The sequence below is a fragment of the Lissotriton vulgaris genome, chromosome 6, assembly GCF_964263255.1.
Source record: "Lissotriton vulgaris chromosome 6, aLisVul1.2, whole genome shotgun sequence".
NCBI classification, from domain to species: domain Eukaryota; kingdom Metazoa; phylum Chordata; class Amphibia; order Caudata; family Salamandridae; genus Lissotriton; species Lissotriton vulgaris.
In genome coordinates, this window is record NC_141694.1 from 595943667 (window position 1) to 596087571 (window position 143905).

A 143905-nucleotide genomic window follows, 5' to 3' on the forward strand; every position below is an offset into this window, starting at 1 on the left:
ATCTTCTATATACTCACCTACTTACCTGAAACTTAGCATCTTGATAACCTGTAACTAGATCTTAATACACCATCTTCTACAATCTACTCAATGGGTACCATGACCTCATTTACCATTACAACAGATCTCCTGCTAGCTGCAATGACTGCCAAATCCCTATGAGTTGCTTTAAGGGCAATATGCAAATATTTCTGTGCCTCTCTGCAGGCCTTATCGAACCGGGAGTGAGTCAACATCTTGGTACAGGTTGTAGGTCTCAAAAAACTATGATCTAATAATATTGCATAGGATTGAAAAGGTGTCCATGCTACATTTAGAGTCATCAATCGGCGTAAGGCAATCAAGGAGCAGAGTCTGATGGTCGGCACAGAGCCTAACCAGGACACTGTTCAAGTTACAAGATTTCCACGCAACCCTAATGCCATTCTTCCTTGAAAGGACACTGGTGCCGTCTACAGCAGTAACACGGGGGAGATGCATGAGGGAACATCAGTGTAATAGATAAAGGATTATGATCGGTGAAATACTAGGAATGATCGCCCCATCCTTAATATAATTGAGTACATTTCTGACAATATAACCAGTAGTAGAAGTACCAGTCGCTCTCACAAAAGTGGGAATCATGAGGTACTGCGGTGCCACTGAGATTATATTTAAGTAGAGAAGTCGGATTAACCCTCTATGATCACTAGGACCTGTGGAGAGTACAGAGGAAAAAGGAATAATAGTGTTAAAATCAGGCCCGGCTACGTTGTCCTCCTCAGTGCCTAAGTTAACGTTAAAATCCCCTGCTAGAATAACATTCAAAGCATATTCTGTATGGGTGAAACTAAATTCCAGCTCACCAATCAAATCAAAAAGGGACACAAAATTAGGATTATATTAGAAAAATTATCATTATACAAATAAAAAGGAGCAAAACTTATGTTGTTCGTTTTTGTGAGCGACATTTCTTGGGTTGTATTGGCGGGAGCCCTTTGATCACCTTTGATGTCACATGTCTCTGCTGGGTTGGTAGTATGTTTATAACATATTTTGTGCAAAGTATTCCATTGAATGTTTGGGTATCAGTGAAAACAATTCAAACAACTGAAAAAATTATCTGCTTGATGTTTTAAGTGATACGTCGTATTGCTGCATCAAAGAAAATCAGCCGATAGATTATCAACATCTATTCATATGGAATGTATTCACTGTGGGAATATTGCATACAGCCAATGGCATTTAATATGGCAAGCATTGAATATGCTCAGCTGTCAGCTCTTCTGGAATAGAACAATCTCTTTAGTTACTTCCGGTTGGGGTTCCATCCCAGACTAGGGACTGAGAATTTCCCAATGTATATCTCAAAAAACCTGCCCACTGACTTAGACAATGGGCAGTCATTTGGAATAATCGTCCCAAACCGCAAGTTGGTGTTCGCTGTAGATGTCAAAGGCAGAATATTCCTCAACCAGCCTGCGGAAAACTGTGAGGGTCAGTACTAAGGCCCTCAAATGGCTTTCTTCAATGTCAAACATCTCAACATCATATACCTTTCACTTTCAGAGCACTATCTCCACCTCGTAATTATATCTACATAGTTCCCCTCACTAACAATTTTGTCAAATTCATCATGGGCTACCACTTACATGCTGACAACACCTAACTATTCATCAAAGTGCTCATAAGACCCATGGCTCCCAGTTGCCCGATTTGCTGGGTCTAATTTTCACGTGAGAAAAACTTGCACTACTTGCCATTCGTTCATGTGAGAAAAGCTTACACTGCTTCTCTCACCACTGGTCCTGGTCTGTGTTTCAAAGAATGCTTGCACTGATCCTGTTTATTCTGCATCTTTGCTTTGCATGTAAGGGAAAGCATTTAATGTTGCTGCCTGTGCTATATACAATATTGAGCAAACATGACACTTAGGGTCCGATTCCAATCTCAATCAGAAGGGCTCCTGGCAGTATCAGTCAGCAGCAAGTCCGAGTCGTTCGTGCGATTTACAACCAAGTCATCCCACCGTACGAGCGAGCGAGTACTATGTGAATATCGCCTTGAGCTCCGAGCGACTTGTACCCGTAAGCAAAGCCCTCCGGACGACTACAACATGGCTGACTCATGCAGTGCGATGGGTCTGATTTCTGACCGAGCAAGTACGATGTACGATTCGGGCACCCGCTTCGCCTCGGACTCGGCGAGACGAAACGGCTGTCAGAAGCGTACTTCGGGGGGGCTGTAGCAGGCCCCCATTCACCCGGGACCCTCCAAATCTGTCACGGGGGTGTCCCCATGCGTCCCCCTGATCCAGGCATGCACAGTGTGGTGGGCACTATGGGGTGCCCGCCACAGGGTGTAAACTTTTTACCACCCACCCCTTTTCGGCTATGAAGCCTGTATACGCGTCTGTACACGGACCCCTATTGAGTTCAATGGAAGTCCGAGCGGACCGAGTCCATACGCATATGGCAGCATCGTACTAGCTTGTTCGGACTCCCGTAGCACGTCTCGCTCGGAAAGCCCTCCGGATCTGAGTCGTATGGAAGGCTTTGCTAGCGAGAACGGAATCGGGCCCTAAATGTTTGGAGGACAAGATGCAGGTGTGCACCATTGTATCTTATGTTTGCCCTGCTATCTTTGAGAGTTATACCAAATATACCTCTTTACATATTTGGTGGGGTCCAGGCAGGTTTTAGTTAATGAAGGGTATTTGCCATGAAATTGTTTGAATATTATTTATTTATGCATTTTATATAGTGCTAACTAGACCCGAAGGTCTCAGAGGGCTTTATATAAAATGAGAAATATAGTAACATAGCTTTACATAGGATGCATAAAATGAGAAATAGAATAACATAGCTCTGCATATGATGCTAGACACTTAGGGCCAGATGTACCTTTTTTCGCAGCTGTTAAAAGGAAAGTGGCCTGTTTGCGACTGAAAAATAGGTCTGTAGAAAGTACACACCCTATTTTACGAGTCGGTAACCTATTACAGACTCGCAAAATAGGGTTTACAACTCACTATTAGGAAGGGACCTGCAAAGGGCATCCCTTCCTAATAGCGAGTCGCACTTCAATGTACGATTGTTTTGCAACCGCAAATGCAGATGCAAAACATTCGCAGTTTACCAACTATTTCAAAAAAGTGATAAGCCACTCGCAAACGGGAAGGGGTCTACAGGGGACCCCTTCCTCTTTTTGACAGGCAGCAAAAATATTTTTGAAGAGCAGGCAGTGGTCCAGCGGCCACTGTTTGCACTTAAAAAATGAAACAGAAAAGTTTCATTTTTCTTTTTTAAATGCATCCCGTTTTCCTTTAAGGAAAAGGGGCTGCAAAATGCAAAAAAAAAAGAATAACCTGCTTTATTTAACCACTTCGATGCTGATGACGAGCTCAGCTCATCATCAGGCTTACCTGCCGTGTGCTGATGACGAGCTGAGGTTGTCACGTAACGCGGTAATTTTAAAAATGGCGCACACAGCGGGAAAAGCCGCCGCAGCGATGCGGTTAAAAAGCTGTCACAGACATGGTGGTCTGCCGACCTCAGCAGGCCACCATCCCGGTGAGTGCTGGCCATTCCCAATGGGGTAGTAAATTGCAACCTGCCTCATGAATATTAATGAGACAGGTAGTTTGCGACCCCATTGGGAATCGCAAACAGTGAATGAGACAATGTTGTACATTCCATTTTGCAAATCGCAAATTGCGAGTCGCAAAACAATGCAAAGGGTCGTACATCTGGCTCTTACGTTCAAGAGGAAGCAAACATCAAGACAAAGGGAATCTGTATTCAAAAAAGGTTTGTTTACAGTATGCAGAATAATTAAAACAGCATGAATTAAATGAGTGAATGACAAATTATACAGCTGGAACAATCAAATAAACAACTATCACAAATTGTCAAGCCATGGAGAGAGTGGACTTTTGGAGCCTAGTTCAGTTGGCAGGTGTGGTGAAGTATTTGTTGAGGAGAAGGAGTATCAGGTTCTTTTTGAAGTAGGAAAAGGAGGGGTTGCATTAGAGATCTGTAGGGAGCGATTTCCATATCCTTGGTGCAGTTCCAGAAAAAGAACAAGTTTCTGTGGTTTTCCTTTTCAGTTTGGGAGGTATGAAAATAAGTGAGTTGGAGCTTCTCAGAGTTCTTGTTTTTGTAAGTTTAAGGTCCAGATAGTTGGGGGTATGTGTTTAAAGGGCTTTGCGGGTGATGCAGGCAGTCTTGTAAATATAGCTTCCTTCAATGGGAAGCCAGTTGAGGACTAGTTTGATGTGTTCAACCTGTTTAACACCGGTTATTAGCCAGGCTGCCATGTTTAGAACTGACCTTAGGGGGGGCGAGGTGAATTTTCAGCGTCCCTATGGAGATGGTGTTCCCATTGTCCAGTTCAGAGAGGACTAGAGAATATACTACTGTCTTGAAATCATCGGGGGAATGAATGGTTTAATTTTTTTTAGGTGTTTTAGTGTGTAAAGCGCTCCTTTGGCTGAGTTTTTGATGTGATCCTTCATTAACAATTATTGTCCAGGGTGATGTCTAGGAACTTTATGGCGTTGGACAAGGTGAGGGAGTAATTTAAAGTATACATGTTCTTGAGCCAGTCTTGAATTGTTAGGTGGTTATTTTTAGGGGAGAACAGTATTAATTCAGTTTTGTTCGTATTCAACTTTAAGTGGTTCGCATTAAACCAAGTTTGTATCTTAGTTAGTGTGGCATTGAGCTGTAGGAAGTCCCTAGATTATTTGATTTTGTAATAGAGTTGCGTGTCATCAGCACATAGGTGATATATGACCCTGCTTGCTTCAGGATGATTGTAAGGCGTTCCATGAAGAGATTTTAAGAGGGAAGGGGAGAGAATTGAGCTGCCTTGTGTACACCAAGAGTAACTCGTGGGGGTTTGGAGAGACAGGAATTGATTTTCATTTGTTGAGATCAGTTGTTAAAGGTAAGATTTGAAGCATTTTAGTACAGTGCAATTACAACTAGAGCGAGTCTTAAGTGCCTCAAGTAATGCTGAGTGATTTACGGTGTCGTAAGCCATGAAAAGGTCATGAAGTATGAGCAAACATGCTTCACCTTCATCTAAGGCTCTGTTGATGTCATCTGAGGTATTGAGCATGGCAGTTTCTGTGCTACAGCCTTGCCTAAAACCTGATTGTAGGGTGTCATGGAGTTTGAAATCACCTATATGTTGGTTAAGCGGTTGAAGATCGCATTTCTCCATAGTTTGGGCTAGGAATGGACGTTGGAGATAGATCATAGATAGTTGAGATAATTTGAGTCTTTCACTGTTTGGGTGTGTTTTGTCCTACTTGAAGGGAGTCAGGTAGACAACCTGAGACGCAAAATGTGTTGATATTTTTTGTCCAGAACAGGGCAATGATGTGGTTGGGATTTTGTACTATTGTGGATGGGAGGATATCAGTAGGGTGGGAAGTAGGCTTTAATTTCGCAATCATATTGAAGACTTCTTTTTCTTCGTACACTGACAAAATATTGACACTCAAAATATCCCCATGCAAAAATATCATAACCAAAATATCAATGTAAAAAATATCTACATCCTATACTTATGATGGCAAGTACAAAATAATTGAAAAAAATATATAAGTCATAAATATAGTTGTACAAAATATCATATATCTATATATATATCTATACTACTATAATAAAGGAAGAACTTTCAGCATTTGAGGCGGGTAAACTTGGGAACCACAGCGCCAATCCACACACCCGATACACTGTTGGAATCGTCAGGGTGTGTAGATGGTTATAGGCTATAGAAATTTTTTTTAAAACGTTATTTAAAAAATGTACAGTAAAAAAAAAAGTAGTCCCTCCGAAGTAGTGCCGGCCGCGACGTGCGTGCTCATGTCAGGAGCGCGGGGAGGAGCGCGACGAGGAGCGGCGGACATGGCGCGGGGGAGGAGCGGTGACGTGAGGAGCAGCGGACAGGCCAGTGGCGGTGCGAGCAGCGGACAGGCTGGAGGAGCGGCAGCTGAGGTAAGGGAGCTGCAGACATGGCGCAGGGGAGGAGCGGTGATGTGAGGAGCAGCGGACAGGCCAGCGGCGGTGCGAGCTGTGGACAGGCGGGAGGAGCGGCGGCTGAGGTAAGGGGACCCATGTCGGGGATGGGCCAGGCGGGGGCCCGGGCTGCTGGACAATGTCAGGGTAGGCGGGGGTCGGGGAAGCCTGTTGCTCCCGGACAAGGTCCGGACGGGCTGCTAGTATATATATATATATATATATATATATATATATATATATATATATATATATATATATATATATATATATATATATATATATATATATGTATATATTACCTACTGGCGGTCGCCAGTAGGTAGTTATAGTTAGGATAATTTTCAATGTTAAATCTCAACATTCTATTTTGAATAACTTTGGCGCCGGTTGACGAATCTGCCTGAAATTTTCAGGAAAATGGTCTCATGGCGGTCCGGTCCTTCCCTGAAAGTTTGGGGGGGATTCGTCAAGCGGGGGCCGAGATAAAAGGGGGGTCCCAAAACGCGTTTTCCCCATGTTAATTTCCATAGGGCGGTCGATTTCACTTTTAGCCCGAACGGCTGAATGGATTTCCACCAAACTTGGCAAAATTGTAGGGACTGGTAGCCCGATGTGCCTTTGCTATGTCTCAAGATATGTGCTCCAGTGGATTTTAAGTAATTAAGGTTCAAAAAAATATATATATCTATAGCCGCGCTCCCGTGCGCGCACGGGAGTGCGCTCCAGGCGCGACACGCGACTTGCGCGCAGGAAGCTGATTGGATCTCAGTTGTCTGTAAACATTCTAAACAGTGCGGAGCGGCCGCCATCTTGTGTCTCGGTAAAATCGAGACAGAAGGGGTTTGAAAAAAAAAGGGGCAAATGACCATAAGGGGGAAGAGTAGACCCCCTCTGACCCCCTAGGTTTGATGTAGGGACTAAAATAGGGTCCTGCAGGGCATTAAAATTTTTTTTTCGTTTTGCGCGGGCATATGCGCGCTCCCGTGCGCGCACGGGAGTGCGCTCCAGGCGCGACGAGCGACTTGCGCGCAGGAAGCTGATTGGGGTGTTCCCCCACAAAAAGCTTTATAATAGCGACGCAGTGAAATGTTTGAGATTTCACTGCGTCACTTTTAGGATGCTGTTGCATCCTTTAAATATAGTGCAACGAGGCACATTTTATTACACTGCTGGTGTGATGCGTCACTTTTCTGTACACAGTCCTTATGACATTCCAGATGTGTCATATTTAATGTATGACGAATCATGTTGCAAGGAGTTACAGATACGTCAGTATTTCTGACATATGTGTAAACATAAAAGTGATGCGAGGCCGGCGCAAAATTTTGACGCAATAGCATCCAAAAAATGACGCAGGGAAATCTCATAGATTTCAGTACGTTGTTATTACCAAGCTTTTTGCGAGGGATTGCCCCCTCTGCATACATTATACCTGATGCAGATACAATATGGCGCAGAGTTTTAAAAAGTGACCCATGTACCTAGATGCGTCACTTTTTAAAAAATAGTGTCAGGTATAATGCATGCAGAGGGGGTGTTCCTTGCAAAAAGCTTGCTAATAATGACGCAGTGCGTCACTTTTAGGATGCAGTTGCGCCAAAATCTTGCGCCTGCTTCTCAGCAAACCTTTCACATGGTGCTTTTTCCATGTGAAAGGACACATTACTGGAGTTGCGTCACTTTTGTGACGCACTCCTGCAATGCGTTACTTTTGTGTTTAGAGATATGTCAGAAATACTGACATATCTGTAACTCCTTGCGAATTGATTAGTCATATATTAAATATGACATATGTGGAATGTCATAAGGAGTGCGTCCAGATAAGTGACGCATCGCTATTTTCACGTAGCGATGCGTCACTTTTCAGAAATGAGGCCTCCAGTTTATTCACTGTGTCATAAATTTCTTTTCTAACACTCACCTTCTTTCAGTCCTCCTACTTCACTTCCTTTCACCTCTCATACCTTTCTGTTCTTTCTTACTCATTCTCCTTTCAATTATCAATGCACTATATTTCACTTACTCTTCATTTTTTAAGATTATAGCTCTTTGATGAGAATTGGAGGTAGTTCTGAAAAGAACTTTTGGTTTTCTTCTTTTAACTGAAGAGGAACAAAAACAGGGAATAGAAACTGCTCAACAGGAGCAAAAAGAAAAGAAAAAAATTAGGGGTGGGAAGGGCAGTGATGGTTCTCTAATGCCCGAACCATGAGCAGGACACTTTGCTCCCCATAGGTGAGGAGTTGATTGCAGTATCTGCATCTGACGACCCCATGGTTGAATGCAGGTTGGATGTTTGCTACCTGCCCCTGAGATTGGTCTCTTCCAGAAGAAGTTGCTCCTCCTGTTGATGTAGAGGCCCCACCACTGGGAACCTCCTGTGCCAGAGCCCTGACACTTTCTCGGGCAAAATTCTGGGGGTGCCTGGTCTCCACATGGCGAATCATCGTGAAGTTGCCAAAAGAGTATTTTTTTAGGGGGTTACCCCGTGACAGGACCTTTTTGCAGATCCTGCACTCTACTTTTGGTGCATTCACCTTCTTCTGGCCTTCTGGAAACTTAAAAAATTTCCAGATGAAATGTCCCTTCACCTTTGGGGTAGGTGGCTCTTCATCAATGAAGTCATCTTCACTGCTGGATGATCTGGCAGCCATGATGAACCAAGAAAAAAGGAGCAGCAAAAAAGGCAGGTCTTTCAGTCACAAAAGTGAAAGAAGAAGTGAAGGAAATGGGTGGGGATTTCATTCATTGTAAAAAAAAACTGTTAGCAACCAATGAAAAGTGTTATTTTAGGGTCACATGACCCGACGCGCTTACGCTGCGCGCTCGGGTGCACTTCCGGGTGCGTTTACGCTGCGCGATCGTAGGCGCTTCCGGGGCGCACACGTGGCGCGATCGTAGGCGCTTCCGGGGCGCACACGTGGCGCGATCGTAGGCGCTTTTGCGTGCGTTTAGGAGCCGCGCACGTAGGCGCTTCCGAGGGCACGTACGTTGTGCGCCGAAGTGACGTCATCAATCTTTAATAGAAATGCATAATCATTTTCAATATTAAAAAAAACAAATTTTATTTGTATGGTACGAAATGTTTTGCATTATTATTAACTTTTCATTCATATTTTTTTTTCACGAACGACAGTTGCGCTCTGGGTGCGCTTTCAGATGAGCTCTCGGAGAAGCTTACAGGAGAGCTTAGCTGAAAGCTTCCAGGAGCGCGCACCCAGAGCGCAAAAGAAAAAAATTATAAAAAAAATGAATACTTAAAAAAAACAGCAAATTGTAAAAAAAAAAAGGTTAGAAACTCGATATACAAAGGAATTAGCATTAAAAAAACCTATGAAATTCACTGAAAAAACCATAGGTTTCACACCAGTTATAGTTAGGAATTAGCATTTAAAAAACCTATGAAATTCACTGAAAAAACCATAGGTTTCACACCAGTTATAGTTTGCTGGAAATTTTACTGATATAAAACCATTGAAATTCCCACGTTATAGTTAGTCGGACTCACTATAACTTGCGCGTACAATGCACTGCTGATGACATCACTCATGACATCACTGATGACACCATCCTTGTGACAGAGTGACAGACCTAATTTCAGTGTAATGTAACGCTTGAAACACATATTCAAAAATAGAAACAAACATTTTCAAAAAAATGGAGATACCCAAACCAGTAACAACAACCAATTCAGTAATTCCACCATCTATATACACATCCACTCATTCACCAACAGTTCTATATAGTCACTCATACATATACTCACTCATCATATGTAGTGATACACCTACACATCCTGTTACACATCAGCAATCATCCAAAAGTTACTCACACACATACTCACACATGCAAATAAACTATTAAACATCCATTTATTTGCATATACATTTATACACACACTGCCACCTTACTTCTAAGGAAACTTACCCATACTTACTCTCTTAAACAATCACTTATAGAAACACATACTTATTTACACAGGAACTCCTACAATCTCTCACTATATATACTATACTCACTTATATACATCAATACTCACATATACTAGATTAAAACATATGTCGTTACTAATGAAGACACTAGTGAGACAGTCATTCACTCACTAACACACACATATATACACTCATCCACCCATACAGTCCTGCACATATGCTGTCTTCAAAACACATACAAACAGTGAGTCAGTCACCAACCCCATGCAGCCACTTATACACAAAGAGAAACACTGATACAAACATTTAAATATTTAAACAATACTCGCTAATATATGTATTCACTAAGATACACATAATATGCCAGTTACCCAACCAATTTTTTTTAAAAAAACATCCATTTACACACTTATTTAAACATTTATTCTTCCATCGACCTTTACAAATACATATATAAAACAAATTTATTTTTCAGAAAGACACACATTCACTGGATGGTCTCATCAGTGATGTCATGAGTGATGTCATCAGCAGTGCATTGTACGCGCAAGTTATAGTGAGTCCGACTAACTATAACGTGGGAATTTCAATGGTTTTATATCAGTAAAATTTCCAGCAAACTATAACTGGTGTGAAACCTATGGTTTTTTCAGTGAATATATATATATATATATATATATATGTATATTCAATGAAAAAACCATAGGTTTTAGCCCATATATAGTTAGGGATTAGCATTTACAAAACCTTATTTTACTCGCATAAAACCATTGAAATTCGCATATATAGTTAGTTGCGCTAACTATATATCGCGCACCCGCAATCCCCTGCTGATGATGTCACATATTACATCATTCATGACATGGTCAGTGACATCACTGATGACATCACTGATGACATCTCAAATGACATCACTGATGACATCACTGATGACATCTCAAATGACATCACTGATGACATCACTGATGACATCTCATTTGACATTACTCATCACATCACTGATGACATCATTCATGTGATTATACAATGAACCTTTTCAGACTCTGATATAACCTTAGATACACTCAGTGTAAACAGACACTCACAGACTGTCACTCATCCATGGAGTTACTCACACACCTAGTCAGTCATGCAAAGAATCAATCACACCTCCATTTCCTCAACTATACAGTTATACACACCTTACTTATTCGAACATATACTAACACATATTTACTCTTTTATACAATCCCTGATACAAGTTCACAATGATCCATACAGCCACTCACACATTCACTGGCTCTTATGCACAGTAATTTATATATGTGAACTCTCATATGTACTGTGTTTTACATATGTACTTACTTTGACATGTAGCACTGAGATATCCATTCACTCACCAATACACTCGTGCACACAGTCAACCGCCCATACAGCTGTTTCCACATGCACTTTTGAACCCATACATCTAGTGAATCAACTGCTCACACATCTATGCACAGAGTCATACACCTCCCAGCCACCCCCACACACACTCAGTCTCCCATACAAATACTTGGGCAACCAATCAATAACCCATATAGTTACTCATATAGCTACTGATCAACACATGCAGCAGTTTACAGAACAACAGACATAATGATGCACAAATTAAGACAGTTTAGTCACTAACCCATGCACTCAGTGAGACACATTTAATCACTCACTTATACAGTCAGTCATGCACCTACTAAATCCTTCATCCAGACACTTATACATCCACTCATTCTTCAATATGTAATACATATTTTAACTTTACAGAAACATACAGTCACTGGATAATGTCATCAGTGATGTCATCAGTGATGTCATTTGAGATGTCATCAGTGATGTCATCAGTGATGTCACTGACCATGTCATGAATGATGTAATATGTGACATCATCAGCAGTGGATTGCGGGTGCGCGATATATAGTTAGGGCAACTAACTATATATGCGAATTTCAATGGTTTTATGCGAGTAAAATAAGGTTTTGTAAATGCTAATCCCTACCTATATATGGGCTAAAACCTATGGTTTTTTCATTGAATTTCAATGGTTTTTTAATAGCTAATATCAAAAGCTGTCAAATGTCAAGTACGTGATAGGTAAAAACATTTTCGTGTTTATGCACGCTGATGTACTTTGAATGCTGCCCCCCCCCCCTCTTTTCTCTTAGAAGTACTCTCTCTTCGCAGATAGTGAAGGGTAGTTAACGCAGGCCTTTGCCCCCGTTGTAATCCGTCGTGCCTGCTTGTCTCTCCATTTGATTGATTGTTATCCAAGCATTTACTATTTTAGAATTTATTCTCTTTGGTTCATTCTCTATTTACTAACAAGCACAAAGCCGCAATACTCTGTTTAGTCTTTGCAGATAGTGAAAAATCGTGTAAAAAAAAAAAAAAAAATCGAGCAAAATCAGTAGGCCACTAATGGGATCTCTTTTTGACCTTGCTAAAATAGAACCATTAGGAACAACCCTTCATGAGAAATACGAAACTAGTGAGATGAACTGAGCTCCACACCATGATGGCTGCAAGACAGCTCGGCTCCGCCACCCACCCCGCCCAAAATAACGATAAACTCTATGCAAATATTATAAATATATACAACACACCAGCAAAGTAACAGGGTAAAACATTTTATTAAATAACTATTTACATAACTATTTTATACTTTTTGTTGCCTGATCCGGCTAGCTCAATCGATCGAGCATGAAACTCATGCACTCTGATAGCAAGCGTTGCTGCTGATGCTATGCAAACAAAAACTGGTTTTCAGTTTGTACATTCTTCAAGATTTTTCATCCAAGGCTGGTTGAGAGTTTGTAGAACGATGGCTTCAGATTTTCAACATACGGTGTGGTGGCGTGGACTGGGAGGGTGCGCTTGACTTCTGCCCCCTCCCCAAGTCGTGTTGCCCTGGCGTGGCCTAAGATCGCCCCCGACATAGGCGGCCGGCTCCCGGGGTCCGGCGGAACTTGTTGCCTTTTGATGACTCTTCCATTCTGGACCTTATCCCACAATCCGTTTGACCTGAAGACACGCTGTAGTGGGGCGCCCCTTTACCGTTTCAGTTGCCATTCCGCCCGCTTTTGCTACACTGTGCCTCTTCCGCCATTCAGCTGTTTACCGCCCGCTCTTGCGACTACAGCGTCTCGCTCACCATGTAGTTGAGTTGCTCCCGCTCTTGCGATGCAGCTATAGGCGGCTGCCACAGGACTCTCAAAATGGCGGCCGCCTCTTCAGATTTGGGCGTGGTCCACTAAAATGGCCATGGGACACCTTGGAACTCGGACGCTTGTCTGCTAGGGCTTGGGCCCCATTCTCGAAAGCGTCCACTGAGCCTTGAAGATTCTACAAAAGTCTTGGGGGCCCCCGACTCCCGCAGGCTTCTGGTGGGGAGCGGCTGCCATGATTGCTCGTTGAATGGCCACGACTGAGATACGAGATGGTGGTGCTCTCATGCTAACGCCAGCTTCAGTCTGAAACATCCAGAAACACTGTAGACTACCAATTCGATCAGTTCCGGTAGCGCCCCAACGTGACCCGGTAGGGAAGAACTTGCCCTCCCCTCTTTGACTGATAGTTCTTTTTGCCTGTCCCTTCTGTTGTCATTTAACAGAACTTTTTAGACTGCTGAAAGGGGACCGCTGGTTGGTGGAGACATTTTGACTATATTCTGGACCTACGTTGTTGCGTAATGCGTTATATGACACGCCGCGTTAGCGCACCCGGAAGTACTCCAGTGCGCGAAGCGCAGCTTCCCGGAAGGGATCCGGGGCGCGGCGCGCAGCGCGTAACGTAAGCATAACAGGTCATGTGACTTGTTAATAAAACTTTTCATTGGTTCATTTTACTTTTGTTATTCTAATGATGAAAGGCTTGGTCATATGATCTAAAAATTACGCTTTTTATTGCTTTCGAACATTATTTTTTCTTAAACATATATGTTATAATGTTCCAGGCTAATGTATTTTCCCGGAAATTTTACAACTGTCCTGCAAGTAAAATATATTCCTTTTTCTAGAAAAAGGGCGTTTCTTCGTCCCATGACGGAGCCGTTGAGCAAAAGATGCTCGGCCTGCTGTCTTAGTCGCCGATACGCCTGAATATCAGATTCTTATCGATCACTTTATGTTGCAGGAGTAAAAAACACAACAGCCCTTGACCATTTATCTTTACTGCGTTCCTGCGTATTATACCTTTTATCCGTCATGTAATTGGACTGCTTTATTTCACTTGCCTTTTACTGATTCGAAAACAGTGACTAAAATTAAAAACTTTACCAATGTAAATACTACTACCATGTTTTGTTTTAAAAACCTTTATTGTGAAAATGTCAGTATACAAATACGGGCCTATAACCATGTGGGCCGGCCACGGAGCAAACTGGAATCGTATATGATGAGGAGACATTTACACTGTAGAGGAACGCAAAGAGCGGGCCATTAGGTTGCAAGAACTAAGGTGTCTAACAGTTGCGGAATCGGTGGACGTACATTTTGTAATTAAAATACGACAGGGCCACTTACAATAAAATTATCTAGATATACATTTGCGGGCAAGTACCATGGGTGACGTTAATTCGAACTTTCAATAGTACAGTAATCAATAACACATCAGAACTTAATATCAATAGGGATGTCGAAATATTCAATCAATTCTCGTTCCCGCCCGCCATGTGCTTCAAAACTGCATACGTATATCGTGATATCAAGGTTGTGCAACCAGTACACAACAAGGAGTTACGAGTCCCATTTATACCGGCGCCATTTTGGGCGAGGCCGGGCAGGTCCAGGATATAGTCAAAATGTCTCCACCAACCAGCGGTCGGACCAGAACCCCTTTCGGCAGTCAAAAAAGGTTCAGTTAAATGACAACAGAAGAGATAGGCAACAAGAACCAACAGTCAAAAGAGGGGAGGGCAAGATCTAAAGCCATTGTTCTACAAACTCTCAAGCAGACTTGGATGGAAAAATCCCGAAGAATGTACAAACTGAAAACCATTTTTTGTCTGTATAGCATCACCAGCAACGCTTGAGTCAGCTTTGTGTGAAGCCGCCATTTTGATTCAATCAATAGCGTCCCCCTGCACACATTCAGGGACCTGGTCGTGTCTAAAGGTCAAACGGATTGTGGGACAAGATGCAGAAAGGAAAAGGAAAAAAGTTCCGCCGGACCATGGGAGCCGGCCGCCTATGTCATGGGCGATCTTTGGCCACACCAGGGCAATAGTGAAGCTGCAGCAGGTGCAAATAAGCTTCAGACAGTGTTACAAGCGCTGCTCAGAACTCTCAACTATGACACCACCTCCGTGCCATCCGGATCTTGGAGCCTTGTGCTGGTTCCGACCTATTCACACATCGGTCCGCTACTGACACCACCTCATAGGCCAACGGGACACCCCACGCCGACTTTCGGCGCAGCATTGTAGGATGGCCACACCAGTGCGGCAACTTGCTAGACACCAACTCGGTGCCATCCAGATCTCGGCGCGTTGTGCTTCCTTCGGCCTACTGTAGCCGCAAGTGCGGATGCAACTCAGCTGGATAGCGAGTGAAACACCAAGGGACGCCCCACTGCAGCCGAGGAGCCTCCATCTTGGGGGCGACGCACAGCATCACATTGCTTTCTCAAACAGCCCCCACTGACTGACGCGACCTCACAGGCCAACGGGGCGCCCCACGCCGACTTTCGGCGCAGCATTGTAGGATGGCCACACCAGTGCGGCAACTTGCTGGACACCACCTCGGTGCCATCTGGATCTTGGCGCGTTGTGCTGCCTTCGGCCTACTGTAGCAGCAAGTGCGGGCGCAACTCTGCTGGACGGCGAGTGAAACGGTAAGGGGCGCCGCACTGCACATCAGGTGCCTCCACCTGGGGAGGCGAGAGAGGCCAGTTTGCGCCACCTGCCCCCCCCCCCAGGCACCCCACGCCGACTTTCGACGCAGCATTGCAGGTTGGCCACACCAGTGCAACTTGCTGGACACCACCTCGGTGCCATCCGGATCTCGGCGCGTTGTGCTGCCTTCGGCCTATTCGCACATCGGTCCGCTACTGACGCCGCCTCACGTGCCAACGGATTTTCTGCGCTGTTTATAGCAGCGCGTAACGTAAGCATAACAGGTCATGTGACTTCTTTATAAAACTTTTCATTGGTTCATTTTACTTTTGGTTTCCTAATGATGGAAGGCTTGATCATATGACCTAAAAATAACACTTTTCATTGGATTAAAACATTTTTTTTTCTCAAACGATGAAAGCCCCACCTTGTTTCTAGATGTTTCAGACTGAAGTTGGCGTCAGCCTGAGAGCACCACCATCTCGTGGCTCCGTCGTGGTCATTCCGCGAGCAATCATGGCAGCCGCTCCCCACCGGAAGCCTGCAGGAGTCGGGAGCCCCCAAGACTTTTGTAAAATCTTCAAGGCTCAGGGGACGTCCGAGTTCCAAGGTGTCCCAGGGCCATTTTAGTGGACAAGGCCCAAATCCGAAGAGCCGTCCGCCATTTTAAGAGTCCTGTGGCAGCCGCCTATCGCTACACCGCAAGAGTGGGCGCAACTCAACTACATGGTGAGCGAGACGCTGTAGCCGCAAGAGCGGGCGATAAACAGCTGAATGGAGGATGAGGCACAGTGTAGCAAAAGCGGGCGGAATGGTAACTGAAACGGTAAAGGGGCGCCCCAGTACAGCAGACGAGCCTCCACCTGGGGAGACCCGTTCACGCCGCCTCCCCCCCCCCCAGGGCGCCCCACGCCGTTTTTCGGAGCAGCATTGTAGGATACCAAAACCAGTGCAACAACTTACTGGACATCACCTGGGTGCCATCCACATCTCAGAGCGTTCTGCTGCCTTGGGACTATTCGCACAACAGACCGCTACTAACGAGGCCTCCCCGCGCACCCCCCGGGACGCCCCACGCCGTTTTTCGGAGCTGCATTGTAGGATACCAAAAACCAGTGCGGCACCCAGGTAACATCACCTGGGTGCCGTCCAGAACTCAGCACGTTGTGCTGCCTTGGGACTATTCGCACAAAACACAGCTACTGACCATTGTTGCTTCTTTTTTCAAACAAATGTTTAAATGTATTTACTGTTTTTGTTGCGTTCTATATATTTATAAGTTATTAAAGTGTTATAATCCTACTACTTTGTTGGAGTGCTACATATTTTTAATGTGACACATAATTGTTAAAACTTTGATGTACAAAGAGGCATCCCTGGAATCTTCCGCTTCAGGCTCGGTCCCACACACCCTCACAGTGAGAATCCCCTCCCCAAGCACAATACAGGATGGTTATCAGATAGTAGGAACGCGTGTGGTGTGACGGATCTCATCGGGTGGGGGCCTTGATCTACTGTAACTCCTTTGAAGAGGGGTGATTCTCTACAGCTGGGGCCATAAACTACATCTGCAGGGCTAGGTGATAGCCTGGGACCGGCCTGGACAATCGGACACAGAGGAAGAGGAGTGTCAGAGGGTGCAGTAGTGAATAGGGTGAAAGGGTGGTGTCGGGCGGGCACAGGGTGTGATTCTCAGGGAAGAGCAGCGCACATGGGAGGAGGTTTCTGGCCCATGCATGAGAGAGAGAGTGGGGGTGACCAGTGCGTGGGGGAGATGCTTGCGAGGGTGGGGAGCCATGCTGAGGATCGGCGGCGTGCAGAGAGTGGGTGTGGTCAAGGCATCTAAAATGGCTGCCGTGCTCAACAAAAGTGTGGCATTGCAAAAAAGACAAGATGGCGCAGACAATGTTTATCAATAAGGATTCATTTATAACAATTATTTTTAAGAAAATATTTACTCGCAGTGACAAAATGGCGGTCAACAGTTCCTGATTTCCATCGAATCAAACGTTAACAGACGTCACGCAGCAACAAAAAAAAAACGCTCACGCACAGCCGCTGGAAGACATGTATCAACATATATGAGCCTCCTCAGCCACCCTCAGAAAACAAAAGGGGTCAGGATACGTCTCCCATACCCCCTTATACCTAGTAATTTTATGAAATCGAAACACAAAATGGTGAATTCACGTTTCGCTACCAGTTTGCGACCCGGTTCGCGAACCGAGAAGCGCTTCTACCGCGAAAAATCAAATTTTTATTATTTGCCCCACTGGACCCTTTAATAACCCCAACATCATTCCTAGGGGGTCAAGAGGGGTCTACCTAGCCCCCTTTCATTAAATTCCCCCTTCGTTTTTCTCCTCCTCTTGTCTCTCGATCCTACCGACAGACAAGATGGCGGCCGCACCGGACTGTTTAGAATGTTGACAGACACCGGAGAGCCAATCAGCTTCGCTACGCAAAGCTCCGTTACGCGAAAAGTACGCGATCTGGAGCACTATCTGGGACGCTGTCACAGATATATCTGTTTTTTAAACGTTAATTTCTCAAAATCCACTGGAGCACATATATTGAGACCCAGCAAAGGCACATCGGGCTAACAGTCCCTATAATTTTGCCAAGTTTCGTGCAAATCCATTCAGCCGTTAGTTTGCGACCCGGTTCGCGAACCGAGAAGCGCTTCTACCGTGAAAAATCAAATTTTTTTTATTTGCCCCACGGGACCCTTTAATAACCCCAACATCATTCCTAGGGGGTCAAGAGGGGTCTACCTTGCCCCCTTTCATTAAATTCCCCCTTCGCTTTTCACCTCTTCTTGTCTCTCGATCTTACCGAGAGACAAGATGGCGGCCGCACAGGACTGTTTAGAATGTTGACAGACACCGGAGAGCCAATCAGCATCGCTTCGCAAAGCTCCGTGACGCGAAAAGTACGCAATCTGGAGCGCTATCTGGGACGCTGTCACAGATATATAAATTTTTTAAAACGTTAATTTCTCAAAATCCACTGGAGCACATATATTGAGACCCAGCAAAGGCACATCGGGCTAACAGTCCCTACAATTTTGCCAAGTTTCGTGCAAATCCATTCAGCCGTTCGAGCTAAAAGTGAGGCCAAACGCCCTATGGAAATTAACATGGGAAAAACGCGTTTTGGGACCCCCCTTTTTTCTCGGCCCCCCCTTGACGAACCCCCCCAAATTTTCAAGGGCTGCTCAGAAACAAAATGTGCCATTTTCTTGAAAATTTCAGCCGATTCCGTCCACAAACGCCAAAGTTATTAGACATAGAATTTTCAAAAGTTCCATAGAGAAATAATCCTAACTATATATACCTACTGGCTATCGCCAGTAGGTAATATATATATATATATATATATATATATATATATATATATATATATATATATATATATATAATATATATATCCGAACACAGAGAGTTTCCCATTTAGGAGAGCCACACCAGCAGGTAGGTACAAATCTGTTTAATTCAACAAGCTGCAGCAAAGCAGGTGAACAAACGCCATGATTCAAAGCTGCCTGGCGCGTTTCATGATCACAAAGCATTTCTTCAGAGGCACACAGAGTCCATTACCAGCGTGCAGCATCAGTACTCGTTTATATTCATTCCACCTGCCCATGGACGTCCGCAGGGGGGGACAAGGAGGGGCGCTTGCCCCCCCTGGAGCTCAGCTCCCTGATGGGGCCACCTCGCACTCCTCGAGCACAAGAGCAGCCCCATCCCGCCCATTGTCATTCTGTCTGCGGCTGATTGCCACATACAGAATGACAATAGGTCAGTCTGGGCTGGCATAGCATGTGGTGACCTCCTGCAGCCTTGGTCCAGGGCAGGGCATTGGGTCACATGGAAGTGCAAAAAAACGCCCAAGCTGCTGCTAGGTGACAATCCAGTTAATGGAAGAAAGGCAGTGAAAGAAGTTCAAAGGAAAGGAATATAGTTGTAGTATAGCAGCCATGGTTGCTGCTTTTTTATTTTGTGCAACTAACAACCAATGACAAAGCCAATAGTTCTGGCTTGTTGTAGGTGTAACGTTGCTTGTTCTAAGTGTAACGTTACTTGTATTATATATTTGGATGCAATGACAGAAGCAACAAAAATACCAGTCGGGCGGCACATTATATTAAGCACAGGTTTCTAGCTTATGTCTTTTAAGCCACGCATTTTATTACATCAAACACCCTTTTGGAGAGACCCCCCTAGTTTTTTTTTCATCCCACTTAAAGTTCTGTAAACAACACCATGTCACAGTCACCCCACGTCAAGGCACTGTGCATCATGCATGACTCATGCCTTCTACTTTTTCAGATTGCCTATGTGCAGGGGCATAGTGAACCCTGCTCCACCCCACCCCTTGCTTTAGGAACTACAGCGAGGGTGGAGTTCTTGATAGGTCTCATAATTAATGTGAAAAGGTGAGTGAGTAAGTAAGTGAAGGGTTGGGTGGATGGATGGCTGGATAGATGAGTGAAATGATGGATGGATGGATGAGTGAAAGGGTGAATGACCGGAGAGTGAATAGGTTGATGTATGAGTGAAATGATTGATGGATTGATGAATTGATAAGTGAAAAGGTGGATTGATGAATTGATAAGAGAGAGGGTGAATGGATGGACGGATGAGTGAAAGGGTGGATGTAAGGCTGGATGAGTGAGTAAAAATGGTGGGTAGATGGACAAAAGGATGGATGGATGAGTGAAGGAGTGAAAGGGTGGATGGATGAGTGAAAGGATGGATGAATGATAGGTTCAATGGATGGATTAATGAGTGGATGAGTAGATGGGTGGGTGGATGGAAGGATGGATGGCTAAGTGAAAGGGGAATTAAAAGAGGAAGGGGGATGGATAAATGGATGACTGAATGGGTAAATTGCTGGATGGATGAGTTAATGGATGGATGGGTGGAAGAGTGGATGGATGAGTGTATGGAGGGAAAGGGTGGATGGATGAATGAAGGGCGGATTGAGGATAGATAGGTGAAATGATGGATGGAAGGAAACGTGATGGATAGGTTTGTAAATGGATTAATATGGACATTGTTGGGCACAACGATGGAAGGACAGAATGAATGGTGAAAGACTGAATGATGGATGAAAGTATGATTACACATTGTAAGCCCCATTATCTTAAGCAACATTTCCTATACATTGACTTTCCTATTTATATGAGTGATTGTCTCTTTATAATATGTGTGTGTTGTAACTCTCTCCAAAACTCTGCCCCACATACTTGGGATGAGTAGCAGTATAGAAGAAATTGAATACGCATGAGAGAGGGTCTATGTGAAGATGAGGGGCGCCATTTGAGGGTGGTATCAAGGCCAGACTGGCCGGACCAGGCATCAGGTGTTTTCTCTGGGAGCTGGAAAGGTGGGGGCGGTTTTGTTACCACAAAAAGACCTGCACATTTGCTTAAAGCTGCGCTTATACTGACAAACCATGAAGTGCAGAATTGTGTCAACCTAATATAAACTTATTTTCACTTGTACTTTAGTGGTTGTCTATTTACTTATATACTATTGTGCAGCCTTCTCTGATGTGTCTGTAAACCTTACCTTTTGTCCTGAATTTTGACCCGCTGTCCTGAATTTTTGTCCCGAATTTTGACCCTTTGTCCTGAATTTTTACATTCACTGTCCTGAATTTGCACCCATGCCAGTTGGTCACCCTGGACATCACGGCGACACCTCCATGTGCCAGTGGTTGGGGGGGGGGGGCAGTGATCCTCGATGTTCAGATGGAAGCAGGGGGCTACCAATGACAGAGGCAACAAGTGCAGGCACCCTGCACCCACTCATTACCACCACAAGAAGGAAGAAAAGAACCCGATCAGTTCGTCGACCCAGCTTCCAGAAAAAAACTTTCAGACGCCATGGAAAGGCAGCAGCATTTTCTGTCTGTAAGTCTGTCAAATTAGATTTGTACAATAAACTCATTTGAAAAGGAAACTGCATTCAATGTCTGCCCCATCACGGTCACCACTCTGCGTCTTCAATCCCTCGTTCACCCCTCTTTTAAACCTCACGTCAACTCGTCTCCCTCAAATTTCGGGAGGGGGGCTAATTCATCCAGCCAAAGCCATGTGCAGAGTCGAGATGCAGGGGCTCTAGGTAGGGGTGAAAACACAACAAAGCCTCATAACCAAGTAAATGGTCTTTTAAAGACCTGTGTGAAGTACTCGGTGCGGCTGTGTGTGTTTGCTGTGCCAGGAAGCTTTCTCAGACAGGCACACACATTCTTATAACATTCACACACATCAGAATGACAAATCACCACTTCTAGCTGCCTCGTCATGGGGGGTTGTGTGAAGATGTACACAGCAAGGGGAAAGGGATGGCCAGTGCAGGTGACGCTTTTATTTTGTATAGGAATTTCTGCTGGCATCATAGCCCAGGGTTTGCTGTCTGTGCACTTGTATAGATGTGTATTCCATACTAGCACACAGACAGCACACCCTGGGCTATGACGCCAGCAGGAATTACTTTACAAAGGAAAAGTGTCACCTGCACTGCTATCCCTTTCACCGTGCTGTCTGTGCACTTGTATGGAATACATATCCACGGGGCTGCTCACCAGATAAATGGTGAACAGGGCATGTATCTGTCTCTTTTTGCATCCAAGGGCACCGATGAAGAAGCAGAGGAGGCCCAGGCAAGGAGAATCCAGGAGACATTTGATCCATACCTATCTAGAAAGTGAAACCTTTGGGAGGGGCTGGATGCCAGGACGACAGTGCTGCTGATCAGCACGACTCCATTGAATAGTATCAGAAGAGCAGGCAGTAGTTTTTAAGTAAGTTCCAGTAACTTTAATGCATTCTACAGCACTACCAGCATTACCTACTGGCTGGATATCTAGGTTACGGTGTTTTAGACTTACATGCATGGAAACGTCAAGGAGGAGAGTCCCCTCCGAATATGCAAATGTAGTGTAAGCTTGCTTGTAGGGGCAGATTTACAAGCCCCCTGGGACACTTTTGCGTCACTTTTCCCGTGTCAAAAGTGACGCAAAAGTGGCGCAAGGGGCTTGTAAATCTGCCCCTTAGCGTTCAGCTTTTGGGATGCCAGTGGGGTAATTTTAGGGTTCAGGGTGGGTATGTGTTTTGGGGTGGCAGTGATCATTTTAGGTTTCAAGGTAGGTATGAGTTTTCGGCTGCCAGGGGTAAGTTTAGGGTTCAGGGCAGGTATGGGTTTGGGGTGCCAGGGGAAATGTTAGGGTTCAGGGTGGATATGGGTTTTGGGGTGCCAGGGTTAATGTTAGGGTACAGGGCGTAAAGAGTTTTTGGGGGGTAGGGGTAATTTTAGGGTTCAGGGTGGGTATGGGTTATGGGGTACCAGGGGGGTCATTTTAGGGTTCAGGGTGAGTATGGGTTTTGGGTTGCAAGGGGGGACATTTTAAGGTTCAGGGCGGGTATGGGTTTTGGGATGCCAGGGGGACAATTTTAGGGGTCAGGGCGTGTATGTGTTACGGGGTGCCAGGGGGCTAATTTTAGGGATCAGGGAATGTATGAGTTTTAAGGGGCCAGGGGGTAATATTAGGGTTCATAAGTGTGCTCTAATAGTTGTCCAGTTTCAAATGCAGAATTCACCATATTTTCTCTCTCAGCTTGGCCTGATAATTACCTGATCCTGATTGTCTGCCATTTTAGCCCCGCTCCTATTGATTAACAATAGCCACGCCCCTTTGTTTGCCAGGTTAGCCCCCCCTAAAAAAATGTCTGCGGATGCCCATGCACCTGCCCCAGTGGACGTCGGCTCTCGCTGACCCTGATGGTCCTTGTAGTACCGTTTGTGTTGCTCCAGTGAGTCACTAACATGCAGTAACAATTTGGACAGTAAAATCCAGTGGGTCTGGGGAGAGTTCCACTCACGCTGTGTTGCACCATACTACTTCAAGAAAACTACCCCTCTGCCTTAAGTACCGCCAGTTGGGTGACTGCCCACAAACCACATGCAATGCAGCTGGGCTTCTCCCACGACCAGGACCAGCCGTTTCTAAATCTAAACACAGAGAGTTTCCCATTTAGGAGAGCCACACCGGCAGGTAGGTTCAAATCTGTTTATTTCAAGAAGCTGCAGCAAAGCGGGTGAACAAACGCCATGATTCTAAGCTGCCTGACACATTTCATGCTAACAAAGCATTTCTTCAGAAGCACAGAGTCCATCGCCAGCAAAATATATTTATATATAATATATTTACAAAATATTAAATATATTAAAGAATAAAATTAATTTAAAAACAATTATTTGATTTAATATACATTTTAACAAATATAACAAATAAACGTAATAGAAAAAGGTAAAAACCATATATGATAATTAATATATATATATATATATATATATATATTTTGAAACAATTATTAGACTAATAATTGTAATGTATTTTATAATTTTAAAATTATATAAACATTTAACAAATAAATATATTCCTATATCGATATCTATCTATCTATCTATCTATCTATCTATCTATCTATCTATCTATCTATCTATATATATATATTTATCTACTAATAACGTAAACTCTATTTAAAAAATCATTCTATTATAAAGTAAAACATTAAACTATTTAAAAATCTTTAAATTTAAATTTGCCACTCCAGTCAGTGCAACAGTAGGGAAATTGTTGGATAGCGGAGGGATAAAATCTACTATTCTCACTCCAGTCACTTCAAAATTAAAAACAAACAAAATATCATAAATTGAATAAATAAATTGTTTAAGTAAATAAAAAATATATAAATATGTTAAAAACAAATAGATATTTAATATTAAAAATAAAAACATAAACAAATATTATAATGTTATATACATATCACAAATACCCACAAATAATATATTAAATAAAATAAACCAATTCGTTTGAAACAAATAAATATTTTTATTTAGAAATTGTTTATTAACAAAAACATTAACTATTACATATATTTAGTATATTTATTTGCTAGCCTAATGCACCACACAACTCACATAAAAAATAATGTATTTGCAAAATAACATAATTCATTATCAATTAAACACATATTAATAATTAAAAAACAAATGAAAACATAAAATGTAATTACCTTCCCACTTTTTACATCTATAAGCCACACAATGCACACTTAAAGTTACACCTGAAAGAAATGAATTACACAATTAAAAAATGTTTTCAATTAAATAACTAATAATATTTAACAAAAAATTATAAAGTAAGTAACATTAATTTACTCCCCACCCTTTACCCCATAAACCCAAACCCCAAACACAAAAAATAATTACACAATTATCATAATTAATTATCAATTAATTAATATTAATTATCAACTTATTATTGATTAATTAAAAATAAACGACTTCATACCCTGTACCACTTAAAACCCCACAAGCCACAACTAATAATTAATTACACAATTTCCATATTTAATTGTCAATTAATTAATTAATATTAATTAACAACCAATAATTAATTCATTTAAAATAAATTACTTCCCACCCTTTACCCCTATAAATCCCAAAACTTGCACTGCAAAAGTGAGTTACACAATTAGCATAATTAATTGTCAATTAATTTATGTATTAATATTAATTAACAACTAACTAATAATTAATTATACATAAATTACTTCCCACCCTTTTCCCCTGTAAACCCCACAACCCGCACCAAAAATTTACCATAAAAATTAACATTATAAAATTTCAATTAAATAAAAGTTAATAAATAAAAAATATTCATTAATTTATTATAATTAAATTATTTCCCTCCCTATTCCCCTATAAACCCACAACCCACTACGAAACTAAACAATTCAAAATGTAGTACAAATAAAATTAATAACTACTAAAAACTTAACACATATATTAAAAAACTTAAATAATACTTTAGCAAAAAAAAGACATCACATACATTTACAACTAAAATACATAACAGTAATAAAAAAATCGATATTTTAAACAATATTTGTGCAAACGATATTAATGACTTCTCTATTTTTAAAATCTATATTTCTTCCCTTAATTTCGATATTCTTGACCACAGTATTCTTGCTGTCGATATTTCTGTTTCTATTGATAATGATATGCGCAATCGCAATGTGAAGGGCTTGACTAAAGTCATAGGGGGAAGAAACGACATACACTCATGATTCAGTACATTTTTAGAATTGAAGGTGCACCGGCTTCTCTTATGTCAGACAATGGAGTGCAATTCATTTCTAGTAAAATGCTGATTTTTTTGCGAAAATTTGATGTGTGTTCTGAGAGGGCACCTTGTATAGTCCCGGCTCAAATGACATAGTTGAAAGGGATAACAGATTTATAAAGGAAGGTATTCAAGCTGCACTGGAAAGTAATTTGGATGTTTTTGATTTTCTAAAATAAAAGGTTGGAGTTATCACATAACTCCGAAAACGTGTACGGGAGTGTCTCCATATTTTTTGATGAGAGGCAGACAGGTCAAATCTTTGTTAATGCCCTTTTTCAAAAAGGATGTTGAGAGAGACACTCTTGAGTCTTCTATTATCAAAACCAGAAGGAGTATTACTGATTCACGCACTTCTGGTAAAACTTACCATGACAAAGCTCAAAAGACCAAAAGTAAGAATGTACAAATTGGTGACTGGGTACGAATTATCAAACCAGCTTTAACATCAAAAGGTTCTTCTAAATTCACTGCTCCCTTCAAAGTAGAAAGAGTCACTGATTCCTCAGTTGTGTTTAAGAGTAAAGACTGGTGGAGTAAGAGCTCTATTGTTATTCTTAAACCAGGGCAAGAATGTTTTTTTGAAAAGGCGGGAGATGGTGGTGATGTCTGGGTTGCTAAACATTGTTCTGGAGGTTCCTCTTACCACCAAGGTTGTTCTGAGAATGAAGATCTTTTTATTCCAGAGACATCTACTATTCCTGAGGCATCTACTGTTGGAGAATCTACTGATAATTCTGTTCTGGATAATACTGTGTTACAAAAGAGAAGTATCAAAGTACCAAAGAAGTTTGATGACTATGTTATGGAAAAAGTGTGTTTATTTTGTTGTGAAAGGGTACATGTGGTAATGGTGTCTTTCTACTATGTTTATTATAAGGATGTAGAGTGTGTAGTATTATTCTGTCATGTAGAACTTTAATATGTAATGTGGAACTCACTGATACAGAAGCTTTGGTTTTAATGCCAGAGATGCGGTTGGAGTTCCCTGGGTTTAACGCTAAAGCTTTTGCACCAGTGGGTCGTTATATGGCACTTAAAAAAATATTTACATTTTTACTTTCGGGGCTCCTCCGTATCTTTACAAGTACTCAGTCACATGACACAGCACCTCCCCTAGACACAAGGGAGCAGCCTCACCAGATGGAGAGTGCCCGCCTGGAGCTGCAGACAAATGCTGCTCCCACCCCTGTGACCAAAACACAATGATCTAGCGAAGGGGCCAATAGCAGGTTCCATCCCCCAGAGTGCCAAGATGGTGCCGTCCACTATAGGTCACCCACCATGGGAGACATTCCACTCCATTCCTGAGGCTACCAGGCCAGCGTGGGCAAGACAACACTTGCAGACTCGAAATGCCCCCAAAGAGCACACACACCTGGCTAATCGGAGAGTGCGCATAAACCTATTTGGCACAGATAGGCAACCGAGCCACACCTCAGAGAAGAGAACTGATTAATGGGCTTAAAGCACCCTCTGATCAACCCAGTAGGCCTCAATATAAATAACTGGTAGGTTTTTTCAGGTACATAATGAATTTGCAGAAGAGGAGTGTGTATAATATGTTGGTCCTAGGGTTAATGAGCCTTCCCCTGGCCACTATGTGTAACCAGCAGTCCACAACTTCATATCCTAGTGAAGTTTATCAGTTGGTTAGTGCATATCTTGCGGAGATCCTTCTGTTGATTTCTGGTTGTGATAAAATAGCTCTGGGAGTTCTGGTGCAATCATATGTATGTAATCTGAAAGGCAAACATTTTGAAGATGTATGGGTTTTAACTTGATTTTCTTTCATCTAAGGTAGAAGAAATGCAATAAGGTTGGGCAATAATTACCATCTACACATAAGATGCAACAAAAAACAATAAATGTTATGTTATGGGCTATATCAATTCTCATACAGTACATTGCATATACATGCAACACATTCGATATAATGTACACCAAATAGATAGGATGTTTTACTTACATATCTGCAGCAAAGGAGACAGTCAAAACTTGCTGTCCCTCCTTGTTCAATTACTATCATCTCCTACTACATTTTGTTACTTTTCAATTTGGAAGATTTTTGTTTTTTCAGAGCTTTAGAAAGAAAAGCAATTTTTATTTTTTTAACTCTTAGCCAGTTTTTAAAGCGGTACAAGAAATGCTGCTCATGGGTTGGGGAGTCAGCGCTTCAAATTAATCTCATGTGTCTGCTATGGGAAAGATGACTGTCACTAGTGTGCAGGTGCATATTTATTTGGGTCATAGGTACCCATGAAAAAACAAAATGTGATAAAAGCCTGATCAGGGGGCAATAATGGGGTATATTGGCCAAGCAAGGAATCATGAACAACCAACGGTTGGACGGTTTCAAGTATTGATATGACAAATAATTGCTCGGGCCTGGATTTCCAAGGAATGTCTCTGTAGGACGAGTTCCCATTTTCAAAGTGAATGAGTTCTGTGCTCTGGTTGTTCATAATTTTCATGCGTGGCCAATATACCCCATTATTGCCTCACGGCTCTTCCTCCAGCCCCTTATCAACGTTCTGCAATTCCGGCACCATGATTTTTTGTTTGCATGTACACAACAGAGGCTCTCAAGGCATATGCCTCAGGCATCTATTTCCTTGTCCTGAAGATGATCCCTGCATTCCTTAAGGGATCGAAACGTCGTTGACTCTTCGCACCTTGACATAACTGAATAATTTTATCAATATGTGCTATGATGCACCAATTTATTCCGTAGGGGCTTAAATGTTTAAGATGGTTGGCCACAACTTTCAGATGCTTTAAATCTTTGTTATGAATCTTCTCCCACTTGTATATGCTTTTTTCTGTTCAGCCTTACATTAAAAAACCATGTCCATTTGGACATAAAATAGCCCTCATTTTATTATTATTTATATATACTGTATACTAATATTTTTGTTTGTTAGGGATCATTGTTTCTTAAAACAGCATATTCATGGGGCAGGATCTACTGAAAAATTGGTGGTGTGCAGTGATGGGCCATACTGCCAGCTTAGTCAAGTAATCATTGAGCAATTTCCCTGTCATACTGACTGCCATTATCTGTACTACCGAAAGTGGTGCATTCGTCATCAGTGATGCCTTCAGCATTGATCTAGTAGCCCTGATGTCAACCAAGAAAGGAACCGTTTTGTCTAGTATAGTCCCTTCAACATAGAACATACTTGGTCTACCTCTATTGGAGGTGCTATCAGGCAGTCCACTTTCGGGCTCCCTATCCTCTTTTCGCTCTGGTTCTGTTACTGGCCAGCCAGCAGTACGCTTTCCGCCCTCTCATACATTTTATGTTACAATGATTGTGAACAGGATAAACAATTTTTTATTTATTTATTTAAAGAGTTTTATATAGCGCTGGCTAGACCCGAAGGTATCAGAGCGCTTTACATGAGAATCAACAATGTAACAGAAAAAGTTAAACAATTACACAATACATCAAAAAATAGGCAATACAATTAGGAGAGGAGAGAAAGGAGAGAGAAAAGTAGTGGAGGGGGAGGTGAGAAAGGGAGGATAAGGGAAGAGACAACAAGGAGAGACGAAAGGAAGTCTGTCTAAAGACCGACTGGGTAGGTGACGACCTTTGCTTCCATCCTTTTCGATTCTGCACACCACATTACGGGGTACCTCATGCAACTTGGGAAAATCCTTGGTAAAGGACATGAGGTCCACCCTAGACCATGGAACGTGTATGTAAGTTGGCGTCCTGGTTTTTATCTGGTCGGTGAGGGTGGTGGGAGCACTCTCAAAGTGCAATAAACAGCCTAGGACCTGTTAACATTAGGAATGTGGAGGCAGTTGTTAGCTGCTGCACTACGTCAGCGGTGGTTAGAGATCTAGTCAATTCTCTCCATTGGCGATTGCAAGTTGTCAACAATTTGAGTAGAAGTCCAGGAGGACAGTTCAGCATCCTGGAAACTAAATCTAGACATGTCCCATTCATACATCGGTAGCATGGATGCGGAATCACAGTCAATGCTATTCATCCTCATGTGCTGTACGTATGAAGAGTGAATTCTGGGGCTATTATCGAGCAAGCTAGCCTTTGCCAGTATTGTGTCCTGGTAATAGTTATCATATTCTGTCACTAGTTGAGGGACCTGTAACCTGCACCTTCACTAGACTGTAGAACAGAGAGCTGCACTTTGATCTGATTTAAAAATGACCTTAGAGGCGGACGAGGTGCGGGTGCCTGGCTGCGATACGCTGTTCCTTCCTCTGGGGCCCAGGATGGCAACTGCTGGTGCCTCCCTAGCTTCAGGAAGCTTTTTGTGGTGGATCTGTCATATGCTTCCTCTAGGGATTTATTGTTGTGTACTATGTATTTTGCATATGTCCCACACCACTCACTACAAGCCATTTGCGTTCAGGACATCGTCAGGGGACCCATCTTGAAATTTCTGCAGCCAGCTAGTGTTAATTAGTTTCGGCAGTGCTGTTTCCTTCACACTGTTTTATGCATTGTAATGTTCTCTGATTGGTTTGGTAGCAGCATAGGCTACTTCCTCTTTCATAATTAAGAGACACAGGATGCTTGAAATGTTGCCAGGATGTACCCTCACTTAGGAGCGGCAGTGCTTGCTTGCTCCTAGCCTTTATAGCTGAAATTAGCCCTAGTGGCTCAGCAACTAGGGTTTTTTTTCCCAGCTGTGGTACCTTTCACCGCTGATGCATATGAAGGGGGGGGCTCCAATTGTATCCAATAACGATGTCTTCTAACAATGTATCCGTGTCTCCCCTCTCTTCCTCCGGCAGCCCGCGTTCCAGAGAAAGACAAGGATCCACCCCATTTACAGCACGCGTTATTTTCTCCACTGCTTTCTAGCACCCTGATCCCTTGCTTGTTTCGTATTGCTCTTTGTCAATGCCAACAACTCCTTATGCAGCTTGGTCTTCATGTCCCTAGTCGCCCTTAAATCCCTTAGGCTCAAATCCCAAATCCAAAACAAATCCCACTCTGCTGGGTGAATTTTCTTTCCTTTCCATATCAACATCTCTCTCATGTGCTCCAACCTCACCCTATCATACGTTCCAAGCAATTAAAATTGCTAATTCTTTTTTTATCTGTCATCATATGCCATTCCTCCAAAATGAGCATGTACTAAGGCTGTGGCGTATAGCCACCAGGTAGGCGAGACACGCTTACTGCTGTCCAAGTCCCCCTCACTCATCTGGTGGCCCATGGTAGGTACTAATATAGAACTGTCCCTGAAGTGTGACAAACCGTTCACTCAGGCTAAACATCACAACACAGTAGGATGGCTCTGAAACAAATTTTCAAAGCTCATACCCGTGGATGAGACTGGATGAGATAAGAGTGAGAAAGGGGAACGAACATCTTCAAATACATTCACCATTTGCATTCAGCCCTGCACAATATTTCAGCAAGAAGCAAGATGTGCATTCAGTCAGTCTGGCATTCCGAGGACAGATCTTATGCTATTAGTTCATCATGAGGCATGCACAGGTAGGAGGGTGTCATAGAGAAAAGGAGGCGAAAGGTGCTGGGTTTTGCCCTCGGCATCCTTGCAGACGAAATGGAGGAGACAGGACAGTTGGAATATGCACAGAGTCTAAACCCCCTTACCCCCCCCCCCATTCCCTTCCCCCCACCAACGGGGAGCAGGCGCAGCTAAGTTTAAAGACAGAAACCAGAGGAGTCCACCGTTGGTATTGCACACAGTGACCGCAGAAAGCGATGAGTTCTGCTCGTTCACTCACTCATGCATGTACAAGCAAGAGGGGGAGCTTGCCCTTCAGCAGCTTAGGTGTGTCCTACTCTTACACCGTAACCCAGGACACTATTGAAGGGGACGAAGAAATGGTAGTAATATAAATGCGATAGGGGCCCACATCCATGCCAGAAGGGCAACACAACCAAAGGAAGAACCCAACATAGCAATAAAAAGACAAAGTTCACAATATTATCCCAAAGTGGCATTGTCTCAGCATGATAACAGAGTGATGCAGAGCATGTACATCGATGTACAAGATACGTAGGGGCATATCTACAAGCCCCTTGCGGCGCTTTTGCTCCGCCGTTGTGTCACTTTTGTGACGCAGCGGTGGCGCAAAAGATGCGCCATGGTGCGGGGTATTTACAACGTGACGCATCTGGGAGATGCGTCACGTTGTAAAGCTCTGCGCCAGAAGGAGGCATTCTTGCGCCGGGGGGGGGGCGTTCCGGCGCAGGAACGCCTCCTGAAAGTGGCTGAGTGAAATCTACAAGATTTCACTCCGTCATTTTGGGGCCCATGCTGCATCAAAACCCTTCGGTACAAAGGGGGGTGGTGATGGACGGAGCATCTGAATCAATCAAACACTCACACCCAATCAAAAGATCTGGGTTTAGTCCATCACCGTTCTTTAGCCCACTCTGCCACCCCAGTTCAGACATTGTATTGCATCAAAACCCTGCGCCTGCTTGAAGGAGGCGTAAGGATTGACGCAGCATTGGAAGAATAGGGCCCCCCGAGCATTGCTGGAGCTGCGTCGTGCTTGCGACGCAACTCCATCAATGCGACACTTTCACGGCACAGATGCCTGACGCATCTGTGCCGCTTTTGCCCCACGGTGCGCCGCATTGTAAATGCAGCGAAACCATGTTGGCATAGGCATGGTGCACAATAAGTGACGCATCCCTGCAGATATGCAGGGATGCGCAACTTATTGTAAATATGCCCCCAAATGCCTTGATCTGAAGTAACAATACAATCATGAACGGTACTGAAAATTATATAGATACTAGGAATAACCAACCCTCGGTACGCAATAAACCACTCAACTGTCAGGCCAAACACACGGTGCGTGTAAAACTCTCAATCGTCAAGCGTTATACTCAACAGGCCAACCGTACCCTTGGCATGCCACCTGCCTGAATCATTCAGTGCACAGAGATATTTGTCACCCTCCTCTTGTAATCAGGGGAACCCCTGGTTATGTAGAGACCCCACCTTGGTGTAGACCCCTGTGATCTAGACCACAGTGACTGGTACGCAGTTGCCAGTTAGGATGAAGAGGGGACAACACCCGCCCCACACGACATCAGCGGAGCACACTATAACTAGTAAAAATAGAAGAGGGGATAACGGGCAACCCTGGTGCATTCCTTGAGTTAACTGAAAGAACGTAGATAAAAGACCATTGGGCCTAATGTTTGCCACCGGATTAGCATATAGTGCCATTATCATGAAAATAAATGAATCGCCTAGTTGGTAGTGCTGTAAAATCAAATCCACAACATTTGTAAAGTGGAACACTGTCACCCTTAAGGGTATCTGGGTGGTTTGTCTCCATCAAAGAGCCAGGTCTTGAGTCTGCCAGCGAGGGGGATCTATGTAGCTGGAGGAGAAAGTCGTTCCCGGACATGCAGCAATGTAGGATACGGGGGTGTGAGAGGAGCGAGTGAAGAGGAGTTCAGGTGTCTGGAGGGTTGGTGGAAGTTCAGTCGGTGGTTGATGTAGGCAAGTTCTAGGTTGTAGAAGGCTTTGCAGGTGGGCAGAATGGAGGAAGACTCAGGAAATCTCTTTGAAGGACTTTTCCGCGTCAACCCTAAATCAATAGCTGGGAAATTAACACATTCGTACTTATCAAGTGCGTGGCAGAATAATCTAAGTTGTCCGCAGTCAGCCTACTCCTTCAGGATGCCTGCTTAAAAGGGGTCAATGACGTTTTGTATGACCTTTTCCAATCGTAATGGCAGAATCATTGCATTTATTGTACAGTCTGTGTTGATTAAGGAAATAGACCGTAGTTTCTAAAGTCCAAATGAGAGAGAGAGAGCGCATGTGTGTAAAATGTCACCTCTGTATCACCAGATGTATCCACCTGCACTTTTAATGCACTGACTTGTGGAAGCCTTGCTGCCAATGTCACCCTGAGTTGAGATTATTTGTGTATGCACTGGAAAGATTGTGGATCCATTAAGTGATATTTTGACTAGGAGCATACAGCCAGAGTTTGTTGATTTTCTAACTTATCTCTGACGTACAAGACGTGATAAAGACTTGTATATAAAAGTTTTCTTCAAGCTGCAGTAGTTGGAAAATCCACTGCCAACCACAGCATCAAGATGAAGCTCTTACTCCTGCTGTTTCTGGCAGTCTGGCAGGCAGGTAAACATATGAAGAGAGAGAGTTCATGGGCTGTTTTACTTCTCAGAATTGTTGGGAGCCTAGCCTTGTCATGACATCCTTAGTCTTCAGGGGTGTTAGCTGTTGCAATCCTGGATTTGCATGCACATGTATAGACCTTTGCAGATTTTTTAAATGCACCTTCATCATGTCTACCTTTGGATGATTGCTTGGTGTCCTGATGTCTTCTGGTTAGGAGTGTGTGACAGGATGAGGGTTGTGTGGGGTATATAGTGATGTATTGACGAGAGGGGACTTTAAAGATATTTTACAAATTAGCTGGTCTTCGCTTACCCAATCTAAACAGCGAAAGCATTACTGACGTGAATGGCTAGGAGGGTGAATAGGCTTTGACACATTTCAAACCAAGCCTTGTGAACAGGTTCCTTCTGTGCCAATCACTTTGTGGGTTATATATATACATTGAAGCTTTGGTGTCGTTTTCAAAGCCAATCAGATTTAGCGAAGACATTTAAATCTGGCGGAAGGAGGGGACTATATGCTGGAAGGCACCATTCATTGGGAACCAAGCCTTAGATTTCAAATGGCCCCAGTACATGTTTTTCATGCAAATGTGTTGAGTGGTTGCCTGCTCAAGTGGGAATAAAGTTGAAAAATAGCATTCTGGAGCCACTGGAGAGGTTGATTTGGACAGCAGTGGCCTTGATACCTGCTGACTGGATCATTTTAAGACATAAAGGATCAACATTTGTGATAAGTGCAATGGGACTGGCCAGGAATGTGAGAAGTTTTTTTACACAGGTTTACAATTAAAATAAATTCGCTTTTCCATGCTGCAATAACGTGGTGTTTTGAAACAAGATCTTCATTCAACATTAAATGACGGTCACATAACAGGGATTTGTTGCAGCCATCAGGCTACACCATACAGATTCAGGTCCTCACAGTAGCCTAGCAATGACGCCTTGGGCCCTTGTGCAAGCTTGGAAAATGATCCTTTTTACTGTGGCTCGGGTAGTAAAATATAGGAATGATCCGATCTTAGTTGGTCCTTCAGGGCAGGGTCACAGTGGACTTTCTGCATCATTGGTAACTAGGCCCTGGTGTCCTCACGGACAAGAACTGCCTTCTATATTTGTTCAAAAAATACTTACTGTTGCGCTCAGATAATGCAGCTCAATTTCACAGTGGTCACGTATTGTTCTTCAATGAGAAGTGTTACTTTCATTCGTCAATATCACAATCTTTAATAGTATTTTCAGTTGTAAGGTCAGTATCACATTCCTTGTATTCATTCCCCTCTCTTACTCTTCATGGCCATTGCTGAACCATGGAGCCAGATCTACAACCTTTTTTTGCAGTTGCAAACTGGAGATCGGCCCATTTGCAACCGCAAAAAAAAGGGTCATGGCATGTACAAATGCTATTTCGTGAGTCACTGACTCGCAAAATAGCGTTTGTGACTCTCGCTGTCAGGAAGGGACGTCCCTTCCTAATAGCGAGTCTCAATGCCATGTACTATTGTTTTGCAACCGCATTTGCGGTCACACAGCACTCACAGTTTACCACCTACTTCAAGTAGGTGGTACACCACTCGCATACGGGAAGGGGTCCCCAGGGCACCCGCTTCCCCTTTGTGACTGGCAGTTAAAAATATTTTTTAAGAGCAGGACATGGTCCCAGGGACCACGGCCTGCCCTTCAAAATGAAACTGAAAGGTTTCATTTTTTATTTTTTAATGCATCATCCCGTTTTTCTTTAGGGAAAACTGGCTGAATTTAAAAAAAACTGCTTTATTTAAAAAGCAGTCCCAGACATGGTGGTCTGCTGATCCCTGTGAATGCTAGCCATTCCCAATCGGGTCGCAAATTGCACTTGCCTCATGAATATTGATGAGGCATGCAATTTGCGACCCCATTGGGAATCGAAAACAGTGTCTGAGACACTGTTGCTCATTCTCTTTAGCTAGTCGCCTATTTGCAAAATGTATGACTCGCTGAAGTGAATGATCATACATTTGGCCCATGTGCTTTAAAATAAATATTTCAAGGCTGTATCATGACAAAGGGAGAAATACGTTTAATAGATTGTGAGATAAAGCATTCCATTGTCATAACGTTGCTTTGTTTTAGGGATTCATAAAAAAAACCTTCCTTCTGCACCAAAATTTACAAAAGTTATTGATTTTTAAGTGAATACCTAACACGTAATTAGTCGATTGGTCACAGGCAGACTGATTAAGAATGAAGTTTGAAGCCAAAATTCACACTAAAGTTTATATCGCTTTTCTCCTCCTCGAAAATATATTTCCTGGTGGAGAAATGTCTCTTCTTATTCGCCCCTCTAATCTCCAGTTAAGATGGGTATTTGAGTTTTTACAGACTACATTCGTATACGTACTACAGCCTTTTAGGCACTAAGATTAAATACTCAAATTGAGTGTGAAAAAGCACAAGAAAGACGTGTTACTCATAGAATTTAGACTATGAATCACACTTGCATATACTCCACATAATTATTTTCCATATATGGGTGTTCAGCTTTGGAAACTCTGATATATTAGTGGTTTACCTGTAGTGCCTCGTCTGAAGGTGTCCTGGCTCCCCCTTGTGGCCTAGCACGCGACGACAGCTGAAGCCAGGAAGAACAGACACTGGCTTCGTCGCCTGGGAACAGCGATGATTTGTGCCTGTATATATTTCACGTTTTACTTACTCTTGAATTCCCAAGGAGTGTTTGATATTTTTCAGGATGCTGTGTTTCTGTATTTTATTTTATGCGATATCCTACTCATGCACAGTGCGTACTGTGAAAAAAGCTGCCTCTGTGAGTTTAGTTTGTTTGTGGCTGTTTATAACGGGCAACGATTGAGGCTTGTGGTGCTCAGGATGAAGGCAAAGAGAATCTCCCGCAGTGCCCATCACTGGGCCATAAAGGAGTTCATAAATAACGCTCATCCAATCCTTAGCCTTTCTGCAGAGTGCGTACAGTAGTTGTCAGATGTGCCATTTGTAAATGTGATCCTTTGGAAATGTGTGTGAAAGAGGTACACAGCTGCGGAAACATTGCCAGAGCGGAAGGTAAAGAAAAGACAATGCTTGCAGATTAGTGTGTATTGTGTGTGAGGAGGGGAGGGAAAGGGGATGCAAGGAAGCATGTGCAGGAGAGAGTGAAAAGAGGGCGCTGAAGAGGAAAGAGAGGTGTGAAATTTGCGGATGGAGAATTTCAGAAAGGCATTAGGAGAAAAAGGTATAAATGTCTAACTAAAACAGTCAACTGCAGAAGAAAGTGGTGTGAAGAGGAGAACTAGAGTGGTTGAGACACTTTGAAGACCACTACCCTTAAATCCTAATCTGCTTCAAATATTTAAATTACTTTATGTGTGTAAATGTGTGTGTGTGTGTATTTATATAAAGACATGCACACAATCTTTATGGTTGCCCATTGTAGATGCCCCCTCTACATTCATCTCAGTCTGCTTCTGTGACCCCATGAAAATCACTTCTACAGACACCACTGGCTTATATGAATTGGGATCTGCCATTTGCTCCCCTCGATGGCATCGTTTCACTGACCTAAGCTGAACTTAGGTGCACATATAGTTTTATAAATCAGGTGCACCAAGAACCCTCGTCTCATGTTTTCACATTTCTCTTGATTCGTGTTTTGCAGATGCCTACCCAGCAAAGGCCAACGACATTAGTGACATTATCAATGGCTTCAGCTGTGCCAAGGGCAGCATCCCCTGGCAGGCCTACCTGACATACAAGACAAACAACGGAGACCACTTCTGCGGGGGATCCCTGATCAATCAGTGGTGGGTCCTTTCGGCTGCACATTGCATGGGGCTGTGAGTATCCTCTTCTGTTCAAAAGGTTATTTGTTTGCGTTAAATGCTGCAACTGTGATGTACACCACTGTTCTTTTTCGATGCAGTTAATAAAAATATTTATTAAAAAAAAAAAGGTTATTTGTTGAAATATACGGTCACCTAATCCATCCCATAGAAAACATGAACTCAATTTATCTCCAACATACAAGTCACTAACACAGGTCCTTGTGTCCTCCTGGTATTCTCTGTATATGTAGCATTTAGGAAAGCTAGTTGTGAGGAAGATAAAAGAAGCCAGTTCATTGCATTATTCATTCATTACTATGAATATTTAGGGCCAGATGTAGGTAGCCAATTACCGGTCGGTAACGGCCCGATTTCGGCCGTTACCGACCGGTAATTGGGTTTTGAGATGTAGGGGCCCTGATTTTACAGAATTGGTAAATTTACCGATTTGGTAAATTTACAGATTCTGTAAAATACCGTATCGGTAATTTTACCGATTCGGTAAAACCCAGATGTAGGTAGCACTGTTTACAGTGCTACAGGTCTTCAGAATTCGGTATTTTACCACCCAATCCAATTGGGTGGTAAAATACCGAATTCAGGTGTACATGCACTTCTGTGCATGTACACCTGTGCCATGTGACACACAGACATGCCCTTAGGGCATGTATGTGTGCCACATGGCACACAAGCCTGTACTTGGGGTGCTAGAGGGTGTCAAAATGACAGCCCCTGCACCCTTGCAGGATTCGGTATTTACCGATTCGGTAAATACCAAATTGGTATTTCCCATTGATTCCTATGGGCTTCATGGCCCATAGGAATCAATGGGCAATACCGATTCGGTATTTACCGAATCATACAGATTCGGTAATTCTTAAATTAGAATTACCTACATCTGCCCCCTTCCTATTTACCGACTCTTAAATACCGAATTGGTATGATTCGGTATTTAAGAGTCGGTAAATAGGAATTACCTACATCTGGCCCTTAGTGATTTAAAGTTGAGAAATGTTTACCTCGCAGTGGGCCAGATGTAGGTAACCCCAGTTTACCGACTCTTAAATACCGAATCATACAGATTCGGTATTTAAGAATAGGTAAATGGGATGTAGGTAATTTTTCGTTAAAAATTACTGAATCGGTAAGTTTCGGTAATTACCGAATCGGTATTTACCGATTTGGTAATTGCCATTCATTCCTATGGCAATTACCAAATCGGTAAATACCGATTCGGTAAAAGAGGGAAACATTGAAGGGTGGCAGGATGTCACTTTGACACCCTGTTGCACCCCTCAATTGTGTATGGGTGCACATGTTGCAGACATACATGTCCTAAGGGCATGTATGTCTGCAACATGGCACTGTTGGAAATGCAAAAAAAATGCTTTTTCAAAGGTTTTCATTATTTACCACCAACTTGTAGTTGGTGGTAAATAACGAATCCTTAACTGAGGAATGCACTAACTTGAGTGCTCCCTACATCCTGGATTCGGTAATTTACCGAATCGGTATGTTAAGAATTCGGTATTTTACCGAATCCTTAAATTACCGATTCGGTAAAATACAGAATCCTACAAAAATGCCACCTGCATCTGAAAAGCCCAATACCGGTCGGTAACGGGCGAAATTCGATAATTGCGGCCGTTACCGACCGATATTGGGCGACCTACATCTTGCCCAGTATCTCTTGTGGCATATGCAAGTTTTGCAGAAAAAGCATAGCCTTCAAAGGCACGTAGGAATCATATGTACAGCCACTGTAGCCACTGGAAAAATTGAATATTCCACTTGCTGTTTCTCAAAATGTATCTTTTGTTACAGACAGGAATGACAATCCAGTATGGCACATCTCAGTTGTTTCTATACATTTTGTGGTGATTTTCATGCTAATGTAATATATTGATGACAGCCTTAGTGCATAGAGGTTTTAGCAGGGAGCTGACTTTGGAGCAGTCAGTAGCAGGCGCGCCAGGAGTAATGGTCCCATAGCACAAAACTGCACCCCAAGGGAGTTGCGAAGAAACAGAAACAATACACCTTTAGGATGATAATGATCAAGCATATGAAATATCAGAAATTTGATTTAAGCATTTAAGAACAACTCCTATAGCATGGCCTCACAAAAAAAAGAAATCCCCAGTGATGGCTGAGCATTAGCAAAATGGAAACCTGGGCTCTGTGAAAACTCCGGAGACAGATCACCTGCCTTCCCAGGATGGATGGCCCACTTAGATCTGCTCTGCAACCACAAGGCTATTCTCCTCTTTGAACCCCCAGAAAAAGGGGCAATAGTTTGGTCATCCAGGAGTTCAGAATCCAGTCCTCACTATGGCTTCCAGATGGACCTGGTTATAGGGCTTGGTGGGATTTCACCCCCAGTAGCTACATTTAATACCAACCAGCAACTCCTGCTCTGGTAGAAACACAGTACGGAGGCCACAGTGTTTATGCAAAGCTTCGGCCATTGGAAACCCCAAGTAAACATTTGCTGCTAAGATCTCAAAGACAGCAGATGAAGCACGGAGGAGATGTTGACCCAGGACCTGCTGACCTTCAGGAGACTTCTCAAGAACTGGTTGTTCGAGAAGTAGCAGCCCCCCTCCCCCCTTACGGCCTTGAGACCCTCACGGGCGAGTAGTGCGCTCTATAAATGTCTGATTGTATTGATTGATAGCATTTAATAATAACTTTAATTATTGTTGAAAAAACAAAGACATGACATGCATCATTACTATGGGTCTCATTTAATATTATGATCGAATCCTCTCAGGTCAGTGCGGGCTTGGCCCCCACGTGTCTGGTGGAGGTCCTCTCCTCATTATTAGAGACCCCTGCAGGTCTGGAGGGGAGGCCTGTGCCTTCAGTGCTTCTCCTGGTGCAGCAAATGAACACCAACACAGTGACACGTTTGTTTGACCTGCTCAGAACCTGTTTTTTGTTTTTCTGAAACAAACTCCCAACGCATGAGTTAAAGAAACAAAACAAAAAAAAAATGGCCACGAGAAACTGGAAGTTTTTCGCTGCATGTGCAGGTCATTGTTGAAAACTCAGTGGCAGTAGTGTCGCTCTTAATCAACACTAGACAAGACAAATACAATTCTAAAAACATCATTATTATAAACAGTAATCTTCTTGACCATATACTATATGTTAGTGCATTTCTATCTGTGTTTTTATATATGCTTAAAAAATCGTCAATAGATGTATATGCTGCAGTCATATTAAAAGTAAAAAATTGCAATTATTAATTTGTCACTGCTTATATTATTTATGTTTTGAAATAAACCAATCAAAGCACGTGATATGTGACAGAATTAATTTCAAGATAAAGCTTCATGTCTCAGAAGCCAACCAACTCTAAGAGCGGCATAGAGTTATTACATCTGTCATGGTTTAAGAAGTCAATACTAAGGTGTACAGTTCCGAGGAGGAGCGAGGAGGGGAAAACGTACCTCACCCAAAAGAGACTAAGGTCTATAGACAATTTGACTAATTAATGATTATAAGTAATTCGTAGAGCAGAGCACACCCTCACTCAACAAGTGGCGGCATGCTTCATCATGGAGCTGTATAAATAAGATTTGCTGATTGGTTGGTGCAGGCCCATTGCATTTACCCTGCTCCTCCTCTCTACATTTCATTCTAGTAGTTTTTTTGTTTGAATTCATGTCATCATGGACATAGTAAACAGACAACAGGAAGAGCCGTAGGTGGCAAGTGAACTCTCCACTGGTGCATCTGTTACAAATAAGTAAAACTAATTTTTAAATTCTGTACTTCCCCGCCTTACCACACAGGGTTCGCAGAAAGAAGTGGATGGGCATTGCTCTAGGTTGGGTAGTCTTCCATCTGGGGCTTTAAAAAAACAGGAGACACGTAGCCTCCAGATGTAGGCCCTTTTCTGCTAGGGGTGGAAAGTGTGAGTACGACTGACCCCCATCCACTACTTCCTGTCAGCCAGAAGGCTGATAGATTCAACAGGTCCCACAAATCTTTCCTAAGAAGAAGAGTCACCCATTTCTAGCTGCTCACAAATGTTCTATGTCTGTACTTGAATGCATACTTTTATATTATATTATTGCACCAAATCTTCACTCTTAGTAAAGTGTTTTATCCTTATGTACTTTCTCTTTGTCCCTTCATGTCTTGTTGGGAACAGTCATCAGGTGTAGATTAGATTTCAATCATTTTTATAAAACAAATTATTGGTCTCAGAAGCAGACCATTACTGTGCTTTCAACGGTGATGGTTGTGCAACAGACTGTGAACCGAACCCTGGATGTGATTAATCACTCTGCAAACGTCCTCGCTGGCATTACAAGAGGCAGACTCAGAAAGGCCAATGTTTCTTAGTAATGACAATAAGGATTGGAAGAAAACGCTCAGGGCGAGACTCTTCTCTAAGACTAGGCCCTCTCCAAAACTTCATAAATTCAAGAAACTCAAGAAATTCAAGTACTACAGATGTGAAAAAAGAAATATATCCCTTCCAGAACATACCTTCGTCCCAGCATGGTACCAAATGGAGTTCTCCATCCCTAGGGAAGTCAGTTGTGTCTCAATGATCTGTAAGTCCTCCCTCCTTATCACGGTAGCACGGCTCAGGTCCGGGGAAACAAAAAATCTTAAAGCCATTTATAGTGCTATTCTGTTTTCTCAGTGGTCTTGAAAAACACCACATATTGCTTGGGGTAAATCAGTTCACCAATTTGAAAACTTATCTCCGCATTTGTGCTAAAGTGGCCATTAGTGAATCCTTTTGTGTAGCTGGCGAGGACTCTAATCTAAGCATGGGCGGATTTTGCGGATCCACGATCCGCGGATTTTGCGGATTTGCGGATCGTGGATCCGCAAAATCCGCGGATTTTGCGGATCCGCGGATTTGGGGCGGGGGCGGGGCTTCCATGCGAGTGCACATGCCTCTTGTGAGGCCTCTATCCAGCATCACAGCTGATTTTCCACGGTAGAGTTGGGAAGAAGGCACACCTGTCCAGCCTCGACGACGCTCACGATTGTTTTTGGGCTAATGAATGAGTCACTGAATTTGAGCATCAACTAGTTCGAGCGACCATGTGTGTGTTACTATGCAATCGCCCCGACGGGCGCAGGGGTCCCTTGAGTGAGCTGTCCATTATAGTGGTGAATGGCGGGAAGACGGTGCAAACCGCGAGTGTGTGGGCGGGGCCAAACGGGCAGGGCTACCACGACGCTCACGATTGTTTTTGGGCTAATGAATGAGTCACTGAATTTGAGCATCAACTAGTTCGAGCGACCATGTGTGTGTTACTATGCAATCGCCCCGATGGGCGCAGGGGTCCCTTGAGTGAGCTGTCCATCATAGTGGGTTAATGGCGGGAAGACGGTGCAAACCGCGAGTGTGTGGGCTGGGCCAAACGGGCAGGGCTACCATGCGAGTTCAACATGCTTCTTCTGTGTATAAAAGGTCTGAGAAAGATCAGTTCAGCAGATGAAGAGAAAGAAACCCCTGGTCACAAGAACAGCACAGGTATTGTGCTCGTGAAAGTCAAGGATGCAAAGGCCTCTATCCAGCATCACAGCTGATTTTCCACGGTAGAGTTGGGAAGAAGGCACACCTGTCGAGCCTCGACGACGCTCAGGATTGTTTTTGGGCTAATGAATGAGTCACTGAATTTGAGCATCAACTAGTTCGAGCGACCATGTGTGTGTTACTATGCAATCGCCCCGACGGGCGCAGGGGTCCCTTGAGTGAGCTGTCCATCATAGTGGGTGAATGGCGGGAAGACGGTGCAAACCGCGAGTGTGTGGGCTGGGCCAAATGGGCAGGGCTACCATGCGAGTTCAACATGCTTCTTCTGTGTATAAAAGGTCTGAGAAAGATCAGTTCAGCAGATGAAGAGAAAGAAACCCCTGGTCACAAGAACAGCACGGGTATTGTGCTTGTGAAAGTCAAGGATGCAAAGGCCTCTATCCAGCATCACAGCTGAATTTCCACGGTAGATTTGTGAAGAAGGCACACCTGCCTCGACGACGCTCACGATTAGGGCATGTTGTTACTATTTTAGGATGGCGCCGGCAAGCTGCCAGCGCCATCCTAAAATACTTACTAAATTAGCTTCAACAGGAAGCTCTAATAGATAAAATAAAGCAGGTGCGAGCACGAAACTGAACTGCCAAGCCATGTTTTCCCTGGACCGGAATCAAGCATCCTAGGACCGGTTTCTGGCTATCAGCCATCTTCAGCCAGGTTAGCTTGACTCCAGTGGCGTAGTGAGCACGGGACCCACGTCTGGGCATACCCTTCTCACATAGGGTGAACAGCAAAACACACAATATGATGGATGGAATGTTGCACAATGGCAAAACATTCCCCCCCAGTTACAGATCTGGTTTTAATCCATCATTATTTTGCTCACCAAGCCACCCCAGTTCAGACATGGCCATATGTAAATCAGTCTTGACCCTGTGCTTCATGGGAACAGCCCAGACCGAACTGCCAAGCCATGTCTTCCCTGGACTGGAATCAAGAATCCTAGGACCGGTTTCTGGCTATCAGCTGTCTTCAGCCAGGATAGCTTGACTCCAGTGGCGTAGTGAACACGGGACCCACGTCTGGGCATACCCTTGCCACATAGGGGGAACAGTAAATCACACAATATGATGGATGGAATGTTGTACAATGACAAAACATTCACCCCCAGTCACAGATATGGGTTTAATCCATTGTTATTTTGCTCACCAAGCCACCCCAGTTCAGACATGGCCATATGCAAATCAGTCTTGACCCTGTGCTTCATGAGAACAGTCCAGACTGAACTGCCAAGCCATGTCTTCCCTGGACCGGAATCAAGCATCCTAGGACCGGTTTCTGGCTATCAGCCGTCTTCAGCCAGGATAGCTTGACTCCAGTGGCGTAGTGAGCACGGGATCCACGTCTGGGCATACCCTTCCCACATAGAGTGAACAGCAAAACACACAATATGATGGCTGGAATGTTGCAAAATGGCAAAACATTCACCCCCAGACACAGATCTGGGTTTAATCCATCGGTATTTTGCTCACCAAGCCACCCCAGTTCAGACATGGCCATATGCAAATCAGTCTTGACCCTGTGCCTCATGTGAACAGTCCAGACGAACTGCCAATGGCGCAGAGCAGAGGATGCCAAAGGCTGTAATCATCGAAACAATGTGAGGAAAATGGGTCTACTGGAGGGAGCAGAGGGTGGTCATATGATCGCATACCTGGAAACCTGAATGACAACTCAGGTAGTGCCTGCAGAACACACTCCATTCTTTACCTTTGACAGGGAGCACTGATCCACTGCACTGGGACGTCCGCCGAGGCTGGAAGTGGCTAGCCTGCTGCATTACTGGGACCGTGACATCTTACTCCAGAAAGCCCGGACCAAAGGCCCATTTCGGGTAGAAAACTCTGCAACTAACATGTTCCCTGACTTCACTGTGGCAGTACAAGCCTTCATTCCTGGAAGTCAAGCAGAAACTGAATGAACTCAGAATCTGGTACTCCCTTCTGTTCCATGCCAAGCTGCAGATCATAGTGAATAACACCATACACATCTTTGATAGATAAATATCGGGCTGAATGCACGACCCACACCATGCAAGAATGAAGACCACTACTGTGTCAGCGTCTGTGGAGGTGAGGCCAGGGCCAGTTGGCTGCGAGCTGGCGGTGGGGTTCGATGAAGGCCCAGTAGACAGGGACAGGGCAACAGCCCTGCTGACAGCGACGGACCTTCCCCTTGAACACGGTTTGGACTCGGATACAGAGAACCCTTTAGATAAACACTCGGTGGAACTTATATTGGATGATGCCTTGGTGGATAGACCACCACTGCCACTTGTGACTGCAGAAAAAAACCACTTTGATTACTCTTTGGAAAGTTGGTAAGGTGTTCAGCTGGAGGGCGGTGTGGTACCTGTTTGACTGTGAGGTGCCTCCTTAAGGTGAACTCCTCAGACACACGCATGTAGACATACTATGACTCTCTCGATTGAGACCCATGGTCTCCTGCTGCGCCTGTAATATCATTGTTATTACTTGCTCTTATTAGTTTGCACTCACCTACATCTGAGGAGAAACTGACCTCCTGACACTGCACGCAATACCTGTGGTGTGAGGGGTTTCGGGGGGCTCTCACAGCGCTCCTCGTTGAGTTGCCAATGAGTGAATGTTACAGTTCAATTAATATGGGGGTGTCGGACTGTGGTGGCTGCTGTCACACACAGATCATGTATGCTACCTCCCCACACACATCCATACTCTCTAATTAGCGGGAAATTGTTACACATTTTATGTATCTTTCATCATGCCTATATTTGCCGGGGGAGTTGGTCCACTGTTTGACAGTTTTATGAGTTTTGGGACTTGCATGGCCACTTTTTGGGCAAGATACGGGGGTATTGGACAGAAGGGGCCCCAACTGACATAACACTTCACGCACCCGAATGTAACACACATTCATTTGACCTTAATGACCTGGAGCATTAGGGGCATGGGAACAGGAGCCCGTAGGCATAAGGTGTTTACATTCCCTAAACATGGAAAAGTTCATATAGCCTGATTGCAAGAAACACATCTCACTGCTGTTGAAGCACAGAGCTTCCAGGGGATGGTGCAGGGGCCAAGTACGTGCCGCTGAGGTTTCTGCATACTCCAGAAGCACCTTGATCTCGATATGTACAGGATTTCCCTTTGAGGCCACTCAGGTCCGCAAAGAAACATGTGGCAGATATGTGTTTGTGGAAGGAAGACTAGATGCAGGGTCCTGGCACTTGGTTTTGTATATGTTCTCAACCAGGATCAGCCACTGTTCTTAGACCGACTGTCTACACTGGCAGGCTTTCTACCCGGGAGTGACATGATTGTAGGAGGGGACTTCAATTGTGTGGAGGACATTGATCTTGATTGCTCCACAATGGCGCTCCCTGGGGGACCTGCCCACAGACTAGCAAAGGAGTCTTTGGACTGGTCGCACAGGTGGGGGCTTGAGGATGTTTGGAGGACACATGTCAGGATAGAGTAGGACTACTCCTATCACTCTATTTTGTATGCAGTCCACCTAGAAAAAGTCCTGTGATCAGCATTCCTTTGTCAATTTGTCAATTGTCCAATACACTGAGCACCTGGGTCGTACTATCTTGTGTCATAATCTGCTACTTCTGGGCTCCAACTGAGCACAGCTAGATCTGCGATCCCAATGTGGCACCTCTGTCCCAGCACCCTGGAGGATGACACTTATCAAAAAGGCCTCGAGAAGCCATCTCAAACTATTTTGCACACAACCATGGCACAGCCTTTGACTGCCAGGTAAAATGGTAGGCATTCCAAGTGGTCATTCATGGCCACTGAATGGGTACAACAGTGGCCTTCCAGAGGGAAGTTGACCAGAAACTGGGATCTCTAGATAGGACCATTCCCCATCTGGGCAATTAGGTTGATATTGACCCTGATGCGAGGACTAAGCTGGCGGAAGTCAAGGAATACTGCATTGTCATTTTAGAGAAATACCGCTGCCATCACTATAGGGAAGACATCGCCAGGGCACACTAAGTAGAGGGTAAGATGGAACGATTGCTGGCCTGGTTAATGTGTCCTAAGAAAAGGGGAGCCCCAATCACATGCTTGACCCGACCAGATGGCCACCCAGTACATACCCAGGTGGAGATTAATGACACCTTTCTGGAATATTAAACCAGACTCTATGGAAAGTAACTCACAGTTCAAGGAGAACACTTGGAAGCCCTTTTGGCTCCCCTGGCACCACCGATGTGGACACTGATCGCTGCAGCAGAACTGGGGGGTTCTTATTACGCCTCAAGAGATCACAGGGGCCATCTGGGACATGGCAAGGGGAAGACACCAGGTCCTGATGGACTGCCAGTAGAGTTCTACTCCACGTTCTCTGGATCACTTGCCCCATGCTTCGCTGACATGTACAATAAAGCACTCTAGCAGAGAGAATTACCAGCCACCACCAGGGACGCAGTAGTTGTCCCACTGCCAAAGATAAATACAGCTGGGGCACGGCATATCTCCTGTTGTCCTTTTTGAACATCAATCAAGAGTTTGTACAGTGAGGCTACTCAGCCGTGAGGGTCAGAAGGTGCTAAAGGGTGGAGCTGCTGATCCGTCTGGGTGTAAAGGTTCAGTCGAAGAGCCAGGTCTTGAGGTCCTTTCTGAATTGGGTCATTGATGCAGATTGCCTGACGCAGAGGGGCAGGTCTTGGTGGCAAGGTAGGAGATGGACATGTCTTCAGTTCTGGTCTTGTGGATCCAGGGGATGGAGGTCAGGGTAAGTTATGCAGAGCGGAGTTGTCTGATGGGTGTGTGGAATGCGAGGCAGTGGTGCAGATATTCTGGTCCTTTGTCATGGAGAGCTTTATAGGCATGTGTGAGGAGCTTGAAGGTGATTCTCATGTTGATAGGGAGACAGTGGAGTTGTCAGAGGTGTTGTGTTATGAATGTCGAGGACCAATCTGGCTGTGGCATTTTGGATGTTCTGTAGTTTCCTGAGCTATTTCTGGGTGATGCCGGCATAAAGTGCATTGCCGTAGTCAAGTCTGCAGGTGATAAGTGCATGGGTGAGCATCTTTCTGCATTCTGTGGGGATCAATCTGAATGTCTTGCGGAGCAGGTGGAGCGTGTGGAAGCAGGATGACGATACTGCATTGATTTAGCGGTTCATTGTGAGTGAGGAGTCCAGTATGATGCTGAGGGTGCGTGTGTGGTCCATAGGGGTCGGAGGGGTTCCTAGTGCAGCTGGCCACCAGGAGTCATCCCAGGCTGTGGGGGTGGGTCCCAGGATGAGTACTTTGGTCTTGTCTGAGTTGAGCTTGAGGTAAACTTATTTCATCCAGGCAGCAACGTCCTTCATTCCACTGTGAAAGCTGATTTTGGCGGCTGTGGGTTTGCTGGTGAAGGAGAGGGTCAGCTGAGTGTTGCTAGCGAAGGAGACAATATTGAATCTGTGGCTTCTGATGATGGCAGTGAGGGGGGCCAGATGGACATTGAAGAGGGTGGGACTCAGGGAGGAGCCCTGGGACACTCAGCAGCTGATCTCTGTAGGTTTTCAGAGGAACAGGGGTAGTCTGACTCACTTTATCCATGGACTTCAAGATCTTAAGTAAGATACTGGCTATGCTTTTCCTCCTGCACATGGGCTTATCCCACAATGCAATACCTCCTTCAACTTATGCTGCTTGTACTCTGTGTTGTTTGCCCCCTGGCTAGAAGGTGAAGTTGGGCCGGGTTTGATAGCTGTGGACGCAGAGAAGGCATTATCCACTGTAAGTTGGGCCTACCTAGATGCAATCATGACCTGGATGCAGCTGGGGGACCTATGGGTGACATGGATACCCTAGTTAGATCCCAACCCCACTGCCCGAGTCAAGATGGGTACAATGGTGTCAGACTAGTATAAGGTCTTCTGAGATACCAGGCAGGGGTGTCTCTTATCCCCTCTCCTGTTCCCCCTTGCTGTTGAGCCCCTAGCTGAACCATGCAGAATGCTTGGAAGTGGCTGTGGTATCTGAGTAGGCAACAATGAACATCTGATCTCGCTACACACAGATGACCTACCATTATACATGACCAACATTGTTAACAACGCCCTGGCATTGTTGTAACATTTGAATAAGTTTGGGGACCTATCAGGGCTAGGGATGAACCTGAAAAAAATATATTCCTTTCCATTTACTTCCAAAGTAAATAGACCAAGGACTTTATTGCCAGAGATTGGTTGGGCTCTCTCGACTTTCCGATACCTGGGTGTCCCAGTCCACCATTCCCTGGAGGACCTGCAGGAAGGCAACCTTGGGATGGTAGTGCATGTCCTGAAGAAAAGTGTAGTTTTTTTAGTGCTCTCTCTGACTCCCCACCATGGCACAGATAGCCTTGACCAAAATGATCATGTTACCGAGGCTGCTCTACTTCTTTACTAATCTTCCGATCTGGTTGTCATCCCAGTGGTTTAAGCATCTGGACTCACTACTGACATAACTCATTTGGGTTGGCGAGAGACACAGGGTGTCCCTAAACATACTCAGGTGACCTATCTTGGAAAGGAGCCTGAGTGTGCTGGACTTCTACTTATATTACCTGACTGCCCAGCTTCAGTGGATTACGCTCTGGCTTGACGGCATGAATTTGTCTGAACTGAGATGTCTGGAGTTGGTCTCCAACCAGAGAGCACTCCTGGCCCACCTGCTGCAGCAGGAACTTGGCGGGGAGGAACAAGGGTACTTTTGACAACAGCTGACGGCGCTGTTTATGGCGTGCCACTGTATGCCCCATAAATCCTGCTGCCGGGCCTCCCACAGGGAGAACCCCATCCTACTTCAGGGCAGCGCAACTAAAAATATGGATGAAGGCAAGATTAGTGACAGTAGGTAACTGCTATGAGGCCTCCACCCTGATGCCCCTGGGAACACTGGTAGATTCATGTGATTTCCCAGCTGGGCAAATCCTCACTTATGAGCCACTGATCCAGTCTTTTATGGCACTTTGGGATCCTACATCAATTGCTATCCATAGGTGTAAGTAGACGACTAGTCAAACAGCTATATGACACCTTAAATGGGATGGTGCGGACAAATTTGAGCATCATCCAACTTAGATGAGAGTGTGTTCTGGGCAGGATAATTATGGACAGGGACTGGGAAAAAATACTGGCCTACCCACAAAAGGTGTCCCAGAACACCCAGCTTAAAGTGATCCAGTTATCTACCTCAAACAAATCTCAACCAGAAGAAGACAACTGCTATATATGGCGGGGAACCCAAACTCTGCCCCTGGTGTGCCGTAGTGGAGGCCGACTTCTGCCACATGACCTGTCCTGTGTGTATATGCAGGAATTTTGGATTGAAAAGGTACGTAGGTTGAATGCCACACTAAACCACGATATACCCTGAACCCTGGAAGTATGTTTGCTGGGCCTGTTCCCCCATCCAGCACCCAAGAAAGTAGGTAACCATTTCATTGACCTGGCCCTAATATTGGTCAAGAGTAAGATATCCATGACATGGAGGAAGCAAGGGGCTCAGTGTTGGCAAGATGGGAAACTACTGTTAGAGAGTGGCCAGGGAGAAAAATCAGGTGCTTCGCAGAGAAAAAGCCAGAGGCATACGAAGAACATGGGGTATCAAAATTGCATGCCCTAGTGTACCCATGTGACTGTTCTTTTATAAAGTAAAGCACTGTGTTGGAAAATCAATTATTGTGCCTACAGACAATTGTTGAGTTCTTTGCTTGAGCACCTCCCCACTACCTCCCCGAAAAGCCTTTGATTGTGCGCCATTGCTGCCACTGAAAGTCAAATGCTGTAGGAGAAGTACTTTGCCAAGTTTGCAGAGCCATATTAGGATGCAGCTGGTACATCAAAGGCAAATGACTATAATATCCCCCAATTGAGGCCCAGTAGCCACTGCTTGCCCCATGCCCCAGGATAGGGTCTGACAGTCTTGCTTTGACAGCGTTTATTGACTAGCCTATGCCTGGTAGCTGACACATGTATGCAGGCAGACAGACATAGATATTGTTACTTCAGCAAGGAAACAGAACATGGCACAGGAAGACTGAGGTAGAGAGAAAATACTCCTGTAAGGCAAGGAAATACAAACATGAAACCTCATGTATCATTCCCATTTGCAAGCCAGTTACGTGCAGTTTCTACACTAACTTGCAATGCGACCAAATTATTAATAAGTCACATTGCAAATGGCACATTAACAGGGGGTCACAAAACGATTTGACAAGTCATTACGAATTTGACAGGTCACCATTTATGACCCGCTGCGATTGGCTGTAAATGCAGGGATGGAGGACTACAAGGGGCATCAGACCTGTGTCCCTGCATTTTCACTGCTAAATGGGAAACATTTTTTTAAAGTAGCCCAAGTCCTTTAAAGGGACCAGAGCTGCTCAAAATAAAGAGTCCCATTTGGCAAGACATTGGGCAGCTTAGACAGTGGTCTGCTTTTACGATTCCCAAAGGGGTAGATAACAAACAGGGATAGGTTTCTGTTTGCGAATCAGATATCTTCCCTTTGAGATTTTGGTATATGAATCTCAGGTCGAAAGAGGATACCCCTTGTAAACCCCATCCTAACTATGTAATTCAAACAGCACTCTTCTGGCTTGCAAATAGCAAAAAGGCATTTTGTTGTACCAAAACCCATGATTTCTGTGATTTTCAGGCTTTGTAACTGCAAAATAGCTTTGTGCATTATGTCAATAGATGCTAAGCCAGGATGGCACACAGCGGGACACTATTAAAGGGAGGAAGGACATAGTCAATGAAGATAAAAGACACAGACATGGACACTTGGATAGGGCACTCTAGACAAGCGACTGAGAGTTGCAGCCGCAGATTATGGAGGAAGAAAACATGGTTAGAGACACTGTACTTGGAAACTACAAACTGGTCAGTGAAACAAGGTTGGGTGATGATCACATTGCCACCCATACGCACAATCCGAATACAAACTCTACTGGCTACTCTGAAATAGATTTCTGGTGAAGGTTGCAGTGTAGGTCTCACCATTAAGAAAAAAAATACTTCTAAATACAGGATAAAATGCTCAAAGAAACATGGATGTTCGGATCATCACAAAATGATGGTTTTCCTTGGGATTCTCAATAACCGTTGTTCACAAGATCAACTGGCCAGATATAGATGGATGTTAGTCAAGTTGGTAAAACCAAAGTCCTCACTGGGCTCCACAATAAAGAAATATTACCTGTACACATTTCAGAGACACTGGTCTTGGAGAATGATGAGGAGAATGAAGATCCACTTTATAAGAACACACAATAAGCATAGAAACCCCCTCTAAGCACATGACCAGAGAACACACAAGCAGAAATGTTCTAGAAATTTGCCAGACTCACCTAATCCGGGGAGATTACAGTATGGAAAGACAAAACTAATAGCACATGCTCCACTCTCCACACAGATATGGGCGAAGTGGTGAGCCTCCGGATGTATGTCGTTACTACGCATGCTTTTACAACGCATGCCTTTACCACGCAACATTTACAACGCAAGTCGTTACAACGACTTGCGTTGGGGGGCGCTGGATAGTGAATAGTTTAATTTACTATTCCAACTCCAGTCCCTGTGGATAGTAGGGGAAGGTTTTGGATGGTAAATTAAACCATTCCCTATCCTACAGCGCCCTCCAGCGCAAGTCGTTGTAACGACTTGCGTTTTAAAAGTTGCGTGGTAAAGGTAGTGCGTGGTAAAAGTTGCGATGTAAACGCTGTTCCCCGAGCCTCCACTGTATGGAAATCCATAAGTATTAAGCACAGATTGACCTGTCCCTCTCCCTTGGACTCTAACTGGAATTAAAGCCATAACTATAGAGCATAAAACCCATTAAGCACATAGACCGCTAAGCAAAATTGCTATCAGATTTAAAGGACCATAAAAATGCAGTTACCTTGAGAGTGACCCACCCCAGGATACAGGCACCATGTAAACCAAACTCTATTTTTTTGCATAGCACTTCCTACCTCAAAGCAAAGATTATAAGAGAGTCAACCCCCACAGGAAGTCCTGTAAACACATGCAGAATCCCACTGACCAAAGTGACCACAACCACTGGGAGGTAGGCAAGAAGCAGGACCAGGACGAAAAAGAGCAGAGTACAGTGTACTAAAGAGTCACAGTAAATAATCAGGTGATTATCACTTTGGCCTGCTTACTCATCACAGCCAGTATCTATGAAGATGTAGCAAGCCGAAGACCATAGATCCAAAGGTCATAGAAGAAACCTGTAAAAAGTTTAAAATAGAGAGAGAAATGTACTCCTAGTTAAAAAGGCTCAGACGCACTCATTTTAAAACATAAAATATAGTACTTTATATGATATAGAGAAAACCTTGTAGTGTATTTCCAACTTCCTGCCACAAACGTAGCCTCAAAAATAAATCTGAAATGCAGGGGAAGTCATCAAGATAGACAGCAACTTCTCAGAGCTGAAATTAAGGCCTGTTCTCTTAAGAATCCAGCAACCTTCCCCATCCCCTCAGGCACTGTGCCTGCATTTGCTGGAAAGCACCAGGGGCCGTATTACACTAAGTGCCCCAGGGGGGCATTAAGAATTTGCGCCGGCTAGGTTGCCCCTGGACACTTTGGAATTACAGAAGGGGCCGCTTGCGCTTGTGCGGCCCCTTTTGTAATACTGAAAGCGCTGGTGTACATACAGCTCCTGCGCTTTCTCCAGAGGGTATTCCCTCTTTTGTATGTGGGCGTGCCCCATGCAACTGAGGGATTCCCTTCACCTCTGCAGCCACTCCATATTATTATAGATGCAGGAGTAGAGACAAAGAAGCGCTCAGGAGGCACACTGGCAGCGCACCACCTAAAAGGTGGTGCACAGTCAGTGCACCCTCTTGATAGCAGCCCTCTGGAGGTGGGAAAGTGGGTTCTATGGACCCCCAGACGTCCCCTTGTAGGTGGATGCAGTCACTCACTACACTCTCCTTCAAGGGGATCTCTAACCCCCTTTATTAGTGCTGTTGGGTTGCCTCCTGCACAGTGTAACACGGAGTAGCAGCTTCAAAGCCGCTCCATATTTCACTTGAATGCACTGCCCCCTGGGCAGCATGAGTTCACGGGTGCCCTGGGGCCAGTGCATTCTATGCAACAGGGTGTCCTTTCTCTGTTTGCACCTGCACATCTGTTTTAAGGTGCGCCAAAGCGCAAGCAAGGAAAGTGGACCCTATACATAATAGGGCCCCAGTTCCTTTGGCAGTAATCCCTCACTTATTCTAGACCGGGAGGTGGGAGGGTGTTTATGACTTCAATGAAGATATCTACAATACAACCTAGGTTCTTCATTGATATTCATAACATTTTAAATAGAAAGGGAAGCTCATCCCCTAACCCTGTACCTTGAATATACCGAATCAGACAACAAGAAACCTCTCAAGAATGACAGTGATCCTTAAGCAACTGATGACCACATGACTCTTTTGTGGTCGCAAAGTCTTCAAATCCCACAATAGGTGCACCTGTTGCTGCAAAATAAGGTTTCCTATTTATGAATCCTATTTTAGGAGTCAGCAAAGTTTTACCTCCTAAAATGGGATTGCAAATGGATATCTATTTGGTATGAGGAAGAGGCATGTTGTGAGCGCCCTTTCCAAATACCGAATTTTTAAAGAGTTTGAAACCCCAATTTAGATAGTAAAACATTCAAATGTTACTGACCTCTAAAGTGGGATGGTAACCCCTTCTCCAAGCAAAAGAGGTCAATTTTGGACCCTTTCCACTTTGTGAATTATAAAATTCATGTTTTACGGGGAGCAGGGATGGTCCAGTGGCCACTAACTGCTCTCACTGAAACGTTAAAAAGACAGTCTGCTTTAAAAAAAAAAAAGACCATATTAAAATGCAATCATAGACATGGTGGCCAGCTGACCCTTGTTGGCCACACTACCTCTCATTTTGGCCAATCAAAGATAGTCACAATTTGTGGCATCACTCATAAAAATGAATGAGTTAGGCCAGATTGCAATCCACTCTAATTTTAAACTTTATGAACAGTTCTTTTAGTACTCAGGTCGGTACAGAAAATTGCACACTGGTCACTAAATTCTGGTTGCAAATAATGACTAGTTTTTGGGACCAGTGTCATTGTATATTTGACTTTAGATTCTTCATGGTCATTAGGCCCACCCCCATATCTGGCCTGGCATCAAAGTAATGTCCAGTGAAAGTTTGAACAGCCTTCCATATTTCAGCCTTACAAATATCCACCGAAAGGATGTTTATTAACCAAGCAGGTATAGTTGGTTTTCACCTCATTGTGTGGGCTTTAGGTTTTTCTGGAACTTGTTTATTAGACAACTGATAACACAAACATATATATATGAAACCACCCATCCAAACTTTGTGTAAAGCCTGAAATACCTCCCTAACTGAACCATAATTATCAAACAATCTAAACAATTTTCTCAAGCCATTGGTTCTGTCATATATCCAATGTTTGAAACTACCTCTTTGGTGCAAAATTGAGGTCATTGAAGAAAGTTAGTAAGGAAAGAGACTGGTGCATATGAGACTCATCGACATACTTTGGAAAGAAGGACATATGCAAATGTAAGGTCACATCTGGTTCCTCAAAAAACATAGGGCCTAATTATTACTATGACGGTCCAATAGACCGGCGTAGCCATGGTGGTTGTGCGGGCACCACCGCACCGGCGGTCCAACCGCCCTATTACAAGTTGGGCGGCCAGAGGCCATGAGACCTCCGCTACCCCCAGGAATTAGAGATCCCTGGCAGTGTTGGGGTGGTCTTGAGGTCGCAACATGCTTGGCTGTGCCACTGCTTCACTGCCAAGCATATTACGAGTTTCCTCTCTGCTGCGGTTTTCTTGGTGATTAGCCCGCCATGAAAACTGTGGTGGAGAGGAAACAAATGGAGCCCTACATTGGGTGCCCTTTTACCTCAGGGCGATGGGGTGCATGCAGGGGGCACATATTGTGCCTCCCTGTGTGGAGTCACCCCCTTTCCTACACAGCATGGAATTCACAGTCCATCCCAAGCAGGAACGGGTTTCCACATTCCCATTGCAGTTGCTTTTTAGTATGCACCACCATGGGAATGCCAAAGTACAGCCCGCTAGACCACGAGATTACTCGTAATGTGGTGGGTGTACTAGAGCGGGGTGCTGGCATGTCGGCCCGCTCCAGGGCCACCAAACTCCTAATCAGGCCCTCATTCTGAATCTCACTCTCCCTGCAAACTGATGTATTAGCATTAATATAATGTAGCTTTTATGAAAGATGCTGCAAAGAGACCTTAGGTATCAGCTCTAAAGGATGAGCTTCGATTTTTTATCAAACCTGCATATGTATTGGGTCAAATGGACGAGTCATCAAGTTTGACAAACCTCATGAACTCAGAGTGAGAAGGCTTCTGACCAAACACAATCAGTATCGAAAACATTGTTCTGTGTTAACTGACCATTGGGATATGGCTAATCAGGCGAACAGTCTGCAAAACGTTAAGTAGATAGGACAACAAATTGTCCTGCTGCTTCAGAAACATCAGAGCAACCAGCAGGAGACATATGTCACAGCATAACCTGCATTGGCTGTAAATATCAAACCAAGCCAACTTCAGGTTTTACAAGTGAGTTGATGATCTTTTCATCTGTAAACCGATATAGCACACTCCCATCAGCAACTGAAACAGAAAGTAAACCTCTACATAATACAACTACAGAATTAACCTTTTCTTCACCCACATGTTTAATTTCTTACTTGTTTGATGGTTTCTTAAAACATCTTGTGATGCTCAATGAAACAAATATCATATGATTCAAGTAATGTGACACTGCCAGTGCTATGTATGGTGACCTGAAGGTGTATGAGATCAAAGGTGTAACATCTGGATTATTCTGAAATACCTTGTATTATAGGATTACTTTCTATATTGGTGGTGGATGTGCTCTCAGATGTGAGGAAAAACCAAGAACAGATTAGCTCTCTGACTGCACTGCACTAGTACTAGTGTTTTAGTAAGAGGGATTCCAGTATGCCACACAACAGCAGTGCAGCTGGATATTGTCACACTGCAGGGGGGGGGGAAGGAAGTCCACACAATTATGGTACTCATCAGATCAAGAAGAGCAAAAATAGATGGTAAAACTCAGCATAAAATTCAGCCAGGATCATCATTGAAAACAATAACAAAAGCCCAGACAAGACACGTTGGCAGAACTGAAAACCCATCATGATGGGTTCTAGGGTTCTGATGGAAAGGGAAGCACTCCATGTGTGCCAGACACCTTTAAATAATAGGTGAAAGCAATACATATATGTTCGTTTGCCTCTTAATGTTCCAATCTTATTGTTCCAGCATCAAACTAGCTGTAGCAAATGCTTTAAACAGGGAACACTGATAGGGTTAACAAAACACTTCTGTTCGGCCTAAAATCTCACCTTGAAGTACATACCGTGGCGAGGTCAGGGGAGTCTTATACTTTATGTCCATTTAATGTTGGGCAGATCAAGAATGGTTTCTGCCTGACTTTTGGTTAAGCCAAACTTGGGCCTATCCTTACCATCCAAGTTCAGCAGCGATGGTCTTTTATTTGCCTTCTAAAAGTGGTCGAGCGGAGGAAAGAAATACATCAAAATTTTACTTACAATGGAGCCATGCTGGAAAGACCACAAACTCTGAATTCCATTTATGGATTTTTATTATAATGCCAAAAATAATTGAATATAGACACACCTCAAAATCAATTAATATAGGTACAGAAAAATTAAAACAGAGCCAAAGGTGCGCATATAATTGATTCGGCAAAAGAGACACAAAACTATAAACTCCAGGATTATTACACAATCCAAGATGGAGGCGGAGTCCAAATCCCTTTTCATTAGGAAAGAGAGCATGAAGTATCTTTCCCTACACTACTCTCATAAATGATGACTCTAACAGGTTCCCCTAGTTTAGTTCTTAAAGGTGTCAGCATGTGTAGACTTCCTTAGAAGTACTCATGTCAAATGGGTCAAATAGCTTAAGGCTATGGAGCTCGCTTTCAATAGGCTCCTTCTCCTCCGAAAATCTAGAAGTCTGCAGTTTTTTTTTTTTGGCCCTGCGCATAGTACAAAAAGGATACATTCAGACCACTCCTCAATGTATCACATGACAACTCATTTCATTTCTTCAATACACTGGTAGTTTTCCATGACTTCTTCAATTAAATCTTCTTCGCTTCTTTTGAGCTTGGAGTGTAGATAGGCCAGGCACAGACGATATCCTCTCTTCTCGCTTCTCAGATTGTTCAAAGACATTCCAGTTATCTCCTTAAACTAAAAATAATGAGGATACATTCCATCTACCTACAATGGAACAAAAACGTACTGTTCTAGCACAAACTAGGAATTTTTTATTAATTCTTCAGTAGCTGAAGAAGCGAAACCATAAACAACCTGCAGCTCGAGGCACAGATTGCAGCAACTTTAACACACACGATTACATGAATATGAATATAATATCTCCCTTCACCTGTGTATACGAAATACTGGTGTCTTCTGGTATATGCGAAGTCAGGGTGAAAGACACATTACATTTCTTGATTAACGTATGGAATAAATGCATTTAATAAACATAATTCATTGTGACACTGAAAACATATGCGAGTGCATTTAAATCATATGTCTCTTCATGAAGGACATGCAGAACACATCCAGACCGCAAGCAACCAGGCATAATAAGTGCCTACCTTATCTTGGTCACACCATCTATCCCCCTCCAAGTATGTACTTGACTCCCTCTCTTCAGCCACGAGGCTCAGGGGTATAAGATAAACTTTCATAGATAAAGACCGTAACGAGGGAGAGGGACAAAGGGCTAGATGCATCAAGGGTTTTTGCATTTGCAAACGGTGCGAATCGCAAATTTCGGCCGTTTGCAAATGCAAATCCCGTTTTTGGGATGCATGAAGCATTTTGTTATTTTCGCAATTTAAGAAATCGGAATTTCATTGCGATTTCTTAAATTGCGATTGCATTTAAGAAATCGCAATATTGCGATTTCTTAAATGCAATGCATGATTACTTTGGAATTGCGAATTCGCAATTTGGAAGGGGTAAATTAGCATGAAGTTGAACTTCATGCTAATTTACCGAAAACTTTCAAACATGCACTAGTTGCATATTTGAAAGTTTTCATTTACACACACACATGTCCTTGGGTCATGTGTGTGTGTAATTTGCACTTACAGTTCAATTTCAGGGGTGCAGGGAGGGGTTCTTTGAACCCCCCCTGCACCCTTGAAATTGCATTCACATTTTGCGAATCGCAATTTGAAATTCGCAAAATCTGAATGCCTTCCCATTCATTCCTATGGGCCTTTTGGCCCATAGGAATCAATGGGAAGGGTTTTCCTTAATTGCGATTCGCAAATTGTAAATCGCAATTAAGGAAAAATACAGAATCGCTATAAAATTTGCAATTTTTTGATGCATAGCATTTTGCGATTTCTTAATTGCGATTCCTTAATTTTCGCAATTAAGAAATCGCAAAATGTTACAATGATGCATCTAGGCGAAAGTGATAACAGTAGACGCTGCACCACGCACTGTGCAGTAAACACAGGCGATACATATAGATGCGTGGCCTACACACATTGTAACTGTTTAATAATTGCTTGTGATTAAATCTAAGAATCTCTCTGGTAGACTGCCACTTGTACTAATCAGGTCTCACTTGCGAAATCAGATAGAAATCCCTGGAGCAGCTTTCTGCCTGTTTGAGAACGCCTCTTACTTATGTTACAGAATAACATTAAAAAGTAAGGAACATTTGTCAGAGCACTCATTTTCTCCCTTGGATTGTGGCCAAATAAAGATGTCAGAAAAATGGTACTATGCATAGGTGTCATGTAAACCCGCACCACCTCTTACTCCACTGCGTACCCTCTGATGACATATGCTATGTCACTCATTACGTCGCAAAACCTTTTTCGGTGTTGCTGTCCTTGAACTTGTTCTTTAAATGTGTACCTCATTTTCCTGCTGTCAGTGTCTCTCTCCCTTAGAACTCCTCTATGCTTCAATGTTTTAACTTTTACTGCCCTGATTAATTCTTTCTACTCTACAATTCTTTCTCTCTCCATCTATTGCATCTACTCTTTGTCTCTTTCTTTGTCTCTGACACATCACTTCTCTCTCCCTATCTTTCCTCCTCTCTTAATTTGTGTGTATTTCGCTCTCTTTTCTAAAATCAATGTTTTTTTCTGTGGTAGACCCGGTACTATGGTTGTCCACCTCGGTGAAGATGTCCTATCTCAGTATGAAGGCTCAGAACAAGCTATTTACGCTGCTAAGCAAATCAGGCACCCGAGTTACAACCCCCAAGCTTTCGATAATGACATCATGCTGATCAAGCTAGCTCAGCCGGCTCAGTACACCAAGTACGTCTATCCGATTCCGCTGCCGACCAGCTGTGTGGCCACCGGCACCTGGTGCACTGTGTCTGGATGGGGCAATATGGTCACCAATGGAGGTAAGAAAGTGCAACTTCTGTCTGTTGGTGCTCATACAAAGAAAAGTGTGATGTATGTTTTGTACTTGTGCATCTGTGATGGTTATGCAACATTATATGTGTCTGGGCACACTGCTGCTCAGCCGTAGGACTATGCTCCTCAGTGTCAAATGTGTTTAAGTACAACAATTGCTTGTTCTTCAAACAGCTCTTCGTGCCACACATCTGCCAATTGTTAGTGCTACAAATAGCAGACTTTACTATTACCCTGTGTAATAGGGTGACCAGATTCTCAAAACAAAAAACGGGGACAGGTCATAGGCATTGAAGTAGGACTACGGTTTGCAGTAACCATCGACATAAAAGTAGTACTATTTGACAGCTAACGTAGACATAGAAAAAGGACTATAATGACAGCTCCCTCCACATACCAAGATGAAGCATTACAGAGAACAAATCCAAGGTCTTTTATTGGCACCCCAAATCCAAGGTCTTTTTTTGGCACCCCTCTCCTTTACACAGCAGCATTAGTACTTTTTATTACATTTACACGTTTAAGGACTATAGATTATATTTTCCAAAAATCTATAAAACGTCATAGGCTAGCAAACGCCAGTGCAAAGAGAGCATGCGCGAGCATGCTGAACCAGAACAATGAAAAACAGGGACATTTCTGTATTTAACCTGGACACGGTTTGAAAACGGGGGACATTTGAGTCACTTGGAGAAAAGTGTCGGGACACGGGGACACTTCTCCAAAAACAGGGACCGTCCTGGGAAAACAGGGACGTCTGGTCACCCTACTGTGTAATGGTACTCACTTAAAAAACACCAGAACGATCCAAGAGTGAGCTAGCCCTGCTGGTGTTTAAACATTTGACCTGAGGTTCATGATAATGCCAGAGCAGGAGTTTTGAGGCACTAGCGAACTATAAAATGTTTTACCCATTGAAAAGTTGAAGATAAGAACAACAAAGAATCTGCCCTTTCCAAGCAAACTGTTCTCTCTAGTTACTTCTAGTTATGTGCAGCTGCCTTCGAGCAGTGAGAGCAAATGCATCGAGCTAGAAAAGAGCTTTGTCTTTATAATTTTCCTGTTTATTCTTGAAATAAAATCAAGGCTCCCTTGTTAAACTCACCTCGATATGCCAGCATGAATGTAAGCTAGGCGTATTGATACCCAAAGGCTGCAGACATGTTCATATCACAAGCTGGCACGACTGTAACTGGTGCAGCACTGCACCTTGCAAGCTGTAATTCCCACATAGTACACATATTATATTGATTTGAACCTACAACCCATTTGTTTAAAAGCACTATATACTAATTTGCATGCAAGATATACTGTGTAGATGCATAACCTGCCGCTTTGCATATGCACCATACTGAAATGTATGCATAATGTACAGGAAGACATGCATAATTGTATAGGGCCAGATGCATCAAAGGGTTTTGCCCATTCTGTGTCTATGGGAAAATGTGTTCATGCATATGGTCCATAGTTCCCATGCATACCAAATTGGTTTGTGAGCTTGTGTGCTTTAGCAGATTGCAAAATAAGCAGCTTATTAACTTTATTTTAAAGAGTGTGCTTCATACTCCCAATGTTGTCAGCTTTATTGCATTTGCAGGCATAGGCTGTGGAGATACAGTGCCTAAAAAGTAACTTCAGTTAGCTCACACATTAAAAACAAATTGCACTCCTTACAACTGCCCCTTCTCGATTGTGCCAACACTCGTAATTTTATGTAGGGTTTCAGGATATTTTTGCACCGTATCATGATCCTCTGCACTGCATTGCATTGATGCAGAAGGGGTCTGTGCATTTCTTTTTAACATTTTTCATGCGCATATTGCCTCAAAAAATCTCTAAGTTAGTGTCTGGGCTGCAGACAGATCTTGCAAATACAGACCAGCAATTGCCTCTGGCTCCGACTTCTGGTGGTACAAGTATTAGCTCGGAATTGTGTCAAATTAATGTATGTGCTGTCGGTAGAAATAAATAAATATCTGCTGTGCCAAAATGCAAAGAATGGGACCATGATGGGGCTTAGAACCTGTTAAGATGCTCCAAAAGCAGGACTATACAGATTTTGGTAGACAGAAAGCCTCCAAGCTTTAGTTGAATGAAAAACTCATAACTTTTGCTGGTGCAGTGAACTGTTTGATAATGGACGCTGCAAGACATTTTTTAAATTAAATGATTGCTAAAAATGTTTTGAAAATTATTGCAGTTCACATGCTGCTTTTATCACATGTGCTGGCACATGCCACTGTGTAACGGTAAGCAATTGAAGACGTAGAAGAAGAAAATATTAATGTTCTTTTTTACTCTTCAAAACAATTGTTCTGAATGCAGTTAAATGGGGAAATAGAATGTGTTCCTTTCTGTGCCTGAACATCTATTGATTGCACATTTTAATTCTCTGATATTGGCATTGCAAAAATAAGTAACTGTGGGGCAGATGTATCAAGATTCGATATTGCGATTTCTAAATAGCGATTTTTAAGGAATCGCTATTTAGAAATCGCAAAATGGAATGTATGTACAAAATCGCTATTTTATAGCGATTCCTTATTTTTCCTTATTTGCGAATTCGCACTTTGCGAATTCGCAATTAAGGAATAATTCCCATGCATTCCTATGGGCCAGGAGGCCCATAGGAATGATTGTGAAATCATTCTCAAATTGCAAATTCGCAATTTGCTAATCGCAATTTGAGAATTATTTCAAGGGTGCAGGGGTGTCTCAAAGACACCCTGCTGCACCCCTGAAATTTACATGTGTGTGCATGTGGCGCACATATATGCCCATAGGGCATGTATGTGCGTCACATGCCACCCTCACAAATGCCAAATAGGGCATTTTTAAAAGAAATCGCAAATTACCACCAACTACAAGTTGGTGGTAATTTGCGATTTCTTAACCCAAAATCGCAATGTCAAAAAGTTACATACATCTCATTTAAGGAATCGCAAAATTTGTGATTCCTTAAATGCTTAAGAAAAATAAGGAATCGCAAATTTTTGCGATTCCTTATTTTGCGATTTTTTGTTACATATCAAAAAATGCTAAAATGCCTTTTGCGAGTCGCAAAGGCCGAAATTCTGCGAATTTCGGCCTTTGTGATTCGCAAAAAGCTTGATACATCTGCCCTGAGTCTGTATTAAATATAAATAGGATGTGTCTGTATTGTGATCACTTTATACACAGAAATATACCAGTATGAGACAATATGCCCTAAACATCAAAAGACTTGTGATATGAATATCCTAACAACTACTGACCTAAACAATATAAGTACCTCTAGAAAGTTAAGAACATTGCTCTTTTTATAACCATTTTGGATGCATGAACTATATGAAACGATTTTCTAGTCAATTTCCATCCACTCGGATTTAATATTGATGAAAGAAACAGTAGGCCCATGCAACATTCTCGGTACAAATTGTATAAAAGCAGTAATTTGCAAGAGCATGCTAAAAATAGGTAAGCCAAAATAACTTAAAATGTCCCATATTGCCTTTAAAAATAGTTGTTTAGTTGTCAACAGAAAGTTGCAAAAAAAAAGTGTTGCGCATGCAACACATTCACACATTTTTGGAAATCTCATTCAAACCAATATGTTGGTGGTTGATGAACCAGTGAGATTGGCAATCAAGCAGCATTTATCATGACATGATGACAGCAGTGTTCCATGAAGCAAAGAAATGAATGCAAACTTATTGAAACCCCTAAAACAACAAGCCTGGTATTTCAGGTTTACAAGTTTTTGTAAGTGACCACATTTCCCAGTTATTTAACTGCAGCAATCTCATTTACAGTCACTACTTTTTGGGAGACACTGAAAAATGCTTGGAATGACCCGTGAGAGCGAAAGCATGAGAGGGAAAAGACAAGGCACAAAGTCAGCCAGGAGACCAATATCACTGTCACCAGCAGTGACCAAAAGAGGTGCAGCTGTTTGCAGCTCCAATCATCAGACATGTAAACAAACACAATGACTGACTTGCCAGTTTGTCTGTTTCACTTCCAGGCTTGTGTTGCTAACAGTGTAAAATGTGCATGTTAGGAGCAAAGGGAGGTGGCTTTTTACGTGATTCCATCCATGGACTGCAAATGTGTTAGGCCACATGTATCACCCTACTTTGCATTTGCAAACGGTGGGAATCGTTAAATGTGACCGTTTGCAAATCCAAATGCAAATGCAAAATAGCCTTTCAGGGTGTAAGCGGGCATCAAAAGGTCTGTCCGAAGGCCTATCCAGGCTTTGAATAGGGCTGTCAGACTCTGTAGGCTCCTCGCGCTGTGATAAACAGAGGTGCGAGTAGAAGCACTGTGGAGAAGTCCAGGGCATTTTAGGTCATTGCAATTTTTTGTGGTTACCTAAAATTGTGATTACAAATAGAGAATTGCAACTTGCAGTTCTCTAAGCACATGTACCAAGCATTTTCTAAATGGAAACTGTGCATTTGTGGAATGATATCACCAACAACTACAAGTCGATGGTAGCAATGTGCGATTTTTGAAAATGCACAATAAATGCATTTTTCAAAGAGCCATGTAGCACACACATGGGCATGTGTGCACTTTACATGTGCACTTTTTTTGGGGTGCTTCGGGGGGACCTTAGGCCCTGGGCACCCTTGGTTTTGCATTACCTAATTTGCGATTACCAGTTATTGCAAATTTGATAATGAAAAGCCATTTGCACCTGGCCCATAGGAACAAATGGAGTACTATTACCTAATAGCGAATACCTAATTGTGATTGTGTCTCTGTAGGAATCTCTATTAGGTAATCACTATTTTTCTACATACCATTTTGCATTCCTTAAATAGTGGTTACCTAGAATTCGTAATTTAGAGAATGCAAAATGGATTTTTGATACCTGTGGCCCTTCATTTCAAATGGCACCCAGGATTTGGAACTCACTCCCTCCTGAAACCAGGCTCATCTCCTCCTTCACACTCTTTAAGAAAGAAGTAAAAGCTATTTTCATGGCCAAATACATTTGACCTATTAATGTGGATCTGTAAAGACTCTGCACTGATCTGTATTATTCCGCTCGATCCCTATGACTAGGTGTTTTACCTGTATTTTTGTCTTACCTGACTATCTATGCACTCATTTATCTGTAATATTTGCATTATTGTTGTACCTGTTCTATTTTACTCCCTAATGACCTGCTTTTCACTCTCTTGTTAGTATTCACTGCATTGTAAAGCACTCTGATATCTGCAAAGATCTTGTTCGCGCTATATAAAAATTTCAAAATAAATAAATAAACTCACCTTACAGATGCGCAATACATTAGGCATGCTGTGCATGCCTGGTGCAGTGCTGGCATGTTGAAACAGGAGCCAGCTGGAGGGTAACAGGTTTTCAGCAGTGTCACCCCAACCCTTTTCAAAAGCCAGGACAGAGCGGGCATCAAAAGGTCTGTCCGAAGGCCTATCCAGGCTTTGAATAGGGCTGTCAGACTCTGTAGGCTCCTCGCGCTGTGATAAACAGAGGTGCAAGTCCAGGGATTGGGTATTTCAGAAGGCAAGTTTTAATCATACAGATGGTGGTGTAAATGGGGTGTGCATGAACTGTGTGTTGGAAAACCCACATGCATCTTATTTGTGAAGTATTACGACTTCTGACCAGAGCTTGCTAGGGTGCCGAGGGTAATTATTAAAGTGTAATTATAGCTATTGTTTTTTAGCAACAGGTTTTTTGAGTAGGTTCCTTGCAGAATGGATGGAGTTTAGATTTTCTTGTAAATAACATGTTTGGGCGAATTGGTCTGCTTGAATCACATTTTACATATTGTGGTGGAAAATGAGGTATTATGTACATATAGATATGCATACTTAAATACATATTCACCTAGAAGAGATAAGGGATAAAGCTAATGCATAGGACTGCATAGGTCCTGTGCACTCCTGCCAAATGATTTGAATGTGAAGACCAAGGTAATCAGCTTAACCCTGCCCAGCATAGATACCACTGAGCCTCTGAGCCAAGTCATCATGATGAAGTATTTAAATCAGAGGCAAACTATATTATCCTTCCCCCATTGGCCTTTTGTGACTTCACCAGACTAGTGAGTGTTTTTCTGTGTGCTACTAGAAGGTATTTTTAATGTTGGCAATACGTTAAACTGCGCAGTTTGGCTGTGGCGCGGAATTGTAGGAGCAAAGAAAGTGTTCATACCTCTCTCCCTGTCCGTATGCAGTCTTTGTGAATTTTTCTCACAGTTGTGAATCTTGTATTTACTCTGTTTTAGATAGTATGGTTGGAGTTTGTCACCAGCGATTGAGCAGCGAGGGCAGGTAATGAGCTTGTTTCACAGGAAGTCAATCTTTACTTCTCTACGGCCCGCTCCTTGCTGATGCAACCTTCCGTCACAACTTTTTGGGTTGGATTTTCAATTAAAGTGGTCACATCCATTTTGGTGCAGAGTCACCCCGACCACACCTGAATCTAGGTATCATTACAGGATTTACCGGGTGTTGGCATCCAAGAGCCCTGTACTTCACTTCACGCAATTTTTCACGGTCCTGAAGAAATGCCACTGGATCCACTAGGGACCATGAGAGGCGTGATACATGTCAACCTGATACCATCAGTTGTTATCACCACTAGCACCAAAATACACAGAAGGAAAACATTCCATATTCTGACTACCCTATCAAGAGTACTCCTCTTGACTCCAGTTTTTGACCATATCACACGAACCCCAGAATAAAGTTTCTCCAGGGTACTAGTGTGATATTTTTAACTCACTAGCACCACTCCCCATACACCTGCACTTACCACTGCGACGTTCCTCGAAAAGATCTCTGACAAAGAGCCCTCTTGTGGGGCCCGTGGGGGACTGCAACACCACCCCCACGAGGAGCAATGCCCGATGATGAAGCATGACATTCGCTTGGGTGTGGGAGGGCACCTACTTAACAAGGAGTAATTTCCCATGATAGATTATCTAACCTACACTCCTTGACAGAGTTCCTGTCACTTGTCCTTCTTGTGACCGGACTGGTCAGCTCTTTCCTAGAAACAGATACCCTCTAGTGATTGAAATGGAGTTTGTCACCGCCTGTAAAGGTCCTCAACATTTTGCAGTGAATTCTGACTGTTCTGTGTTTAGGATTGTGACTCCAAATTGTATGTTTGTATGGGTGAATATTTTAAGAGTAGCCATATAGAAATTGCATTTTCAACCTGCAACTTCTAATTAATTGTTGGGACAATGTGATCTCAAATGTACCTTATGCCTTACATTTTTATTTAATTTTTTTCTTGAGGGTGAAGGCTCTGAACTTCCTTGCAAGCTTGCATGCTCAGCTGCGGGAGCGTCGTCCCACTGCTTTTCAGCAGTGCAAGAAAGGAAAAATAAAATGATAACAACACAAAGTTATTATCATTTTATTTTTCTGTAGTAGTTCAGTTGTAGATTTGTGGCGGGTGGGGCTCGGCAGTCAAGAGCAGGGGAAGGAGGAGTGCTGGGCACTCTCGCATGATGGTTTGGCCAGCCATCGTGGGCCGGCCAAACAGTTATGCGCACTTAGCAAGTTCTCCACCAGGCAGTATTGCACGCACTTACTCATTTGGTATTCACGGAAGACACTTACTCATTTCGGTATTCACAGAAGTTAGGAGTCCTAACTTTAGGACTCCTAAATGCATTCTGTGAATACTGAAAGTCTTAAAATTAGGATTTTTCTCAGTTTAGAAGTAGTTAAGTTAGGAGTCCTAATTTTACTACTACTAAATTGAGAAAAATCCTAATTTAAAGACTTTCGGTATTCACAGAAGGCATGTAGGAGTCCTAAAATTAGGAGTCCTAACTTAACTACTTCTAAACTGAGAAAAATCCTAATTTTAAGACTTTCAGTATTCACAGAATGCATTTAGGAGTCCTAAAGTTAGGACTCCTAACTTCTGTAAATACCGAAATGAGTAAGTGTCTTCCGTGAATACCAAATGAGTAAGTGCGTTCTTTGAATACCAAAACTGTAGTAAGTTTAGGATTTTGTCTTAAGTTAGTTCTGTGAATCGGTCCCATAGACCCTTCTGGACAGCAATGCAGCCAATGATATCTAGCATTTCCAGCCTTCTGCAATAGGTGTTCTCCAAAACATTCCTCATTAAGGGACACCCCTTTAAGACTGGACACGAAGAGATTAATCCGCCAAATGGTATACCCTGAACACCCAATAAGAGTTCAACAAGAGGAGACTAATGAATAATCACAGTGGTTGATCAAGTCCAATACCTGTGGCTGATGGCCAGGGTTGGGTACACCATTGAAGACAGAAATATATGTATACGAGATTTTTTGCAACACCAACCTAATAAATTATGGTGAATAATGTTAAACATGAATTGGCATATTTTAAATACAGAAACCTTACAGTATGATAGAACCTTTGTTTGCCTTCAAAAGAGGCTATTGTTTGAGGGATCCGCTTATGCACACAAGATTTTGGAAGGCACATAGATAAACCCTGTCTAAACATAAGACTTATTTAATTTAATTCGCTATTTTGTGGCAATTGTAATGTACACAAATTAACCAGAACCACCAAAACCACCAAAACAATTAGTCAGTGCATGAGGACCCTTTGGGAGCCGCATTAGCACTGAAACTGCATTAAGGAATATGTCATACTCCTCATGAAATGCTCATGAAATTTATTATGCAGGGATGACAACAAGAATGATAAAAACAGGCCAGGAGGACATGACAGTAACTTTAACTTGAGCAACCATAATAATGACACTCCCTTTCTTGAAGACAGGTCACATGAGTATACATTGAAATGGATAGTATTTGTCTTGTGCAGCCTATAATACACTATTTGAAAAATAACGGAAACTGATTTATAAAATACCGACCAAAATACGGGATCTTAATGATGTGATCACCTCGAACAGTTTATGCTGAACTGAATCTAATTATCCCTCCAATTTACTAGTAACCCAATACTCTGGTGCTACTAAATATAAAATCCCTGACCATCTAGCCATCTAGCCATAGACGATATTGTTTCCAACACAAATCCTTCTATTATTCTTTGCTAAGTTCAATTACTTATAAATAAGGCATTCCATCAATGAGATACCATATATCATACCATGCTATATCAATTTAACACTAATAATCTAATGTCAGGTATACATACATATAAAAAATATCCTAATAAATTCAGCTGCCTGATACAGTTCAATCTCCAGCAATCACATGCACAGTTGAGAAACAGCAACAAGATCACTCACCAGGTGAAAGTCATTGTTAATACACACCATTTCTTATTTATATCATAGACAAGATAGTGTTAAAGACGTATCTTAACATAACATTTATTTACAATCACAAACCAGACATGGTTTGATATTTCTTTATTTAACCACGTCGCCTTCTTAGGCACCATTACACATACATACTCATAAGGATAGGTTGTTGTTAAACACATAATATGAATGGAAATTTTGTCCTGAAAAAAGGCATTGACGCTGCATTGGGCTCTCAGATTGAATGAAACATGTCAACCAAAACATGATTTCGGGCGATAATATTTACCCCTTTTTGTTTTTCACCTTTCCATAGGGAGTCCTCAATAAAAGAGATTAGTAAAATAATAGGTCAATTAAAATCAGTACATATGTCCCTGCAGCCCCTTGAGTAATAACCAACATGGATTTCAATAACAGTAGAGCTGCTCTTCTCAAGGACTGAGAATCTACCAAGTCTACTGTAGAAATCTGTAGGGGAGAAGATGTAGCCTTACAGCTAGAGCTGTCAACCTTGAAGCTAGGGAACCGGGTTCGAGTCTCTGTAACAACGCTCAATATCCTGTGATTCTGGGCAAATCATTTAGGGCCAGATGTAGGTGGCCGAAAATAGCCATTTACCGATCGGTAACGGCCGAATTCGGCCGTTACCGACCGGTAAATGGCCATTGACATGTAGGGGCCCTTAAATGTTGCATTTTCTGTAATTTTACTGAATCTGTAATTTTACTGATTCCGTAATTTTACCGAAAATGCAAGATTGAAATGTGGGTAGCCAATTTTCCATTGGCACATGGCTTTCAGAATCGGTATTTTACCATGGAATACAAATCCATGGTAAAATACCGATTCCTGTGTACATGCACATCTGTGCATGTACACATGTGCCATGTGACAGACAGACGTGCCCTTAGGGCATGTCTGTGTGCCACATTGCACACATGCCCGTTTTGGGGGTGCTAGAGGGTGTCAAAGTGACACCCCCTGCACCCTTGACAAATTTGGTATTTACCGTAAATACCGAATCGGTATTTGAATTGAATCCTATGGGCTTCAAGGCCCATAGGATTCAATAGCAAATACCGATTCGGTATTTACCGAATCGGTAAATACCGAATTTTTAAGGAATCAGTAAAATATCCAGATGTTGGTACCTACATCCCATTTACCGATTTTGAAATACCGAATCTGTAAAATTCGGTAATATTCGGTATTTCAAAATCGGTAAATGTGATTTACCTACATCTGGCCCCTAATCTCCCTGTGCCTAACAAACATGAATGTGTCTTTCTGTAACGAAACTGGTGCTCATGTAAAGCGCTCTGATACCTGATGTCTCGGGTCTAGTTCACGCTATGTAAAACTCATTTTCTTTTTAAAAGCTCCTGCTTATGAGGCCATTTTGGATAAATTTAACTATCCTGGGTGAGGGGTGGATGCTATGAAGAGGCATGCCACCTAGTTTGGTGAGGGTCTGGTGTCCTTAAAAAGATGAACCTCGATTTACCTGTGGTATACCTTCAGTAAATATAATTAACCGGTGCCTGCTATACTCTTTGAGTTTAATCAGTAATAGACAAAAGCTGTACTATAGACTGCCTTATATACACTCCCTGATAGTTTATTCTCACTCCTCCTTGGCTTCTTTGATAGAGTAGGTGCCATCCTTTTGTATAGACAGTAGAAAGGTCCGGGGATCAAGAGCTGCTACGTACTGTGTCCCATGAAGGGAATATGTACCAAAGCCTGCAAACACGGAGGAGTAAACTAGGCTCAGACATGAGTGTAGAATAGTTTTGGTTTCACCACCTTCCATTCTCTGGCCATCCATATTGACTAAAAGTCCAGCCAATGAAAGTTGGGCAGGTGGGTGTCTCCTTTATCATTTGTGAAAGAAGTGCTATTTAGAAGGACCTTATTCTTTCCTTATAAAAAAAATCATGAACTAGTAAACAAATATGAAGATGATGGCAGCAAAATAGAACTGCTTTATAATCTATGTGTACTATCATGTCCTCTTGTTGATTAATATGTGATGGCTTCTTATTTTAAGGCTTCAAATGAACACATGGTGCCATTCCCCTCTACCTCTCCCAGAACTCTCTGCCACCTTCATTGACATGCCTGGCACCAACCCACACTGTGCCTGATTATTGTTCTGGTTCTTTTAACTTTTCACACCCCTCCACTGCAGTGCCCTCCTAAGCAGCCTTAGGGTAATCCCTTGCATTTCCACTTTCAGGATTTTATTCAGACACCCCTCTTTGAATTCCCTTCACGCCACCCTCTCTCTGACCAACTGTGCTTAATTTCAGACACTGATGTACAACAGTGTACCAAGTATAAATGTAGGATGTGTGCTATTACATATGCTACATATTTACTATCTTTTTTCCATCCCCATAAGTGGCTTAAAGAAGACATAACGATGAGTTAGCAAGTATTTCTCTCAGTGTTGTCATCTGGTCTGACCCACGGATCATAAACTTGAATCTAGAAAGAGCAAAATCATCCTTTTATGTTTCAGAGGTTAATTGAGTATCAAATAATTGTGTAAAGTACCACCTGTTATTTTCAGTGCTTCGAAACATTAAAGACTGTGGTATGGAGTGGTATGTAAACAAAAAGTCATTTTTCAGCATGAATCATTCTTAGCACTTTCCTACATTACTGCATCACTGCATGAATCATTTGGTGTTTTTGGTGTTGCTGTGTTTCTTGTTTCAAGGAGAAATGCTGCTGCTTTGAAAACATAAATACATTGTGTTGTCTTCTCCTTCCAGTGGTTAATGCAAATGCTCTTCAGTGCCTGAATCAGCCGATCATCTCCAATGCAGAGTGTCAGCATGCCTATCAATATGACTACACAAACAACATGATGTGCTCTGGATTTATGCAGGGAGGACAGAGCACCTGCCAGGTGAGATTGACAGCTGCACCAGCTCATAAGTGCACATCAGTCCCTCAGGCTTGGACATGAAGGGAGTTGCTCACTCTGAGTGTATAAAACAGGTGTCTCCAACCAGTCGATCCAAGTTACACCTTCAGTGTTGTTTACAGCCTTGAGTTCATTTTTAAATAGGCACAGAGTTACATTTTCCTTTTGAAGGTAGGGGAAGGCTGTGGTTGTTTTACATTATTCGCATCAGGCTGCAGATAGCAGGGCCTGATAATGAGCAGAGTTTTTTCGATGTATGTACCAAGCCGGGTCATAGAGGTGAAGAACCGAAGCTCTAAGGTATTTAACTCTTAGATAAAAGTCCTTGCCGAATCAATGTTGGAGATGAGAAAAAAATAGTGTTTCTGAATTCTTTTAAATTTGAGAAAATTAAAATGAAATGTTACCTTAATGATAATGTTAGCTCTTCACTTTGATTTTCTCCCATTTCAAAGTGTCACACTTACAAACAGCAGGCGTCTTGCTCTCAGTGGCCAGTTGAGGGATGTATGACGTTACAACGCATACTTTTACAACTCATACCTTTACAACACATTTTTTACAACGCATTCCATTACAACGCATGTCATTACAACAATTTTTTTTAAACTACCTTTACAACGCATTCCATTACATCGCATACTACCTTTACAACGCATACCATTACAACGCATAACATTACATTGCATATAAGGCAAGTATTGGATAGTGTAGGGGTAAACATTACTATTCTAACTCCAGGGGGTTGCAACAGTAGGGTAAGTTTTGGTTAGTGTAGGGGTAAACATGACTATTCTAACTCCAGGGGGTGCAATAGTAGGGTAAGTGTTGGATAGTGTAGGGGTAAAAATTACTATTCTAACTCCAGGGGGGTGCAGCAGTAGGGTAAGTGTTGGATAGTGTAGGGGTAAAAATTACTATTCTAACTCCAGGTGGTGCAATAGTAGGGTAAGTGTTGGATAGTGTAGGGGTAAACATTACTATTCTAACTCCAGGAGGTGCAACAGTAGGGTAAGTGTTGGATAGTGTAGGGGTAAAAATTACTATTATAACTCCAGGGGGGTGCAACAGTAGGGTAAGTGTTGGATAGTGTAGGGGTAAAAATTACTATTCTAACTCCAGGGGGTGCAACAGTAGGGTAAGTGTTGGATAGTTTAGTGGTAAAAATTACTATTCTAACTCCAGGGGGTGCAACAGTAGGGTAAGTGTTGGATAGTGTAAGGGTACTATGTGTTGTAATACTATGCATTGTAATGGTATGCGTTGTAATGACTGAGTTGTAATGACATGCGTTGTAGTGGTATGCGTTGTAGTGTCATGCGTTGTAATGGTTGCGTTGTAATGGCATGCATTGTAATGGATGTTGCGTTGTAAAAGTTTCATTGTAATGGCAGTGCGTTGTAAAAGTTGCGTTGTAAAGTTTGTTTCCCCCAGTAGACACTGTGTCATATTAATAACTGAAAAATACAGATGTTTTTTTCTAAATGAGAGAAAGGTAAGGTGAAGAAAAATCAGTCTTTGAAACATTAAGTGTTAAAGTCTTTCTCCACTTTCAATTAAGCCATTTATGTCTTAATGTTTTATGAACAATGGTTCTTCATTTTAAATTCCTCCTTTTTAAACAAGTGGCTTTATTTTTCTGTTATACATATCTACAGGCCACTGGGAGCAAGATGCTTGGTGTTTGTAAATGTGACTCTTAGAAATGGGAGAACATTTAAATGCTGAGTTTTATGAAATAATTGTAAACATACAGATAACTGTTCAGTTTAATTTTCTCCAATTTCAAAGTGTTTCCTTCACACACAGCAAGCATCTTGCTCCCAGTGGCTCGTAGACACAGTGCCATATTTATAGCTGAAAAATACATCCATTACCTTAAGTAGGACACATTTTAAGTGCATGAAAATGTTCCATATTATGAACATTTTTACAGAACATTTTTCTGCTCCTTAAAGTTCTCCCATTTAAAAAATAGTTGTATGATTGTGTTATACATGCAACACTACCACATATGGTGAAAGGTGTGCCACAAGTACCCACCACGCAGACTCTCAATCACCATACACATAAATCCCATTCATAGCCACACATGTTCAAACATCTACAAAGACCACTCTCTCACTAACACGCATAGCAGCCTTGTCATAGTGCCCCTAGTCCAAGGATTTTGTTCAAACCTTAGTATACGGCTTATGGACATTAGGCTTAAAGTCAATGAAGCTGGGTGTGGGGTTGTCTGGTAACACTGCACAAGTTGTTTAGGCTTCAGTAGCTCAAGATTATTTTCACTGATCAGAAGTTGCTCTCACTACAGAAAATGTCGAAAATCCATGGTATAACGTCATTCCGGGATAAGGTGATTACGTTCGAGAGATCCATCCTCTATTTCCACTTCGCCCTTCCCCCTCCCCAAATTGCCCATGTCGCTCCCCACCAACATATTCTCAATGGGTGTGAAAATGTGTCTATTACGTGCTAATCTTGACTAGTGCGTTGTGTATTATCCAGTCAGGACCCTTCTGTCTCTAAATTGTAGTATCTCAGCCATGGCTGTCAGATTTTGGTAAACATTTTGGGAATCCTCTAGCAGTATATGTTGTTCATTTAGCCCCCATGTACAGATCCATGCTGACCCACCATTCTGCCAAAGTGGGCAGGTCCTCAACTCCCCAGTGTCGAGCAATATCCCTCTTCACGACTACCAATCCTAAATCACTCAGCAGGGGTTTGTATCTAGGGAGGTCGATATCTGTTGAAATGCCCAATAGTACATATTTGGGATCCATTGGTATCTGCACATCAAGTATATCATCGAGTTCCTTCACGATTCGAGTCCAGTAGCATTGTATCTGCTGACACTCCCATTTGGTGTGTATTAAGAGCCTTGGATGGTTTTGCATTGCAGGCAATTAGTTGTTTTTTCCGTACCCATAGTGTGCAACCGTGCTCTATCATAATACACTCTCTGTAGGATTTTAAATTGGACCAGCCTTAGTTGGAGCTTCATCGCTACCTCTCTGAGATGCATCCACGCTCCTTCCCAGTAAATGTCTTCTAACTGGCCTGTGATTCTCTCCCACTTAGATCTGAGGGTTGTCAGTTTGCCAGGGATACTGCTTTTAAGGGTATCTCTTCTTGTAGTAGTCTGCCTTCAAGCTGCGCATATTCAGATATGTCTGTTGTATAAATATTTTCTGCTCTCCTGGCATTTTGCAATTGCAAGTATTTATAGCATTGGGTGTGCGGCAATTTGATATTCAGTCTGAAGAGCCCCAAAAGTAGTTAAAACTCCGTCCTTCAGTATGTCGCCTAAGGTTGTGATCCCAACTGTGTCCCACTCCCTGAAGCCCTGAAGCTTCGCTAGTTCTGGCATCTTCTTACCCTCCCATAGCGGTGTAGCTCTAGTTCGATTTTGTCCCATCTCATCTGTCGCTCCGTCCCCTTCCAGGCCTCAATCGTCTTTTGGGTGGCTGGTAGCAAATCTCTTCTTAGCTGTAATAGTTGACATAAGTTGATGAGCCTGGATGTCTTCTATAGTCAGAATTATCACTGGGTATTATAAAAAACGGCTACAAAAACGTCAGAGGCTACAAAATGCTGATGTGAGACTGCTCAGTGGTCCAAGAACAAGAAAGCACATAGCACTGTTGCAGCGGTACTCCAGAAATAATTTCTAAACCAGCATCACTGTTTCCCTGAAATGTCCAGTCACACATTCATTCACCAGTGGGGCCCATAACACTGCACACTTTTCTTTAATCAATTTAACTTCAGGGATTGGTGAAACACAAAGGAGTAATGCTTTAACATTGGCGGAGTGTCTAAACTTATTTTGACTATTTATTATTTACACCTGCAGTTTTAAACGATTTTACCATGGTTTCTCAACAAATGTCAAATTTATTCAGAGACACCACCATAGTGGCAATGGATCTGCTAGTAAGAAAAATAGGCGTAGGAAATTACAAGACCACCTTTAATTTTCCATTTATCTAATTTTTATTAAAAGCAAACTTTTAGCATGTCTGACATTTAGGTACTTTTTAATTCTTTATTCAAAAATCTTAAGAAACTTTATTTCAAAATGATCATTTTATTTAAAAGCTCGGAAAATAGACATTTATTTCAAAGTTCAGTGGGAAGTTTAGCAAAGAACAGATAAGTCCCAAATTCATTCTCTCCTAACATCCCTAACTAACGCCCTCATCTTATCCTTCAGTCCTACAAAGGAAACAAGAAATAATTCAAAGAGTCTTACATCCAGGAATCGATCTGCAATCGGGCAGCACCTCAAGATGAAATCGAAAAGGAGCAATACTTCGAAGCAAAATCAGGGGTTTTTATGCACTAATTCTCTAACAATCTATCTAAAAAGTATCTGACAGCACCAACTCAGGTTCTGATTGGACAAATTAGGGGTGGATGAGGATCACCTCATCATTGCAGCATCGTGTTCACGGTGAATCGGCAAATTATTAAAAGCGCATTGTTTAGGAAAGTCTTTGGCCTAGGCACATCCTCGACTGTCAACTATGCCATAGTTTCTCACGTTCAGAACACTCGAGTGTCCGTGTTTTGGCAACCATCCTGACTTCCAGGGTACAGCGGCCTTGAACTTCCCATCCGAGCACAGGCAGCTCACTCTCACTTGCAGGCTTTGGACGCGCGTGCGCAGTCCAGCACTCACTCGCAGTTTACCAGAGCAGCCATGTTTTCACTAGGCCTCAGAGGCCTCTTTTGGAACTATCGTAGAAACAAACACAAATTTATGTTAAATATAGAACTAAAGCCCTTCTGTTTGCCTCCCATCTTACTAATGTTTCCCTATTAGTTATTACCTAGCAGATAAGCCACATAAATGTGTTTTATACTAACATATCCGACGACTTTCTAGCACAAAAACGTGTACAATAAGCACATTCATGCTGCGTTTGTTTATATTTAAGCTGTGCATTAATTCACATCACAATAACAGTACAAATTAGTCAGTTATATTGCTTCATGCAGGCAAAATTAGTATTCCACGTGTATATATGTGTGCATCTTATACTATCGTTGATTATTTCACCACAACACACCATTAGTAAATGTTAACGTTATGGGACATTGATTTTATGAGGGGTACACATAATTTTGCTTTGCCACCTTGCTCCAACAGCACCAGAAAGAAGAGGCAAACATTGGCTACCAATTAAAAGCACAGTCCAATTTAAGACCCTATGAATGACTGACTACTCATCATATGGGGCCTTAAGTTTTGACTTCCCACTTTGCATGAAATAAACCCCAAAAGAGTGTACAATCTGCCAAATAATTACTTCTAGGGGTGCCAAAAGTTACAAAATCAAAATGGGGGGTCTGTTCATTCTCGGCCTTGGCTTATCATCACTGTTACTGGCTCTGCCCTCAGAGATCTAAAAAAACAATTCCCTTCATCCAAGCTCTGAAGGCACAACTGATTTGCCAACAAACTGCAGCATCACTCTCTTGTTAATAAAAAAATCTGGTGTTACCTTCCCTTTAATATTTCAGACCCATTAACAGACATATTTCAAAATGTGTGCTCGTTTGTTAGGGAAGTGAATTTATTCTTGTCAAATGGTCAATCCTTGTGGAAGGATTGAGGGTGATTGTCAAAATGATTCAGTGAATGTTTCTATCTGCACAAAAAAGCTCCTAGAGATTGCCCAGCAGTGAAGGGTTTGCGGTTAAGAAATCATAAATTGCTTCATATTGGAATTTAGATTACAAGAACTCCTGGACCCTCCTTGCTGAGTGCGGTGAACAAAAAAGAAAGAGAAAAATAAATGTTGGTTACTCACAAAGAGCAGTATGAGATGAGAGACGAACTATAAGGCAAAGTCTGATGAGAGCTGAGTCCTTCACCAGTTGCTGGCGTCTACCTTCACTTTATGACCATTAAAAGAACTAAAATAAGATTACCAGTTAAATAATAGTCAGAATTGTATGTTGTTGTATTTATAGTATATGTGACTACTTTAAAGGGCCTCATTTACGAGAAGTGGCGCACCGCTGCAAGAAAGCAGCAATGCGCCACTTCTCAGTGCACCCTCCCTGCGACACAAATGATGCATCATATGACGCATCATGTCACAAGGAAGGACAGATATGTCAGTATAACTGACCTATCTGTCAGCGCAAGAAGTGGCGCATTGCTAGCGTTGTGTTGGAAGCCTGACGCAACTCCAGCAATGTCCCTTTCACATGGGGCAAGCCCCATGTGAAAGGGACCGCGTCACCCTTGCGCCTGCCATGAGGCAGGCGTAAGATTTTGACGCATTGGCGTCCTAGAAGTGGCGCAGCGAAATCTCATAGATTTTGCTGCGCATCTTCTACGACCCTTTCTTGCCGGGGTACGCCCACCCTGCATACATTATACCTGGTGCAGGTATAATGTAGCGCAGGGGTTTACAAAGAGACGCATCTACCTAGATGTTTCACTTCGTAAATATGGCGCAACATGGCACATTTTTTACGCCATTGGTGCGTCACAAACAATGACGCACCGGTGGCGTAAAAGTGACGCAGGGGCTCATAAATAAGTCCCTTTATTTTTGGTGTGGTTACGTGTGTTTGTGACGTGTGTGCATGTATGTATGCATGACTGTGGTGTATATATTGTATGTGTGTGATAAAGATGTTTCACAACGTGTAGTGTGCTTGCAGAGTATGTGTGTAGATGTATGTGTCTGCAGCATGCATTATGGGCGTTCCTATTGTTCCTGTGTGTGTGGGCGGTTGAACACTTGAATTGCCTTTGCTTCCACAGGAGCTCTTTGATCGTGGCCCTCGCACCGGGTTCGCTATGCTCTTTTCAGCGCTGTCTCTGAAGTCTGAAGCAAAGCTTTCTTTTAGTGCATAGAACAACCAGGTGCACTAAATGGACAAACCTGATACAAACAGCAGATGTAGTAAATCTTGTTTACAAACCTAACCTGGGAGTGAGGCCTAACATAGCTCTTCACACCCAGTCTTTTTAGATCTCGCCTACGATAGGTAAAAGAACTTTAGACATCGGCACAGCTTTGCGGGCAAAACGTGCACGTCTGGCAATTCCCTTGCGGGAGCGAGCTTTCACACCATGTGTTTGTAATTAACTTGCTCGCTTCCGCAGGGGAAACAGGCCCAGGTTCCCTCCTCTATCCCCTCCCCCTGCTGCCGCTTGAGGCGCGCGCTTATGTTTGTTTTGTTTTACTTTCGCACATCGGCTGTACGTGCTGCGACAGCCTCACAGATACGTGATGTACTCATGAAGGAAACAAAGACTGCTACTCTCAGAAGCCAGAGCTGGAAATATGGTGTCAAGTTGAGATCGAGCAGTCCTGTGTGACTTCATGCAGCTTTGGCCAGCCTCCGATACAGCTTCTCTTTGGTTAAATCTCTCCTGTTCTTAATTGCCACAGTTTACAATACTGTCTCTCCCGGCCCTCCCGGCTCATGTCTCCCAGAGTTGCCGAAACTGACAGGATTATCTGACCATGGAATCAATGCCGCTGCAGCCCCAGGCCGCGCTCTGCTGGGCTTTGCAGGCGAGGGCGGGCGGCTGAGAGGGAGGCTCATCCCGAGAGAAGCCAGGCTTTGTAGCTGAGCCTCAGGGATGCTACGGACCGGGCTCTATTTTCTTTACAGTTCTATCTCTACTGGCAGATGTGGACTTGCCCAAACAGATGCTAACCAGCATATTTCCTGTCATGTTGTTCGGACCTCGCTTCTTCTGAAGGCCAGTTTGGCTGATAAGTTTCTCACTTAACAGGCTAGTGGAAAAATTGAATTTTCTCGTTCTGACTCTGAAAAGTCAATAATGCTAAGTTAAATTAAAATCAACAAGCATTGGCAAAGCCAACAAATCTTGCCTATGCAAGATTTTTTGGCTTTGTCAAAATATTTTGTCATGTTCTACAGCAGCTGAAAGTAAAAAATAAAAGCGCTAAGACACATAAAATACTGTCCACGCCATAACGTTTTTCCCTTACTTTCAGCCATGTTGTACGGCAGCCATGCTGCTGTGCAACATGGCTAAACATATTGACAAAACCAATATTTCTTGCATAGCTGAGAACAATTGTATTTGCCAATGCTTGTTTTTGGTTCGCAACTCTTCCAACTCTACTATTTAAGCGATTTGTTTCCTGTGCTAAGAAAGTGATGCCCGTACGTCACCTTCAGCCACACGTCCCACAGGACAATACTACATGATGCACATATTCAACAATCATGTGTCTAGAAGCCACCATCGCACTTTCACAGTGCGTAGGCGAAACAGCAATGACCCCGCAGCCTCATGCAAACACCTCTTGCATTCATTCCAGGGGACGCTGCTTGACCTGTCTGCTATGAAAACCTACTCTACAGAGCCATCCAAACCAAACATATTCCAACAAGACGCGCTAATGTCCCGAAGCATGGCCCTCACACATTTAGCTTCCAGTGTCTCTAATCTGGCTTTCACAATTCCCAACATCCTCTTGATGCACTGTACCTAACAAAAATAAAAATAAATGCATGATATCGTCAAACGTTAATTATTACAAAAATGCAGGTTGCGTGAGAAAGGCCTACAAAACACAAGGATGTGCGGTTATTACTCCGTAAATAGTAAAACCAACTCCCATCAACATGTACAGTTTTAAAATATTGCAGACGCTACAATGCTTATTTGAGTTGGTATAGCTAAAAAAATATATCATTAAATAGGAGTCTTTCCTATTACTATATAGTAAGGACAGTGGATAATTTGTAAAACAATAAGTGCCAGAGCCTTGTCAGAAGGACACAGCAGCTTGCACCATCCATGCACCATCCATTGCCCATGCCAGCGCTTGCAATTACAGTATCAACAAAACTACTAACCATCACACTCCTACAAGTGTCGCAGTTCGTACTATACAGGGCCCCCAGAGCTAAAAGAATGGCTTGAGTGGCACGTGTTAGTGATTGTTAATGTATAATAGATTAATAAAAAGCTGTTGTGCTCATACCCAAATTTGGCCGACAGTGCCACCATGTGGCAGACTGTCCCAAGCACCGGTGCTAAGAATTAAGTGGGGATGCCAAGCGCTGGAAACCACCGGCTCAAATTAAGCACGCTAAAGGTGTTGTTAGCGTTAGGACAGCCACGTTCTGGTGGTTAGCTAACCTCGGCTAGATCGGCATGACCTAGAAGTGAAGAAAGAGAATGTACAGCTGAGTATGACGGTCCAGCAAACAGCAGCGGTCCAGATGCAACCTCTGAGTGACAGAGGCGGGACTTGTGCACCTCAGCCAAATTACTCTCTTCTCGGCCGTAACCACGATCACCAACAGAGCTGTGATTAAAATGCAAAGGATTGCAGCCCTAGAGCCAAACTCCATCCATGAAGCAAGGATAACATCAAAGGAAGACTCCTGAGGTTCTCGTTTGCTGAAATGACTTCCACAGCGCAGGTTTCTATCCTCTCTGGTGGAGGTGAAAAAGGAAGGCTAAGAGGAGGGCTGGCAGGCAGGAAGTAGTTGGGGCCTGGGATAGGTTTTTAATGTTGGGGGAGGGGGGGGGTCCCTGGGACTTAGATCTTAAAACCGCAGTGAAGTTTTAAGTCAATTTAGCATGTGTGAAATAATAATATAAAATGAACATTTTGGGGAGAACATAAGTACACAGAGGAAGTCTGTCAATTGACTGAAACATTAGCAGTTGATTAATATACTAATGTTCCACCTATCTTTTGCTAAAATGTACTGTAAAACAATTATAGAAAAGGAAAAATGCACTTCTGATCTACGCAAGGTGCAAAATGCAGCAGGAGCGCATCAAAGGTAGAAGGGAACGCTCGCCCAGGTGTCTCTACTGTATGTATTGGGTGCATGCCAAGGAGGGCTGCCCTGCTACTATTCACCACCGGGTACACTGCTTGGGAACAGCCTAAACGCACAGGGATACAAGTCTCCCATGCAGTTCTGGCTCCACAATTTGGAATCTTTGAGGGCGGTGAAGAAGCAAGGGTGGGCTAAAAAGATCAGAGGAGTCGTCCATAGTCTCTCAATATCTTTTACTATTTGGAAAAATTGTTTAAAAAAACATAGCACACACATTTAACATTTATAGCTACTATTGGTGTGTGGGAGCGGGGTTAGAACCTTTAAAAAACTTTTTTAAGTATAACTTTTCAACATTATGTTCCACAACACAGCTTAAAGACTTTGGCAAAGCCAATAGCTCTGGATAAGCACTTATAAGGTCCTAAAGGCGAGACCTATTGGCTATGCCAATGCTTGTTGTTTGTGCTCCCGCGCACTGTGGAAGTGTCTCCATGACAAAGCAGGTCAACGCCTGTCTCCTCCTCCTGCTTCAACACCCTCCGCATGCTACGCAGGATCTTCAAGTGGATCCCCACCGAAACTAGAAGGATGGTCACACAGGCCCTCATCAGCAGCAGACTGGACTACGGCAACGCACTCTACCCAGGAGCCCCGGCCAAACATCGGAAACGACTCCAACTCATCCAGAACGCCTAAGCACGCCTGATCCTCAACATCTCCTGCCGCAGCCACATCACACCCCACCTGAAAGACCTGTACTGGTTCCCCATCAACAAGAGGATAACCTTCAAGCTCCTCACCCACGCACACAAGGCACTCCACAACACCGGACCAGCGTACCTCAACAGACGACTCAGCCTCTACACCCCCGCCCGCCAGCTCCGCAGACCACGCCCTCGCCACCGTTCCCCGCATCCGAAGAATGACCGGCGGCGGCAGATCATTCTCCCACCTCGCCGCCAAGACGGGAAAAACCCTCCCCATCCGCCTACGGCAGACCGAAGACCTTCTAACCTTCAGGAGGCTCCTCAAGACCTGGCTCTTCGAACAGTAGCAGCACCCCCGCCCAGCGCCTTGAGACCCTCACGGGTATGTAGTGCGCTTTACAAATGCTATGATTGATTGATTGGAAATGTACTCTGCTCCCTGACAATACCCTGGTATTCCAAGGGGAGCCCTGTCCTGTAAAGCACGTGTTGAGTCGCCTGTAAGAAGAAGAGGTTTGAAATCAAAAAGCATGATTTGTGTCCTCCACTGGTAAACACCCTTCATCTTTGAAATCCTGAGCATATCATCTACTAAATAACATGAGTCAATTGTTAATAGGTCATATGTTTTGAGTTCTGTAGCTCTAGTTTCCATCATTACATCAGCACCCTGGCCAGCAACGAACAACTACAAAAAACACAAGCATTTGCAATGCAATCAGTCTCGCCTTTGGAACCTTGTATGTACTTAGCTAGGCAGCACCTTAGCCTGGGTGCTGAAACATCTACTGTTCTTTAACAAGGAAGGAAAGTAAGCACCAAACTGCGTGACAAGCCAGGTATGGGAACTCAAGGAGAGAAATATTACCTTTCAGCGGGAAATGGTATAGCCCAAAGCTCTATATTTAATATAAATCAGGGCCTTCGGTGGTCATATCACTGAAAATACAAGATTAGAATTTTTTTTTACTGTCTATGTGTACTCGTAGAAGACAAGTTTCTATGATCCGGAATCTCTGGAATGCTAAAGTGATTCTGGTATTTTACTGATCTCTGCTGGTCGTTTTCTATCAAGAAAGTTAAATAGAGGCAGTTGTCCGAAAAATAAAAAAAGAAAGTCCCATTCTGGTATTTGAATGAATGAATGAATGAATTTATAAAGCTCAACAATACCCTGAGGTGTCTAAACGCTGCCTGCAAAGCATGTGCATCTTAGCACGAGGAGGATATGTGTTTTGTGCCCTGAAGAGACAGGTTTTTAGTCTCTTCCTGAAAGTTAACATGTTGGTCTCTTGCTTGAGAGAGGTAGGCAATGAGTTCCACAATTTGGCTGTGGTCGTGTTGAAACTCTTACCACCCCACTTGGTCTTTTTTTATTCTAGGAGCAACCAAATTTCTGGGATCAGCTGATCTTAGTGACCTGGCCGGGACATAGCGTTTGAGATGACTAGCTAACTGGTTTGGGCCCGTTTGATTGAGAGATTCAAAAGCAATACAAAGGGATTTAAATTGAATGCGCTTAGCTACCGGCAGCCAGTGAGTTGGAAGAGAGTGGCAGTTGCTGACTCTGTTTTGGGAATTCCTAGGAGAACCCTGGCTGCCGTGTTTTGTACGGTCTGCAGTTTTTGGATGCTGCGTTTTGTTGCGCTGGTAAGTAAGGCATTACAGTAATCAGGTCTTGAGGATTTCAGGACGGATATCACTTTTTCCTTACTTCAAGTGGAATTGATAGTAGTACGTTCCTCGAGATTTTTAGGATAAAAAAGCAGCATGATGTAGTGGATTTAAGCTGAGCTTCAAAGGACAATTTAGCATCCATAATGACTCCCAGATTTTTTGCTTTAGGAACAGGCATGGGTAGGTAACCGAGCTGGGCTGGCCACCAGTTACTAGTCAAGAACTGAGGATTGCTTCCAAAATGCAAGACCTTTGTTTTGGAGGAGTTTAGTTTCTGTTAGAATTGGGGGTCTCTGGTTGGCGCAAGTATGCACTTGTGACAAGCAGGGACCCTCTCCTCTAAGTCAGGGCGAAGGATGACCCCTTAGAATTACCCTTGCTCACCCTCTAGGTGCATGGCGTGAGCAGCCAAGGCTATTCTTCAGGCGTTAGTTAGTTAAGCATTTGTAATCACACACACAGTAAAATGTACCAATCCCCCCACAAATGGACACCAGGCTGTGAATATATAAAAAAATACGCGTCTTTATGTAAAAATATATATATGTATCTCAGCAGACTTATCACAAGACCAAATAACGTTTTTGTAGCACCACGGATTGTAAATAGGCACTTTTCTTCTTAGTTGCAGTTCAAATGGATCTTCCGGTATTTTATCAGACAGGAAAATGCCCCAGTTCTTGGTTGACCAGGTTGGCAGTCCGTTGAAAATGCTTCTTGGGCAGTTCCTAGGACTTCAGACCAGTCTAAGGCCTTCTGGGCGCTTTGTAGCGCTTCTGTGCGCTTAGAACGGGTGGAATCGGCTGCCCCTACCAAGTCTCACGTATCTCGCGTGAGAAGCGTACCCCGGACCCTACCAACACTCACGCATCTCGCGTGAGACGGGGTACGCGACGTACAGCTTCATCAAGGAAAAGGAAGCGTCCAGGCTAGCGCAGGTAATCCGATGCGCACAGATATCCAGCGTACAGTTTAAATGAAAGGGACGAAGCGCACAGTTTCCTCAGGCGCTACAACGCGCACAGATCACTCAGGCACTACAATGCGCATAGATCACTCAGCGTATAGTTCACAATGAAAGGGACGAAGCGCACAGGTCAACGCGCACCGTCTATTTAGATGTGAACAAAGGGGGACAGCTGTCCCGGGTACGCGTCGCACTCTATCAGCTTTCCAGGTGGCAGATAGGCGTACGGCACACGATGAAGGCGCACAATGAAATAACGGGGAAAGAAGGCATTGCGGGCCCGAGCCCGTTGTGAGGGAGACGTACCTTCTCTTGATGTCCCAGGGAAGCAGGGACGGCCCGCACTCTTCTAGTGCGCGGCGGGGGTACCTTCGGACTGTTAGGTGGCGGCGGCTTCAGGAGGCAGGTGCGGCCCGGCTCTGGCAGTACCACACGTACTGGGAGCACTTCAGGGGGCGGCACGGCCTCTCCTCAGGGCAAAGGGCGAAGCGAGGCGGCCGGGTACGCTGTAGACGTACAGCAGCTGCCCGAGGCGTAGATCACCCTCAGATAAGAAATTCCGGCGGGAGGGGCGAGAGGGAGCACACAACGCGCTCCAGTAGCAGGCGGCAACAGTGGAGCAGGCGGCCCGGTCCACGGAGCAGAGAGCGACTCAAAGAAGAGCGAGGCTCTCACAGGACACGAGCTGCCAGGCTCCTGGGTGTCACGGCCCTAGGAGGGGGCGAAGGGGCACAAGGTCTCAGCTCCAGCAGGGAAGCACACGGCCAAATAAAAGCGAGCGAAGGCACCTTGAACCCACTGGTCCTGGGGTTCAGCTCAGGGAGCAAGCTCAATCAAGCCCTTGGAGAATGTTTAGAGCACAAAACAGCAAAGTCTTTCTTCAGCAAGTCTTCTCCTCTCCTTTCTCAGCAAGGCAAGCAGCAGGCCAGTCCTTCCAGCGTCTCTTCTCCTTCTAGTCGGATGGAGGTCCTTTGTGGTAAAACAGGATTCTGATTTCTTAGGAGCAGGGCTCCTACCTTTATACACAGTTTCTTTTGTTCTTACAGGTCAGGGGGGCCTTTGCATAGCCAATTTCAGTCTCTGAGTACTTTGTTGGGTGCAATCTGGCTTCTGCTTTCAGTGTGAGGGGCAGGCACATCAGACACTCAACAGGAGGTGGAGCCAGCATTGTGTGGACCGGGGCAGCCAGGAGTACCTTGATGATGGGGCTTCACCCTTCCTGGGCCAGGTGCAGGCTGAGTCATCAGTCGCTCCCCAGGGGGGCGGAGCCAGCATTGTGGTGGCAGAGCACAGCCAGATTAAGAGTCAAGGGCCACTCCTACCTCCCACTAAGGTGTAATCCTTGCATTCACCACCTGTCATCCCCCAGCCCTGTCACTCGCACAACCCAGACAGTCAGATACACATACTGCAGAGGCGGGCTGAAATGGTTAGGCAAGCAAATGCTAGCTTTCTAAAAGTAGCATTTGCAAACACAGGATATTAAAATAAACTTTACTAAAAGAAGTATTTTATTATTCTGAGTCCAGGCATACTAAACATTATTTTCTACCATGCTCCCTGAGCCTGCTGGGATTATAGAGTGTAATAATTCCAGCAGACCATCTTGGCCTAAGAGAACAGGTAGCCTTACAATAGTGATAAACGAATTTGGCTGTAATTCACTATTAGGACATGCCACACACATCAGGGCTTGTCCTACCTTACACTTACAATGCACCCTGCCCTAGGGCCTACCATAGGGGTGACTAATATGTAGTTAAGGGAAGGTTTAGGGGCTGGCAAGTGGGTGCACTTGCCCAGCCAGCATGACAGTACCAGACTGCACGCAGGCTCTGCAATGGCAGACCCTAGACACATTTTTTTAAAAGGCTGCTTCTGTGGGGGGCGCAACCAGCGCTGCAGGCCCACTAGCAGTTTTGGCATTTACAAGCCCTGGCACTCCTGGTGCACTTTACTGGGGACTGACAGTAAATCCAATGAACCAATCAGGAACATCAATCACAGTTATACTTTACATTGGGAGAGCATATGCACTTTAGCACTGGTCAGCAGTGGTAAAGTGCCCAGAGTCATTAAACCAACAAAAACAGGTCAGAGAGAGTATTGGAGGAAGGCAAAATGTTTAGGGATGACCCTGCCAAGAGGGCCAGGTCCAACAGTTTCAGACAATCTTCTGACAACCACTTCCCAATGTGACTCATGCAGTCTTGGAAACTGTTTGCTGTGGAGATGGATGATCCACTATTAGAGACAAATATTTGTGTATCGTCGACATACGACACTAGAGAAAAACCGTAGCTTTATATTTATTAATCTGGCCATCAGAATGACGAAAAGGTTAAAAAGAGTGGGACTCAGGGAGGATCCCTGAGGTAGCCCACATGACAGGGGAAAAGGAGGGGATACAGATTCGTCTAAAGCGACCCAATGTGATCGCTCCAACAGGAAGGCACCTAGCAGGGAAAGCGCTATATACCTGATCCCGATGGTGGCCAAATGGTCCATCAGCAGCCTATGATTGACAATGTCAAATGCTGCCAATAGATCTAGCAGAACCAGGGCGGTGCTCCCCCGCTGTCCAGTGTTCGTCTAAGCTCCTCAGTGGCCGTGATTAGGGCCAGTTCTGTGCTGTAGTGAGCACGAAAACCGAACTGAGAGGGATCCAAAATGTCGCTTTGCTTTATAAAAGCAGTCAGTTCAGAATTAATGGCCTTTTCCAACACTTTAGAAGGGAAGGGCAGTCTAGAGATAGATAAGCCTGTAGTTAAGTGGATAATTGTTGTCAAGTGAGATTTTCTTTTAATAAAGGGGGTATGGACGCTTTTTTCCATTCTAAAGGAACACTCCCAGAAATAAACATGGCTTTGAAAATCGCCATCAGGGGAGGTGCCAAGGCCTCAGGCGATAGGTGTTAGTTTTTTTTGGGGGGGGCAGGGATCTGACTGTGAGCATGATTTAATAGCTCTAAATATTTAAGATGTTTTGTGGGCCGTTACGGCCGTAAAGGAGGACAAGGTGGAGGATATTCCCTTCATTGAAGGTTTAACTTTATTAAGTTGGATAAGGGTCTGAGCCTGGCCGACGGAATGTTGAAAGAAGGTATCATAATCAGCTTTAACCTTATTTTGAAAGGTTTCCGCTAAGGTGCTACAAAATATCTGGCTGGTGATAGTATCCTGCGGGGTGGACAACTTAGACAGGCTTTTTACCATGTAAAACAGGGTTTTGAGGCAACGGTTGGCCGCTCCAATTTGCTCGGTGAAATAGGCGGCTTTTTCCCTGGCAATGAGGCTTTTGTACTCCTGAAGGGAGTCTTTATATTCCTTTTTTGTGACAACATTATCGTCTAGTCTCCACTTCCTCTTGAGACTGCAACACAGTTATTTTTGTGATTTTAGCGTGTCGCTGAACCATGGTTCGGAAGGGGTGGATCTGGAGTGACAGCTTTTATTTGGTGGTGCCAAGTCTGTCATGGCTAGATCTAGGCAGAAGTGATAGTTGGCAGCAGCTAAATCCACGTCTGGTGGCGCGCTTAGTGGAGCATTTGATAACCAGGATACTAGCCGATTGGCCTCTATTCTGTTCCAGGGTTGACTAATAAAGGATTCTCCTGACTGTTTGGAACGTGGTCTTTGTGGTAGTGCTATATTAAAGAGAACTGCATAGTGGTCAGACCAGGTCATAGGGAGAGAGTCAGTCCAGCTTATGTGCTGATTGTCAGTGAAGATCACATCCAAACAGTGGCCTGCAGTGTGCTTCACATCTTCCACCAGTTGGTGAGAGTCTATACTGGCCATCTGATCAAGAAGTGCCATGGTATCCGGATCTGAGTTATATTCTAGGTGAAAATTGAAATCGCCTAGAAAGAGGAAGTCGGGATGATCCGCTTTATATGTTATAAGCTGATCTAGACTGGCGATGAAAGGGGCCTTGGGATTGGGTGGTCTGTAAAGAAGGATACCAGTCAAACAGTAATGTTTGTCTAACTCAACTGTGAAGCTCATGGCTTTACATCTAAGACTTCTGGGTAGCTTTGAGGTATTTGCTTTGAGGTTAGATTTAAGTATACGCACTACACTGCTGCTTTCCTTACCCACTCTGTCCCCTCTGTGGATTTTAAAAACTCACCACAATAGACAGGATAAGGTCAGGATCAGCTGCTGCCTCTGCCCATGTTTCTGTTACAAATACTGAATTGATCTTGTGGGACTCTAAGAATTTCCGAAATAAGATGGTTTGCTTAACTAGCGACCTGGTGTTTATCAACACGCATGATAATGACAGTCTGGGTACCACTTTTGCTGGTGCTTCCCTAGGGCAGGTGGGCAACAAGGCAAAGAGCAAGTTAAGACTACAGAGGTCGCAGTGCGTTTTGCCCTGGGCTGAGCACAGGTCGAAGACGGTGCCGGGGCATTTCTTGCCAGAATTTTGAATGCTCTTTAAGGTGTCTTTGGAGTACTGCAGCGGATGTCTGAGGGGGGTGGATCTGAAACAAAACTGTCAGAATGGCTGGTGCTATGCGCGATCCGGGCGTTGATGGGTGCAGACGGGCTTGCCTTTGGCGTGCCTGCTGCATGCGTCCACAAAGCAGACAAGCTCCTTGTCTGGCTTTAAAGGCCATAGGAGTGGTTGGGGGGCATGGGGGAGGTGTGGCCACAGGCGTTGCAGAGCGTGAGGGCTCAATTAAAAGACAGATTGCAAACGTGAAGGCAAAGTAAAGATAAGACGGGGGCCAGCTACCCCGGCTACACTCACAAGCTCCCTTGTGAAGTGTAGCTACTGTGAAAGCAAATCAAATTAAAACTATTGGGAGAACAACGTAAAGCATAAAACATATAAAAATGTCACTCCAAGATGGCGACTAAGGAGAGAGACAGACAACTCCCCAGCACACTAATGCCTACATGGAAATAAAACTGATGAGCTAGTCAGTGAATCAGGGTGCATGCACCATCAGGTACATGCTACTTTTCGTTTTCTATCAAGACACTTAAATAGAGGCAGTTGAACAGAAGAAAAAGTCCCTAAGCAAAAGTGGAAGCAGACAAGTACTGGGGCTGATCCCCAGAGACCACAAGGTACATACGGTACAATATAAGGTGGTCCCAGTATGCAATATTTAAACAACACACAAAATAATTATACATTAGCAGAAAAATAAATGGAAAAGGATCACTAAGAGTGAGTGATGGACCAGTGTTATTTAATCACACCATCACACTAAAATATATATTGGCTATATCTTAAAATCTTTTACAAAAACAAGTGCCCGGAAAAAGGGAAGAGAAAGGGGGCTGTAGGAAAAGTACAGTGATTTGAGTGAGGATGAAGTGGTACGGAAGGGTAAGATTATTGTGCAAAACACATATTCATGGTTAACATCATACAATGGCTCGTTATTTCGCCACAAGTTCACAAGAGTCTGTATTGATTATTATATAGCCATGCTTGACGAGAAAAACACAGTAGAACAATCTCTGTTGATTTATGCTGGCTCAAAGAAAACTGTTGACTTTTCGACCCCGAACAAATGTAGGTTCATTAACACCTTACGTAGGGGTCTTCCTCAGGACTGTGATATGGGGGTAGGCACCTGGGGGTTAAGAGTAGAGATTAGCAATATCCTCGGGGTAAGGGGGCAATATAAACATAGTAAAGGGGCCATAGGTCCCCAGAATTACCATAAACAGCCATCCAGTGATGGCCGGTCTTGCAACAGCTTCGGCACAAAAGCTCCAGACGAACAAGGGCAGGATACCTGCACCTGCAATAGTAAGGTGTGGTTTAAAGAAACTCCCCCACCAACTTGGGGGACCAGAGGGGGATTTTAATAAAACAAGGGACGCCAGTGGAAGATGACACTTACGCACAACGGATCAATATCCGACATGTCCGATCCAAATTAGCGAACTGATCCATCCCAGATTAATCGGCTAGGACCCCACAGTTTAAAAATCTGTAACAAAAGGGGACACAAAACCTTAACTATCCGAAAGGTATGTTTCACACCACCACTCACGAAGGCAAAAACGAAATTACCTGTTAATTCTTTCAATTACAGGTGCACCAAAGGGTACATACAACAAATCTTCCAGACAGCGTAAGCGCTGTCTAGGCTCGACCTGAAAAAACGGTTAAAGACAACGTTTTTCCATAAAAAAGTAAAGTTCCTTCTGGACAACCCTCTTCAAATCCTGCCCTTGCCACCCTCCACATCTGCCTTTGTGCTTTCTTTTCTGGAGATCTATTATCCTGATAACTTTGTCACTCTCTCACTTTCACATGTTTGCCATCCTCAGAACTTACATGACAGGTACTTTTTAATGAAATTAGGTTTACCTGAAATGGTACCTGTTTAAAAATAATTTCATACCAGAACAAAAAAGAGAAAAGTATTGGCAAAGTGCATAGAACTGGCTTCAATGTTCTAATGCATGCACATATAGTAATGTAGATTGCCACTGTTCAGCCTTTGCATGAAACCAACATTTTGTTGCATAGAAAGGACACTGTATTATGGAATATTGAGCATAGGAATATCATTGTATCAGAATATCACGGACAGAATATTTAGTGATAAAATATCAAAAGTTGAAGTGCATACAGAGGAAGAAAAGATTTACTATTCCTAAATCCTCATCTATGCGCCATGAGGATATATGTGTGATTTTAAAGTTGAACATAGGCTGCTTTTTCAGTGTTCTTGCAGATGTATGACAAATGAGTGATGGGCCTGTAACTGGTAAAGTCAACAGGGTCTGGTGAAGGTATCTTTAGGAGTTGGTGGATTCTATGAACATGACTTGAGTGAGAGAGGTATTGACAATTGTAAATAGGGGCAAGAGAGCATCCTCAGAGATACCTTTAGTGAAGGATAATTTTAAGATATTATCTTCATAGGAAGTGGCGTTGAGGGAGTTCTGTAAGCCAAGAAGATCTTGGAGGGATAGGGCTCATAAGGCTGTCCATTGTATATGAAGGGATCGGGATAAAAGATGAAGCTTGGTAATGTGCTATCGAATTTCCTGTATATTTTCACTGGCGAAGAGGTTGTTGACATTGCACTTTTCTGTGGAGCGAGGAATAGGTGGGTTCGGTTAAAGATTGATGGAGTGGTTGATTGTTTTGAGCAGTAGTCCGCTTCTATTGGTGGCTTTATTGATGGTGTTTGTATCGCGCTTTGCTATGGCTGACGTGATGAGCTATCTGCCTTTTGTTCGGAGGGACTTCAGTATCAAGAGGTTCTCTGGAGTTCTGTTTTTCTTCTGCAAGTAGCATTTCAATAGAGTCTGTTTATAGTATTATCAGAGTCACAATAGTTTCCAGAACGCGTAGCATCCCTCACAGTCTTGCCTTACAGTGTGGTTCCAGTACAGTAATCCCTTGTCAGAGTGGGGTCCTTCCATTAGTACCACAGTAATGTGAGCTCATTCCTAGTTCTTAGCAATGCCACCAAAATGGACATTAATTGCTTTCATTTAACTAAAGAACAAAATGGGGCATTTACTTCTCTCAATTTAGTTGCAAGAAAGCTACATGTGGTGAGGTTTCTGTTGGTATTGAAAGGCTTGTGTCCATCAAAAATCATATGTAAGAGATTCTGCAGTGGCAAAACCTTGGAAGTAGTATAATTATTCTAATATTATCCAGAGTTTACCATGGTGGGGGTTTCAATTAGAGTATGCCTGTCCAGCCTAAAAGTTCCCTGTTTGTGTGATGAAAACACCTAATGCCAATCAATCTGCCTAGCCATGGTGGCATGTTGTACCAGCTAGCATTTTTCAAAGACAAACCAGCAAAGTTTAGAGTCATTTTTGAAAAATTAAAACTGTCGCTGACAGGCTGCAAGTTAGCGAGTGAAGGGTGGCAGCTTTGTTTTAAAAATTATGTTTTCCTCCCAGCACCATCTTGCTGTATAAAAACACAATATGGACATGCCATCAGACATCCTGACCTAAAATGAGGCTGGCCTGAAAAACACCCATGTCTGCTTTAGAACGCCAGCAGCTGCCCAGCAAGGAGAGTTTTCTGCTGTCAAATGTGCAGAAGTCCAAATATCTCTATATGAGGTGGGGAATCAGGAGGTTGGTGAATGGCTGTCCATCCATTTTCGTCCAGTGTCCTATTATCACAAATCTCTAAAGGATCCCAAGCCCAGATATAAATGTATGTACATGATTGCCCATGCCATGACTGGTTAGACTGACCATCAGAATGAGACTGATAAGATGAAAGAAAGAATGTATGATGATGTTTTGCATGGGACAAGTGGCACCATGTCCACCTTGGAATGTCTGACATAATATCGACAGACAGAATATCGAAATACAAAAATATCGGAGCAAAAATATCGACATCAAAAATATCAGAATCCTATCTTCATAAAGGTAAGTACAAAAATATCGAAAAAATAATATCGTAATACAAAAATATCGGAATCAAAAATATCGTTTTTTTAAATGTATTAATATTAATGTAAAAATAATTTTAAAATACATATAATTTTAAAAATATTAAATAAAAATATTAAAACAAAATTAAAACTAATACATATACATTTAAAATAAATAAAACACTTAATAATTTAATGTAATTTTATTTTTTTTAATGTTATTTATTTGATTTAATGTAATATTTTTTTGTTTTTACCCTGTACGCCTGTACCCCAAAAACCCAAAACTGACCCTGAACCCTAAAAATATCCCTGTACCCAAAAAACCCAAAACTGACCCTGAACCCTAAAAATACCCCTTTACCCAAAAACTGAAAACTGACCCTGAACCCTAAAAATACCCCTTTACCCAAAAACTGAAAACTGACCCTTATCCCTAAAAATACCCCTTTACCCAAAAACTGAAAACTGACCCTGAACCCTAAAAATACCCCTTTACCCAAAAACTGAAAACTGACCCTGAACCCTAAAAATACCCCTTTACCCAAAAACTGAAAACTGACCCTGAACCCTAAAAATACCCCTTTACCCATGAACTGAAAACTGACCCTTATGCCTAAAAATACCCCTTTACCCAAAAACAGAAAACTGACCCTGAACCCTAAAAATACCCCTTTACCCAAAAACTGAAAACTGACCCTGAACCCTAAAAATACCCCTTTACCCAAGAACTGACAACTGACCCTGAACCCTAAACATACCCCTTTACCCAAGAACTGAAAACTGACCCTGAACCCTAAACATACCCCTTTACCCAAAAACTGAAAACTGACCCTGAACCCTAAAAATACCCCTTTACCCAAAAACTGAAAACTGACCAGAACCCTAAAAATACCCCTTTACCCAAGAACTGAAAACTGACCCTGAACCCTAAAAATACCCCTTTACCCAAAAACTGAAAACTGACCCTGAACCCTAAAAATACTCCTTTACCCCAAATTAATTAATATTATTTAATTACCAATTAATTATTAATTAGCAATAACAATAAAGTAAATATATTAGCACATTAGCTGTAATTAATTTAATTTAATAATTAATATTATTTTTCCCAATTAATTAATTAAGAATAACAAAAAATTATATATAAAAAAATTACTATAATTAATGTAATTAAATAATTAATATTAATTAATTACCAACTAATTAATAATTAAAAATATGTACAAAATTATATTAATTAATTAACTAATTAATATAAATTAATTAGCAATTAATTATTAATTAAATTATGTACAAACATATATTAATTAATTAATTATTATTAAATTACTTCCCACCCTATTCCCCTATAAACCCATAACCCGCTACAGAACATATTTATCAATTAATCAATTAATTAAAATTAATTAAAAATTATTTCTCAATTAATTAATTAATAATTCCTACTAATTAATAATTAATTTAACATAATTAAATTACTTCCCACCCTATTCCCCTATAAACCCACAACCCGCTACAGTAGTAAAAGACAATATTTAATTAAATTACATTAAAAATAAATAATAAAACATAATAAATACAATATAATATACACTAAATTTATTTAAAAATTGATATTAGTAACATCGAAGTTATTTATTTCGATATTATTGACATCGATATTTAAAACTTCGATATTACTGATATCATACTAATATCGATATTAAGACTGTCGATATTACTTACCTTCGATATTTTGTCCCATTGATATTTAAACTTCGATATTATTGTATATCGATATTTAAAACTCGATATTTTGTCTGTGTACCCCACCTTGATGGTTAAAGCAGTAAATGGCATAAATGAGAAGTAAGCATGATTCTTGCACACATCTGCAACATGAAGAGCTCTGCTGCACAAGCCAGAACTGTGATGCGTTTTTTCATTTCTAGTCTCTTGTAATACCAATGCCATTTTTTTCCTATAGATGTTCACACATATGCACCAAAACTGACAAATATATGATGGGCACTCTTTAACCACCAATCATTTATATTGTAGTAGGGTGAACTTGTAGGGCTACAAAACAAACAAACTGAATCAACCTAAAGATGTTTACTGTGGGATCTGGGTTGCAGAGTGTGTATGCAACATCTGCTAAGTATGAAAATCTCAGAAATAATAATACTAATATATTATCTAACTGTTGGTCCACACCACCTTTAAAACCAGCTCCAGCATTTTCAGAGCCTCCACCCCCCAGCTGACTTACAATTTCACTACACTGGGTCGCTTGACACACATCTAAGAGTACATCAGTCTGTGAAAAAAGAAGTGCAAGATAGATAAAAAAACATAGTGCAACAGGCCTTCTCCTATTATACTTGCCCAGACTCCAGAATGACATCCCAGTAAACACCAGGCCTGAGCCAACCCTGCTGCAATTGAGGAAAGAGTTGAAGATACATCTCTTTAAGGAACTCTATATTATAACGAGATAACTCCGCTTTTACTTTCAGAATATCTGTTCCCCTTCAATTATTTATTGACTATCTTTACCATTGAGCTTGTAAAAAACTTCGCTCCATTTTGGCTAGGGTTCTGCTAATCAAACACCACATTCATGAATACTTTCATACATATAAGACAAAATGTTGTGTTGTATGTGTAAATTTGAGGGAATTTGAGATTATCAATCCAGGATTGTTGGGCAACCTCAAAAATATGATTTATGTTGGATAGATAGTCCCTGACTCAGCCTTGTGCTTCTGTGCCGCATACATGCTTCTTAGGAGGCATGGCTGTTAGCCTTGTGCCCAACCTGGAAAACCAATGGATCACAATTTGTATGGTTTACCCTTTGATCTGTCATGTTTGGGTGACCCTGCCAGAAGACTAAGCTACCACCAGCATTGCTCTACAGGCTACTGAAACAGAGAAGCCTTATAACCACTTCAAGGTGGCGATCCTCGAAGTACTCCTGATCATGGACAAAATACATAGTTGTGCAGAATACATATTATATAGAGATTGTTTATGTCTAGTATGACCCAATAGTATTGCACTCTATGTGGCCTGATTGGTGTTTATGTCTAATAGCTAACAAATGACCTGAAAAGACTTCTGCATAAAGCACTTTTTCTGCGAAAAGCATTCAATTAGTCCAATATTTAAATTGTTTTACAAATCTAACAGTCTACCAGTCAGCTGTGTTTATGTGCTTAAAACATTTTCATGACAAATTATATCTGTCTATAGATACCTGAATCATCTGTGTTAGACCCAGTGGTTTCAGTCTGGCTAAGATGCACGAAGCCAGTCAGAACCCACCATTCCAAATTGGATGAGTATGATACACTTGGCCGATAACTTAAGCTCACCCTCTGGTAGCTTGTCCTTCAGGCTACAGCATAAAATGTTGGCACAACACCCCCGCTCACAACCCACTGACTTTCTCACAAAACGACTCCATACCGTATGCATAAAAAAGTTAGTCTTTATATTACACACACGCACTGAAATCAAAACGATACACATTGTATATATACTTTACAGTTATACACAATTGTCAAATATCTCAATTGAAATCACAATGACACACATATTGTATATACACTTTACAGTTATATGCAATGGTCAGTCTTTCCCATTGCAATGATACACGTTGTCCCTGCTAGCGCCCTGTTGAATCGACAGTCTGAACCATCTAATACAGAGAGAAACTGTAACTTGGGGCCAGATGTATCAAGATACCGTTTTGCGAATCCTAAATAGCGATTTTTTGCGAATCGCTATTTAGAATTAGCAAAACGGTATGTATGTACAAAATCGCAAATTTTTTGCGAATCCTTATTATTCTTTATTTGCGATTTCGCATTTTGCGAATTCGCAAATAAAGAATAATTTTCAATGCATTCCTATGGGCCAGGAGGCCCATAGGAATGATAGTGCAATAATTCTCAAATTGCGAATTCGCAATTTGCTAATCGCAATTTGAGAATTATTTCAAGGGTGCAGGGGTGTCTCAAAGACACCCTGCTGCACCCCTCAAATCTACATGTGTGTGCATGTGGCACACATACATGCCCTATGGGCATGTATGAGTGTCACATGCCACCCTTACAAATGCCAATTAGGGCATTTTTAAAAGAAATCGCAAATTACCACCAACTACAAGTTGATGGTAAATTGCGATTTTTTAACACAAATTCGCAAACAAAAAATGTGTCATACATATCATTTAAGGAATCGGAAAATTTGCGATTCCTTAAATGCTATGGCAAAATAAGGAATCGCAAATAATTGCGATTCCTTAAATTGCGATTTTTTCTTACATATCAAAAATCGCAAAACGGCCGTTTGCGAGTCGCAAAGGCCAAAATTCTGCGAATTTCAGCCTTTGCGAGTCGCAAAAGCCTTGATACATCTGGCCCCTAGTTTCATCCATCTGGATTAGACCTCCAAGCACCCAACGGCACCTGCACGAGGGTGGAATCACTATTCCCACCCGTAGACAAAAGGTTGTGACCTAGGAAACTGGAGAGATCCCTGTCTGGAGAAATGTTTTGCCCTCAAGCAAAGGTGTGACCTGCCATGGACCCCTGGCAGTCAGCTTCAGGTAACCACAAGGCACAAAAAGCCCCCCTTGGATCTCATAATGATGTTTTCAATACAAAGCACCCTGTGGTATTGGTCCAGGAAGAGGGAGCCAATGACCTTGGACAGGGGCTGCGTTGTCAGGCATGGCTGTCCTCCCAATCTAGAGGCCGAAGACAGTCTCAGCTCCCGGCTCAGGTTTCCCCGACACACCTCAGACACCACACGCTCTGGAGCACAAGTGAACATAAGTCCCCTTGGTTTCAAGCATGGATCCCTTGGCCTCAGCAAGCTTCCCCTGCACTCTTCGAACTCCTCATGTCCCAGCACCTCATATGGCTGCTGATCGTTGTGCACACACTCCTCTTGCACTGTGAGATGATGGTGTATGTCAGAACGGTCCTTTGCCCAACCACAATGACTACTACCTGTCTCCACCGCACCCAGTGCGGTCCTCATGATCTTGCAGAAAGAGTGATATCCTTTTTGTTCCTCGGATCTTGTGGACAGCAGGCCAGCGCACTTGCCCTCTGTTAAGTACTTCGAGACCCAGGCTACAACAGTTGCCATTCGCTGCAGGCCAGCAACGTCCAGGCAAAATCCACCAAGTAATAGTCCCTGTCTTGGGGCACGACAAGCTCCAAGCCACCTCAAGTATGTAGATAGTCCAGTTGCAGTCCCTCCTGCCTTAATGATTCCTTGTGTCAATGTCCCAGTTTCGAACCAGTGTAGTATAGTTCCAAATCCAAAAGTGTTCCTACTTTCGGAAGCCGAAGCACCAGTAGTTATACCCACCATGTCCTTTGAACATACAATCTGTTCAGAAGGCCACCTTTGAAATGCACAGGCCCTCTCCAAATTATGTCCTGCCTGCCATCCTACCCCGGGAGGTTTGATCACAATCTTTAGTGGGGCAAGACCCTTCCCCTTGGAATGCAGGTCCCCATTCCACCCCCATGTAACCATCCCAGAAATGCCCGTCAGGGTCAAAATTCTGCAGTTTCCCATGAACCCCTAGTTTATGGCCCTCTATCAGGAATGCACAGATGTGGCTATCCCCCTAACACCGAGATTTAGGAGACACGTTTCCAGGCACACAGAGCCACACACATCAGAATGCCCACTTTCCCAAAATGATATTTCCATCACCGTAATGTCAAATCCCCTCCTATTACTGGAGAAATTCACCATTACGAATTCATTAATACCAAACATCACACTGTTGCTATTCTGCCCGTAGGAAATGATGCTAGACAGCCCCTCCCTTATTCCCCTCATGCTAATCCATTGTGAGAAGCAAGACCCATAATACTGAACACACCACCCGGTGCCATTCACGACTCTGTCAAGTAACACATGCACACACCTGCCCAACCTCTTCCTAGCACCACACCCTGTCACCAGGGAGAACTCCAATATAGCAGGAAACATGCAGAAGCTTGGCACGCAGCTTTGAGAGTGCCAAGTCGAGTACAGTAACCAGTGCACACAGGCCCTACCAGGGCAAACCTGTGGCACAATCGATGAGCTACCTCTGTGGATGGCACAACCAGTACAGAAGACCCACAGAGGCACATTTGAGATACATGCCCTTGGTACAGGTCTTACCCCACAACAAGGGCCTTACAGCTAACTCAAATCAGCCAATCATATATACAATGTCCACCAGTATGCATATAATGAGCACAGCGCTTTGACACTGCATAGCAGTGTTAAACACGCTCGAGTCATCAGGCTAGCATGAAGAGTAATGGAAAACTGGGAAGGAGAAAAGCAAAAAGTCGAGGGAAATCACCCTTGAAAGGGTAATTTCAAACAATCTGCATCAGTAATATGACAACAATAAACAACTAACTTCACCTAGACCAGTAACTGCTTGCAACTAATCAGTAAATAAACTATAATAATGTTGAATAATATATGACTAATGGACAGTACAATAGAAGACATGCAAAATATATATTTCAATGCAAAATCTTTCTGTTTCCTTTGCAGGGAGACTCTGGAGGACCCCTCGTGTGTAATGGACAGCTTCAAGGAATTGTCTCTTGGGCTTATAAGTGCGCCTTGAAGGGCTACCCAACAGTTTACACCAAAGTCTGCAACTATAATGGCTGGATCAGTTACATCATGTCCAATAACTAAAGCATTGAAAGCCTAGAGGCAGTGTTGATCAATAGATTCCTGAAACAAAAAAAATAATTAGGATGTATACACTTAAATAAATATACATTATGTCCTCCATGTTATTACACAGGCAGCACTCTCAGGAGGAAGGTGTACAGATGGGCTTCACGCCCGTCATGATGTCATACTCTGTCTTAAGAATTTTGAGAATATTTACAGCATACACATATTGTGATATTTGTGGTCAAGCATATTGTCCTGAAGATGCAAACACATCTCTACAGTTAAGTACAAGGTTACATTTTGTATGCAAATTAAATGAACTTTTGTACTGTCCCCTTAAATATATTTCTGCATTTAGAAATGTATATATACTTGTGATGCTGGCCACGCAAGTTCGTATGTGATGCTGGCCTTGTATGTTTGAGGTGCATGCTATAGTGTTGGGAGATTGTGCTCTGTGTGAGCGACTGAAGGGTTTGCAGGTTGTGCAAGGGTGGGAGATACAGTGTAAGTATGGATGAGTGGGCTCGATCTGTGGGGAGCATGAGGCTATTTGTGCTGGGGGTTGTAGACTATGGAGAAGTGCAGGATGTGTTTAAGGGGACTGTTATCTCTGTTGGAGGATGCTGGCATTGTGTCAGAGGCTGGAGAACACAAAAGCAGATTGTTTTGTACACTGTGCCAATTCTCATTCCACCTTTTCTATTTCCATCACTTGGTACTATCAAACTCTACTATTTCTATGCTGTGCATTTTTTCAGACTCTTCCATCTCCTTCATAGAAAGTGTGAAATATTGAAGACCTTCATAGAAACGTTTGCATTAAGACTGCCTACTGTCAAAGCTGACTTATAATACTGGTTACCTATAATCAATATAATAAAAAAGATGATGCATTTATTGCCATGATTGTTTATTCTTGTTGATGTTTTAGTGTCTGCAAGTTCTACATTTTGTTGTGATATAAGATAAAATCAGCAATCAAATACTATAAAAACTCTATAGCCAAAGAGGGTCTTCACACTTGGACTATCACCTCAGAAGTCACGCCTGTTTGCAGCATCAACCAGCCTCAGTCCGAGGCAACATCAGAGACAGCGAGAAGTGGATTTAGCCTCTTTTATAGCCCTGACCAAGCTGCAATAGAGAATAGCTGATTCACTATTTCATTACGAACACAGGTATACTGTGACCTTCACTTCAGAAACCCCAGCACTAGCTTACTATTTACTGGTTTAGCTAAAATTGCTTAGTGCTTACAAATAGCCTGAGAATGTTAGGATGCTAAGAATTCAATAACCCTGACAGACATGTTCATGTTGTTTTCGCTGGCCATGTTTGCATTCTGTCTAATTACCAATCATATTGTATGCAGTACATTATGATTTTAAAATAAGTGTTTTAAATACATATCCTCTTTCTTAGTACTATTTGAGTGTGTTATTCATTTACAAAAGTGGATTTGGATTCCTTGCACCAGGCGGTTAGAAATCAAGCCAGTGAGACGTTTTTTGTTTTTTTTTGGGGGGGGGGGGTTAGAGATTCTCTCATGATGGAACACATGACAATCCCAAAGAGACTCTTCTGCTAAATGCATCTTGGTTTGATGTGATTGCTTTAGAGTATTGGGACCTAAATCCATTTGAATTACCTTCCAAAGTCAAATCCTCTAAAATGTCTGTGATTGATTTACTATAGAAGATACATATATGAAATATACAACACAATGCTTTTGATTGAATAGGGAGATACTTTGAATATTTGTAGCTTGTTGGAACAGAAGTGGATTGACTAGAAGTCATTAATCAACTAAACCTCTAAGCTAACTATTACCTTTAACAGCACTGATAACAACCCAACATGGTGCTTCAGTCTCTTTTGAAGTTCTTTGCTAGAACTCTACAACAGGTACTCCATCAGGATTCCACAGGAAAAGCCCTTATAGAAGGTGTTCCTGAATTTTGTAACATGTATTACTCTGGCCGATAATGCATCATGCACATGAAAAAAAAATACCACACTAAAGCAAAGAACAAAGGGTCATATTTTCAACAGACAGCGATAATTACTGCATTATTTTCAATCGCTGGAATATTTCGCCAGGCTAGCGTTGTATTAACGACGCTTAGCGCCATGCTGATGAATATTCCAGCGATATCGCCCTTTTTCATTGAACATCGCTGGTTTTTCAGCGATGTTCCATGTAAAATGGCGATATGCTTGATAATACGACCCTGTGGTCGTATCACATGAATCCACCTCCCATGTTAGGTATGCCTTACGCGGGAATTTAACAGACGATAAATTCCTGCATTAAGGCATACTTAGCATGATTAAAATAATCGCTTCCACTCGTTATAAATATCGCAAAGCTGCCTCCACGATATTTACCCATGTTGTTTCCACATACACGCCTACTTTGCATCTCATTAGCGATGCGAAGATAGGCGTGCTGGAAACGGGAGCAAAATCAGCAAAACACGTGATAGCGTGTCTTTGCTGAAAAGGCGATAAAATTATTGCCGCTTTTCGGGCGAAAACGGCGATAAGTTTATATTACTGCCTTGTTAATATGCCCCAAAGTATGGTTCTGCATATCCTCCATAGCCTAAATATACACTAATACATTTGTCAGTGCTTTTTAGAATGAAAGGGGTGATTGATGGATCAGGGCTATGTGTGTGTCGTGAGAGGCAAGTCTCCCTATACAAACAGGCAATAATACATTTAACCCAGAGAAACCCACATAAGAAAGTCCACACTGGAAAATCCAATCGATACAAAACTCAAAGTGCAAACCATAAACGCTCATTAACCCCTTCGATGCTCATGACAAGCTCAGCTCGTCATGAGGCACGGTTGAGCTGTGTTAAAAAAATAAACAATTTAAGAATTTTTCGCAGAAAGTAAAAAGGCATCTGGTTAGTTCATTAATTCAAAATATGCAAATACAAAAACAATGATTTGCAGTGGAAGCTGAGTCCTAATCTAGTCATTAGCCAGAACCATTAATGCTCCAGCACAAAAAAATAAGAATAAGAAGGAAAGAGGAAAAAAAGAGCAACATTCATAAGGAGTTATGTTTTGAATGTGGCTTCTCACCAATAGGCCCCACCCAATCCCTGCACTCCCACCTGGAAAGCAAATATACCACTGCACCTTTGAATAACATACACTTTTGAGCATGTCTTATGACCCTTGGCACCGCAAGACTTCAACACAGAACAAACAGCACCTTTTGAAAAGGGGTTTTAGTTAACAAAATGCAAAGACTCTATCACTTTTAGAATAAGGCTTGGGGTTTATTACATAATACTCTCTAAACAAAGGCTGTCTCAGATACCAAATGCAAAAGATTCAACTAAATGTAGCAGATTTATAATCTAAAGGCATGAATCAATAACTGAGCAAACTATAATACTGATTAATAAACAAGCAATAACTGAGATAAGATAAGATACACTGGACGTCCTGCAAGAGATCAGAAAGATATATATATATATATATATAAGGCTATGGTGCCGAAACGTTGGGAAATGGAAGCGAGTGCAGCTGAACTGTGAATAAACCGATGCATGCAGTAATGGGCCTCAAATTTGTTTCTTCACGAGTCAGTGGTTGATGGGCTGCTCCATGCCCATTGTATTGAGGCCGCCCTGTAGGGTCGGGGGCTCCAGAACGGGAGAATGACTTTTTGATATATATATATATACATATATATCTATACAGTAGAGAATCACTCTGGTAATGCAACTCCCACACCACAAAGAAAACACTTCAAACGATCACAGCCACTGGCTCACTCACAATGGCAATAACCACAAAACTCAATACATCACCTGATGCATACACTGCCCACTTCTGGCCGGGGGAAGTCTTCACACAGCCTGGGATCAGAGCTCAGCAATCAGGGTTCAATCTGAGATAGACACGTCTGCCCTCGCTCGCAATCCCTATTCCCAAACTTCCGCCAGACCAGTGGAGGCTCCCCTTTTTAATACAAATCCAAACATAATGAAGCTTCGAGCATGCCTCGCCCCCTCGTTCTCATGAGAGTCCGTACCAGTCTGCTCCAAGGCCACAGCATCGGTTGATCAGGCCTTTGCTATGGCTTCGAGACGGACCATGTACATTCCTCTGATAAGAACCAGTTTTCTCCAGTCAATAAAGTGTGAAAACAGAAGGAAGAGCAAAACATGCCCTCCCCACTTTGCAGCTACTTTCAAGCACAGAAAATAGCTTCAGTCATGAAAATGGAGTTAGCAAGATGGAATTGAAAAGCAAGATGACATGAAAGCATGTCAAAGCTAAGCACTGCCATAAAGCAAGGTAAAGTCAGATAACAGAATGATATTAAACCATGTCATAGCCAATAGTGATAACTCATAAATCTCACCAATGCACAATACAATACAAATTCCTGCACAACTGCACACCTTCAAATACACATCCCAAACGCTCTGCTCTTGGCAAGACTGTTCCACTCCGTAACAGCTCCCATTGAAAGACCGCAAGATTACAGGACAGAAGAGAAGCAGGCATATGCAGGACCATCCTACATTAAGGCTAGGGTAAAATAACACTCTAAAGTCAGTAAAAATGGTGGTGGTTGAGGGTCATCATAGGGTGCCAAAATCACAAGTGTGGCTCTTTTATTACAGACTTTTTAAAAAAAAATTTTTAAAAACCTTTATTCTTCATAAAGCATGGTACATGGCATGTCACGCACAGGACTGGCGTGGGCGTTTGATGACACGCTACTCAACAACACAGTGTAGTCATGTGTAACACAGCCATTTAGCCGGCATCCCGGGGGCCCGGCGGCAGTCAATTCACAAGGTGAGCAAGAGCCCTTGTTCTCGTATGCAGATACAAAGCATTATACACATCACAAATAGTATGTACAAGAACGTATTTACCCGTACGTACACATGACTTGGCTGTCCCAGTGTATCACATACCGAAAGTCATATCGTTATATAATTCTTAATCCTTAAGAAAACATACTACCCCAACAAATCCCCACCCCCCCTGTATGCCAGCAGTTATGATCCCTTATTAATGTATCTGTGCATGTGCTATCAGCTGTTCCCTTCCCACTACCTTCCAGCGCGGAGGGCTAGTCCCTCCTTCAGAGTCCGACCTGTCTTAGAGGAACTGCAGTGTGTAAGGCTCACGGTGTAGAGCAGGCAGACCCGGAAGCAGAGGTCAGACCCGGGACCAGGGTTCAATTCCCGACGTGGCAGGGTCTTGAGCTCAAAATGTCCACGGACTCGATAATTCTCGCTTCGGTGCCTGCTCTAATCATGGGTTCTCACTCTGCAACTATGGGCATTAAGCTTGCTTAATCTCCACAACGGCCCCACCGTGGCGGGATGCCTGGCTTTCACCTTGGGGACCCCCGGTAGGGGCTATCTCACAGGGAAAAACCAGGACGGGTTCCCAAGGCAAGCGCCTTGATGCCTTCGGGTGATACGTGCGCTATATAAGTCGCAATACATTTACATTTACATTTAATAGTACTGTTTCACGCCCAGCACCCCCACTTGGGGCATCAAGGGTGTAAGTGCTTTCAGCTCCTAACTCCCCATGCAAGCGGGTATCTCACTTCCCCAGGTCCAGGGAGCCAGGGCTAATCCTGCCCCATGGCTAGGTCCCCTATAGCTCCTGCTCCTTCTGCTCCCCTAGGGATTCTAGGGCATCTAGTGCCTCATCCTGCTCAAGGTCCTTCTCCTCCCCCGAGCGTATGTAAGTCTGGTATAGGCCCCAGAAGTTTTTAGGTCGGCTCCTGGGCGGGAGCAGCTCACTGTAAGTTTCCGATTGTGTACAACAATAAAGCAGATCACCAGCCCATCTCTTCTTGGTCGGTAACGGGCCTCTCATCCAACACATGGCAACCACCCTCCTGGCTATTAGAAGGGCCATATCAACAAGTCGTCGCTGGGTGACCGGAAGAGGTTTGAAGCATCCCAGTAGTGCTAGATCCTGTTTTGCAGGTAGCTCAGAGCCCAAGATTAGACTGATTTCCGAGAAAACTTCTGTCCAAAATTTGTGAAAGCCCGGGCAGTACCACGCCATATGGATAAAATCTGCAATCTGGGCGTGACAATGCTCACACTCCGCTGTTTGCCTAAGCCTGTAGCGGTGTAATCTCTCTGGAGTATAATAAACACGTTGTATAAACTTAAAATGTACCAATCTGTGCCTTCCGTTAAGGGACAGTTTTCTCGTGCTAGTTCAGCAGTATTTCCACATCTCATCATCTATTTGTAATTGCAGGTCACGCTGCCATTCTGACCTAGCCTTGGAGTACTGGAACTGTTTATGTGTGACACCTAGTTTATTGAGATTAGTGACCAGCTTGCGGAATGACGGAGAGCTAATTACGTATGTGAGCTCAGGGACCTCTGGTGGCTCCTCCATATCGGGGCCCAATAGGTCTAGTAATTCACTCCGGACTCTGTGGAATTGGAAACGCAGTAAGAGTGAAGCCCCTGTCTGTGAGGGAGAGATTTGCTCCCAGGTTTTAGCCACCCCATCCACAAATAGGTCCTCCATTTTTGTGAGTCCCAGTGCACGCAGTGCCCCAGTGACTCCTTTTTCTTTCAATGGTGCCAGCCACACCACCCAGTCCATCGGCATCAGTGGGGAGTACAAGAGTCCGCAGTCCCGCGCCTGAGTCAACGCATGCCATGCGTGATTGGTGGACTTGATGGAGTCTAGTTGGCCAATGGGGCGGTCTACCGGAAGGCAAGAAGTGGCCAGCAAGGGGAAAGGTTCCGCAAATAAACGCTCAAGGGTTACGTGCGGGATGCGTGGGTCCCCATGTATCCATGTATGTAGATGGGCTGCCTGCGCAATTCTATAGTATCTTTCCATGTCAGGCGCACCCAGACCCCCCATTTCGTAAGGAAGCATTAGGGTTTTCCACTGGACTCTGGGCTGTTTGCCTCCCCATGCCAGCTTAATGAGCACCTGCATTAGTTGTCTGAAAAAGGCCTTGGACAGAACTACCGGAATATTGTTAAATAGGAACAGGAATCTAGGTAGAACTACCATCTTCATAATGGCTATTCTGCCCATTAAGGACAATGGTAGCCTGCACCATGCGTCCACATCCTCAACTAACTTTGCATATGCAACCCCATAGTTTTCCCTAACCAATATGTCTGGATCTGTGTGGAGTTGTATTCCTAGATACCTGACAGAGTCAGTGGTCCACTTCAGTGGGTATTCCATCTCGAAGGGCCGGGTTGCTGGCGTCAATGGAAAAGCAACTGATTTGGCCCACTTCACTTTCAGCCCAGAAAGGGCGCCAAATCGAACAACTTCCCTCAGTACAGATGAGAGGTTCATTTCTGGGTCGCGGACATAGAGGAGTGTATCGTCAGCGTATGTAGAGATGCCAATTTTATATGTTGGGAAGCTAATACCCTCCAGGCTGTGGTATTCCCTAATCGCTCACACCAACGTCTCTGCCAGCAGCGCATATAGGAGGGGCGAGAGAGGACACCCCTGCCTAGTTCCCCTACTTATGTCAAATGGGTCCGTGACTCTGTCGCCTATCTTCAGTCTCGCTGTGGGTTTGTAATACAATGCCCCCAGCATCTGGAGGAAAGGTTCTCCCAGCCCCAGCTTTCTTAAGACTCTGAGCATGAAGGGCCACTCCACAGAGTCGAAAGCCTTCTCCATGTCCAGGAAGATTGTTAAAGCGGTGTTTTCCTGGCGCACATGCTGCATAGTCCCCTGTACAGTACGAATATTGTATGTCAGGTTCCCATTGGGGACAAAACCAGACTGTTCCGGCGCTACTAGTTCCGCACCAACAGCGCCAGTCGTGTGGCCAGTACTTTAGCAAATATTTTAGCGTCCACATTTATCAAAGAGAATGGTCTATAAGAGCTATATGCAGCTGGGGATTTTCCAGGCTTTAAGATGGTTATGAGTAGAGCCTCCCTCATGGAGAGGGGCATACTGCCCACCTCGCAGATGTCATCGAATAAGGTGATCAGGTGAGGGACCAGTTTGTCTTTGAACGCCTTATAGAAGCCTACAGTCAGTCCGTCTGCTCCCAGCGCTCTACCAGTGCGCATACTCGCCAATGCCTCCAAGATCTCGTCCTCTTGTATGGGCGCCATTAAGAATTCCCTATCTGAGTCAGGCAAGAAGGGCATTTCAATGTGGCCGAGGTAGTCGTCAATTTCCTCCTCTACCTGTAATGACTTGGATTTATACAGATCAGCGTAATACTCTCTGAACTTTTGGAGGATCTCCACCTCGTCAGTAATGACCTCCCCTTCTGATGTGATCAGTTCTTCTACCACTAGCGGTCGTCTAGTATTACGCATCATTCTGGCCAATAGTGCGCCAGGTCTCTCCCCCTCCCCATACGTTCGGGCTGTGGCGTATTTACCCATATGTTGCACTACCCCATCCGCCTCTTCATGGTATTCAGCAAGTAAGAGTTTGATTTGCGACTCGTTGATAGTGTCTGAGCCGCTCTGCAATTGCCTCTCCATGTCGGACAGTTGGGTTTCTAGTTGCTTCAATCTATTCCGTATAGTTTTTAAGCACACTCGAATGCTTGGATATTACCATGCCCCTGACGTAGACCTTAAATGTGTCCCATACGGTCTGGAAGCTATCCACAGATCCCAAGTTAGTCTCGAAAAAGGTGTCTATATCGTCGGCAAGCTCTCCCCCAAACATATCATCCAGAAGGGAGTAGGGTGGAAACCTCCAGGTGAAGGGAGGGATTGTTTTCTTTGGGACTACAAGTGTCAGAAGTAGAGGGTGCGGGGGAGTACCATGCAGCTCTTTATACTATTAAGCAGTGCCTGGGACGCTAGCCAGTAGTCTATTCTTGTGTGGATATTGTGGTAAGCTGAGTAGTGTGTGAAACTGTCTTTCGTGGGGTGCTTACTTCTCTATACATCAACTAGGTCTAATTTAATCAGTTCTGATTGCATGTGCAAGGCCGAGGCTTCTGGCCTTCGGGCCGGCCCTGTCGACCTATCCAGATCCGGATCAAACACAAAATTGAAGTCGCCCCACCATAGCATTCTAGAATGAACATGGGTTCTGCAATGTGCTGCCAGTGCAGAGTAAAACTCAGGATCGTCATAATTAGGCCCAGAAACATTCACCACCACCAGATCATGCCCTTTACCAACACACCTAGCTATAACATACTGACCCTCCGGGTCCGTCACAAGGGGCATTAGTTTAAGCTGAGATTTAGGATTGTCCCAAGTGACCACTCCTCTAAAGTGCGTCGTATATCCCCCAAGCCCTCTAGCCAACAGCATCCTACTATTAAGTGGAAGATGGGTTTCCTGAAGCAGGGCAAGATCAATGCGGTGCCTGTGCAAGTAGCTGAGCACATTTCTTAGTTTACGGTAATCATTTAGCCCTCTCACATTCCACGTTAAGGCTTTCAATTCCTGCAGATCAGGCACAGCATTCACGTCATTTGTAGTGGTCATTCCAACAATGAAATCGATAGGTCTCAGACAGTGTTACTTCGACATCAGTCGTTCTCCTATATGTAAAATCGGGCAACATTCTGCTTGGCTCTACTTTCAGTACCCCATGTGCAAAACAACAACAACCCACAACACAATTCCCCCCCCCCCCCACCCACAGCCGACCACCCCCAACCTGGCCTGGCATGTCCCAATCCCTCCCGCCAACTTCCAACTTGTGAAGCTTCCCTGTGCATTCCCAATTATTGCTCTCCTAAGAACGATTAGAGCTATTAGCGCTAGGGCGGAGGTCGCCATAACAGTCACACAAAAGTGCATCAGTATTGTACAGTGCAAAAGTGACCCCAATCGCCATCACCCTAGTCAATGTCCATCAACGGAAGGCCGAACCAGGGCCTAGTGCGCATTGAGTCGGGGCATCTCTCAATTGTCCCCCCCAACCCGCAACCCGCTCCCAATATCAATGTTCTGTGACAGTGTGCAGTAGTGTACCTGCTGATACATTGTCCCAAGCTTTACCCTTAAAGACACATGGCTGACACCTGACCTGATACATGTATAATGCAATGGTCTCACCCAACCGCAATTCGCTGTCCAATCTCAGGTCGCATCAGTCACTCGTCAGCTGCGCTTCATCACACCCAGGTGCCATAACAAAGCAGTGTTCCATAGGCATGACACTGCTCAGGGTCAAGTGCGTCCAAAAGCTGACAGAGCATCAGATAGCTATGGAGTCTATTCTTGTTCGTTCAGGTGACTGCTTTCTTCTTGCTCTTCGGTCTGTCCGCTTGGGCTGTTCGTCTGTTTCTTGGACCACTCCTTTAACGATTTCTGGAGTTCCCTTGGGTCTGTAAAAAAGTGTGAATGACCTCGCCTGTTGATCCGCAGTTTTGCCGGGTACAGCATTGCATAGTCTAGGCCAAGATCTCGCATTTGTTTTTTATACGGGGCAAAAGTGTCGTCTCTCCTCCTGTACTTTCGCCATGAGGTCATGGTACAGGGAGATCCCCATGCCTTCGTAATGGAGCTTCCCTTTGTCTCAGCCACTCACAGCGCCGTGTCGCGGTCTCTATAATTCAGCAGTTTGGCTATTATTGGTCTCGGGGGCACTCCAGGGCGCGGTCGTGGTCCCAGCATTCGGTGGGCCCTCTCAACAATGAACATCGGCGAGAAGACATCATCACCTAGCAGGGAGATCAAAAGTTTTTCCACAAAGAGTTCCACCTTTCCCGTTTGAGTCGTCTCTGCAACCCCCGTGATTCGTACGTTCGAGCGCCTCGAGCGGGCTTCCAAGTCCTCCGACTTGTCCTGGATAACCTGTAGGAGTCTGGAGAACTGCTTGTGATCCTTATCCCACTCTGTCTGTGCTTCTTCGACCTCAGTAAGACGCCTCTCTGACATGTCGAGCCGCTCCGCATGTTTATCCACCTGTTCCGACATGCGGTCCATACGGTAGGTGAGTACATCTATCTTCGTGCCAATGGAGGCCATACTGTCTTGCAACCCTTTCTCCATAGACACAAGCATATCTTTTATGTCCGCATACATTGTACTATCTGGTCCTTTGCTCCGTGGTGAAGGGTCAGGCGCTGGGTCCTCCGGTGCCTTCGCTCTGCGCTGTTCAAACGCCAGTTTGTTCTGGGTCCTGTCGTTCTTGCCCATGGTGCGTAGGTGAGGAAGTCGGTGTCCTGCTTCTCTATGCGGGCTCCGAGTTAAAGACTGTAGCTACAGGTGGCACTGGTATCACAGTTGCGCATTCACCTCATAGATCTTGCACCGTCGCACCGCTCGAAGATTGCGGTCGCCAGTCCCAGCCAGTGGCGTGACCCAGGTTTTTACCCCCTAATCGTATCAGTTTTTACCACACAGCCAGTGGCGGGACTATTCCCCTGGTTCTCATCAAGTGCAGGTGCTATCGATCGTCCCTCGACCGGGGGCTCAGCCACGCTCCCCAGGTCACCCCGGAGTGTTGCAGTCACTGGGATAGCGGACTATATTTTATAGAGAGTGGGTCACAATCAGGCCCCCTGCGCAGCCCATCCAGCCGCTATTCCCAAGGCAATGCGTTCACACTCCTCGCATCGTCAACCTCCAAACTCCGCAGCTCCCTGCCAGCAAAGGTCTACAAAATGGCGCTGACCGCACGCTATTCGGGTAAGTTTGCTTGAGATCCCTCTGGCCGTTTTCCGCCTCGTAAACCCTGCCGGCTACAGTCTACACCGGGTGCGTTTTTGCCGATGGGGCTGGAAGCGATCTCTTGATCACAATTGCTCGACGCCGGTCCTTGGCCACGAGTATTGTCTCTGGTGGCGCCTTACCTACGTACACCTCTGATGTTTCCTGGACACGGTTTTGGCCGTGGCTAGTCCCTGTTCCCCAGCGATTCTCGCTCGGGTGTGCGGGGGCAGCCTGTGCGGATTCAGTGTTTTGGTATTCACCTTGGCTTACGTGCTGCTGCAGGTTTACTTGTTTCCGTGTGGCTACACAGGCGCGCAAGTGCGTTTTTTGACTTGCAGCTACCCCTTCGGCAACTTCCACTCTGCGAGCTATAACCCATGATGGGATGTAAATAAAATACTGATGAGCATTAGTCACTGCTCTACACCCATGCTCTCATTTCTCTCCCAGGTACCTGACCTATACGTGCAGGTCCCACTGGAGCAGACTGCGGGGCACCTTAGGATCTCCCTTAGGGTAAGATCTGTTATCATGTGCCTTTCTTTATGTTCCTCACGTTTCCTCTCAGTTTTAGCGTCTTTTAACCCTTTCAATGCAATCCACTGTCATCTAAATAGAGACATGCATGTGAATATCCTCCAGTTAGTTGTCCGTTTATACCCACGAGTGTGTTTCCGAGCGTGTTTTTGTATTGACCTTGCATCATAACAAATACAGAACTACATGTACCCCTTTGTTATGTATTTTCCTTTAGGTCGCCTCAGTTCAGCAGGACCTAGTTGCCTGCCCTTGTACGACCTCATGGAATAAGGTTGTATGAACACCCCTTTTAAAGATTTTCACTGTGTAGTACGTATCACGTAGGTCCTGACGAATTGCCATCCGGGCAAGAAACATGTTGACCTGATCAGGGGGTTGTAGGTTTCTTGCTTTGTACTACCTAAGCATATATCTCCCCTCCCACCATTTTAATCAAGGGCGTCAGCCACGCCAATAAAACTTATTGTGGACTGACCTACCTTTTTTAATTCACCACTTTCCCACGACTACACCTTTTTCAGACCCTCTCACCCGCATGCACCATATGGCTGGAACAAAAGATCTCCGATAAAAGAGCCCCTTTACGGGTGCCCGTCAGACATTGCAGCGCCAGTCTGACGAGGAGCAGAACCCATATGATGAAGCATGACATCTAGCTTGCTAGGTGTGTGAGGGTTTTAGTTCCAACAAGAAAATTTCCCCTTCTTTTTCTTTTCCTTCATCCTCCACGCTCCACGCGCCACGCTCTTGATCTTCCTTTGTCACCTCCCCTGGGGAACTTTGTACCTTTCTTGTGCTACCAGTCTCTCGGACACGTACACTGGACCACGTTAAATATCATCCACTAACGGTTCCCCCCCTGTTGTTGATATAGTTTTGTAATGGACCCACAGATGGTTTCAACTGGGACTCATTCACACTGTTCCCTGGCTTTCTGGGATATGTAGTTTTGCTTAATAGTCCTACATATTCTTCCACCATTCACACCATCATAAACACGAGATGTGTAAGAGTGTGCCTTGCGTGTATTTTGACTAGCTACTGAGGTAACCACCATGACAAATTATACTGTGGCGTTCTTGGATATTCTGCATTTGACTTTATCTGTACAGGGACAGGCACAAATCTTTAAATACATCCAATGTCCTTTCCAGAAAAATCCCATACCTCAACCTTCACTGTATCTCTAATGTCTAAAGGTAAATCTTCATTTCTCATCATGGGATACATTGTAACAACTGGTGTTTGATTAACCATGTTAAAGGCAACATCCTCATCATGGATCTGAAACTCAAGACCTCTTGGTGTACAATAAATGGTGCAATTAAGCTTACACAAGAAATCAAGCCCTAAAATACTCACAGGGCTTGAGTCACACACCACAAATTGGTGATTATCCTTAAAATTCCTTATTCTAACAGGGACTTCCTTAGTAATAGGGTTTCTCATTTGTTGATTAGCAACTCCAGCAACTTGGATAGTTCTTCCCGAGAGGGGTAGGTCTGGAAATTCCACTGTTCGCACAGTGGAATGGGCAACACAAGTATCAACCAAGAATGATTGTGTGGCCATTTACCTCGTGATCTACATATGGGCCACCCTGGTCTACCCTCAAGACTGCACCAAGAATGCAATCTTTCTCCCCCCTCAGGCACCGGCAGGCAGACTGATCGGCAGTAGAATTCTCAATGTACTCAAACATGGGATATTGTTGGTAAGGAGTATTACCCTGAAATCAATTCTGATCCACATTCAGAACTTGATTTGAAGCAAATCTAGTACTGGTAGCAGCTTGCTGTGGCATTGTGGGTTGTGGAACTTGCAACCCTGGGGCTTGGGGTGCATTAAAATTTTGAGCCGATGGCCTTGGTACATTCTGCAACTGGTTGGTATTATTCTGCTGCTGTGCAACCCCTGAATTCTGACCTTGATTTGCTGGATTAAAATGACATTCCAGCTTCCAATGCCTTAACCTGTTACAATAGTGGCATGGATTAGACTTGTTCAATGTGGCTACATCAGTTCCAGTGCCTGAATTAACTGAATTGCCCCTACCTCTACCTTGGTACTGAAATCCACCATCAACTTGCATGTATGAGCTCCCTGCTGATACACTCCCTGCATAGGGGGTGCATTTGCTACAAATGGAGGACCTTGTTTTTCACTCTGAGCATCTTTCATTTGTATTACCATTAGTTTTTCCTTTAATTTCTTCTGCCTCGCGTCAATCTCATCACTGCAGTACTTCCCGTATTGCAAGATCTCATCAACCAACTTATTCTGTCAGCAAATAAAACATTTTTGAATTATCATGCTAATCTTAAGGCTCAAACCTGTCACAATCCTAGACACAAAATGTCCCATATCCTTGGGCTCCAATGTTTCCATCCCGCCGTGCAGTTTGAGAGCTTCTGTTAGAACTGGGGGTCTCTAGTTGGATGAGGTAGGCACCTTAGTCCTAATAGGGACCATTGCTTCTAGTCATGGAAAGGAGGGACACACTCTTAGATAACCGCTGCTAACCCTCCGGTAGCTTGGCACGAGCAGCCAGGCTTATCTCTAAGGCAATGTGTAAAGTACTTGCAACCACACTCCCAGTAACACAGTGATAATACCACAAATGGACACCACACTGATTTAATAAATATAGCGGTATTTTTATCAAAAGAAATACGATGAGACCAAATGATAGAAATCCAACATATGAGTATTCGTAATATTTCACTTTGCCGGTTATTAGGCCAACAATCACTTGTAGGTTCTTGCGGTAATAATGCAAGAATAATGTACTTCGTAAGGCAAGAATAATGTGGTTCGTAATGCATAATAATGCAGTTCGTAAGGCAAGTAATGATGCCATAAGCCAATCTGCGCGGTCAGCTCGGGCACCACTAGGCCCCAACAACAGAGACAACGGTCGTAAACTTAAAGGGGAGGCCCCGGTACAGCTGGGTAGGTATGGGAGTGCTCAGGGCCTCAGCGCGTCTAACGTGGTACCACGGGAGAGAGATCGGAGCATTCCTGTACTCCTCCAGCACGCCTCCCCAGGCCACACACGCTTGCGGCTCCCGACCAAAGTTCAAGCCTTACCTGGGGCGTGCACTGCCTCGCACTCTCTCTCTCCCCACTAGTCAGAAGTCCTGCTGGGCGGTCCCGATAACTTTGCAGCTCCGTGCTAGGCAACGCTGGAGCAGCATGGGTGCACCTGTTCTGACGGCGGCCATTTCTTAATGGTGATTAGGAGATCCTGCCTTAGTGTAATCGATGCCACACAGACTGTCGTTAGTTACCTCGTTTTGCGGAATTTGGGCTTGCAATGTGCATCGTATTGGTTTCTTGGCAAAGCCAATGTTCGTCTCATTAAAAGCCCACCATGTGGTGCAGAGTGCACACTACCTACTTATGTCCTCATTAAAGGTGTAGGACGGTTGGGTTGGGATTTACCGGACCGGTTGAGGTTCATACAGTGTCGTGTTCATATTACGGATCATATCTAGGAGTGTGGGGGAGAGGTCCTAAAGGGAGCTCCAAGGAATCTCCTCATTATCAGCCTGGTTCATGAAAAACGGGATTTGCGATTCTCAAATAGCGAAAAATTGCGATTCGCTATTGAGAAATCGCAAATCGGAATTCATGATGTTTAGCGATAATAAAATGCGATTCGCACGCGGGCGCAAATTCTGTTTGCGATTAACGATAATCGCAGAAAAATCGCTATTTCCGGCTACATCTGTGTCGAGATTGCGATATCGCAAATAGTGATATCGCTAATTGCGAGATCGCAAAATTGCGAGATTGGGAAAACGGGAAGTCGCATTTCGAGCACAGTGATGACATCACAACCAGGAAGCAGCCAGTTCCCACCCCCATTCACCACAGTGAGGCAGACCTCGAGTCAGCAACTGGGAGAGCTCCTGCTATTCTATTTTTGATTCCTACTCTGCAACAACAGTGCTGCCATGTCTGAGGAAGCTGTTCCTGGCCCCAGCAACACCACAGGGCGGAACAGGAAGCTGAAATTTTCAGAACAGGAGCTGGAGCATTTGATAGAAGGGGTGGTGGCCAACCACTCCAATCTGTTTGGCAAGGACTCCAGGAGGGTGCCGGAGCAGGAAAAAAGGAGGATCTGGCAGGGAATAGCGTCCACCGTGAACTCCGTGGGTGTGGCCGATAGGTCACTGGACGAACTTAAAAAAAGATGGTACGACCTCCGAAGTCGTGCCAAAGAGAAGGTGGCGGAGCGCCTTGGAGAGGCATCGGGCACTGGAGGGGGAGGACCTACAGTCCCTCCAAACACAGCCTTGGAGGACCAAGTGGAAGACACGCTTGAGATGGAGGCGTGCATTGGATTCACGCGTCTGGACTCATCCCGCCCCACCCAAGACACCCAAGGTAAGTGGCATGCGACTGCGACCCTGTCCCCTATGAATGTCCATGACCATATAGGCTCCCATAATGTTCCATAGTCATGCCATTGTTGAACATCAGGTAATGCCCTGAAGCATTGTGGGACATGTAGTGTGGCCACAATGTAGTAGTACCACAATGCAGCCAGACAGGTTCCAAAGTACGCAAAGCCATAGCCAGTCAGGGAATGTCACCCAGCATGCATGTAGCAACTGCACGTCTGACCGATACATGCAACTAATGATCGTCCACTTACCCTCAGAGGTGGCGCTGAAAGCAGCGACAGCGAAAGGCTGCTAATAGATGAGGAGGCCCAGGATGAGGAGGAGGTGCCGCCACAAACACAGGCACCAGCCCCTGCCGCAGCAACAACACCAGCAGCCAGGTCCACCAGCAGTCTGCCCCCTGCGTCTGGCACACCAACTACATCCGCAGCCAGGCCCACAACTAGTGTGCCCCCAGCCTCAGCCGCACCAACTACAGCCGCAGCCAGGCCCAGGACTAGTGTGGCTCCAGTCCCTGCCGCACCAGCAACGCCTGCTGTGACACCACCAGCAGCTGGTGCTACTACATCAGGGCCCGCGACAGCTGCAACACAGCGGCCAGCCACTGTGTCAGGCCAGCAGAGCAGGCATGGCAGGTCTCGCCAGCACACCAATGCAGCAATCAGCAGGAGGGGCAATGGACAGCAGCTGGCGCGAATGAGCGTCGAAAGACGCATGCTGCGTATTCATCAGCGGCAGGCACGGCAGCAAGGTGCCATACAGCTACAGCTGTACAACATTGGGCGCAATGTGGCCGGAGTGGGGGACCGCATGGAACGCATGACGGCGGCCATGGCAGGTGTGGGGGAGGGAATGGCCCGCATGACTGCAGCCATGGAGGCCAACACTGCAGCGATAACAACTCAGCGCAAAGCAGCACGCCGGCGCCACCATCAGCTATTGACCCGGCTGGTGGCCTACACCAGGTCCAACTATGTTGTAGGCAATGCAACAGCACAGTTGTTGCGGCGGTCCCTTGCACAGCAGCACCAACTCATCCAGTGCTGTGAGGATGTGACCACGGTCCTGGAGCACCTGACCACGGCGGTGACAGCACTACACCCTCCTGCTCTACCTGCCACTGTTGGGGGTGATGATGTCAGTGAGGGGACATCGAGCATGAGCAGCCACTCTGCCTCACAAGTAGGGCCACTCAGGCGCAGCACCAGGCCCACGGCAGGTACACGTGCCCCGGAAGAGGATGAGCCTCAGAGGCGCTTGGGTGGTACGCGCAGGAGGCGCAATTGACTACATATGACTATTACAGGCACAGGCTGAGTATAAACCTGCCCTGTCCTTTCACACAGCAGTATGCAGTAATACTGTTAGCAATGAAGAAAGTTAAAGTGGTACCATTATTGTGAATGAAACAATTATATTTATTTTTGCAGCACACATTAGCGTTGTGTCATTATTACATTTTGCATGCATTTGTGATTTGTGGGGTGAGGGAAGAGGTTGCACTAGAAACTGTTCACTGTGATGTGGTTGCGACGTCTGTGGCCTTCAGCTGGGTTCTCCCCGCGTGCATGGCGCGCATGTGCAGGTGGCCGGTTGTCCCCTTCAGATTCACTGCCAGAGATGTCGACAGGTATCCGGCGCTTGGTTGCAATGTTATGTAGTATTGCGCAGACAGCCACAATGCGGCAGCACACTGCAGGACTGTAATACATGGCCCCACCTGTCTTGTGCAGTATGCGGAACCTGCTCTTGAGCAGCCCAAATGTCCTTTCTATGCAATTCCTTGTCCGTATGTGTGCAAGATTGTAGCGCCGTTGCTGGGGTGTAGCAGGGTTGAGGTATGGGGTGAGGAGGTATTCACGGAGGGCGTAGCCACTGTCACCTGAATGAGAGGAGCAGAGGGTGATTGCCTGTGCTGCGCTGCTACCTAATAGCAATGTGACATTGTCAACAAAGTGTACTTACCAAGTAGGTGTCCTTCCCCAAAGTCTCCCCTGGCCAGTCGTGTGTGGTGGCCGCTGTGCCGGAATATGAAGGAGTCATGGCTACTCCCTGGGTACTGGGCCACAATGTCAGTGATGTATGTCTTAGCATTGCAGACCATCTGTATGTTGAGGGAGTGGTAGGACTTGCGATTGCGGAACATATACTCCGTGGCAGCTGGTGGGCAGATGGCGATGTGGGTACAGTCTATGTATCCGAGTACATGTGGAAAATGGGCTACATTGTAGAATTGTAGCTTGGTCAAGTCCAAATCCTGTTGGCTGGTGGGAAATTTGATGTGACGGTGTAGCTGGGTGAGCATAGCGTCAACAAAAGTCTGGAGGCAGCGTGACATGGTGGGCTGGGATATCCCCCCAGCAGCGGCTACTATCCCCTGGAAGCTCCCGGAGGCCAGGAGGTGCAGGCTACAAAATACCTGCACATGTGTAGGCACCGCATTGGTACGCCTTGTTGGGTGCTGCATCAGGGGGTCAAGGTCCTGTATTACCTGCATTATCATTTCCCCATTCAGCCTGTATTTTGCATATATCTGCTCTCTGGTTTGGCCCAGCAAGGTGACCCGCTGGCGGAAAATCCTGTCCTGGATCCTGCGTCTCCTCCGTGCTGCTCACTGTAGCCTTCGACGCCTGACCACCATGTACATTCCTGGCATTGTGGAACTCCTAATGCTGCTGCTGATTGTCCTTATGTGTGATTGGTCAGGCCTGAACCTGTTACTGATTGGCCAACAGTTTTTTAAAAGAAAATTTTTAATGGCTTTTATGGTTACCACCTGCTTTGAGTTGTCCTTAATTTGCGCCGCGCAAACAGCGATTTTTGGGTTTTTCGCTATTTGCAATTTTTCATGAATGCCGATTGCGATTGTATAGCGAATTCGCTATTTATTTCGCAGAATCCGTGGTTTGTCGCATTTTCCGATTCGCTAATGCTCTCCTACCGGGATTCTGCGAATATAATTACGAATTCGCTATTATGTGTTTGCGATTTCGCTATTTTCATGTTGAATGCCGATTACGGATATTGCGCCCGCAATTGCATTTTCGCAGCGAATGCGGGCGCAATTTTGCTTCATGAATCAGGCTGTAAGTCCTGTACTATCAGAGGCCAATCGGTGTTTCCACCTTTGTTCTTTGAAAAACACGTTCTTCTTGGTGGTGCTCGCATTTGCTTCCAGTATTAAGCACCTCAGAGAATCGGCACTATGACTTTGTTCCATGAAGTGCCTACACATCTTAGTATTGCTCTTTTTGCAACAGAAGTTGCTTCGGTGCTCAGACACTCGTGTTTTATTGGGCGAGTAGTCATCCCCACATAGCACAAACCGCAGGGGCATATCAAGAGGTAGATGCAGTTAGAGGTGTTACAGTTCGTGTGTCCTCTCAATTCCCAAGTGAAAGTGGGGGTAAGTTGGATTGTCTTGTGTATGGCTGTGAAGGGGCATATGCTGCATGTCCCACAGGGGTAGTGTCCCTTGACTGGTGGTAGTTGCCAAAGAGTGGATTGTGACCCCCGCTGGGAGTTTCCTGGGTCTGGTCTGGATCAACATATCCTTAATGTTCTTTGATCTCTTAAATGCGAACCAGGGCAGGCCAAGGGCAAGGCTCCCTGTATTAAGGATCTGCCAGTGACGTTTAAGGATTGTCTTCACGGCATTCGAAGCCGGTGTGAATGTGGTGACAGATGTCATTGGTTCGTCCACCTCGGGGTTCGCTATTCTCCTTTCCAAAAGGCCTACTCTATGATTGTTCTGTGCTCTTTTCTGAGCCTTCGCTATCTCCCTGCCGGGGTAGCCTCTGTCGGTCAGGTTTCTGGACAGGATTGTGGATTGTGTTTTGTAATCCGCCAGACTTCTACAATTACGCCTGACCCTCAGAAACTGTCCAAAGGGCAGATTCACCCGCAATGCTTTTGGGTGGTGACTAGTGAAGTGGAGCAAACTGTTCCGATCTGTGGCTTTTCTGAACATGGTCATTGTCAGGCGTCCAGCCTCAACCATGATTGTTAGGTCCAGGAACAAGATCTGGGAGGAGAAGGCGGTCATTGTGAAGTGCAGGTATTGATTAAGTGAATTGATCCATCCGAAGAACTCATTGTAGGAGTCTTTGTTGCCACCCCAGAAGATCAGGATATCGTCTATAAACCTCTTCCACAGTTTGGTGTTATTGTGGTAAGGGGTGGTCTGTTGGTGGATATGTTGCCCCTCAAAGTCGGCCATGTACAGGCAGGCCACGCTGGGGGCAAATGTGCTCCCCATTGAGGTGCCCTGGGTCTGGTGGTAGTACTGACCTCTGAACTCAAAGTAATTCTCAGTGAGGGCAAGTGTTGCGCATTCCATGATAAATACTGGTGGTGTGGGTGAGATCCATGGCCCAGCGTTAAGTACCTCCTCAATCACCCCTAGTGTGGCCCTCTGTGGGATGTTCGTGTAGAGGGATTCTACGTCCAGGGTGATCAGGAAGTCTATATGTGCATTGTCCTCGAAACCGTCCAATAATCGTAGGACTTCAGTGGTGTCCTGGATGTAGGACGGAATGTGCTTGGCCAAGGGTTGGAGGAAATGATCACAGAATTGTGATAATGGTTCATGCACCGAGTCTATTCCTGACACTATTGGGCGTCCCCGGGACCGGTGTGGTCCCCTTGTGGATCTTGGGTAGGACATAGAAATAAGGGACTCTAGGGTCTCTCTTCACTAGGAATTTTTTTTTTTTTTTGCTGATCCAATCCTGGAATTCAGCTGATTCAACCAAGCTTGAAATTGAGCACTTCAGGCGTTCCGTGGGGTTATTGGGGATGGGCATGTAATACAGTCTGTCACCCAACTACCTGAGCCATTCTCTGTCGTAATCCGTAGTGTCCATGAGGACCGTGGCTCCCCCTTTGTCTGCCTGTTTAATTGTTATTGCTGGGTCACTGGCTAGAGAATCCAGTAGTTGCATCTCAGTCTTAAAGATGTTAGAGTGGTTATTGTGACTAGGTAGGGCTCTGATCTCCTTGAGCACTGCCTGTTCATAGTTTAAGATCTCGTTAGGGACCATACCCCTGTGGGGAGTGCAAGTGGGCGCATTGTGGAGGCCTGAGTCCTTGGTTGTTTCTCTGGGCTTACCATCAAAGAAGGCCTTAAGTTGTATCTTGCGAAAAAAAATTGCAATTCGCACATCTGTTGAATGCTGTCAATTTTCAGGGTCGTGACAAAACCGAGCCCTCTCTGAGGAACCCTCTCTTCGTCCGAGTTGGCGTGAAGACAAGTTCACTACCAAACTCACTTCTTGGCGGTCATGCTCCTCGTGTCCATTCCTTGTGCCAGAGTGTTCTCCCATTGAACTCTATTTTCGGGCACGTTCCCTCGCTTTCGCCCTCGCCCTCTGCCCCAGCCTCTGTCTAAAAAAGGACGGTTGTCACCTTGTGGGGCAAATTGTGGTGGGTTTTGGGGGCCATAGGGAGGAAGTGGATGTTGAAACTGGGGGTACTGCCAGTAGGGTGGACCTTGATAGGGAGGGTGTGGGTAATTATATTGCCCACGTCTCCCCCCTCTCTTACCCCTGCGTTGTTGGGCAAGCCCGTCATCCCCACTGGAGTTGCTGTCAGTGTTGGAGCCTCTCCTTGAGGAAGTAGCACCTGAGTCAGACAAGTAACCTGTTCCTGGGGGAACATAGTCATCCTTAAGGTAAGGGTAGACCTTCTCTTTGGAAAAGTGTTGGATGTCCTTTTGAAGCTTAGTAATCTTCTGCTTCATGAGGTACTCCTTGTGTTTGGCTAATTCTTTCTTTAACTCGACTAGTTTGGTTTTGAAGCCTGGGCTAGGTATGGCACTCTTGAGCGCACTCTCGGCAATTTGAATTCGTCCGAGCAGTTCATCAGATAGACATTTAGCTGTATTGACTATCAGAATTAGGAGATCGTGTGTACACTTCCAGAAAATTTGAGACCATTCGATTTTAAACTGGCCATCCTCCCAAAATATCCTGGGAAAGTTTTTAACGATGAGGCCGTTGGGTACAATCTTGGCCCTGAAGTACTCAGCCATGAGAGCCCCATGAAGGGTGATCCTCACCCATTCTCTTTTCATATCTGAAAGAGACTGCCAGTCAGCTGTGTTGCTTCCTGTGGCGCTGTCAAGTTCTATACCAAGTATGGAGGATGTTCTGAGAATAGCTGCTGCATCATCCTCTCCGAAACTGAGACCTTGCCCGTCCATATTATGTGGACAAGGGACGGTGTGGATGATGATGACTAGTAAAACACCACTCAATTGAGGGTGGCGGAACAACCTTCTTAAGGGATAGAAGGTGTCATGAGGGGGATAGAAAAAATCTTACCCACTTAACCCAGAATCCCACTGTGGTAAGCCGTGCAAGGGAGTGATTACAAAAAAGGTGGGAGGTTTTTTGTTTCAGGAAAAGGCGAAAGCACCACTCCACATGTGGAGTGGTAGGTCCAGACCCAGTGCTCCCCCAACGTATCAGTATCAAAAAAGGTACTGGGCTGTTCCCTGTAATAAAGAGTGTAGGGTCTGCTCAGTTGTTTGGATTTAGTGAGACCTCTATGGAGTTCTACGGAAGGGCATCCATTTTGTTGGATGTAATGTCCTCACACACCCTTGCAGGTGTCATGCTTCATCATCGGCAATGCTCCTCGTTGGGTTGGCGGTGCAATACCCAACGGGCAACACCTCTAAGATGGGCTCTTTGGCGGAGATCTTCTATCCAACTGCCGCATGGGTGAAGTGCGGGTGTAGGGCCAAGATTGTGTAGACGTTGCAGTGAGTTAAAATGAGGCTAAGGGTACCAGGATCAGGTTTATTCTGGGGGTCCCTTGCTTCAATTAAAAGAGAACTAGACTGTACTCGAAGGGAGGTTATGTTCCCTTGTTTGAGACTAGGCTAGTGTGTGCAGGACTGGGTCGACATGTTTCTCGCAAATGTACACTGACTAGCGATTCATCAGGACCAATGTCGGAAAGAATTTTATTGGAAACTGTCTACAAATAGTGTTTTCCTACGTATCAGGTATTTATTACTGATTTTTAAATTGAAAACAAAGGTGTACCTGTGTTACGCTATATCTGCCTAAACTGGGTGACAAAAGAAAGCAAATCACAACAGGTTACACTCCACAAACAATCGTGCGTGACCTTGTGCACTCAGTGTGACATGCCAGTGAGAGTGTCGCTAGCATGTGACTTAAAAACAATACGTATCATCCACAGTGAGCACAGTGGAGAGCATGCCCCTGTGGAAAAACACAATTTAAAAACAATATTAGCAGCAGTATTCTCATCATATCTTGGGATTCTTCTCACTCACCTATCTAGTCAGTGGTGAGCAACAACAACAGCACCCGGCGAGTATTACATCTGGTTATAACCTCTGTATTTTCAGGCTGGATATGGTAAAGAAGGGGTAACAGCGGTGTTGTAAAACTGTGTGTTTGCTGTACTGCCTTCTGAACATGCACTCACGTTAGACTAGTAGGCTGGGGCAAATTAACAGTGCACTCGGGTCATAGTAACATGGGTACGTAAGACCTAGCAGGCTAGTTAATGAAGGGGCCGCAACCTTACACCATCAAAAATACTATTATTAAGAATATTCCTGTCTGCCCCTGTGTTTTTAAATGAATAGGGTGAAGGCTAAAATCTCTTCCAAAGCCTCCTGTAACACTTACTGATGCCCTTATTTTTTTGTTTAAATCTGTTCATTGTCATTTTTGCTTATTTAACAGGCACATAGCCTTCAGACATATCTCGCATATGCAGTACATTTCCATTATATGCATCAGTGCGACATCTGTAAAACAACACATGTTATCAGAGTGAGACGGAGAGCACAAGTTAATGGCATCCCAGTGGGCAATAACGTGGCATATGCATTGTATGTTAAGCATGACTTTACATAAATTGTGTGTGGTCTCCTCTCATGTCACCATATAAACCTGAACTGTGGAGGCGGGTATTAAACTAATGAGGACAAAGTAAGATGAAGGAAGGGAGGGGACAACTTGTAAGCAAAACGCTGCTGGATCCTCTCCCATCCCGCGCCCACCAGTGCAAATGCACATGCCCATCGTGGCTCTCATGTGTACTGACCAGCCCCATAAGAGACCCAAATGTATAACTATTGCGTCTGTATCCTCATGGAGGCGCAATCAGGATGTCTCATCCATTCGCAACCCGGCCTCTGTGGTGTCGGCTCTCCCTGGCAAAGAGCCCCCGCCAGCCCATCAGATGTCATCAGCTCTGATCGAAGGATCCCTCTTTGCATGGAATGGGAGACTATTCTGAGTCCCAACAGATCCTCCCTACACAGGGCAACATCCTCCTCCTTTGCCCAGTTAAGTAAGGAGCGACGCCATGCAGACCAGAGGCCGCCATCCAATCTTAAGTCGAGTGTTGAAGTTGAAAAACTGATGTTTTAAAAAATGGAGGAACTGCATTTACTGTATTTTTAAAATTCACCACCACCTAGCGCAATCACTCTGAGGTCGCTCTGACTACTAGAGCGCCCCAGCAATTTCCTGCCTCTCCCGGGTCCTGATCAGGTGACCACCAGGAGGGGCCTAGGCAACCGGCAGGTATGCCGGCCTCTGCACGGGAGTGCAGTGGACGCGCACAGCGGGCACGCCGAAGGAGCCTCACTAAAACCTAAAGCCACAACGTTGGCTCGTTTGCAGCAGCACAGCATCAGTCATACACAAGATGCCTTCCCAGAGGTCAGGCTGTCCCCTGCTAAGGTCAACCAGCAACAAAAACAGGCAAACTCGGAACATAAGAACTTGTCAATCTTCTATCTCAATACACGCTCACTAGTAAAACACCAACTAGAACTTTTTCTTCTCCTCGACTTCGATAGACCAGATATTCTTCTGCTCACAGAAACCTGGTTAACCGCAGAATCCTCCCCCAACATTATAGCCGCCTTACTGAATGAATACTACATTCTGCAGACTAACCGCCCTACAGGAAAGCCAGGCGGCGGAGTTGCAGCCATTATCAACAAAAAACTGAACTTCTCTGCCCTCACCCCACTCAACCTCCCGGCCACAGACAACACTGTGATCAAATTTGAGTCAAAGTCAGCCTCAATTATTTGTATACTTATCTACAGCCCCCCCCCCCCAACAAATGCCCCTGTTTCCCCACTCCCTGGGAGAACAAATTGCACCCCTAGTCACTGAATACACAAGTATTCTGCTGATAGGAGACTGCAACTACTGGGCTAACGACCCCAAAGGAGGGCCACACTGAACTGAACTGACCGAATCACTCGAGTTCCTGAACTTCACCCAACAGATCTCCTCCCTCACACACACTAAAGGTCACACTCTCAACCAACTCTGGACCACCAATCTGGTAGTCTCAGCTCTATCCACATTTCTCTGCATCTGGTCAGACCGCTATCTGGTAAAACTCGTCCTAAAACTCCCAAACTTCGGGAAAATAGTGACCCTAAAGGGCGGCACAGTGAGAAAATGGAACACCATCAACAGAGTTGAATTTATCAACACACTTAGTAGCACCACACCCTGCCCTAAACAAGATAAACACTTTTTTAAAATGTACACTACATCACTGAACCGTGTTATTGAAAAATGAATGAAATGTCACCCCCAACGTTATATTTCTGCACATGTTTCCGTATTGTTTTATGTATGCACTTATATGTGTCCATGTAGTATACTTTTATGATTTTAACTAATCGAATAAAGTATTTTTGACTTTGACTTTGACCTAAACAAGATATCAACTAAGCATGGGCGGAAAATCCGTTACGCTCGCGGATTTTGCGGATTTTCGGTAAATTCGCAATCCGCGAACGCTCGCGAATTTACCAAAAATCCGCAAATTCGCACGCAGCGGATTTTTTTTTCTTGGTGATACAATTTTGCGGCGTGCGGTGTAAGTTCGCAATTGAGAACTGGTACAAAACCCTTGCGAACTGGCAGAAATCCTTGCGAACTGGCAGAAATCCTTGCGAACACAAAAAAAGCATTCAGCAGGTTCAAAAGTTCAAACTCATCATTAGTAACCATTCCCTGTAGTGCTTCCTGACAAGGGCCCCTCCAGAGTTCAGTAGCTAGTTGCAACAATTGTATGGCCCTGCTGTGACCCTCACAGCAGGCTCATAGAATAGCTATAAGTAGGCCACAAAGGTCCTGGAAAAAAAAATTGCACTCCAACAGAAAGCAAATTACAGATAAGGAAGCAGGTGCCAGACTGGAATTTTAAAACAGTGACACATTAATAAATCAACCCCAAATTAATTCATGTCAGTTGAAGCAGGCAGGTGTGCTTGCTTTTTCCCCCCATAATCTACAGTGATGATGAACCAGAGGGTGGCATTGATGTACCAGAGGGTGGCATGGGTGAAACAGAGGGTGGCAGGGGTGAAACAGAGGGTGCTGGGAACCTGTGATGATGAACCAGACGTAGAAACAACATAATCGTGACCGTTGCGAGCCGACATGTAAGTTCGCAATTGCGAACTGGTACAAAACCCTCGCGAACTGGCAGAAATCCTTGCGAACTGGCAGAATTCCTTGCGAACACAAAAAAAGCGTTCAGCAGGTTCAAAAGTTCAAACTCATCATTAGTAACCATTCCCTGTAGTGCTTCCTGACAAGGGCCCCTCAAGAGTTCAGTTGCTAGTTGCAAAATTTGTATGACCCTGCTCTGACCCTCACAGCAGGCTCATAGAATAGCTACAAGTAGGCCACAAAGGTCCTGGAAAAAAAAATTGCACTGCAACAGAAAGCAAATTACAGATAAGGAAGCAGGTGCCAGACTGGAATTTTAAAACAGTGACACATTAATAAATCAACCCCAAATTAATTCATGTCAGTTGAAGCAGGCAGGTGTGCTTGCTTTTTCCCCCCATAATCTACAGTGATGATGAACCAGAGGGTGGCATTGATGTACCAGAGGGTGGCATGGGTGAAACAGAGGGTGGCAGGGGTGAAACAGAGGGTGCTGGGAACCTGTGATGATGAACCAGACGTAAAAACAACATAATCGTGACCGTTGCAAGCCGACATGTAAGTTCGCAATTGCGAACTGGTACAAAACCCTCGCGAACTGGCAGAAATCCCTGCGAACTAGCAGAAATCCTTGCGAACACACAAAAAAAATCCGCAAATTCGCCAGAATTCGTGGATTTTGCGGATTGCGAGTTCGCAAATTCGCAAAATTCACGAACGCCAGATTCGCAAAATTCGCCCATGCTTAATATCAACCACAACAAGAAATCCTTCTCAAACTGGCTCTTGGCAGCCAGTAATACCCACTCCCTACCCAAACAAATCAGGCTCACCCGTCGGCATGAAGCTTAGGGGTGGTTTTCACCCAAACCAAAGTCTCAAAAATGCTCCCTTCGCCAATCAGAGATAAAATGGAGACAGAACTATTCACCAGAAGGGAAATATAAGTACGTCAGGGCCATGAAGGAATACAAAAAGACCATCACCACAGCAAAGGCAACTTCTCCTCACAAATCCTTAACTCCAATAATCAAGCCAAAGAAAACTTCACTATTGTAGATGAACTGTCGAACCCAGAGAGAGTACTAAATAAACCCCAACCTCCTCAGGCCTTCTGGGACTGCCTGAACACTTACTTTATCGACAAAATAAACACCATCAAAGCTAGCATTCCCCCCAAATCCTTGCAAAATACTGCCTCACCCACCTTCAGGAACCCCCACACAATTGATTCCTTTACCCCCATCGATACCGAGACTCTGAACAAACTATTAGCCAAAGTGTAATCTGGCTCTCCTCTGGACCACTGCCCCCTCATATACTTTAAACAGCCTTTATGGTTTTTCCAGACTCAGCCCTTGCCCTCCTTAACCACTCCCTGGACCAAGGTTGTGTACCCAATCCTTTGAGGAAGCTATTGTAGTCCCCCTCCTCAAGAAACCAGGCGCAGATCCACAGATACCAGCCAACTACCGCCCCATCTCTTTACTCCCTTACATGGCCAAATTACTGGAAGCCCATGTGGCCAGATGCCTGTCTAACTTCTTGTAACAGATAGGCTTCCTCAACCCTAGTCAAGCTGGCTTTCGACCTTCACATTCCACGGAAACTGTGATTTTAGCAGTACTAGACTCCCTGCGCGAAAAAGCGTATACAGGCAAGCCCCAGGCCCTGGAGCTGCTTGATCTCTCGGCGGCCTTCAACACGGTCGACCTCCTACTCCTGTTCCACATCAACAACTCCCCCCAGTCAATCTCGGACTTCCAAGACACCATGACATTTATCCGCCAATGGTTGGATCACAATCATTTAAAACTGAACCCCAGTAAGACTGAACTGATACTGGTAGGCGCTGCACACAGACACTGGGGCCCACACTACTGGCCTAACAACCTGGGCCCTCCACCCACTCCCACCACCTCAGTAAAAAGCCTTGGGGTCACCATAAGCAATGACGTGTCACTTATTATCCCAAACTGCACTGGTCCAGGTCCTGATAGCCCTGGTTCTATCTCGGCGCGACTACGCAAATGCCACCTTTCTGGGACTCCCACTTGGTCTCACCAGACGCATCAAGCAGCAAGACTAATCTTCCAACAACCCAGATGGCAACACACCTCCCCTCTCTTCAGGAAACTTCACTGGTTACCTATTCTCCAGCGCTGTGCCTTTAAAATTTGCTGCCTGGTGTACAAATCCCATAACGGTCGCAGCTATAAATTTATCACCGACCGCATTTCCCTTTATACCCCCTCGCACAACCTCCGCTCAGCCCATCTCCACCTCCTCATAGTACCTACCTTTAAGCTGAAGCGGCAAGGGGGATGCAGGTTTGTGACCCTTACCCCTCGACTATGGAACTCCATCCCACTGGAAATTAGACTAAGCAAAAAACCTGATCAATTTCAGGAAATCTATCAAAACTTGGCTATTCACATTAATTAATTAATTAATTAATTGTGGGTTTCTAACGCGCTAGAATTGACTCCCGAAGGAGTATCTCTGCGCAATAGACCGCTGGGGAACCCGTCCTGGCTTTCCCTGTGAGATGGTCCCTACTGGGTATCTCCAAGGTGAAACCAGGCATCCCCGGCGTATGTGGGGGGCCGTTGTGGAGATGAGGCAAGCTAATCCCCAGAGTTGCCGAGTGTGATCCCTGGTTAGAGTAGGCACCGAGGTGAGAATTATCGAGTCCGCTGACCCTGGTCCACGACCCTGCCACGTCGGGAATTGAACCCCGGTCCCGGGCTTTCCTCTGCTCCCGGGTCTCCCGCCTCTAACCAGTGAGCCGCATCACTCCACTATGCACCTATAAATAATCTGCTCCGTACTGGTGATCCCACTGCCTCATTACCGCCAAGAAACCAACCGGTGAACGAGTCCTCTACAAACGTTTTTTCACATAACATAACATAGTCTGTGGGGCAACAGGTGTCTTGCAGTGTATGGTGATTAGGCGATGGCTAGGCCCAGGTCTATGAAGTGGGAAGTGATCTGTGCTTCGTCCCCCTCACAAACAGGTAAAGAACATAAGCCTCCCAGGTGAAAGGTATGTCTCGCCCTGTGCAGTAGGATAGAATATTGGTTACTTCGCTTCAGTTTGGAGCCAGTTTCGAGCACTGCCAGAGCAAAAATGTCTGCATCGGCTGAGTGACATCTGGGGCAGGGTGAGTCTGTGTGACAGATGCATTTATTAATTTTGGCTAGGGTAAGGAATGCCCGATAAAGTATGAAGAACTCTATTTGGTGGAAACTCTAGTTACGAGGTACACTGGAGGGGCCCTCCAGGATAGCCGCCCATTCTGTCGTTAAAGGCATGCCCCAGGTCCTCCTCCCATTGTACCCATAGAGGGCTTAGAGAGAATGCAGTATGTTGGCGTAGCGATGCCGCAAAACATCTGACCAGATGACCCTCATCTCCCAATCTCCCATGATGTGTAGATTTTGAATCATGTGGTGTAAAGGAGGATTTGTGGCTACCCTACCTGGCAGATAGGGAAACTATAAGTGAGTGGTGCAGGAGGAAACTCCTGGGGTGAAGACCCTCTCCCACCACCAGCTGGGCATGCGGGATCAGAGTTCCGTCGCGGAACAGGTCCCCAGTGTCTGGAATACCAGCCATGTCCCAGCCATGCAGTTCCACAGCCGTAGTGACACACGGGCCCCTGGGTGTGCCCTGTAAGGGTATGGAGGGGTAATGAGGCTGTATAGCATGGGTAATGAACAAACATCAGCTGAATCATTTAAAAGCTACTCAAAGCAGCAGGGAGTCCATCCGTTTAGGTCACACACCTGGGTGGAACAGGTGGAGGAGGGCGGGGCATCCCTGAGATAGTGAGACGCCAGCCATTTGGCAATCCACTGCACCTGCGCAGCTAAGTAATAGGGTCTCCATTGAGAAGTTCTATCTACTTACCGGGCAGGGCGCCCTTGCTGCCCCTAATTCTGAGAACTATATCTGGACACCCCACAGATGAAATCTCTGACTGTGTTGTATAACTTACCAAAAAAGGCAGGAGGTAGGTAGAGGGGCAGATTTGTAAAATAGTAAAGAAGCTAAGGTAAGATCACCATCTTAGTAAGCACAATTAGTGCGGATAGTGGTAGAGTCCTCCAGAAGGAGATCTGAGACCAGACGGCAGTCACCGCTCTGGTAATTGTACCATCAAGCAAGTCAACTTTATTGCAGTATATGTGCATCCCTAAGCGCTGACGCACCATGTTACCGGCTCGCAATTTAGTGAGTAGTTCGGGTCTGGGGTGCTCACTGTAAAAGGGAACAGTATCGATTTTGAGGCATTAACTCGCAGGCCCAACATTGTGGAGAATTCCATCAGTATCAGATCCAACTAAAGGGGAATAGCATGCAAGTCCCTGACATATAACAGTATGTAATCAGCATACAGGGATATTGTATGGATGGCTTCCCCCAGAGGGATCCCCATGTCCAACTAGGCCTGGATGGCTGCCGGCAAAGGCTCCACGACAAAGAAAACAGCAGGGCAAACAGCAGGAATCCCTGCCTAGTCCCCCGCCCTACCAGTATGGCTTCCGAAATGTTGGGGCCTGGTTTGACCAGCACAGTTGGATGCTCATATTATAGCCAGACTATTCCTATAAAGAAAGATCCATTGCCAAATTTAGCTAATCATCAAACATATAATCCCATTCAAGAGAATCGAATGCCTGCTCAAGGTCCAGTTCCAAGCAGCCTCAGCGAGGTCAATCGAAAGGGGCATACTCAGCAACTCGAAAGTAGCGATGAAGATTAAGAGAAGTGCTGTAAGCTGGGACAAACCCATTCTGATTTGTATGGATCAATGAGGGGGTGCAGGGTACAAGTCTATTGGCCAGTATTTTTGCCAACATTTTATAATCGGTATTTATGATCGCTAGAGGTCTGTAAGAACTCAGGGATGTGGTCTCCTTCCCCGGCTTCAGCAGAGGGACCAGGTTTGTGTTATATAGAGAAGGCGGGAGCGCAGAGTCTTCGATTTTGGAGGTAAAGATTGTATGTAAGTGAGGTACTAGTGTGCCACTTACGTATGTCTTAAAGAACTCAGCGGGACGCCAGTCTGGTCCGGCATATTCCCCGATGCCAGAGATGACAGCACATCCTGCACCTTGTCCAGCATGATAGGGGAGTCCAACACCAGGAGGTGGTCAAGGGTCAATGTGGGTAGGTCGATCGCATCTAAGAAAGCACTTATTCGCTGGGGAGTCCCTTGCGCTCGAGAGGCATAGAGAGAGAAACATAATGCTACATTACTTACCGGTAATCCTCATTACTCCTGGTCCCGTTGTCCTCGGCCCATTCATTACTAATGGAGATTACTATCTCCTGACAGAAAATAAAAAACAAGAGGAATGCTGGGATATACCTACTGCCCCTCCCCCCGGGAGTATAAAGGTAGTACCTACCCAGCAGACCTCCTGTACTAACAAGCCTAGACAGGAAGGCCGGCCGCCCGGGAGGGAGGGAGGGGCGTATGAATGGGCCGAGGACAACGGGACCAGGAGTAATGAGGATTACCGGTAAGTAATGTAGCATTACCCCCAGGTCCCTTATGTCCTCGGCCCATTCATTACTAATGGAGAAATACCAAAGCAGTAAAAAGCCGGCCTTCCCCACCCAACAGAAGCCAACCCAGGAAACCACACCAAGGCAGCAACCGCAGAAGGAAAAAGGAAGAACCGGGGAAACCCCAGGCAGAGCCCCCGACAAGAGGGACCCCACCAGACCAGCAGACACCCAACAAGAGCAAGGGCGCACAGCCAGACGACCAGACCGGCCACCACAGAGGCCAACCAGCCCACCGCAGGACACCCGACAGCCAACCAGCGACAGGGTGAACACAGACACCCAAGACACCACAGGCAAGGGGTCAACAGCAGAAGAGAGGCCAAACGAAGAGAAAGGCCATGAACCACCAGGCCAAAAAGCCAGAAACGGGCAGGAGAAGACAACCCACGCCAGAACCGGCAGGAGACAAGCGGACTAGAGGAACCAAAGGCCCAACCAAGAAAAACAGCGGAAGCCCACCAGAACCCGACCCGAAAGGCAAGACCGAGCCCAAGGCCAGGGAAAGAGAGAAACCCCAGACACCAGGGAACGAAGAGCAAACCCGAGGAAGCCAAGCCACCAGGTCCCGCAAGACGAGGACACAAGGCAAAGGGAACCCGCACCTCCAGGAAACCCGAGCAGGAACAACCAACAAGGGTAACCAACCGGGACAAGAGACCCGGAAAAAGAGGAAAGGGAACCGAAGGAACCCCAGGAACCCCAAATCAGAACTCCAGCCAAAGCGGAGGAAACGGGAGCAGGAAACAATAGCCCGAAGAAGGCAAACCTGAACACCAAAGCAGGAGAGCAACCGGACGGGCCAAGGACCCGGAGGACCCAAGACAACAGCAAGGGAACCACGAAGGACACAACAACCACAGCCAAGCCAAGCCAAACCAAAAAAAAGGCCAGGCAAAAAGACCCCAAACAGCCCAAGCAAAGGGCCGGGGCAGAAACCCAGAGGCCAGAGAGACAGAGGCAAAACCACCCCAGAGGACCTCACAGAAGCAACCGCAGCCAGGGAGGAAAGCACAAGCAAACCACAACCCACAGCCCGGCAAGACCCAAGGCAGGGCCAGCACAGGGGACGAACCCCGCATGGCGAAAGCCGCAACCAGGGACACAGGCAGGAAGCACAAGCCGAAGCCAAAGCAACCCGCAGAACCAACCCAAAACAAGGGAAGGACAAAGAGGGCAAGACCCCAACAGAGCACAGGCCCGAGAGCCAACAGCCCCGCCGAAGCCCCAACGAACCCCAGAAGAGGCAAGAAGGGCAAACAAGAAGGCAACAGTGTGACGGCCAGAAACAAGAACCAGACCGGAACACACCACAACCAAAAGCAACCGGAACCCCACGACGCAGGGACCAGACACCCCACAGGCAAACAGGGCACCCGCAAAGAAGCGCCAAGCCACCCATGAAACTCCCAGAAGACACTCCACCCTGCAGGCCAGGACCGCAGAAAGAGCACAACCAGGCAACCCAGAGCAGGACGCACAAACAGAAGGCAGACCAGCCCAGAACAGGAGCCAACAGGGAGGAAGCCCAAGGCAACAGGCCACCACAGAAAGCCACGGCCGAAAGCCAAGCAGAAGCAAACGCAGGCCACAGCAACCAGCGCAGCGCGCCCCCCACACGGCCAAGCAACGGGGAGATGCGCAGAGCGACCCCGAAGAAACGGGGAGACGGTGCCCCCGCCCCAAAGGGCCGAGAACCCGGAACACCGGCCAGGAGGAAGCCATGCCACCCAGCAAGCCCGGCAGGCCGGGAGGCAGACCCAGCAGACATCCAGTGAGAGAAGAATCCACAGGCCCAGGAGAGGCAACAACAACGGCCACCCCGCACCACCACCAAAACCAGAAGAGGCAGTGGAGAAACCCACAGGAAGAAGCCAATCGCCCCCCACCGCCCCAGGCGGCCAGGCAGAAAAACCACCAGGCCAGACCAAGCGACCGAGCAGACAGCGGAGCGCGGGGACCACACACCAACCCCGAGACAAGGAGGCAGGACAGGACCCCGCAGCCGCCAGGAGACCCCAGGCAGCCAAAACAGCCGATACAGGAGGGGATGCCAGGAAACAGCCCGCAAAGGGAAGGCCACAGCACCAGAAGGACCAAGCAGGCCCCCACAACGCACTACGCCCGACACAGGAGCAGGCCGGGAGGAGCAGAACCGCCGCACCCAAGGCAGCCAAAAAGCAACCCAAGCAGAGGCAGAGGGGAGAGAGCACCCCAAAGAACCAACGGCACCCACGAGAGGAACCAGGCGCAGCCAAGGCAAAGGAGGGACAGGACCAGGAACCCGGAAGGGCAGGATCCCCAAGCAGGGCAGAGGCCACAACAGCCAGCCAGCAGAGGAGGCAAGACCACCGAGGAAGTACAGGACGGCAGGCCAACCTGAACGAGGGGAGCCCACAGGACCCACCGTGCAGCGGCCCAAGAAGCAGGAACAACGACCCAGCACCAGACGGGGCAGAGAGCCGGATCAGAAGGCAACCCAAACAGACCGCCGAAAAGAAGAGACACTGGCACCAGAGCACCAGAGGGCAAGGCACAACCCAGCAGGCAGTGAAACCCCAACCACATAGGGAACCCACGAGCAAGCAAAGGCAGGAGCAGGAAAAAGAACCAGCCACCACAGAGGCGACCGGAACCCCAGCCAGAAACAGAAAGGGCAAACACCCCCAGAGCGCCAAGAGCAGGGGAACCCTCGAAGAAAAGAACCAAGGGAACAAACCCACGGAACGAACACCACCGGAGAACCAGGGACAGCCGAAGGCCGCGCGAACCCCGAAACAGCAGCAGCAGGAAACCCCCAAAAGGGAAGAAACCGCAAACCCCGAAGGGAAGAGGGCCACAGAGCCACCCGACAGGAGGCATGAACCAAGGGCGACAGCACCAAGATGGAAGGGGGGGCCGACAGAACACAACCACCCCCAACACCGAGGAACCCTGCCAAGGCGGAAGAAACCGCGAGAGGCGAGAGCCGCCCAGAATCACCGGAGGAAGAGCGCCCCCGCCGAGACAAGAACCAGGACCACCCACCGCCAAGGCGTCCGCTCAAGTCGAAAGGGCGCGACAGGCAGAGTCACAGGGACAGAGCAGCCCCACCACAGAGGCAGGCAGCACACCCCCTCCCCCCCCCCAGACCCGGGCCCAAGAGAGAGAGGGGCAGAGCAGCGGCCCAGCTGAAAAGCAACCAGCAAACAGCAGAGGCCAAACAAACCCCGTCGCACACCCCCAACCTAGACCCACCAAGAGGAGGCGACCAGAGTGGGCGCAGGGCAGCATGTAAAGTCCCACACACATACGCAGCCCCGGGAACAGGTCCAGCAGCCAAGAGGGGGCATGCAAAGGAACAGACCCCCTCGCAAGAGCAGAACCCCAAGTCCAAGCACAACAAAAACAGTGCAACGGACAACGAAATCAACAGCAGAACCAGGCGAGGCACGAACACCCAACCCCGGTCCGGCAAGGCCCAGCGTAAGAACTGCAACCGAACGTGCCACAGGAGCCCACATGCAACACACAAACACAGGATGTGGAGCCCAATGCCGAGGACCGAACACGTGACACCAGCAACAAGACGGCAGCATCAGAAGGAACGCCCCAAGCACTGGCACCACCTGGAACAGCACAGGAACAGGAAACCAGCACCCTAGCACCCTCCCGGGGGAAGGCAGGGCACAGCAGCCGGAGATCGAGCAGTACGCACCTAGGCAGGCCTCAGCGGCAGCCTCGCCCAGTCACACCAAACACTGTACACAGTAACACGAGTGTTGGGTGTGGGGGAGTGAATCACGGAGCCGTGGCCAGAGCCGAGCCCACAGAATAGGCTCTCGGTATCCGGGATCAGGAGTCATCCATAGAAACAGCTCTGAACCCCACCAGCTCCCCGGACAGGAAGACGGGCCCCGGAAGAAAAAGGAGAAATGGGTTACACCTCCGACGGGACCCAAACCCACAAACCCTGGCACAGGAGGAGGTCAGGTCCGTGGGATATCGAGCTCAAGACCTGCCGAGGCGGGGAATCCAACCCTGGGCCCGGGACAGACCTCCGCACCAGGGACTGCCGCTCCAACCATAGGGCTACCCTCTCCACTAGACATCCGAGGCATGCAAAGGTAAACGCTCCAGGAATCCAACGCCCTGCAACAAACAGCGGACAGAGACACAATTTGTACAAAACACCGCAAAAGCGGGACTCACCCGGAGCGGGGGCCCGAGCAGAACCATCAAGGCCCCCACACACCCACAGCCGGATCCGGGAATCGAAGGACAGCGCAGCACGTCTCCCACCCGGCCAGGCTCGGGGAGACGCTCCCAGCGACCCGGAAGGAACCGGGAGGCGGCGCACCAGCCGCAAAGGGCCGGCAAACCGGAACAGCGGCCGTGGAGAAGTCAATCCCCCCCAGCAAGCCCGGCAGGCCGGGGGGGAGACACAACAGGAACCTCACCCCTGCCCGAGAAGCCAGGCAGCCGGACAGGAGGAGCCACAGGAGGACCGAACGCCACTCAAGCCCAGCAGGAGCAGGTGCAGTCCCCCCACACCAACAGCATCCATCAACCATTTCTGTCGAAGACAGAAAATAAGAACAGGAGGTCTGCTGGGTAGGTACTACCTTTATACTCCCGGGGGGAGGGGCAGTAGGTATATCCCAGCATTCCTCTTGTTTTTTATTTTCTGTCAGGAGATAGTAATCTCCATTAGTAATGAATGGGCCGAGGACATAAGGGACCTGGGGGTAATGGTGAGTCTTGGCTGGTTAAACTTCTAATTGGGTGTTTTACACGAGCCCCAAGATGTCTTGTGTGGCGTGTATAGTATTGCTGGGATGCGTGTGATGAATATGGTAAGCAAGCAACTTGACTGTCATATCTGCTGTGCCATGTATACGTGCGGAGTGAGATAACAAGTTATGGCATCTCAATTGTTCCAAAAGTTTGAGACACTCAGTCTGCATAGCTGGTAGTTTTGCCCTAGCCTCAGGATGTGTAACCGTTAGGGACTCCTGCCGGAGGAGATTCCTCTCGAGGGTACTCAGGGTGGAGTCCAGTTGCCCAAACACACTCCATGTCAGGCTCAGGCAATGTAACTGTGTCACCACCTTAAATGCTTCCCACTCATTGGATGGGGAGTGTGTCGTGTCTGCGTTACGCTAAAAAAAAGTCCAGCTTGGATGCACCCAACGAAGCACGGAAAGCAGGGTGGCTGGCTGCAGCCTCCAGCTGAGGACCAGGGGAGCCTCCTCTCCCAACTGATTGACACATACTGGTGGTTGTGGTCCCAGTGTGTGCGCCCTGGATAGTTACTGTTTATAATCAAGGGATGCAGTGCAAGTGAGACGATGATACGATCAAGACACACATGCAGGTTGTGGACTGGTGAGTAGGATGAATACATACGAGAATCAGGGTTATGCGCCCTCCAAAAATCAGAAAGGAACTAGTGCTCCAACCATGTATACAGAGCCTGCCGCTGTGCACCCAAGGGGCTGGAAGGCACGATTTAATGAAGTTTTGAGTACAGCATTGAAGTCGCCCCCAAGGAGCCAAGGGACATCGCTCCAATGGGACAAAGCCCTAGACAAGTCATTCAGAAAAGCGCCCTGGTCTACGCTTGCAGCATAGATAGAGCCCAGCACAGAAGATTGCCCATTCAGCCTGCTTGAAGGAGCACATAATGCCCCGTCTGCACCTGTCATCACGGCCTCCTCGTCCCAGGGAACCCCAGCCCTCACCCAGACCAGTATGCCCCGGGCCATTGATGAGACGTTTGCTCTGTATACTCCACCCCGCTATCTATGTTGCATTCTGGGTGCCTCCAAAGTGGTCAGATGGGTCTCTTGTAACAGGGCGATATCAGAAGCCTTTTGATGCATATATGCATAGATGAAATACCTGCGCGAAGTAGTGTCTCTCCCCGCACATTCCATGTGGTGATGTTAACTTGCGTTATCTGGTTGGCCTATGACTATATCTATGTAAACAAGTGCATGTCACAGTGGGTAAGGGTGTAGGGGGCAGCAGCGTCTTGCAAGTAGCCATTGAGCCTGAACTGGGAGAAACAAAAGATAGCAACTGTGTCATGGAAACCTCATAAGAGCGAACCCCTAACGGGGGTCGACCCAAATTGGTACGCCGAAAATACGGCAACTAATGTATAGCTAAGTGATGATGTTAATGAGTGTGGGATGTACAATGGTGATCTGCTCAGCCATCTCGCATCCTGACGGTATAGAGCAGCAAATAGAAGAATAGCCAGTGTGTTTGGTAGATTTGTATATAGACTCATCTAAGCATGGACGGCGCAGCTTTCGGCCAGGAAGCACAACCAATTATGTCATATCAGTGTGTGTGTAAAGGTCGGCTGACCCAGGCTGGCTAAATTGTCATGTTAGAGGTTTGGGGGTAATAACCGGAAGGCGAGGCAACCCCGGGTCCCCGGATCAGGCAAGCATGGAGTCTGTATTGTCACAGGACCTGGATGGCAACATTGTGGAGGAGGTCCAACAGCCAGCAAACTGGAGGGCCGTTGCCACTTGCGCACCTCCTGCTGCTCCAGGTGGACCTGTACTGGGTCCGGTGCCTTCACCGATGAAGCACGGCTCCCCACCCTTCCCCTGCGTGCCCTCCATCGGTTGCATTTATTTTGCACTGGTAACAGTTCCGAGTCCCGAGGCCTGGAGCATGTCACCAGACCTGTCTCCTCCAGCCAGTCCCAAGCATCCAATGTCATGTCAAAAAAGTGGGTGGTGCCATCCTTCACCACCCTTAGCTGATGAACTGCCATTCATGCTAACCTGCCTGCTGCTCGGGAAGGAACTCTACCCGAGGTGCAGCTCGCACTCGCCAACTAACGGTTGGTGAGTACAAGCAGGGAGAAAATTTGCAGAGTGCAGAAAACTCCACAAACTGCGCAAACGGAGCGGAGATCACCACCCAGATCTAAACAAAATGAAGCATTGACAACTCTAGATTGGAGAATGTATGTCACCAGTTTCCATATAACTAACCCCGGGCGGAGGCTTCTGCTCCACCTGCGGAGTGTGCGGAGAATTGCGTTCTTCGCGTTCAGCGGAAATCGCGGAGAAGGTTAATCTCTGCACATTCCACAGCAGAGCGGAGTTGGCCAGCCCCCGCCTCCACCTCCCTATTAAGAAGTAAGATTACAGTAATAAAAAATGAAGTTAAAACCATTTACCTTCTTGCGTGAAATGCGAAAGCGCGGGCGTGTGCATGCACAGTTTTCTTAAGCATTACCAGTACGGAAGAAGAGGAGGGCAGCCCGGGGACTCCGCTGTAAAGAGGTGACTGGTTTTAACTTTATTTTTAATTACTGTTGTCTTACTTCTTAATGGAGGGGTGGAGGCGGGCGGCGTTGCAGAGCTCCTCGGAGTTCCACAGAGTTTGTTTGCAGCATAGCCCCATTATGCAAAATATGCCCAGGGTTACATGTAACCCTATTGAGACAAAAGCATATAAATATGAAATGCTGAGAGGTGTCTTTTGAGAGTGTCCTGCGAAACAGCTTATAGATGAACCCTCTCCGCTCTTGGAAATTACTTATTAATTAATGCTTGTTTAAACTTGGATTTTGTCTGTGCTGGATTCGTTTCTTTTCTTGCTGTAGCCTATGAAAAAAAATATTTGATTGACAGTCTCCCTGACAAGTAGCATGCACAAATAAAATAAAATCAGCCAATTCAAGTATTACGTCTTGAATAATTGGGCTTGGTTTGGCACACAATTTTGTCACATGAATTCAATTATGGTCACTTTCATCAATCTTGCTGTCAGTTTCCTCTCCGGGCAGAAGCATAAGTGTTGCATGTCTCAAAGTATTGCAGCGATTAATTGAATGCTTTCTGCTGCTAGTACAATCTTCTCAATATGAGTATGTGTCAATGATGTCTCAACTGAATGAGGAGCTATCAGAATAAGTGTGTGTCCCATCACAATTGTTTCACTTTGCACAATTGCTAAGGAAGTAGCTGCAAAAGTCTCCATACACCCAAGAACTGCAGTGGCTACTGCATCCATTGTAGAGAAATATATGCGATGGGCCTGTTGGCTCCCTCATGATTCTGCATGAGGATTGTGCATCCTTCTCTTTCATGACGCAATAAATAAAAACAGTTCTCATAATTTGGCATTCCTACAGCAGGGTCGCTACACAAGCTGTGTCTGAGCCGCAGGAAGGATTGAAAGCATTCATTACTTTTTGTCCATTTTCGTATATGTGGTTTGGCAATGCAATTGTGTGAAGGAGCCACAGGGTAAAGTTAGACCTCCCAAATCCTGAAGAAAGATGTGGAAAAAGATTGAAGAATTTTCCATACAGCCTTGTGAGATTGTAGACAAATCCAAATTATATTATGGAATCTCGTCTCAGAGATAAATTGACAATTCTCATGAAGAGTAATTGAGAAAAATGCTTGACACAAATCAATTACTGTAAATCACTGAGCCTCTGTGCCTGGGCTACTGGAAGATTTAGTATCATGGGACAGCAAGGAATTTCTAAATCATTAACTTTTCATAGGTACTGTACTATCCTCCATTTTCCATTTAGCTTCTTCATTGCAATGATTTGGGAGTTACATGTACTCCCTAAAACTTATTTTAGAATACCTTGTCCAATCATTGTATCAATAACATGATGCATTTGAGAGGGATTTCACCCGAGTAAGCTTGTACTGAAGAGCATGGGGATGTACTGCATTTGGTGTCACAGTATTCTGCATTGGGTTTGCACATTTAATTAAAACAATCTCTTTCCTGAAAATTCCCAAACCTCCTTGTTCACAGTGAGTTTTCAAGTTGGAGGCCTGTAAAAATTGTGAACATCTATAGTTCAACACCCTCTATGTACTTCGCTGCCCATGTGGCCAAACGTCTTTTTTAAAACCCAATAATATCTGTTTAAAAAAGAACTTGGAACATCTAAACTCTCAACTCTTGTGATTTTATTTTAAAATCAGAGCCCTCACCATTCATTGGTGACACAATCCGGTGTCCAGTAAATTATGCAATATAATTTGCTGAGCAAGTCATATCCTAACAGATTAACTGGACTTGTTTTATTGATTATGAACTCATGATTAATTGTAAATGGATCATTTTTGCATGGACACTGGGTGACAACTTATTAATTACTTGTTGTGAGAGGCTGGCTCAGTATATGATGTACACTTACGTAAGTGGACACCTTGCACTGATCCATGCAACCCTTATGGTGATGTTAGTGGTCTTAGAGAGCTTGCTAGGGTTGTCTAAGTGATAGCTGTGGAGATCAGCTTTCAGGCTTAGTCCATAAGGAGTGTAAAGCAGCTTGTTTTACCAGAACATAATCTTATAGGTATAGAATAAATGAAAAACAAGACAGTACTCAGAGGGCATAGAAGTGCAGGGGGACCCAAAGAATCACCCAAGGTGAGTATCTAGGAGCTCCGCGGAGGTCATGTGCAGTGTAGGAACACGACCGTGTTCTTCGTACAAATCACCATCTAAGTCGCAGTTGCAATTTTAGAGAAAGAGGACCCTTCCCAGTGGACCCTGAAGAAATCCTGTGGAAGACATGAGGTTTAAGAGCCACCCCACCTGTGGATACCTTAAGAACCAGGATACCTGCACCAGGGAAATCGGTGCATAGGTGTGAACATGCATTGGAAACTGATGTTGATCCCAATGGAGGACTTCAAAAAGATGCCGCTGCTTGAGAAGGTGATAGTGTCTGGTGGAACCCAAAGGTGGGTTCAAGATGTGAACAATCTGCAAGCAGGAGTGACCAGGAGGCACGA

At 44.8% G+C, this 143905-nt stretch overlaps 1 protein-coding gene across 1 annotated transcript; it reads left to right on the plus strand.

Annotated features, from left to right (window-relative positions):
* The first annotated feature begins 34046 nt into the window (after window positions 1-34046).
* LOC147707762 (trypsin I-P38-like) lies at window positions 34047-102346 on the plus strand. Its single transcript, XM_086926613.1, has 5 exons — window positions 34047-34117; window positions 37769-37946; window positions 60711-60970; window positions 73019-73155; window positions 101312-102346. Exons 1-5 carry the CDS (start codon window positions 34075-34077, stop codon window positions 101459-101461), a joined length of 768 nt encoding a protein of 255 aa, XP_086782739.1. The 5' UTR covers window positions 34047-34074; the 3' UTR covers window positions 101462-102346.
* Window positions 102347-143905: the final 41559 nt, after the last annotated feature.

What these genes read in the sequence shown, in the direction of transcription:
- LOC147707762 (XM_086926613.1), top strand. Translation starts at nt 34,075, where the DNA reads ATGAAGCTCTTACTCCTGCTGTTTCTGGCAGTCTGGCAGGCAG. An exon ending in TCTGGCAGTCTGGCAGGCAG is followed by an intron (nt 34,118 to 37,768) that starts GTAAACATATGA and finishes CGTGTTTTGCAG; the next exon opens with ATGCCTACCCAGCAAAGGCC. An exon ending in GCTGCACATTGCATGGGGCT is followed by an intron (nt 37,947 to 60,710) that starts GTGAGTATCCTC and finishes TTTCTGTGGTAG; the next exon opens with ACCCGGTACTATGGTTGTCC.